Genomic DNA, 107,500 nt, shown 5'->3' with positions numbered 1-107,500 from the left:
ACGCTATATACTGCGGGTGCACTGACGGATAGTGACGCTATATACTGCGGGTGCACTGACAGATAGTGACGCTATATACTGCGGGTGCACTGACGGATAGTGGCGCTATATACTGCGGGTGCACTGACAGATAGTGACGCTATATACTGCGGGTGCACTGACGGATAGTGGCGCTATATACTGCGGGTGCACTGACGGATAGTGGCGCTATATACTGCGGGTGCACTGACAGATAGTGACGCTAAATACTGCGGGTGCACTGACGGATAGTGGCGCTATATACTGCGGGTGCACTGACGGATAGTGGCGCTATATACTGCGGGTGCACTGACGGATAGTGCCGCTATATACTGCGGGTGCACTGACGGATAGTGCCGCTATATACTGCGGGTGCACTGACGGATAGTGGTGCTATATACTGCGGGTGCACTGACGGATAGTGACGCTATATATTGCGGGTGCACTGACGGATAGTGACACTATATACTGCGGGTGCACTGACGGATAGTGACGCTATATAGTGCGGGTGCACTGATGGATAGTGATACTATATAGTGCTGGTGCACTGACGGATAGTGACGCTATATAGTGCGGAAGCACTGACGGATAGTGACGCTATATACTGCGGGTGCACTGATGGATAGTGACGCTATATAGTGCGGGAGCACTGACGGATAGTGACGCTATATAGTGCGGAAGCACTGACGGATAGTGACGCTATATAGTGCGGGTGCACTGACGGATAGTGATGCTATATACTGCGGGTGCACTGACGGATAGTGAAGCTATATAGTGCGGGTGCACTGACGGATAATGACACTATTTAGGTAGGTGGTTGTCCGAGATACAAACATTGTAATGTCACGCGGCTCAGTGACTATGGAGGACTGACAGGCGGAGGCGGTGAGGGGTAGAAGAATTGTTACGCTAATTATATTACAATCTTTTTATCACCCTATTTCTAAGGCCGGATTCACACGAATGTAGCCGCCGTTTTCCACGTCCGAGGTGGACCCATGCGGGACGCGTTGTCGCAGATCCCCAGCAGACTGGAGTCTATGGAGGGATGTGTAACACGCAGTAGAATACGACTTGTCCTATTTTTCCACAGACTCATCAGACGCTCCATGGAAACATCGGTCGTGTGAACGGCCCCATTAAAATACATAAGTCCGTGTGACGGTCGTTGTTTTAACGGCCGTCACACGGACCAGGTTCATATTCTTGTGAATGAGCCCTTACGCCGCATGTTCCCTATAGATCCCTGTACAGCTTTAGGATTGGTTCAGAAGAACCGGGGGAAGTGTCAGCGTTGCAACCGGAATACGGACTGTCAAAACGTAAGTACAACCGCCGGCCACTTGGGGGGAATGTCCCAATTTTGGACGACCCCTCTAAGGCTCGGACTAGATGATGGATGTTGCGTTTTATACACGAGCAGGCCACTGTGAAATTGCAAACAATCATAATCAGGCCCTGTTCACACTGAGTTTTTTTAATGTTGTTTTTGCCGCAGAAACGGACAAAATTGCCTCCCATTGATTTCAAGGGGAGGTGGAGGCGTTGTTTTCCCACCAGTGGAAAAAAAACACTCGGGGGAAAAAGAAGCGACATGTCCTGTCTGGAGACGTTTTCCGCCTCAAAAACCCCATTGAAATCAATGGGAGATTAAACAGAACGCTGTGAGCGGCAGCGGCGGTTTCTGACGCGTTCTATGGCAAAATACGCTCACTGTATTTTCCTTTGCCTGTTGAAGACAGAGGTAAAAAAAAACGCGGCAAAATATATATATATAATTCACAAACGCGGCAAAGCCACTTCCAAAAAACCAGAGCTGATTTTTGCAGGTAGAATTTTCTGTCTGCAAAAAAACCCGTGTGAACAGCGCCTTATTGTGCCGTCCGATCGTGTCATGCGACAGTCAAACGATGCCCACCGAAATCACATTGGTTTTCGCAGGCTTTCACGTGCACGGTGTGGTACAGTTGGCCAGGGACGGTCATAAGCACAGGTGGTAGGTGGACATGGTAGGGGCAGTTCTGAGCAGCTATAACGGGGGGGCACAATGGCCACGACTGGTAGGCGACACTGACCCTGAATGGCATTTCCTAAGTCACGTGTTCACGATTCTCCCACGTGGTCTTGATTCCCAACTCCCACCCCTCGCAGACAGCTCCGCCTTCCAAGCGACTGACACATGGGCGGGACTAATAGAATTATCCAGCCGCTTTGGCCAATAGGGCTCGGCTACCTGGGCGTGTCTGACTAACCCCCACCCTCTTCTCTAAGCCACCCCCCCAGCTATCTACTTCCCTACCCTTAGTGGGCGGAGCATAGTAATCTGCTGCTGTCAGTACGGAGCGTCTGTGAGCGCGGCCTCCTGCTCTGTCTGACTCGGTAGACACCACGCCCCCTGCCGGCTGCGAGAGGAAGCCCCGCCTCGGACTCCGCCCCCAGCGCCGTCTGACAGTGTCGGGAACGCGCAGTAGAGACAGACACCGACTGACCGGAGACTGGACACAGGTACGGGGCGCACTACACCGGGGTACGGGTGGGATACCGAGCCTGCGCGCGCCGCTGGGAGAAATGTACTGGTTTCCGGGGGAGGGTGGCAGTGCCAGGGTGGACGCTGCGCCCGGCCGCCCGGGGTCTCTTCTGTATGTTCTCAGTATATATCTGTGTGGCGGCCGCGGGTTATAATGTGTCACATGTACGGGGGGGAGCGAGGGTCAGTGCTCCTATAATAACACATTATGCTATATATATATAATATAGAATTAATATTAACCCTTGCTGCTGTACTTTATATTTTCCACATCTGGCTGTGAGGTCCCCATTGGCTGTGCACACACCTGTATACTCCGTATATACCTGTCCTAGGGGTGACCCCTGTTGGCCTTAGTAATGGTCGCTGAATTATTGAGGCGCCCCCCTCCCCCAGGCTGTGTACATTGGTCCCCACCCCTGTGTTCTCCGTGATAAGTCCGGGAGCAGGTGTATTATCCCGGCCACTGCTGTATACCAAGTGTCTTCTCATGGAGCAGGTGATAGGTCCTGAAGGTAGATGTAGCAGAGCTGAGTTGTTCATATGTCATTTGTGTGTTAGAAAAAAAGACACACTCAGCTCTGCTACAACTATAGAGTGTGTGTGTGTATATATATATATTCCATACAGGACCCCCAGTCTAGGTGTACACATGGTAATGACGTGTTAGTGTCAGGGCACTGTGGGTGGGGGTTTTTGCCTGGGGGCGCGGGGTGTGATATTTGGGTGTGGGTATAACCTAGTTACCTTTACAAGTCCCCTACGTCTGTCTGTTATGCGGCTGCTGGGTGGGTGTCCTGTGGGGGTGAGCGCTGGTTATGCGATGAATGGACGGTTGTGTGGACTATTTGGTGGGGGGGTTTGTTAGGGAAATATTTGCTTTGAATATTTTGCCGGCACCTCCTGAGAAGTTCTATTATATATTACACATCAGACTATTTGTTACATCCGCCATTACTCCCGATCACACGTCCCATTGAAGAGCGCTACCCTCCACCTCTGCCCGTGGCTGATAACAGAGAGCGACAGATTGCATTCAAGATGGCTGATAACAGCGGATAGTAGATTGTATTCACATCCGGTACGATCCTGCCGTTTCCCCAGCCTCCGATAGCTGATAACGGGGAGAAATCGCTTCCATCCTGGTACTAGTATCCCTTTAAGTTGCTCCTGGTACTAGTGTCCCTTTAAGTTGCTCCTGGTACTTTCCACACACAACGTGCAGCAGTTGTTACTTTGTTGACAACGACAAATAGGAACTGGACCGAATGGAAAGTTTGTTGCCGATCGCGACGGTCTATGGAGCTGGTGGTCAGGCTGGCACCGCAGGTTATTAGGGGATTCCACTGTGAGCGATTTCCCTACTGTAGATATATCTGTTGGGCAAATCCCTTTATAAACTGTGGACGTTCGGGTTCACAGCGCACTTGTGGGGGTACAGATTCCCCATAGTTGCCCCCTCTTCAGATTACCGGCCCGCCGTCTTCTTCTAGTGGCCAAATGATGGTCCTGAATGAGGTCGGTTTTGCAAAAAGTCCTGGGAACGATCAATACATAGTCCTTATGTGTGCGCCAAGTGCATGGCATCTGGGTATTATATCAGTGGGCATTAGAAGTTTATAGTAGCGTCAGCTGGTATTGGTAGGTGTAGCGGGTACATCCGGTGGTGCTGATCCAGGGTTTGGTTCCACCTGTGCCCCCCCCCATCAGGACAGAACTTTGTGAGCGTCTATTTTTGGGGTGTTGGGGAAGGTGTTGCCTTCCTTGGGCAGGGCACTGAATGCTGCGCTTTGTACAGAGGTGGTTGCGTGCCAGGGACAGAACCTCCTCCCTTACTGCCCCCTCTTTACTTTCACCTTTTCCCTTGTTTCCTCTTTTGTCTCTTCCTCCCTTCCCTCCTCCTTCCTGTAACCTCCAAAAGGGGAATCTGCGGAGCTCCGCTGCAACTGCACGCTGTCCCCCGGGGGTATCTAAGCTACAGCCGACTTACACCCAGGAATCGGGGGATACCGCAGTAATAACACACCTGTCTGGCGGCTGCAGGTGGGGGCTCCGCATATGGGAATTAATTAAAAGGGCAATGTGACGGGGGCTGCCAGTGATTTAGGAAAGACTTGGTCACCGTACTGACCGTGTCCCTAATGCCTCCCCGGGTATTACCGTCCGCCAGTGGTCGCAGTGCCGGTACAAGCTAACGGGACCTCCTCAGTTTTGTTATCGATATCTTGGTCAGTAAAAGATCTGAAACCCCCCAAAAACCCCTAATCCCAGAATAAAGGGGCTGTGATGCTCAATAATGGGGTGCAGGTCAGACTTCCATTGATTTGGATGCGCCATGAATCTACACACACAATGGCGCATCCAAAAATCACGCAGCCACGCATCATACGCGGCTGACACACGGAGCTGTTAAGTACCTTTTGCGCGCGCAAAACGCACACGCCCGTGTAAATCCGGCCTTAGGCCCAGTTCACACAGTTTTGTGGTTTTTTTCTTTATGCCGATTTTGACACAGAAACCGCATCAGAATCCGCCGCAAAAAAACATCCGAAACCGCCTCCCGTTGATTTCAGTGGAAGGTGTTTTTTTTTTTTTTTTCGCGGTGACTTTTAGCCGCTCACGGTAAAATAAAAAAAAAGCGGCACGCTCTTTCTTGCCACGTTTCCGCCTCTAACCTGCCATTGAAATCAATGGGAGGCAGAAAGAGTGTTTTTTGCCCGCGGCGCTCAATGGCTACAGCCGAAAGCACTGCGATAAATGCCGCAAAAACTGCGGCAAATAAATGGAGGCAGATCAAAATCTGACTCAAAATTCCTTCAGGAATTTTGAGGCAAATTTTTCTGCCTGCAACAAAAACCTCAGTAATAATCAGGGAGAAGCGTGCGGGAACGAGAGTGACGGCGCCCGGGAGAGACTCCACCGTAAGTTACACTGCAAGGTGTTCTGGGTAATTTCTATTGGAGCGTCCGTAGGTAATTGACTTTGTGTAATCTGCCGGGTGTATATCCTCTATAGCTGTGGCTCCCCCTGCTGTCACGGCATGCTGGGAGTTGTAGTGTATTTGCTTCTATTATTACTATCAGAGGGCGGGTTATGAGCGGGGTGCGACTTGCTATCTCCAGTGCTGCGTTTTGTATTTTCCCCAATCCTTGTCCCGGCTTGAATTCAGCATCTGCCCTGGCATAGTGCTTTCCTGGGTGTGGTGAGCGCCGGCTGCAGGTGCCCTGGCATAGTGCTTTCCTGGGTGTGGTGAGTGCTGGCTGTAGATGCCCTGGCATAGTGCTTTCCTGGGTGTGGTGAGTGCTGGCTGTAGATGCCCTGGCATAGTGCTTTCCTGGGTGTGGTGAGTGCCGGCTGTAGATGCCCTGGCATAGTGCTTTCCTGGGTGTGGTGAGCGCCGGCTGTAGATGCCCTGGCATAGTGCTTTCCTGGGTGTGGTGAGCACTGGCTGTAGATGCCCTGGCATAGTGCTTTCCTGGGTGTGGTGAGCGCTGGCTGTAGATGCCCTGGCATAGTGCTTTCCTGGGTGTGGTGAGCGCTGGCTGTAGATGCCCTGGCATAGTGCTTTCCTGGGTGTGGTGAGCGCTGGCTGTAGATGCCCCGGCATAGTGCTTTCCTGAGTGTGGTGAGCGCTGGCTGTAGATGCCCTGGCATAGTGCTTTCCTGGGTGTGGTGAGCGCTGGCTGTAGATGCCCCGGCATAGTGCTTTCCTGGGTGTGGTGAGCGCTGGCTGTAGATGCCCTGGCATAGTGCTTTCCTGGGTGTGGCGAGCGCTGTATGCAGATGCCCCGGCATAGTGCTTTCCTGGGTGTGGCGAGCGCTGTAGATGCCCCTGTAGATGCCCTGGCATAGTCCTTTCCTGGGTGTGGTGAGCGCTGGCTGTAGATGCCCTGGCACCTACATTGATTAGGTAAAGGAGAAGCAGAGAAGTATCTACTGCCCATCTGCCCATTCCATTGGGTGCCACCTATGGATCTCCAGCTGTTGCAAACTCCCAGCATGCCCTGAGAACCAACCTGGTCACAATTACAGCTCCGACGGGTTGTGATCCAACTGAACGGGGTTTATCACTCTCTATAGCTCGCTGTTCAGGAGCCTGGGAAAGCCGAGTGACGACTTATGAATACTCTTTAATGCTAGAACATACCGGGTATTATATCGCAGTCTTATCTTCTGTGTTTCTCGTGACGACCTCCTGCTTTTCGCATATCTTTCCTTGTGTGGCAGCGACAGCCCCGCTCTTTATCTGTCAATGAGTTCGGGTAAAGAAGCATTTTTAGAATTCCACTGGATAACACCCGACGCACTTAGAGGGTAGAACGACAGATCATATTGACTGACGGACCCTTCACCAGCATTCTGGCCAAACTGACGGGGTGTGCGGGATTGTTTATACACTGGGGGGTCTTCCGTGGCATAGGATAACCGTCAGCCCAGGATCGTTATCAGCCCTGATTCCCCATTAACGGCCCATACACTGTTTTAGTGGCGCATGGAGATAAGCGGCTAACGTACATGGATGTGCCGCTTATCGCAATAGTAATAAAAATAATTGCCCATGAAAAATCTATCCTGAATCGGTTGACACCCTTGTTCATAGACTGCCAGTCAAGGCCCCATTATATTTTTGGCGGATCCAATGTATTTAAAAAAAAAAAAAAATGAAGCAACTTGGCAAATAATATTCGTTCAAAAATCACCTACCGTTTTGTGTGTGCAGCTCCTGTGCAGGCCTATGTGTCTTTTTATGGTTCCAATCTACAAAAAAAAAAACCCCTGTGAGTAGTATGAGAAAACTGTGGGATCAGACTACACAGGGTTGGTTTGTAGTCTGTAACTATGGAAACCCATAGGCGAGCACAGGAGCTGTGCACACAAAACGGTAGTAGATTTTTAATCAAGACTATTTGTAAAGTTGCTTCGTATTTTTTTAGATGCATTTGAGCAATAAAATAAACGGTGGTAAAGGAAATCCGACGTGATTCTTCTCGCCATAGCCCTATAATAACTCACGTTGGGAATATTACGGAATTGTCATTGGATTTGTGGGACATATTATTAGACTATGTTGGGCTATATTCACGTGACGCAGATTTGTTGCAGAAATTTCTGCCGCTGAATCTCCGTTCCATGCACGTGTTTGGGTTGTTTCTGCGGCAGGTGCACGGATTTTTACAAACCCAATTCCGATCAATGGGACAGTCGCAGAAATTTCTGAAACCGATGTGAATATGCCCTTCTAGCCAGCCAATAGTTGACGAGACGAATTTCAAGAGGTCTTCTGTCGCCCAACCGGGGGACCCGCCTCCATGACTTCCATATTCTCCAATGGGGTATACGGATGGGTTGTCGTTGTCAGTCCGCCCCTTTAACTAGTGACGTGGCGCTTTATGCTGAGGGTCGTGGGGCACCTGGCAGGCCGAAGTGTTGGCGTACCCTAATAATACACCCTCACTTCTAACGGTGGGAAGACCCTTTTAATTGTTATTTCTATTATTATTTATTCCCATTTTTTTTTTTTTATTTCTTATCAAAATGTTTCTAATATTATTTTCCCAGTATTGGGCCCTGTTCACACAGCGTTTTTTGCAGGCAGAAAAATCTGCCTCAAAATTATTTCAGGAATTTGGAGGCAGATTTTAACCTGCCTGTTACTTTCTTTGCCGCATGATTTGTGGCGTTTTTTGGCCTCGGCCATTAAGCACCGCTTGCGTGAAAAAAAACCCACCTCCGCCTTCCATTGATCAACCATGTCAAAAACAGCGCCAAAAAACTCTGTGTGAATTAGCCCTTAGGCCCCACGCACACGACCGTAGAATTGGTCCGCAATTACGGACCAATTCACTTCTATTGACCATGGACACCTTCCCGTATATTTGCGGGATGGTGTCCGGGCCGGAGTAGCGTACCGCTTTCATACTCTGTATGGCAGCACAGGCCAAAAATGCAGGTGGCTGTCCGCGGCCGGCCGGCCCCGTAATGGCGGACTGTGAATACGGGCGCGGTCGTGTGCATGAGGCCTTAAACCTCATGCATGTGATTTGTAATGGTTTTTACTGTCCGCAAATACGGATGCAGATCTAGCCGTCCGCCATTGCAGAAGTGCCCATATAATTCTATGGGGAGTCCGTGCCGCAATTGCGGACGAGAATAGGAGATGTTCTATATTTTGCGGATCATTTCTACGACCCGGACGCACATCCGTAAATATACAGAAAGGCGTCCGTGGCCTATAGAAATGAATGGATCCGTAATTACGGATAAAAGTTACGGTCGTGTGCCGGGCGCCTTATGTCTATATTCTACTCTTCTGACCGTGCGTCCTCCTGGTCTCGCTCCGCTCTACGCCCGGTCATCCACTACCCCCCTCTATGTCCCTCGCTGCTCCTGGACGGAGCCTCTTATTAGGGTGGGGTGCGCGCTGCAATAGGCGATTTATTCTCGCTGTGAGCGGACGGACTATCGCCGGTGTAGAGATCCGGAGAGCCTCGTACTGCGGATGATGGATTAAGTGAATTGTGGTTTGTGAGTGGAGAGGAAAGTGGGCCACTTGCTCCACGTGGGGCGGATATCTGGGGCACTTTGTTCTCGGATCGTTTCTGTGTTCCTGTAATTTTCTTGCTCTGATTCCCTGTTATATTACACTATCTGCTTAAAGGGCCAGTACACACAAACGCCGCTTCCCTCCAGTAAAGCAGCATTGACTAATATACTGTATATATAAAGATAGTCTAAAATATTTAATGTGATACTTTGGAGAGAACATGTCACCAGGGCGCAGGAATGCCATAATAACCCAATTGGGCGGGTGCAATTGTGCTGACATAACAGCCCCTCAAAGTGGCAGTCAGGGGCTGGAAAATCACCTGTTGTATATTCCCACTGTGAACCTCGTCAGCCAATCAGCAGAGTTGGGCGGAGTCATATGACACGCTGAGAGTTCTCTGCTGCGAAAGGAAGCTGACGCAGACCAGGAGGAGGTCAGCCGCCATATTCCTTTTCCTGACAACCAGGTTCGGGGGAGATGACAGCGCTTCTGAATACATGCCCAAAAAAATTGCATAGTGTGAACTTGACTTAAAGGGGTATTCACATCTCAAGGCTCTAAGATAGTAATACCCTTCTAAGATCCCATTCAGAACTATGTAATATCCAGCCACTGGCGGAAAATTGTAACGGCGACCATATAGGTTCCCAGAAACGGATATAACAGAGTGACGGCTGAGTGGAATTTGCTTCTGGTTACCATATGAACAGTATTATTCCACAATGTCTTGTTTTTGTTTTATTTTGCTCTCTGTTATCAGCCATGTGGGCTAGGGACAGACTGCATTGTGAAACCTTCCTGCCCCCCCCCATGATCATTACAATGTGACCGATCTCCAGTGCTGAGGACCTCCATTTGCATCCATAGTAGGGGCCACTCCTCTATTAATGCTCCAGTGCTTCGTTTTTTGAGGTTACTGGCCCTTTAAAAGCATCATCAAGATGCGTTTGGTCGGCTTTCCTACCTAAACGATGAGACGCGTCTTATTCTGGTCACACCTGGTGTTAGACATTCACACAGACTTACAATACTGGCACGTAGCTGCTGCTGCTGCTGGGGAAAGGTCCCTAGATCTGGAATAGTTTCCGTCCCCTGTCAGCTGAATTATTAAGAAAATCCTCCAACAGGGAAGTTTACCAGAACGTGGGTAATAAATATGGAGCGATCGTCTGGCGGGTTGGATGAGATTTGGTCCATGTGTGATACCTGCGCTGTGATTGGACGTCTCGTCTGTCTACCGATGATGTCACATGTTAATATTTACTGTCATTTTCAGGGATTTCGAGACCTTCCTCCCCGGTGTCTGGGACATCATGCCAACAACCCGTCTGACACTCCGTCACCACCAAGATTAAGGAGCCCTAATATTATCTCTACGCTCGGTGAGTACTTGGTGTTTACGGTCTTTTGTGAAACTACAACTCCCAGCATGCTCTAACTGCTGCTGGGCATGCTGGGAGTTGGAGTTTCATAATGTCTGGGGAGCCGTAGGTATCAGACCCCTGGCTTATTGTATTTAAGGGGACACTAAAGCCTAATGCACATGACCGTGTGTGACGGCTGAGTCCCGTCAGTGATCCGTGGAGAGATGGGACATGTCCTTACTTTCCACGGATCCGAGTCGGACCCAATTCACCCGCTAAAGTGAATGTGTCCGTGAAAACGTATCGGGTGCCACTCGGATGCTGTGAAAAACGGCCCAATTGGCACTCGGTGGAGTCCATATCTTATAAGTGATGGGGCAGGAGTTTTTCCTCCATTTCCCGGTGGCTGATAACAAGGAGCAATAGATTGCATTCAACTGCACAACAAATGTACATATGACTATGGGTTCTAGATCTAGTGTCCCTTTATTATAACCGGCAGGTGCCTCTCCAATGCCAGTGTTCGGTGCAACGTCGTGTCGGCAGAGGCGCGCCATGGAACGGCACCATAGACCTCTAGTTACACCCCATCCCCTCATTCACTATCGCCTGTCTCCTCCCGGCCGACTCCTCTATTAATCTAATATCCCCCACACCATCAGTGCAGAACATTTCCACTGATCGGCCGTGGTGCCGTGCGTGTGGCTTGTGACGCCGGCCGGGTGACGTCTCCATCTCGCACCGCTCCATGTCAGAGGTTACTCATCCTGCGAGCAGCCCCTGGAGCGGCGACCGACTCATTGTGCGCACCACAAACGATTGTGACCTCACGTCTGGGTGTCGGTTGTCCGCATTAGGGTTTTAGAAACCTTTTAGGCCCCAGGCACGCGACCGTATTTTACATCCATCCGTAAATACGGATCAGTCGTCATTTTTAGTCATCCGTAAATCATCCGCATACACGGAACGGTGTCCGTAAATACGGTCCTTAGTGCATCCGTAACGCATCCGTACTTACGGATCCACAAACAACAGGGAGGAATCTAGGGTAACCCCCCGGCGTCGCATACCAACGCTTCCGTAATTACGGACGGCTAAGGATGCACGTCCGTAATCACGGAAGCGCCCGTAGACTTCTATAAAGAGTCCGTGCCGTAATTACGGACAAAAAAGGACGAGTTCTATCATTTCTACGGCACGGATGCCCATCCGTAAAAATACGGAAAGGTGTCCGTAGCCCATAGAAATGAATGAGTCCGTAATTACGGATTAAAAACACTGTCGTGTGCGTGCGGCCTAACTCCGGTGGTCACATAGGCAAGTAGACACTATCCCTATTACCTACTACGAATCCCATCATGCACCTCTAATAGCCAACGGAAGTGGTCACTGATTGGTCATCCTTGACATTGTAGTGCCCCTTTGCTCCGGTTTATTGAGCCTTTCATTGGTGGAGACCACCGGTATTATCTACATGTGCCACGTCCCAAGACCGACAGCCCCTTTACCTATTGACGGCCAATTTGACTCCATATTGGAGGGTCCTGTTCGTCAGATCTCTACTCCTCCTCCTCATCTTTTATCTTTCCTTGTATCTTCGTGGACTCGACGCTCCAGGATTGACACTAATCTCTGGGATTATTTAGTCCAGGATTTCACCGCCCAAAGCAAACCCCAATAGGGTGTGGGTAAGGGGGGGGGGATGGGGAGTGACCCCTTTGATGTTCTCTAATGTGGAATGTCCTCAGAAGTTGGATCGAGCCTCTTCAGATCTTTTTGAACTCCAAGGGGGGAGGATTTGTACTTGTACAACGGGAACCATCACCCCCCCCCCACCCCCGCAGTGCACCTATATTATGTAAATTGTCGTGTCTTTAACCTGTGATACTCCACTACTTGACAGAGCATGCTGAGACTTGTAGTCCACTTGCTGGAAAGACACTTGAGAAAATGTTTTATAGGGATTCTACTCACGTGTCCAATATGTTCCGGTCATAGCCGTTAAATATCCACCCATAGGATGTACTTGATGTGAGAACAGAATGCCAGAGCTGCAGTGAATACTGACACAAAATTAAAATTTTCTACTCTCCATTAACAGTTTTGTGGGGACAATAAACCGAAGGCGTCCACAAATGAATAATCGTAAAGAGGACATGGAGATCCCGTCCCACTACCGGCAGCTTCTACACGAGCTGAACGAGCAGCGGCAACATGGCATTCTCTGCGACGTCTGCGTCATCGTGGAGGGGAAGATCTTCAAGGCGCACAAGAACGTCCTGCTGGGCAGCAGCCGCTACTTCAAGACCCTCTACTGTCAGGTACAGAAGTCGTCCGAACAGACCACCGTCACCCAACTAGACATTGTCACCGCCCAGGGCTTCAAGGCCATCATAGACTTCATGTACTCCGCCCACTTAGCGCTGACCAGTAAGAACGTCATCGAGGTGATGTCGGCAGCCAGCTACCTCCAGATGACGGACATCGTCCAGGCCTGCCACAGCTTTATCAAGGCGGCTCTGGACATCAGCATAAAATCCGAGACTTCTGATGAACTCGTAGACTATGATATGGGCGCCCCGTCCAGCAGTGCAGAGGCCCTGCTGTCCGCCGTGGTGGCCGGGCGGAGTATCTCACCGTGGCTGGCCAGAAGGACGAGCCCGGCCAACTCGTCGGGAGACTCCGCCATCGCCAGCTGTCACGAAGGCGGCAGCAATTACGGCAAGGAGGACGCCGAACAGAAAGCGGACAGTCAGGACGAGGTGTCTTCTGTATGGCCGGGGGATGTGTGCTATGGACCCATGCGGATCAAGGAGGAGCAGGTCTCCCCGTCCCGTTATAGAGCCAATAAAGGGAACCCAGGAAACATCTACATAGAGCAAGGGGACGGCTGGCCGCACTCGGGGCGCAGGAAGAACCGCAAGAATAAAGAGACGGTCAGACACATCACACAACAAATGGTGGAGAACTGCAGAACGGGGTCCCCGGAGCCGTCCTTCATCTCCAGCACGCAGTGGCAGTACAGCAACCAGGACAATTCCGGTAAGTCCCGCTCTGTAGGAGTCTCCGTCCTTTACGTCAAGTCCCACTTGTTACATCAACGCTTCTGTGTCATTTGTTGCTTTAAATCCCTGCCCCGCCGTCCAATTAATAGTTCAGTTGTAATATCTGTTTCTGGGAAAGCTGGGTGACTACTTATAGGACTGCATTGGCGCTCCCGCAGAGGTGGTCACCCAACTTTTCTTGAGTCCGGAACAGAAAACCTGCCTGTTGATGCAGTAGTATAAGCCCTGCTCGCATATCGCAGCGTAAGGCCCTGTTCACACAGTTTTGTTTTTTTTTTCGGGTTTTTTTTTTCCGTTTTTTTTTTTTTTTACAGGCTGAAAAACATTTGCCATTGAGCGCTGCCGACAAAAAAAGGGCATGGCGCCTCCGCCTCCCATTGAAATCAATAGGAGGCTATTTCGGGCGTGTTTTGGCGCGGTTTCCACGAAAAAAAACCGCACCAAAATACTTTGTGTTAACTTGCCCTAAGTCTGTGTTCACACGTTGCGGTTGTGTGGCACAAGGTAAAAAAAAAAGAAATCACACGCGCTTTACCATGAATTGCAGCGGCTTTGTGATGCGGTTATTGGCCTTGCGGTTTTTATAAGTGAAATACGTTAAAAACATGTTTTTCCCGTAATACCTGCATCGCAACCTGCGCCATTTCGTGGTGATATCCGTATAATTTTGCATCATGGTTTCTGACCTGGCACCACACAACCGAAACGCGTGAACGCAGCCTTACTAGGCATTTCTCTTTTTTTTTTCTCTTTTCAGGTTTTCTCTTTTGAAGTTTTCAGATTTTATGTAAAAGTATTTCCGCCATCGTAATGGCGTAGAAAAGTAACACGTTATAGCGCACGTTATCATTTGTGACTGTTAACACTTTTTTGCTAATTTCAAAGTGGGCGGGATTTAGCAGGAGAGGCGGGGCCTCCGTAAACTGACAGATTTACCATAAATTATGCCGAAAATTGGCGACCGTAGATTTCAATTTCTGGTGCGAGGTCGGCCCAAGATACGCAAAATTTGTAAAGAGGCGTAACGCATCGTACTCCAGCGCACTTTGTTTCGAGACTGGCGCTTGAAATGTCTTAGTACATTTTTCACAATGTGTTTTAAATACCTCATCATTTTCCAGACCTCTACTTGCTGTCAGTGGATGAAAACATTCAATGTTTACGCTGAAGCTAAAAACCCGTCTTGATAATTTGTGGCTTAGGTGCCGGACTCCTGACTATAGAGCTCCGAACCTGTGAGAACCACAAATTATTATTAGGACGGGTGTTCAGCCTCTGATTGGAAGCGTTGAATCCATTCACTGACAGCAAGCAAAGTTCTTAAAAAAAAAAAAAAAAAAGAAATTGAAACCTAAAGTTTATCCGAGCGTTGCCATGTTTGGTAAATGTTAATTATCAGAATTTATCGGCAGTGACGTTCAGTTTGAGATCTCGTTGTCGGGGCGTCGGTCATTTTTTGGCTGCCGTTTTTTTCCTATCATTGCCTAGTTATTCGGTTACGTGGTCTTTGCCGGGAAGCCTCTCATTAGTAACTGTTGCTAAGTATTTCTGGACGCTGTCAGTGGACGGCACGCGGCGTTCAGCCCCCGGGTCACAGCGACCTTGCAGCTCCCGGCCTATCGGTTTCCATGGAGACCCTGAAGCCTCGGCCGGCGCGTTCAGCTTCAGATGTTACAAGACGTATCCGCAGTAAAGTTCCTCTCTGGGATCTCGTTAGGATAATGCACTGAAATCCCCGGATTATGCCGTTAACCAGCGCTGCGCAGGGTTTAGAGGATGGGCAGGAGGACTGAAAGATTGGGTGTCCTCTACGTCAGCCGCACATCGCCCGACCTCCCTCACCCTCATTATACCGAACAAAGACGAGTAAATGAGACATTCGTGTCTGGAGACTGATCCGTCCCCAATTACTGCCAGTCAAGACGCTCGGCTCCAAACCCTAATCCCTCTACGTACGCGCCTCTCGCTCCAGGAAGGCTTATTAGTGATTTTCTGGTGATTGGCGCGCTGTCACTCCACCGAGACTAGAGAAGAGGTGGTCAAAAACCACATCCGACCGGTGGAGACCATGCTTGGCGAACTCTCTCCTAATCTCGGAGTGCATCTTGTACATATTGCAGACCCCCTGGTCACAAGCTGATGGCAGCTGTCCCTGTCCCCCATTCTTTATTGCTGGGGAAGCCTTAGAGGATCGGTCACTAGGTCCTAATATATATATATATATATAAATATTTATTCACTGACCTGAATCGCCCTGATTCCAGCGCTGTTTTTATTTTTTTCCTGGACCCCCTCGTTCCAGAGATATGGCCTGATGTTGTGTTGGCTCCCCATATGCTAATGTGCTGTAGTTCACCAACAGGGCGTGAACTACCCTCAAGCTGCCACACGCTGATTGGTCAGCATCAGAGGCAGGGAAGCTAGCTCCACCCTGTTGGCTAACTACAGAAAATTAGCATATAGAGAATAGTGGGCGGGGGGATCCAGGAAAAATATAAAAACATCCCTGGAATCAGGAAGACAGCGCTGTTCAGGGCAGTTACCCAGTACAACTTCTATGACATAGTGACAGGTCCTCTTTTAAGTTACACTTCAGAGAGAGCATTATAATTGGATTCGGGGGGGGGCGGGAAGTGACAACCCAAGGTGTCCCACAATGTTGCTCTAAGAGTATCCGTTTCATAGTAGAGGCCAATATGGCTTTTATGGGGCCCCTGGAGAGAGGGGGGGTCCGGTCCATTCCAGATTTGGTCTCCATTTTAATGGGTGATCAGAACCTGCAGAAGGATGTAGAGTCCTGAAAACTTTATGGGGGCACCAGGACTTGCAGTTATTTCGGAGTGTGCCGGTGTCAAGCATCTCCTGAAAAAGGGCTTATTTCTTCGCTTCGGGCCCCGTCCTCTCTGACGGACTGTTTTCTCGATCACAAATGTGACTCATGAATATTCATTAGGGCCGGTGCCCCATCCTGCTCTGATACATGCTGATTGACCTGTTATGTGACTTCACATTCAGGTCTGAGCAGCCATGCATGTGATTGGTCAAAGTCCTTACAGAACAAGCTCCACCCTATAGACTTGTACAATAAAAGACACGCCCCTCAGACTAGATTACACTTCCCTCACACATGGCCCAGCACAACACGAGGGACGTCAAAGATTATATTCTAGGCTTGACCTGTGACGGTGCTCTAGATAACGATGGGCAGGGGAGACGGGGGGCTTCTGTGCCTTTAACCAGGAAGGCTGCGATTTCTCTCAGGACTTTAGACCCTTTTTAGAAAATCATTAAAAAGTCATTGAGTTGGAGGCTGAGCCTATTAAATCTAGTTAGATTAGAGGAGCTGTCTGGCCTAAGGCTTTTTACGTTTCACTACCTCCAGCAAATCCTCCCGGCAACTGGTTTGTTGAGAGCAATTATCCGATGTGTGGGAGACGACGTGACTCGTCCGGCGGTGGCGGGTGGAGTTCCTGTTTGTTTTTCTTGGTTTCTAGTAATTACTTTGTATTTTTGCGGCGCTGTTGGCTCCACGTCCTTTCTGGTGCCTTCAGTTCAGGTCCATTTATAGACTAGAGAAATGCCCCCAACCTGACGGGCAGATTTATGCCACCGCGCCATGGTAGCGGAGCACAACGGGTGTGTTAACGGGGGGATCGGGGTGGTAACTGGAGGCTTAGACAACATTAGTCTGGCATCAACCTCGCCCTATGTATGGCCCCATCACCTATCCACGGGTCAGGGGGCTGTAGTAATCAATTTCTAGAGCCATAAGGACTGAATGCCCCGATTTTGCAGTATCCGGTGATCGCTGCGATCTTCTGTGTGTCTCGTATTTATATATAGAGCCGAGTGACCCATAGCGAAATGGTCAGGAAAGGAGCCGCCCAGATCTGATACCACACCGGTCCGTAAGGTTGTGAATGACTAATACGTGAGCGCTGTGTATGGTATATGGTGCCCCCCCTCCTCCCACAGCCGGTGGCTCTCGGGCCCCTTGAATGTGGCTCCCAGGCTGTAGGCAGCTGCAGTTTTTGTTGCACCAATAACCAACAATGTATTCAGAGACTCAGTTTCCAGGCGCGCGACCGTAGCTTTTATCCGTAATTACCCATCCATTTCTATAGGCCACGGACGCCTTTCTGTATATTTACGGAGGTGTGTCCGGGCCGTAGGAATGATCCGCAAAACAAACACGTCCTATTCTTGTCCGCAATTGCGGCACGGACTCCCCCATAGAAGTCCACGGGCGCTTTGCGGACTCGTATGGATGTGTAGCCGCGGAAGCGTTGCTATGTGACGGCAGGAGATTCACCATGGAGACCTTTTCAAGGGGCTGTGACATTTGTAGCCTCCCGTTTTTGTGGATCCGTAAAATACATCTGCACTACGGACGGTATTTGCGGACAGTAATAGCCCTTCCGGTCGTGTGCAGGAGGGGCCTCAATCATGATGTTAGACTTGTTGTATTTTAACCCCCTCCTCTATTCTGTTTACGATGGAGATGCCAAAAGGTGTCCGACAGCCGCTAATCCCCCACATCCTATTGTAATAAGGTGCGCGCTCGGCGGGTGAACATACTCCAGGAACACTCTTCTGGCTGACAACTATCTTATGTGTGTGGGCAGCTGACAATCTAATGTCTGAGCGCTGCCAGACCGTCCATGGCTACAAAACAGGATTAAATAGATTGGATTTTTACTTGCCTGTTTTTGTTTTTTTCCACCCTGGAGATAAGCGGCGCCAGAGGTGTGTGTAATCGGCCCAAAAAATAATTTACTGCGGTTTTTCAGCCATTATCTTTGGGTTGTTACAAATGGCTGAAGGTGGTATATATAGTGTGTGTGTGTGTATATATATATGTGTGTGTGTGTATATATCTATGTGTGTGTGTGTGTGTGTATATGCATACACATAATTTACAGGATCACGTCGTCTTCTCGCTATAGTCGGCGCTGTCGCGGTTCCGCCTCCCGCTGCACTCCCTGGCAGATGTAGGGAATTTAAGGGTTTAATTCTGTTTTCCTATCCCCACCCTACATTCCTATTTCCCCAGGCTCCAGATCTGCCCCCACCCCCCATTCTCTCTCCTCACCCCCTCCCTCTTTTCCCTATGGTAACAGCAATGTCTGCTTCAGCTGCTTTAACCCTTGCACACCCCTCTAGTCGCACACCTGAGACGTGCCGTCTTATCACATCCAAGCTGCGGAGCAATAGCCCGATCCTGAATTGCAAGCTCCTAAGTCAACAACGCATTAAAAAAAAACTGATCGTGGCGGCACAAAATACTCCGGTCACATGATCAGGTGCTGATAACAACATCCTGGTTATTGGCCTCCTGGCGGCACAATATGCGCCACGCTCCTCCATACAGAATAATGGAAGCTGCAATTGACCCCGTTGGTCAAAAAGTTGCAAAAGATCAAATCCCGTCGTGCGGCTCGTACTTGTGCCACGTTACCTGGCACGCCATTAACCCCGTCAACCGCGATACTGTAAAACACCCCATGCGCCAGCGGGCGTGCCATAGCTGAGGAGAGGCAGTGATGGGCCGGGTTCGCTATGAAGATCAGATCTGACACAACGAGGATTGACAGACTGGGCCAATCTTAATCTTCCACCTTCACCCTCTCGTTATATATTGTACAGCAGATAACTAGATCAACCAACCCTCACCCCGGTCTGGGAGGGTGAACGACAGTGCCCCAGGAGGTCCTGGGACTGATATCAGGCTGATAACCAGGGCGCAGGTTCCCGGTGTGTGCCCAAGCGTAATTACCAACCCACCCCCTCCCCGATGCCGTGGGAGCAGATCTGAAGGGTGGATCTGCCCGATCCTGGATGCCGCTGATAACCATTTACCTCGCCCTCGGTCTGCCCTATATTTGCAGTCTGGTATCATTCCGTACGTGTTTAATCTAATGGCCGCCATCGCTGTCTATAGGGGCTGTCACTCCGTTTTACCCGACCCTTGAATGTCAGAAGTCCACGTTGTTGGGGTTCAAGTTGCCCGACTTCTTCCTCTCTGCCTGTGTCAGTCTTCACTGCAGTTCTTGCGTTCGGTTTGTGAACCAGGAAGATCGGGCTGAACATATTGTGGAGTGATGAAGCGCAGGGCATTACGTGAAGGCGCGGGAAGAACGCGAGCTTCTTCTGACCCTATAGTGACCCTGCGTAGACTAATCCGGTTTCTCTGGCGTCTATCTCCATGCCACTTTACAGAGGAGGGCACCCGCTCCTAGTGATTACATTGGGGGTCTGCGTGCCACTCCCCAGCCCCGTGCTTTAGAAGCTGCCTAAACCATAATACATTTCCCACCCGTTCTGGGCCATACGACGGCACCGATCCTAAAAAGATAAACATCAGCCCCACATTCCTGACCCGGAGAAATCCTCCCTTCCCGCCGACTCGCCAGCTCCCATTTCATGGTGTGGCCCCCTCCTCACCCAGCACTCCCACAGACTGTTCTCACATTCCCCACCGCAGCACGGAATGAACTCTGCTGAATCGTCTCACCTGCTCATCTTCCCACTTTTAGATTTAATTCATGGGCGCCGGATACCCGCTCGTCTTTCTATTCCATTGGTTCTGGGTTATTTCTGTTTCTGGGAAAGCTAAGTGAGGATCAGTAAACAGCCACCACTGCAGCTCCCACAAGGGTTGTCCTCAGGGGAGCCCAAACACAGGAGCGGAAAGCTGGTCAGACCGTCTGTATTGTGGGGTCCTGCAGCTATTGTATGGGCAGCTGAACACCTTGTTACACAGATGGGGACATAGCCCGGCACCGGTTTGGCATTCCGGCATCTAGAAAAGCGGAGTGACGCCCCCTATAGGAGCTGGAGGCCACGTACGGTCATCATCCGGCTTCCTGCGTTCACCTCCCGTCATTTGAATATGACAGAACTGATGCAAATAGTTTATGGACTGACGGGGTGGGTGTCTGTCTCTCTCGCTCTCTCTGAGTCTCTGTCTCTCTCTCTCTCTCTTTAAGCGGTGGCCATTGAGCTCCGCGGGCAGAAAAAGCAACGAAAAAAAAGCTTCCTCTGCCCCCCATTGATGTTAACGGGAGGTCAGAGACTGAAACGCCCCAGAAAGGGGCACAACCCTCCTCTTACCTCCGGGCATATTTTCAGCTCGTGGGAAAAACGCCTCCGCCTCCCATTGAAATCAATGGGAGGCATTTTCGGCCGTCTTTTGGCGCTGTTTCCGTGTTGACCGCAAAAAAACAAAACTCTGTGTGGACAGGGCCTAATAGTGCAGTTTTGTTTAGTGTTTTTTTTTTAATGCGGTTTTTACATTTTGATGTGCGGTCAGGTATAAACTTGTCCGATACAATTCGCAGGCGCAATGTAATACCCATCGTGTGCATTTGGCCTTCTCCTCCGAGACTCACCTCTGATCCCTTATGTATGTCCCTAACCTCTGATCCCTTATGTATGTCCCTAACCCTTGAGCCTGCACGGTCTGTGACCTCCACTTTGCCTCTGTACCCCGTTTTTAATCCTCAGCCTCTACTCGGAGTAATCTACCCCCCCCCCATATTCAGCCCCTCCCTGTCTTTGTGCCCCACCTGTCCCTGTACACCAACTTCTACTCCATTTGACATTGTGTGTCCCCCCCCCATGTATTTCATTTGTAAATCTTGACCCCCTTCCCCTCTGTTCACCCCGGTGCCATCTGTATCCGCTTCTTCCAACTATTGTGACTTCATATAGTAAAACCTGTTGGTGTGTACGATGTCGTCTGTGCGGCGCTCGCCGACTCCTCCACCTCCTTGGTAAATCCGGATAATCCCTAATTGCCCCCTTTCCTCTGAGTCTCCGCTTAACCTCTGAGGCGTGTGTATATATCTATCTATATCATCCGTGACCCTTAGGGGGTAACTCCGACCTGCAGCTAGAACCGTCCTAATTATGGAGTTTACAAGCCCCAAATGTGTAAAAAGTTCTGTATATTTTATCGTATTTCAATTTTTTTTTTTCTTGTCACATTTTTGGTAAGTATTTACTTCTTTTATACATTTTGATACAGTGAAGTTCCATTAAACCAGCATTTGATAATCCACAATCGCTGATGATCCGGCACTTGTTTCCAGCGTAAAAACCGCAATATAATGTGGAATTTCACAAGTCCGGAAGCGGCAGCTGAGCCGAGAACAAATTCGGAGACTCCTGAACGTTTTTTTTCCTTTGACGCATCCGCTGTACATAGACTTCGGCCTCACGCACACGACCATAGAGGAGCGCACGGTCCATGATGACGGCACGGACAGGCTGCGGTCATCTACCGGCCGTCCACAATCCCGGACCGTGCGCTCACAAGATGTGCATTGACTACAATTGCGTTCTGTAAAACGACATCCTATTTTTTTTGCGGTCTGTGCTACGGTTGACGCACGGACAATGGAAACCACGGTCGTGTGCGTTGGCCCATAGGATAGAATGTCGTGTGGATGAGGCCTAAAACCATCGTCCAATAAGCCCGAGTATCGGTAATCCGCTGCCTATCCGCTCCCATTGATGTTTTATTACAGGAATTTTAATATAAATATATAATACCAATCCATTCCCTTCCTCTATTACTGGGGACAACCCGGAGGTCCAGAATGCCTTACGCCTCACTGCCGCCCCCCGGTGGCCGGTGACCTGTTTGCTTCTGAGGTTGGTCTCTACATATTTCATCCTGTGTTGGGAAGGTCGGCTCGGTGCGAGGATGAGCCGCCCCCATCTCTACCACGTATCACGTACCTCCAGCTCGCTGCTTTAATGGCTTCGGACTGTTCTATAATTCATGGCTGAACTAATCTGACCAGAGCCGTCTCCGATTAACCCTTTCCTTCCTGGCCGTAGAACCCGCACGCGCGCTCGGCCTTGCCCTCGTCGTTCTCCAAAGCATCGTGCCGCCTGCGCCACGTATGAGTTATTATTATTATATTGGGGAACCTACGACAAGTCAAATATACGGTGTAACGAGACGGTACTATATAGTGATGTATACGGCACACGCTTTCGGCTGCCAACATGCTGGCAGAATTCTCTGTTTTCAATTGATTTGCTGCAGAATCTTATCCCCCGCCCCATTCCAGTAACCAATAGCCTTTGTTCGTGTGCATAAGGCCTTAGGGCCTTGTTCACATCAGCTTTCCGTTCCTGTTTCCGTTCGTCACCATTCCGGGAGGTTTTCATTTTAACGACGGAATCAATATCTGAGTCGACTGCGCTATTGATTCTGTCGGAAAGACGGAAACCTTCCGGAATGGTGACGACCGGAAACCATTAGCAATGTTTCCGTCACCATCGATATCAATGGTGACGGAAACGGAAGCTGTGGTTACAGTTTGACTTTCCGTTGCGGGGTTCACCCGACGAAAACCCGGATTGCAAAGCCAACGGTGATGTGAACAGGCCCCAAGACAGAGGTTCGATGTATAGATAGAAGACCCGGGTTCTGTTACACTATGGAAACTTTACCCTCAGCATCTAATCTACGCTGAGACGGCATGGATAACAGCGACGCCAACCAAACTGGGCTGAAACGAGAGGAGACGTCGCGGGCAGGTCACATGTCCATGGAACATACTACCCGGTTATTTGATGTCCCATGAAATTATAAGCAAAAGGTCAATTTAGACTAAGAACCTGTCGGCGCCGTCCCGGATTACAGTAGTCCTGGTGGGAAAGGCTGTAAGATGCCCAGAGAAGACTGAGTTATTGGGTGCCAATCGGGACCAAAATGAATTGGGGCGGTATATGCGAATGTGGCGGTGCTCTCCTCCGATGCTAAGAAGTAAGACACGTGTGGCATGGTGACAAGGAAGCTCTTGCCCATCTTGCCAACCATGAGGGGTGGGCACGGTATCTACATTCAGCGTAAACTTTATTTCGGCACTTCCGAATCTCGTTGACCGTTGTACCCAGTATGCCAACCTGTTCTCTGCCATCTTAACCTCCTTCCTTTCTTCCTCTCTCAGGTGACGACGTGACGGTGATAGAGCCGGGCAGCTCCGACAGCCGGGAGGAACGAGTAGACCTGTACTCGCAAGGAGAAGAGTCCTTACAAGGCGGGGAACCCAATTACTTACCTCACACGCTGGGTCTGGAGAAAGACAATCACCCACAGGTCACCAGCGTGTCCAACCTACGCAGCGCCCTCCTGAGCAAGAACAGCCTGCTCTCTCTCAAGGCCGACGTCCTGGGCGAGGAAAGTTCTTTGCTTTTTGAATACCTGCCCAAAGGTACCCACTCGCTCTCTCGTAAGTTCCCCTCTTCTTCTTTGTCTGTCCTGCTCGTCTTTTACTAGATCAGCCGTGCAAAGGCCAAGTTTCTGAGTGTCACTGCCAATCACAGGGGTTCCCAGCAATGGGCGCAGCTCCCCTCTCCAACTGGTGACCCCTATAGGGGACGACCCCACTAAACCTACACTTATCAGTGACACTTAAAAGCCTGGAACTCAAACAAAAGCCAATAAGACGCCCACAGCTTAACGTAGACAAATGCTACAAAAATTATTTGCACCCCAAAAAAATGATCTCCCGTTGACTAGAGACTCCATGACCACAGTCGATCGATCTGTCCACATGTAAACCCCCCCCCCCCCCCCCCCGATCTGGCTAAAAATTATTTGGTTGGCAGATTTGTCGGATATTGATTATTTATGGGCATCTTAAAGGTTTTTTTTTTGCTTGAAATATTTGAGGGACTTGTCCGGTCGCGGCCACTTTCCTCTTGAGCTTCGGTTCTGGTTTCCCCGACGCTTTGCTGATTAATATAGAAAGTGTTGAAAATGTTATAATGATTGAAGTCCATGACGGACGCCAAAATCTGGTCTTTGCCATTCGAAAAAGTTTTTGTACTGATGCCTACAGCTCCTCTAGTCTTGTATTCCCATGACAACACTGCTGGTCTTTGCGCTGATGGTTCAATGTTATCTTACCGATACAAAATACCATCCATATCAATGTCCATATATATTGATATGGATGGTATTTTGTATCGGTAAGATAACATTGAACCATCAGCGCAAAGACCAGCAGTGTTGTCATGGGAATACAACAGTAGAGGAGCTGCAGGCATCCGTACAAAAACTTTTTCAGGAAGGTTTGTCATGAGGAGACACGCCGGCTGCGCCCTATAAAATGATATTTGTCACTTATGACTCTGCTTTTCTCTCTGATCTGTAAGTTTGTAAACTATTTGTTTTGCTTCAGGATTTTTAATGATGAAGTTTGTGTTTTTTCCCGCCCGTCGTTTACTCCCACGATTGCCCCGACACCTCCCAGGTTTTACAGTCCCGCCGGCTTTGATGTCGGCCGCTCTGCCGGTGACGTCACCGATTCTCCACTAGTTTTTCATCCATTACCGATGTTAATAAAAATTTTAGTACAAAATCATTGAGATTGATCATTCTCATCCTGGAATGAATGGGTTAAAACATTATCCGATCCAGGGCAATGGCCACTTCCTCTATTACTTTTTTAGCAGGTGGGATGTGAAAGAGAAAACATGGGTGATCGCAGCTAAAAACCAAGGCCAGTACTGAGGCACGAGGCACCAAGTGCCCCCACAATATTACTGGTATCTTGTTCTGGTAATTCTGTGAATTGAATACGCAACAGATGAGGCATAACAAGGAATCCCTTTTACGTTACGATCACTGGGTTTAAATGCTGGAACAATGACCGCACAAAACCAGAAATAATAAATTGTTTAATATAACATGCAAGTATTTATACAGCGTGCGACGTGGCTCCCGGCTGCGGTGCGACGTGGCTCCCGGCTGCGGTGCGACGTGGCTCCCGGCTGCGGTGCGACGTGGCCCTTGGGTTTGCTCCTGGCATTACAGAGCAGACCGGTCCAGTTATCTGAGGACATTGGTTGATATCAGACATGGCACAGGGCAGGAGGAGAGGAGTCGGGAGGGGGAGGGGATGACTTATTGTATTACTGGAAGGATCCACGACTATGCGTATGAAAGGGTCAGTCTTTACGCGTGAGCCGGGTATTCTCCGCAGCGCTACGGTACAGTAATATACTAGATCAGCCCGTACATTATACTCTGGACCCTCTTAGCCCCCTGTCTATTATCTGATGTTACGTTTCTTATAGCGGATATGATGCATTAGATTTGTATGCGATTTATTGCTGATCCACTCTCCTCATCTGCAGTGAACGAGTTCACGGTTATCCGGAAGAAGTTCAAGTGTCCGTACTGCAGCTTCTCCGCCATGCACCAATGCATCCTGAAAAGACACATGCGATCGCATACGGGGGAGCGACCATATCCCTGCGAGATCTGCGGCAAGAAGTTTACAAGGAGAGAACACATGAAGCGTCACACCCTGGTAAGAAACTCAGCGGCCGGCTGTTCTACTACATACAATGTGATGGGGGAAGGGGAAACGTTGTTATATTGAACTCTGTATGTACATTATATTTTAAAATGTGTTCTCTATATGGGAACATTCATATTCTTGTATATAGGGGCAGTATTATAGTAGTTATATTCTTGTATATAGGGGGCAGTATTATAGTAGTTATATTCTTGTATATAGGAGCAGTATTATAGTAGTTATATTCTTGTATATAGGTAGCAGTATTATGGTAGTTATATTCTTGTATATAGAGGGCACTATTATAGTAGTTATATTCTTGTATATAGGGGGCAGTATTATAGTAGTTATATTCTTGTATATAGGGGGCAGTATTATAGTAGTTATATTCTTGTATATAGGGGGCAGTATTATAGTAATTATATTCTTGTATATAGGGGGCAGTATTATAGTAGTTATATTCTTGTATATAGGGGGCAGTATTATAGTAGTTATATTCTTGTATATAGGGGGCAGTATTATAGTAGTTATATTCTTGTACATAGGAGAAGTATTATAGTAGTTATATTCTTGTATATAGGAGCAGTATTATAGTAGTTATATTCTTGTATATAGGGGGCAGTATTATAGTAGTTATATTCTTGTATATAGGGGGCAGTATTATAGTAGTTATATTCTTGTATATAGGGGCAGTATAATAGTAATTATATTCTTGTATATAGGGGGCAGTATTATAGTAGTTATATTCTTGTATATAGGGGGCAGTATTATAGTAGTTATATTCTTGTATATAGGAGCAGTATTAGAGTAGTTATATTCTTGTATATAGGGGCAGTATTATAGTAGTTATATTCTTGTATATAGGGGCAGTATTATAGTAGTTATATTCTTGTATATAGGGAGCAGTATTATAGTAGTTATATTCTTGTATATAGGGGGCAGTATTATAGTAGTTATATTCTTGTATATAGGGGGCAGTATTATAGTAGTTATATTCTTGTATATAGGGAGAAGTATTATAGTAGTTATATTCTTGTATATAGGGGCAGTATTATAGTAGTTATATTCTTGTATATAGGAGCAGTATTATAGTAGTTATATTCTTGTATATAGGGGCAGTATTATAGTAGTTATATTCTTGTATATAGGGGGCAGTATTATAGTAGTTATATTCTTGTATATAGGGGGCAGTATTATAGTAGTTATATTCTTGTATATAGGGGCAGTATTATAGTAGTTATATTCTTGTATATAGGGGGCAGTATTATAGTAGTTATATTCTTGTATATAGGGGCAGTATTATAGTAGTTATATTCTTGTATATAGGGGGAGTATTATATTAGTTATATTCTTGTATATAGGAGCAGTATTATAGTAGTTATATTCTTGTATATAGGGGCAGTATTATAGTAGTTATATTCTTGTATATAGGGGGAGTATTATATTAGTTATATTCTTGTATATAGGAGGCAGTATTATAGTAGTTATATTCTTGTATATAGGGGGCAGTATTATAGTAGTTATATTCTTGTATATAGGGGCAGTATTATATTAGTTATATTCTTGTATATAGGGAGCAGTATTATAGTAGTTATATTCTTGTATATAGGGGCAGTATTATAGTAGTTATATTCTTGTATATAGGGGAGTATTATAGTAGTTATATTCTTGTATATAGGGGGCAGTATTATAGTAGTTATATTCTTGTATATAGGAGCAGTATTATAGTTATATTGTTGTATATAGGGGGCAGTATTATAGTAGTTATATTCTTGTATATAGAGGCAGTATTATAGTAGTTATATTCTTATATATAGGGGCAGTATTATAGTAGTTATATTCTTGTATATAGGGGAGTATTATAGTAGTTATATTCTTGTATATAGGGGGCAGTATTATAGTAGTTATATTCTTGTATATAGGAGCAGTATTATAGTTATATTGTTGTATATAGGGAACAGTATTATATTAGTTATATTCTTGTATATAGGGGGCAGTATTATAGTAGTTATATTCTTGTATATAGGAGCAGTATTATAGTAGTTATATTCTTGTGTATAGGGGGCAGTATTATAGTAGTTATATTCTTGTATATAGGGGGCAGTATTATAGTAGTTATATTCTTGTATATAGGGGCAGTATTATAGTAGTTATATTCTTGTATATAGGGGCAGTATTATAGTAGTTATATTCTTGTATATAGGGGGCAGTATTATAGTAGTTATATTCTTGTATATAGGAGCAGTATTATAGTAGTTATATTCTTGTATATAGGGGCAGTATTATAGTAGTTATATTCTTGTATATAGGGGCAGTATTATAGTAGTTATATTCTTGTGTATAGGGGGCAGTATTATAGTAGTTATATTCTTGTATATAGGGGGCAGTATTATAGTAGTTATATTCTTGTATATAGGGGCAGTATTATAGTAGTTATATTCTTGTATATAGGGGGCAGTATTATAGTAGTTATATTCTTGTATATAGGAGCAGTATTATAGTAGTTATATTCTTATATATAGGGGCAGTATTATAGTAGTTATATTCTTGTATATAGGGGAGTATTATAGTAGTTATATTCTTGTATATAGGGGGCAGTATTATAGTAGTTATATTCTTGTATATAGGAGCAGTATTATAGTTATATTGTTGTATATAGGGAACAGTATTATATTAGTTATATTCTTGTATATAGGGGGCAGTATTATAGTAGTTATATTCTTGTATATAGGGGGCAGTATTACAGTAGTTATATTCTTGTATATAGGGGGCAGTATTATAGTAGTTATATTCTTGTATATAGGAGCAGTATTATAGTAGTTATATTCTGTATATAGGGGGCAGTATTGGGGTATGTTCACGTGTGACTTTGCAGAAGTTTCTGTGACGGAAAATCCCTGCTATGCATGTAATGCGGTTGTTTCTGGATATGTCGATATGTCTGCAAACCTAATTCCGATGAATGCGTGTGAAGTTAAGAGTTTGAAAAATGACGACTTATTTTCAGACAGAGCAGTTGTCAACGCATTGCCCTCACTCCTCTTGCAGCTCATATGGTGTATTACTCAGTAGGGGGCGACAGTGAGCACAGGAGAAATCACCTTCCACTATAAAGTATTGACAGAAATAGCTCTTTTATAGTATTAGTCACCGGCAATGTGAGCTGCAGAGTATGATCAGAATATGACAAAATCTACTAGTAATGGTGCAGGATGCGCTCGCCCGACACGACCTACTTCCAGCTCTCGGACTCTGGATTTTAGGTCGTGGAGAGGAAATGGTCAGACCCATCCGAATAAGCGCTCCGTGCTGCTTTGTAACCTCATAGATGGGTTCTCTGTGTACTCGTCCTGTATAATGAGACATTATTACCGCGCTGCTGTCAGCCTTGCGGGATGTCGGCCGGCGCTCCCATGAGGCTTTACAGCCGTCAGTGACCCCCTCCAGTCCGTCCTTTCCTCCGCTGCATTTCTTATTGCACTTCACGCAGGGGCTTTTGTGCGGCCATGAGATGTGACCCTTTAATTTAATCTCCTGTTTCCATGGCAACAAAATAATCAAGATTTGATCATCTCTTATGGTCATGTGGTCACTCACTTGTTCATCGTGCAATTAAAATTCCCTCGTTACAAGAATCGTTAATGTCGGTCTGTAGAGAATCCCGTTGTTATGGAGGCGGCCGAGGACCAGGAGACTCTCGACATCATTATAACGAACGTCGACAGATCATCATGTCATATCCCGAACCTCACAGGGGTCCCCTGGGACTAGGTGAACAAGGTTACGTATTACTCATCCACGGACTCTGTGCACGTCAGATACTGCAGCCCCCGACATGTCTGCGGAGATGAGACCAACAAGGGGTCCGCAGTGTTGTCTGCGCGAAGTCCTATTCTCGCGGCGCGGATGATGACGGCGCCATCTGTGCACAATTTGATGCGCAGGTCGAATCTTTGTGACTAAGAAGTCTTATCGAATTCCTCACTCCCTTCTTTTATTTTTGGAAATGGCGTGAATAAAGTTAACGTTGTGAATGCCATGCGGATATCGCTGCCGGTTGCTGGAGTATTACATGGCAGCCATTAAAATGAATTTCGACCATATAATGCATGGACGGGGCTGGGTCTGCCACAAAGGATCCCCCTCTGATGTCCATTTGCCCTAATATGGGATATTGGGTAAAGGTGACCCATTTTTAACACCCAAATAAACCCATTTTAAAGAGGTAGCGGGTCCGACGCTGCGGTGTTATATGTCAGCTATAAGTGAATGGAAACCACCAGAGTAGGAGCTGCTGATCATGAACGTCTCTCCTCTTTGGTTCATAGAGGGGTCTAGAATGAGAAACACCCCCCACCCCCCTTCACATCCATAAGGACAGGGGTTGTCCTGATGGGACAATCCCTTCAGTGTATATAATATGATCCCCTACCTTATACCGAGGACACGGAGTTCCTCCTTATCCTGTATTGCACAGGGGGTGATATAACCTACATACATCCCCCTGGAGACCCTTTAATACCTGAACCCAGGATAACACTCACATCCACCCGCGTTACACTGCGACGACACCTCACCAATAGAACACAATCCTTTGTGGGTCACCGTTTCTTGTGGTCTCGTTTTGTATGTAGACTCCGTTCCGCTGTGAAGGTTACAGAGCGGCAGCGCCGACTTGGACGGTTCTGACCATTTCCTCCTCACTGACCTTAAACCTGCAGCGTCCAAGGACTGGAAATAGGTCGGGGCCGGGCGGCCGCTTCCTGTCGTATTGAGACACCCCACATCCTGTGCACTCCAGGGCCATCTCCGCAGCTTATCCACAATGCAGGAAAGGAAGTGATATCCCTGCGCGGCGCCATTTTTACTTCTAGCACATGATAGGGGTGCAAGTCCCCTCATATGAACGAAGCGGTGGGGTAGCGGTTATGTGTTAGGGGCTGTGCCTGTAAAACGTTTATATCTATCTAGCAACGGGACATGTACATTGCAGATCTGCAGCCTGTATTCTGCTGTATATTAGGGAATTGCGTCAGTTTATATGGGTGCCCGGCCATGCTCTGGTGTCCCTGCGGGGCCCCGTTTGTTCAGTGTATTTCCAAGGGACCCTCTTCTAAACTGGGGCTTTCCAAATAGGAAAAGCCATACAAGTGCAAGGTGTTGTTTGTGGTAGTTTCCTATTAAAAATGTATCGTATATAAGAGAAGGGAACGTGACCCAGTAACACCATTCCGATATCAAACTAGATGCGTTAATATTCATGCGGCCTCGTTCCTCCGCTATGTGGTTGACGTTTTATAAAAATACATTTACCTAAATTTTTATAAAAAAAGGATCGCTCAGATAAATATGCCGTCTGAGGGCAACAAAAATTGAGCCACGCTGCTTATAGCGTGCCGTCACTTATTAACTATTTTGGACTTCTGCTTGTGGCGCTCGGCCAGCGACGCAAATATGAGTCCAGGTATATGTATACATTAATACTCCACCGCCCTCTAACCGCTGATTGACACTTCACTGCCTATGCACCGTAATAGGGGTAAATGTGTCAATGGCGGCGTGCAAGTATAAATCCAGAATACTCAAACAAAGTCACATTAACTAATAAGTGAGAACACGCGGAAATGTAAAGTGTAAAAATGACAGATCCACCTATAGTCAGAAAAATCTGGTATAAATCCTATATTCTTACCCTGAGAGGAGCTCCTGTGTTCCTTGTCCCCTTAGATTGTGGTTGTCCAAACCCATTCACTCGTTGTACTACCAAAAAAAGAAGAAATCTATAATACTGCTCCTATATACAAGAATATAACTACTATAATACTGCTCCCTATATACAAGAATATAACTACTATAATACTACCCCTATATACGAGAATATAACTACTATAATACTACCCCTATATACAAGAATATAACTACTATAATACTACTCCTATATACAAGAATATAACTACTATAATACTCCATCTATATACAAGAATATAACTACTATAATACTGCCCCCTATATACAAGAATATAACTACTATAATACTGCTCCTATAAACAAGAATATAACTACTATAATACTGCCCCTATATACAAGAATATAACTACTATAATACTGTCCTATATATACAGGAATATAACTACTATAATACTGCTCCTATGTACAAGAATATAACTACTATAATACTGCCCCTATATACAAGAATATAACTAATATAATACTGCCCCTATATACAAGAATATAACTACTATAATACTGCTCCCTATATACAAGAATATAACTACTATAATACTGCTCCCTATATACAAGAATATAACTACTATAATACTGCCCCCTATATACAAGAATATAACTACTATAATACTGCCCCCTATATACAAGAATATAACTACTATAATACTGCCCCTATATACAAGAATATAACTACTATAATACTACCCCTATATACGAGAATATAACTACTATAATACTACCCCTATATACAAGAATATAACTACTATAATACTGCCCCTATATACAAGAATATAACTACTATAATACTGCTCCTATATACAAGAATATAACTACTATAATACTGTCCTCTATATACAAGAATATAACTACTATAATACTGCCCCCTATATACAAGAATATAACTACTATAATACTGCTCCCTATATACAAGAATATAACTACTATAATACTGCTCCCTATATACAAGAATATAACTACTATAATACTGCCCCCTATATACAAGAATATAACTACTATAATACTGCCCCCTATATACAAGAATATAACTACTATAATACTGCCCCTATATACAAGAATATAACTACTATAATACTACCCCTATATACGAGAATATAACTACTATAATACTACCCCTATATACAAGAATATAACTACTATAATACTGCCCCTATATACAAGAATATAACTACTATAATACTGCTCCTATATACAAGAATATAACTACTATAATACTGTCCTCTATATACAAGAATATAACTACTATAATACTGCCCTCCGTATACAAGAATATAACTACTATAATACTGCTCCCTATATACAAGAATATAACTACTATAGTACTGCCACTATATACGAGAATATAACTACTATAATACTGCCCCCTATATACAAGAATATAACTACTATAATACTGCTCCTATATACAAGAATATAACTACTATAATACTGCTCCTATATACAAGAATATAACTACTATAATACTGCTCCCTATATACAAGAATATAACTACTATAGTACTGCCACTATATACGAGAATATAACTACTATAATACTGCCCCCTATATACAAGAATATAACTACTATAATACTGCTCCTATATACAAGAATATAATTACTATAATACTGCCACTATATACAAGAATATAACTACTATAATACTGCCCCCTATATACAAGAATATAACTACTATAATACTACCCCTATATACGAGAATATAACTACTATAATACTACCCCTATATACAAGAATATAACTACTATAATACTGCCCCTATATACAAGAATATAACTACTATAATACTGCTCCTATATACAAGAATATAACTACTATAATACTGCCCTCCGTATACAAGAATATAACTACTATAATACTGCTCCCTATATACAAGAATATAACTACTATAATACTGCTCCCTATATACAAGAATATAACTACTATAATACTGCCCGCTATATACAAGAATATAACTACTATAATACTGCTCCCATATACAAGAATATAACTACTATAATACTGCTCCTATATACAAGAATATAACTACTATAATACTGCTCCTATATACAAGAATATAACTACTATAATACTGCCCCCTATATACAAGAATATAACTACTATAATACTACTCCTATATACAAGAATATAACTACTATAATACTGCTCCCTATATACAAGAATATAACTACTATAATACTGCCCGCTATATACAAGAATATAACTACTATAATACTGCTCCTATATACAAGTATATAACTACTATAATACTGCTCCTATATACAAGTATATAACTACTATAATACTGCCCCTATATACAAGAATATAACTACTATAATACTGCCCCCTATATACAAGAATATAACTACTATAATACTGCCCCCTATATACAAGAATATAACTACTATAATACTACTCCTATATACAAGAATATAACTACTATAATACTGCTCCCTATATACAAGAATATAACTACTATAATACTGCCCGCTATATACAAGAATATAACTACTATAATACTGCTCCTATATACAAGAATATAACTACTATAATACTGCCCCTATATACAAGAATATAACTACTATAATACTGCCCCTATATACAAGAATATAACTACTATAATACTGCCCCCTATGTACAAGAATATAACTACTATAATACTGCTCCCTATATACAAGAATATAACTACTATAATACTGCTCCCTGTATACAAGAATATAACTACTATAATACTGCCCCCTATATACAAGAATATAACTACTATAATACTGCCTCCTATATACAAGAATATAACTACTATAATACTGCCCCCTATATACAAGAATATAACTACTATAATACTGCCCCCTATATACAAGAATATAACTACTATAATACTGCTCCTATATACAAGAATATAACTACTATAATACTGCCCCTATATACAAGAATATAACTACTATAATACTGCCTCCTATGTTAAACCAATATGGATGTGAACACATAGGAGAATGTACATATCCTCTTGTACTAGTTCTTAGTCTGTACATATTATATACATACACTATAGTGCTTTATGTGCATGTATTGTTCTGTATATGGGTCATGTACATAGTCGTGGGATGATATAGGGCCACAGTGGGAGGATTCGGTTTTGCTCTGGAGCATTTTGTGTCGCTGTACATTGGTCTTGCTATTTCTCTAAACCATAGATCCGGTTCACAGACACGGCCCCTGTTAAGTGGGCAGTAAATAGACACTTCCCCTTTAAGACAAACTAGTGAAGAGAATAAGTATTTCCTTTGGAAAGTTATGGGTCAATCATTTACACGTTGGGTGGAGTCGCGGCCGCCATAACAACGGAGTCTGGAAGACTTAAGATCTGAGGGACGAGCGAATGATTAATCCGCTAGTGACTCCCTCAGGTGTACAGAGCCGGACGCACCTGATTGACTGTATTCTGCCCCCTGCTGGTGACTGGCCGTGATGAACGAGGATTCAGGGTCTTCTGTACCCGGATAGACTAGAAGTTCTCTGCAGGGACCTCCAGCAATCTGAAATTAGAGAAAAAACGGTGTCACCCATAGCAACCAGATGGAAGTGTCCATTTAAAGGGATATTAGACCTTCTGTACTCACGGGGGTTAAGGATGCTGAGACGTGAGCTGCTGTATGTAGTAGCTTCCGACTTGGGGAGCCGTCAGTGGGTCTGCAGAACTGATTGGGAAAGAAGTGCATAGAAGTGATCGGGGGCCTTGAAATTGGGACTTAGTTTCTAGTTGTTTAGGGTGGTTGCACTTTGAAGGTAGCCTGCGCCTCTCTGTTATCAGCCATTTCAAGCTGGGGAGAGGCTGAGTAGTGCCAAGTCCTATGAAGGGCAGAATAGTTGCCCCCTTGTTTTCATGTACATTGATAGGTGGATGTTTATAGCGTTAGTGGCCCTTTAAAAAATAGTGATCCAATCTACATTTATATATGAACTCGGCACTAGGGGGCGATCTGCTATTTTCATGGTCCCAATCTAGAGTCTCGATTCTGATACCCCAGGGAGGGCGATTCTTGGCGCTCCCCAATCTGCCGATCGTACGTTTTTTTTTTTTTTAGGTGGATCGTCTGATGCGAGCTCCTGTTCTTGCTGCAGACGGTTCGCGTGTTTAACCCTCTCCTGCCCAAGTCTCAGGGACACGGCCCCGGTGCCACTTCTCTAGACTCATTAGAGGCCGGTCTCGCGGTTGCTATGACAGCAGTGTCGGCTCTTTCTTCGCTTGTCCTCTGCTGTCATATAATTGCACAACCATCTGTCTCCTCATCTGACGGAGCCGCGTCTCGTTCCCATGTAACCAGAGCCAGCCCGGGGGACAGTCTCTCCGGCGCTCTTCCTCCAGGGGCACGCACACCCCCCATCTGTCTGTATGAGGGCACGCCGCGCGCACGTATCAACACCATCCTAGTAAGGGTTATGTTCACACGGCCTGTTTTCGGGCAGTAAACGGACGAAAAATCGGAAGCAGAACGCCTCCAAACATCTGTCCATTGATTTCAATAGGAAAAAATGGCGTTCTGTTCCGATGGGCCGTTTTTAAAAACGGCCGCGAAAAAGTGCAGGTCACTTCTTGGGCCGTTTTTCAGACTCCAAAAACGCAGCGAAAATGGCGAGTGGCTTAAAAAACGTCTGAAAATCAGATTGAGATGTTTTTCAGTTTGTGTGTGAACATGACCCTAAGAAAACCGGAATCGCGTTATGTTGCGAGACGCAAAATGTTCCTAAATTGACGTTTCTCCGTTGTTTTCCCCCTTTTTCCAGGTCCACAGTAAAGACAAGAAATACGTATGTAAAGTGTGCAACCGCGTCTTCATGTCCGCAGCCAGCGTGGGCATCAAGCACGGCTCCCGGCGTCACGGAGTGTGTGTGGACTGTGCGGGCCACGGGGTGGCAAGGGGGAGCCACTCTCCGGACGCCATGTACTCGGGAGACGGGCACTATCTGGAAGATGTGGACGAGCTGAAGGTGGATGAAGACATGGTCGGGGAGGAAGACGATGACATCAAGTGGAAAGACGAGGCGGAGAACTCACAGGATGACGTCATACTGGAGGACGATGAGATCGAGGACTGCACGCCGGACGTCAGCCGGGGACCAATCAAGGAGTTTACTTGGATAGCGTAGGTTTTAAGGGGTGGGGGTCAAAGACAGGTTCCCCCCTAGGAAATCTTTGATGTAGGTGAATGGAGTAATTTAGTCTCATAGGGGGGGGGGGGTGTGATGGGACCCACTCCCCCTTTTACACCAATGTGACATCACTGGAGAGGGGCTGGTCGTGCGTCCTGTCAGACAATATCAAGGTGTATCCTTTTTTTTGTGTCGCTTGGGCAGGAAATGGTTAAGTTAAAGCCCCGCCGTCCTCTGGAATACAGGAAAGGTGATTAGCTCGCCCTTCCACTCGTATTGTCCACAGTGTACAAAGTCCCATGTCCTCCGCCTGTCACCTCCGCCCCAGGCCTCTAGTGGTGGCAGCAGGAACAGCAAGTGAATTTTTTTATTTTTTTTTGCTCCCCGCATCCGAAAAACCAAAGGCGGAGGTCTGTAACGTTTTATATTTGCTGGACACAATCAGTGTACGAGGTCCCCCCTCCCCCATGTTAGCACTTTGGCTGATGTTCTGCTTCCTTCGGACTTGTCAAGCAGTAAGATATTCCGTGTGGGGGGGGGGGGGCCACGGACCCCCCCCCCAGACCAACCTCTGTGTATTCCAGCCAGAATACGGACCTGCAAGACTGTTCTCAATCCACCGTACACCAGATGAGGGCAGGGGGGCGTACGGGCGGGTACAACAAGGAACCAAAATCACCGCCCTGGGGAGTCAGCTCGCCCTGCCCCCCCCCCCATAATTACATTACCAGCTCCTGGTTAGATGCAGCCGGCCGACCACGTGCTGAAGATTATACTCAAATGGGGGCTAAGGGGGTGCCCGGAGCCGCGGTGTCTGCTGCTCCAACTCTATTTATAACCATTTCCCCTTTGCACTTTTTTTTTTTTAGCCTGTAACCCGCAACCCCCCCCCCCCTGTGCGCCCCCAGACAGCGAGGGGGAGGAAGGATGTGTCTGCTAATGAGGTTCCTGGAAACCACAGGGCGCAGAGCAGGCCGGACACCCCCCGAAAACCCAGCCCCCAGCTTCCTGCAATGCTGGGACTTGTAGTGCGGCCGTGGGTTAAATGACTCCAATTCAAAACCAAAGTTTAATCCCCGGAGTCCCGGGCCGGACCCCCCCCCCCCCCCCCCGATACAAAATCCATATTCACAAAACAAGGCGAAGACTGGAAGCAAATTTATAATGTCCTGAATTTTATTCTTCCGGGATCTACAACGATTGGGCCATCTTAATATTTATGGGGGGGGGGGGTGTTTGCTACGAGTGCTGCGTGTATGCTTTTCATATAGATTATACATATATTATTTATTTTACCACCCCTCCCTTGTCGCACACATTTCCAGAAATTATAAACTTTAAAGAAAAGTCGTTGTTTTTTTTTTGTTGCCGGATTGTGCGATGTTCATTTCTATATATTTTGTTTTTTTGGAATATATTATATTATATTGACTTTAAGAATTATTATAAACTTGTGTTTGTGACATTGAAGATGTTTTAATATTTGGGTAGGTGGGTGGGAGCCGGGGGAGGGGGTGACAGGTCGTCATTCCCGGTCTCGGCCAGTCGAGGGGTTTAAACTTGACCGGGTTAGATTTTAGATATAATCTCAAATCAGTCGAAATAAAAACACAAAAAACTGCTGCTACCTCGGCCTGTGCTGTGTGTTCCTGGGGTGGGGAGAACAACATGGAGGTGACATTTACTTACCGCGTCCAGCGAGAAGAGCCGCCGTGCAGGTCCCAGGTAAAGTCCTCCAAACACCGCCACCTGCAGGACCAGCCTAGGAAGTGAGCTGCAAACAAATGTCTGACAAAACTTCTAACAGGGGGCGCTAGACTGACAATCTATGAATCTCATCTTCTTGTTTTTACCTCCCTGCATTCCAAAAGCCATAACTTTTTTTTTCCCCCTTTCTCCCCCAGTCGGTATTGCCGTAGGAGGACATGTTTTTTTGAGGGTCGAGTTGTAGTTTTTAATTGCAGCGTTTAATTAGAAACCTAAACGGGGGGGGGTTGCCCCTGCAGCCTCCCGACTCTTGCAGAAACCGGGTCATGTAGAGAACTTGCACCCTATTGGTGGTGACGCTTTTTTTTTTTTTTTTTTTTTTTAAAGTCCCACTAGGGAACTTGAACATGTAATAGTTAGGGTATGTTCACACGGCCTATTTTCAGCCGTTTTTCAGGCCGTTAACGCCCCGAAAAACGGCAAAAAATGCTGGGGCTGAACGCCTACAAACATTCTGGGTGGGGGGAGAGAGAGAATATCTATTTGTACAGCACCTGACGAGGCCGAAGATTCCTGATACACTGTTCTAAACCCTGCAGCTGTGTAAGCAGGGCATGATCAGGACGGGTATTCAGCCTCTGGATAAAAACAATGTTTCCATTCACTGACCGCAAATCGAGAGCTTAAAATGTAAAAAAAAATGTGCATTAGAAACTTTTCATTATATGATTGAGCTTTATCTACATACAACTCCTTTAAAGGCCTTGTTCACACGGTGCAGATTTTGCATGTATTTTTCAAGTCAAAAATCAGAAACGGAACAGAACCTGAGTCAGTCAGTGGGTCCCACCTGTTAGTTGTGAACACTGCTGACACTAAACCCGTCAGTCCCGCTGACCTGACGGATTCAGGTCTCAGCACTAGATACAGCTGCTCTATATACAGAACATAAAGCAGCTGTATCTCAAAAAGTTAAAATAATTTTTAATAAGTATTTAGAAAGTTGCACCAAACACAGATACTATTAAAAACAACGATGTGAAAGGTCTACATAGCCTTGAAAAAAAACGTATGCAAAATCTGCAGCAAATTTGCACTGTGTGAACAAGGCCTCATGCAGCTTACGAGCGCGCAGAGTCATAAGCCCAAAGGACGTGTTCACACCTCATGATACGTTCTGCAGCAGTTCGGTCCCTAAGAGCGGATGTTGGGGAGACCCCATTACATCCTATGTGTCCATGAACGAGGTATTCCCATCTGGAGACCCTCGTCCCCCGAGATCTGCTGTCGGGGACAGGACGACTGCAGCATTTATTACACCGCGTGATCGCATCCTGTGCGCAATTCAATGAACTTTATTTATACTACGCCAGAGAAGCCAAATTCAGCCTGTAATATAACAGGATGTGATGTCACTGCCGTGTATCTCCGACAGTAAGGGATCTTTTATCCGGGCCAATAATTGAGCAAAAGCGCGTTCATCGGCGAATCGGATCCTTTATCGGTAGTTGTTAGCAGGTCGCTCTGGGGGGCTAAATAGGGGGATATGCTGCAACCCACGGGGACAAACGATCGTAGTAAAAAATTATTTGTCCCCATGCAATAACGATCCTTGTGAATGGGGCAGACGAGCGCCAATCTATCGGCTCTCGGTTTTCCAGCCAGATTTGGGCCGTGTAAAAGCCCCCTAAGAAGTCTGATATTCACAGAGCTGCAGTACAAGAGACGGCCACAGACAAGAGGGGCGCTGTTTCTCGGGGGGGGGGGGGGGGAGCAGGCAAGCATTTAAGTCTTATAAATTCTGTTTGGTTCTTTGCTAGACGGTGGATGTTGAATGGGGTCTCATTCTTTATCTGCCATCCTATATATTGTGCCCACGTCCAGGTATAATAGGCATTTACCATCCTTCAGGGATAGGAGGACGTCACGTGTAACACGACCGGTGCTCCGCAGTAACGTATGATAGCGGTGATGCCCAGATAGACCCGGTGCCCCCTCCATCAGTGCAGCAAAGAACCAACGTTCCAATCACACTGTCTTTTCTCCTACCTTGTGGCCGACGTGTCGCTGCCCCCTGCAGCCTGAAACATGAACAGCAGAGAAGGTTAGTCTCATTTCTACCTGAGCGCAGAGAATACACGTTACCCATTATGCCTCAGTGACGCTTCTGATCTTGTATACTTCCCGCCGCACCGGCCCCAGGTCGTTCTGATAATCACAAGAGCTTTGTCTGCTGGGATGTGAACGGGAAGGACTAACGTACTTACTTTTACATCACACGGGTCTAAAATCTCTGCCCATTATTTTCACAGATGTTTCTTTTTATGGCGGTCAGAACCCAATCACATAGGCGAGGGCTGCACGGCGACATTGGCAATGAAAGTCAATGTGGTCGCTTTGCAGCGACACCGCAGTCTAGCGGGTTTAGATCCCTTGCGGCTACTTGTGGGTCACTAGATTGACTTTTATTACCCGTGGTGCAGGACGACAGTGATTTGGCCACGGCCCAATTCTCCGTGCAGCTGTAGCGGCAAAATAAAATTCTGTCTGCAGCCGCCACATACAGATTTTTCAAATCAATGGTAGTTGTATAAATCCATTTACAGTGAGCTCCCCCTAGTGGTGGCTCCAGACAGTCACAATTTTATTCTGTAACTATGTCTGTAAGGGATTTGGAGCTCTGAACTAAAAAAAAACAAAACAAACAGAACAGTAAATGAAGAAATCAATCAGCACAGAATGAAACCATTTTGGCAAAACGGAAAAACAAACCACCAAAACAATTGAAACCGCCCCCCCCCCAATACAAGTCCATGAGCCGTCAGCCAAGTGACAATATAGCGACTACCGCAGCTCCCATTGGCCCCCTGCACCTGCAGTTTTGATGCGGATTTTCTGCATCAAATTCCGCAACGTGTGCATTTAGCCTTCGCAATCACCCAGCTTTCCAAAAATCCAGAAGAGCGTCTGCCTGGTTATTCAGTGCTACGTGCCCGTTTCTGTATTACTAGGCAGATTTGCCTTGCAGAGTCAGAGAAAGCTGGGTGTTCAGGATATATACCGAGCTTTAGACAAGCCGCAGCTCTGTATACAATACACTTGACACGACCGTCTGTATACGGAAGGAGACACTGTAAGCCAGGAAATACAAAAAGAAAAATCTTTAATAAATTTTTTTTTTTTTTTACCAGGATAACTGACAAAAGGTTTAGCTCTGTGCTTGGCACATTAGTCTCCATGAGGTGGCGCTGTGTACATACTGTCAGACAGTTACAGCTGTGCGTATGGAAGAAACAGTTACACAGCCTGCACCCTTCGAGTACATTTCACAATTAGAGACAACCCCCCCTCCCCCGCAGGACATACACCTCTGCTGCAGGCGCGGACACTACATGCTCCTCCTCCTGTGCACAGAGCATAGCACCCCTCCTGCAGGCTTTAATATCCCCTCCCTAGTGCATGATAGACCCTGGCCCCCGGCCCCTCCCCCCATATCTATGGCATGTTTTTGCAGGCCAGACTTAGTGCAAGAATTTTTTATAAAATAAAGCTTATTATTTCATTTCTTTTTGCTTAATGTAACTTTGGAATGTGCCTCGGACGCCGCCTGGTGCCGTATACTGTGCAATATCCGCTGCCCACACCACACATGGCATGATGGCACACTACATCTCCTGTGAATCACACATCCACACTGCCCCCCTCAGTCTGGTTTTGGCATCGTGACCACAAATTTAAAAAAAAAAATAAAAAAGGAAAGTTGACGGAAAAGAACACAACACCGTGTGATCCCCCATTACAGCGAAACCCACGAGCGCTGCCACTAGGAGGAGCTATAACGGATGCCGAGTATTCAGAGGAGGGGGAGGAGCCGAGCGACTCCTACAACTACTCCTCCGAAGGGCCCGTCTCCGGATAAAGCGGGCATTCACCAACCACTAAAAGGGGGCTCCCAATTTTATAAGAAAATATTATTATATAATGAAAATATACTTTGTCTCTCTCAAATTTAAAGAGCTCCGTTTGCAGCCAGTGAATGGAAATATCCTTGTTTACATTCAGAGGCTGAAAGTCTATCCTCTGCTAGCCCTGCTCTCACAGCTATTGAGTTTGTTACAATGTATCAGCTACCGCTTTTAACGTTAAAAGGGGTTCTATGGTTTTAACATGATCTACAAAACGTCAAAATGATCCTTTTCTATAGAGGCTTAAGGGGAAAAAAAAAAAATCTGCTTATATTTAAGAAACAGCGCCACTCTTGTTTAAAGGCGGTGTTTGGTATTGCAGATCATCTATTCAAGTGAATGGATCTAAGGTGCAATACCACACATTGCCAATTTAACTGTGTGGCGCTGTTTCAGGAAAAAAAAACACGCGGTAACGTCCGACTATAGAAATATCGTTCTTGAAGCACGCAGTACCGCCGGTCACAATCAGGCTAATATCCACTGATAGCGCTTGGACACTTACAGTTTATATAAGGCCAAACAAGAGCGATCGTGCGGACAGCGCCTGCAGATGATGGATCCACTAATGTACAACCTGCAGCCATTGACATCACAGGCTGCTCCACATCCTCAACACATAGCCAACATCGCCATCTACTGGCTGTTAGCAGGTACTGCTAATTAATGACATTTCCCCACCAGGACATCTACTGTATTGTATCTGCCAAATGTCAGTGTCCTAAGAAAACCGGGAATCCAAGGCAGATGACACTAAGAGTTGTCAGAGGCCCGAGATGTTAGACTGAGGGGGCAGCCTGCCGGATATCAAACATTGGAAGATTGCTACTAGTTGCCAGCAGGCTGGCATAATCCAGGACCCTTCAGCTCAGAGCCCCTCTCCCTCCCATCCAAACACACACAGCGTCACCGATCGAGCAAATCGCAGATGAGAGGCCAAGACCAATTTCTTCTGCATCCCCCAAATCTAACTTCATTGATTAGGTCCAGATAACGCACCGGGTACAAGTTCCTCCCCCAAAATACAGAAACATTCCAACAATCCTACAGACGGTTCAAGGGAAGCGGTGAAGACCCAGACAGACAAGCCCCCCCCCCCCCCACTCCCCGGAAAATTCTGGAGCTCGTCACATGATTGAGAGTAAATTCATTAAAGCATTGCGTAGCTGCACACCCCGGCCTTCACTGGTGTAGCACTGCCCCTCATGGCAGGGTTTGGTATTGCACTCTCAAGATTAATGCATCAAATTATTGTGCTTGTGCCCAGGTACAAAAATCCTCCTTAAAGGGTAACTCCACTGTAAACCGTAAAAATAAAAGCGACCCCTCTACGTATTTCTGGTCTGCTGCATCCATGGGACGTCCCACAGGCCGGGGACACGTTGACAAATGGACCGTCGCCGCAGAAAAAAAATTGCACATGTGGTTTAGGGTGCGGTAGAGGTGCATTTTCTTTAAAGGAACAGAGAGATAGAGATATATATATATATATATATATCTCCCAGCATTGTTTCTATAGAAAACATAAGTGATCCTTCCCTTTCCAAAAAATTGAGGTTCAGACGGCGAGCAGATAACGCACGTATAAGGCGTGTTACTATGGAAGCAAACCAGTACAGTCAACAGTGTTTCCATGGCTACAGACTTTTTTTTTGGGGGGGGGGGGGGGGATGGGGTTTCCAATAAGAATTAGTGTGATAGATAAGTGAAGGCTCCGCACATACCGACCAATCAGGTCACTGCTATCATTTCTCAAGTTACACTGAAACGGCATGACCCCCGGTCACTATGAGCGACGCCACCGCTTTTATGTGTGCGCGGTTTACTTAAAAGTGCAGCAAACATTTCGTTAGGGTTAATTCTGTTCTGATTACCTGCAGCCACCACTAGAGGGAGCTCACGCAATACAGATTTATACAGGTACCATTGTACACAATAAACCCGTCTACAGTAAGCTCCCCCTAGTGGTGGTTGAGATATTGATTATATATATATATATTTTTTTTTTAATCAAAGAATTTGACCTCACTAAAGTGAATTCCCTCTGCGGACTTGGGAAGAAAGAGGAGGCGCTCATGTGCTCGGCATGGCTGTGCTTACAATTAAAAGGCTCCAGGGTCCCTTGTGCTGGGTATTCCTGGAGGGAGCCCTGGCACAATACTTATTAGCCCTTACAGGTACTGGAGGGGGCAGTGAAATGTGTGACACTATTATGTGTGACACTATTATGTTGTTCAGGTATTTTATATTATAAGTGACACTACATGACACTCTACCTGTAAAGTAGGGGAGAAATGTAACAGCCACTTGTCCATCTTATAGGGAGACATTAAAACATTAAATTAGTTAGATCAATAAAAGTTAGTAATAAACTTCTCAGCGCAAAAGGTGTAACGGCCATTTCTTAGGACACGGATTGACGCCGCAGGGAGTGGTTAGACTGAAGGACTCCAGAGCAGGAGAGAAGATAGCCGCCATCTTTGTCGCCCTCCTTCAAGTGGTTGCGCAGGGTTGGAGAAACCGGTTTGCCTTTATTCCAGAAACAGCGCCACTCTTGTCCACTGGAGGAGTCTGGTATTGCAGCTCGGCTCCATTCACGATGAGCCGCAATACCAGACGCAGCCTATAGATAGGAGAGGCGCTATTCCTAGACGGAAAGCAGACCCTTTTTCCCAATTCTAGCAGCTTTTAATTAAAAACGGCGTCCAATCTGTGGGACGATCGCCAGACTTACACGCCTATTCACAGTATTAGGGGGAAGTGGAAACAAACATCTGGCTGGAAAAGAAATGATACTTCATAAATGGGATTGTCTTGTGCAATATTTTCAAGGGATTTTAACAAAAGGATTTTTTTTTAGGGGTGTGAGGGGTTTACGAACGGTAATAAGACAGGGGGTGCAGCCATTTTGTAGGCGGAACCAAATATTTAAAAGGCTAGCGAACGGTTCACCAGGAGACCGCGGCATCACCCGTCACCCTTTTAACTTTTTCATATATAAAATTGTATGATGTCAATCAAAGACGTGATAAAAAAAAAAAAGCGTTTTTGATTACACGTATCGCCGCCAGCGTATTGCGAGTATTTCTGTGCTGTTAAATTGTCCTGTTTGTCCCCCCCCCCCTATGTCCATAGAGCCTCCAAAAAGTGCAAAGCATAGTGCAGCAAGAATTTAAGACCACCCTACAAAAATGAGAAAAAAAAAAAACACACAATATTAAAAACGCTCGTCAACCCCTCCCCCTGAACAACCCGGCTCCTCCCATCTCAGAATATCAAAAATAAATCTGGTCTTCTCTCCCTCGCGGAACAGTCCACCAAAAATGAATCTCGGAAATTGGCAGAGCGTTACCTGAGAAGAACCTCCTCACGGCCGTCTAGGCGGGGTCCAGCCCACAAGGGGGGGCAGCTCCAGACCGTACAAAAGTAATGCAATCCATGTATAAAAATATTAGGTGTAAAACAACAGTCCTGAATCGGGGTCTTTCACAAAAGGCTGGGAATAAAACAGTTTTTAGAGGAAAATAAAAAAAATAAAAAATAAAAGCTCAGTTGCGCCCCCTAGGGGCAGTTGAGGTTTAGCGGCTGCAACGCTCAGTCTATGAACCTCTGACAGGCTTTCTTCCAGCGGCAGGCCGTGCACCACAAGTCTTTCCGCTCCATCCCGTACACCTTCCGGCATTTCTTGGCTTCCCCGCGGGGCTTCCTAGGGAAGAGAACGTGGCCTGGGTCAGGGGCGGACCTCTTAAGACGCATCATTTTTTTTGTTTAAGCCTTTAAGATACTTGCCGGACACAAAGCGCGATTTGCATGACCGGCTGTACCAATCACATGACAGGTCCCACCACACCACTGATCAGTCCCCGTCCCAGGCACACCACAATGTACATTACAGAGACACAGATGGAGGAGTTGCTGCTCACCGAGTCCCGGGCACTTGCTTTAAATTCGGAGTAGCGGTCAGGATCTGCGGACTTTTCTCACTGATATTCAATGTGGGGCGAACCTGCAGCAAGAGGCGTGAAAATAGAGCACGGGGTAAACATGTGACGATCCTAGAGGTCCATTCACTTCCTACTCTTAGATCATCGCAAAGCCATCAGCTATGTATGTATCTATGTGTGTATATATGTATGTATCTATGTATGTATGTGTGTATGTATCTATGTATGTATATGTGTGTATGTATATATATATGTATGTATGTGTGTATGTATGTATGTATGTATGTATATATATATGTGTGTGTATCTAGGTACATACGTATGTTTGTATGTATGTATGTATGTATGTATGTATGTATGTATGTTTATCTTAGAGTGTAGAGCTGTCAATCACTTTGCATGTAAGAACATAAATGTTTACAGAGTATTCTATCTTTAACCCCTTAACGCACCATGACGCAACTGTACGTCATGGTTTGCCCTTCATTAAGGCACCATGAAGTACAGTTACGTCATGGTGCTTTTATGTCACCATGTCATTAGACATGGTGACAGAACAGGGACATCGGCTGTCACAGACAGCCGATCGTCACGTCGGGGGAACAATCGCGGCGCTGTGCCGCCTTGCCATTGGTCAGTCAGTAGTGACTGACCAATCACAGGATTGCAGCATGTTTACCCAGCTAAAAGAGCCGGGTAGCCATGCTAGCCGATCGGCTGTTGGCAACAGAAGTCCTAACAATGGTCTCCTGTCTGCCAAGTACGGCGGCCTGTTAGGCCCCGCCCAGATGAAGGAAAGCTTCCGGCCGCAGATGAAAGATGGCGGCGGGCTCAGAAGCTGAGCCTGCGCCATCAGCTGAAGGGTGTCAGCTCTATGTTATAGATGTCATCCTGCTGTAACGGCAGGAAACGGAGCTAGCCCCGCTGCCTGCTTTTAACCCCTTAGATGACGCGATCAAAAGAGATAGCGGCATCTTAGCGGTTTCCAGATCGCCATCGCTGCGATGTGGTTGCAGGAATGCAGATCGTTGCTATGGCAACTGGAGGCCAACAGTGGCTTCCTGGTCTGCCACGTAAGGAAGCCTATTAGGGACCGCCCGGAGGCAGACCCTAATAGGCTTGCTGTCGGTGAATAGCTGACAGTTCTAATGCATTGCATTACGTGGGTTGCAAAATAAAAAAGTTCTGGCTCTCAGAATATGGCGACACAAAATGTGCAGAGTGTTCCAAAAGCAGATAAGATCGGGCGCCATTTATCAGTGCGACACCGGCCACACATCTGCGGATTATTATTTATTTACCCCATTATTATACCCTCTTATTATACCCTGATGTACTCGGCACAGCTCACATACACCCCCACATTATAAACTGAAATACCAGTAAAACCCCAAATAGAACTACCAAACAAAATCTGCGCTCCCTCCCTTCTGAGCCCTGCCGCGTGCCCAAACAGCAGCTTACGTCCACAGATATGGCATCGTCATACCCGGGAGAACCAGCTTAGCAGTTGATGAGATATTGGTCTCCAGTGGCACAACATATTGTGCACTAAATTGGCATATCACTGGAAAATTTTAATTTTCACTTTGCACCATCCGATGGGCACTAATTTCTAATGTAGAATCACCTGTGGGGTCAAAATACTCACTACACCCCTTAAAAGGCGCTAAGGGTGTAGTTTCCAATATAGGGGTCACTGCTTGGGGGTTTGTTTCACTATTTGACCTCGGAGCTTCTGCAATTGTGGGCCAATGTTGTGAAAATCACCAAAATATACCTCAAATGCGCATGGTGCTCTTCACTTCTGAGCCCTGTCATATGTCCAGGCAAATGATAAATGCCTTGAAGGGTGCAGTTTCCAAAATGGGGTCACTTCTTTGGGGTTTCCACTGTACTCTGGTACCTCAGGGGTTTTGCATATGCGACATGGTGGCCAAAAAACAATCCAGCAAAGTCTGAATGCCATATAGCGCTCCTTCCCTTCTGAGCCCTGCCGTGTGTCCAAACAGCAGTTTATGACCACATGTGGGGTATCGGGAGAAATTGCTTTACAAATGTTGGGGTGCTTTTTCTCCAGTATCCCTTGCGAAAATGAAGACATTCTACAATTTAGTGGAACAAAAATGTAGGATTTTCATTTTCACAGCCTAATTCCAATAAATTCTGCAAAAGACCTGTGGGGTCTAAATGCTCACTATACCCATAGATAGATTCCTTGATGGGTGTAGTTTCCCAAAATGGGGTCACTTTTGGGGGGTTTCCACTGTTTTGGCACCTCATGGGCTTTGCAAATGAAACATGGCACCCGAAAAACAATGAAGCAAAATTTGATCTCCAAAAGCCAAATGGCGCTCCTTCCCTTCTGAGCCCTGCCGTGGGACCAAACAGCAGTTTATTACCACATATGGGGCATTGCAGTACTCAGAGTTTGCGTTACAAATGTTGGGGTTATTTTTCACCTTTATCTATTGTGAAAATGAAAAAAATCTGAGCTAAAACGACATTTTATTAGAAAAAAAATAATGTTGATTTTCATTTTCACAGCCTAATTACATTCAATTCGGCAAAATACCTGTGGGGTCAAAAAGCTCACTATACCCCTTGATAAATTCCTTGAGGGGTGTAGTTTGTCAAATGGTGTCTTTTATTGGGGTGTTTCCTTTGTTTTGGCCCCACAAGACCTCTTCAAACCTGACAAGGTGCCTAAAATATATTCTAATAAAAAGAAGGCCCCAAAATCCTCTAGGTGCTCCTTTGCTTCGGAGGCCGGTGCTTCAGTTCAGTAGCGCACTAGGGCCACATGTGGGATATTCCTAAAACTGCAGAACCCGTGCAATAAATATTGAGTTGCGTTTCTCTGGTAAAATCTTCTGCGTTACAACAAAAAAATTGATTAAAAAAAATGACATTTGTAAATTTCACCTTTAATTTGATTTAATTCTTGTGAAACGACTAAAGGGTTAAGAAACTTTCTAAATGCTGTTTTGAATACTTTGAGGGGTTCCGTTTTTAAAATGGTGTGACTTATCGGGGGGTTTAGAGTATATAAGGCCCTCAAAACCAGTTCAGAACGGAACCGGTCCCTAAAATAAGGCTTTTGACATTTTCTTGAAAATGTGAGAAATTGCTGCTAAAGTTCTAAGCCTTGTGACGTCATAGAAAAACAAAAGGACGTTTAAAAAACAATGCAAACAAAGTAGACGGGAAATGTGAAATAGTAATACCACACAAAATAGTTACTATCTGTCTTACAAGCAGATACATTTAAATTTAAAAGAAAAAAAATGCTAATTTTTGCAAATTTTCTCAAAATTTTAAATGTGTCGACCAAATTTTCCCACGAACATAAAGTACAATATGTCACGAGAAAATAATCTCAATTGCTTGAAAAAATAAAAAAGCATTCCAAAGTTATTACCACTTCAAGTGACACAGGTCAGATTTGAAAAAAATGGCCTGGTCCTCAAGCTCAAAACAGGCTTAGTCACTAAGGGGTTAAAGGAACACCAGACAAAACTGGTGCATTGTGTTGTGTGTAGTTCAGGTCCCTGGAGGCGGGGCATGACCCACAATTGCTCCACCGCCTCGGGCCCTGCAATGGGTATAACACAATGTATTAATTTTGCGTGGAGTTTCCCATCAACACCTTAACGCATAATCACGTACACGCACGTCACGGAGAAGTTGTGCCCGCGCGATTAGCACAGGAGCCCGTCTGTGACTGACAGCCAGGCTCCCCCCGCTGCAATGGCTGGAATTAGAGAAACCTTCAATTCCGGCCGTTTAACCTCTTAAATGCTGCAGTCAATAGCGACCGCAGCAATTAGGCCGCGGCCTATCACGGCTATCGGAGGCACCGACAGGGAGTAATGCTTTGGTATATTAACTACACCAGAAAACTATATCAGCGATCAAAAGATCGTATTGTAAAGTCCTGGAGTAGTACTTAAGTTTATAAAAAAAATAAAATAAAAAAATGATAGTAAAAAAAACAAAGTGGTTTTATTTAGCAAAAGTGTAAAAAAAAAAAAAATACATTTCCTACGGCCGTTTTTGGAGCTGTTTTTCTATAGAGTCACTGAAAAACGTCTCAAGAAGTGACATGCACTTCTTTTCCGCGGCCGTTTCTCAAAACGGCCGTGTAAGGCTATGTTCACACGGGGTATTTTGCAGAGTTTTTTGACGCGGAAACCGCGTCGCAAAACTCGGCAAAAACGGCCCGAGAACGCCTCCCATTGATTTCAATGGGAGGCGTCGGCGTCTTTTTCCCGCGAGCAGTAAAACTGCCTCGCGGGAAAAAGAAGCGACATGCCCTATCTTCGGGCACTTCCGCCTCTGACCTGCCATTGACTTCAATGGGAGGCAGGAGAAAGTGTATTTCTCGCTGTTTTATGCCCGCGGCGCTCAATGGCCGCGGGCGAATAACGGCGCGATAATTGCCGCGAAAATCGGCGTGCAGGGAGAGGAATATCTGCCTCAAAGTTCCAAACTGAATTTTGAGGCAGATATTCCTCCCCCAAAATACTCCGTGTGAACATAGCCTTAAAGAAAGGCTCGTCGGTACAGAACGCAGTATTTCCTCATTGAAATCAATGGGCAGATGTTTGGAGGCGTTCTGCTTCCGATATTTTGGCCATTTTCGGCCCGAAAAAGGGCCAAAAATAAGCTGTGTGAACATACCCTAATAGGCAGTTGCTGAAGGCAGACCTGGGGGCCTTTGTGAGGCCCGCGGCTGCCATGGAAACCCATTGGCGCCGCGCGATCTCGTCGCGGGTGTGCCGATGGGGTGACAGAGGGAGCTCCCTCCCACTGTCAAACATATTAGATGCTGCGGTCGCTATTGACAGCGGCATCTAATGGGTTAATCTGCCGGAATCGGAGAGCGCTTCGATTCCGGCAGGAGCCTGTGCAAAACAGCCGCGCTCCTGCCGCTGATCTTGTGGGTACACTGGCAGTACCCACGAGATCAGAGTGACGGATATAACACCATAGGGAACTAACACCTGCTTGTGGCAGATATATCCGTCACTCAACGTTAAGGGGTTAAAAGGGTTTTTATTGTGCAAATGTAGTAAAAAAATAAATAAATTATATATAAATATTTGGTATCTCCGTCATCGTACCGACCCATAGAATCAAAGAGAACACGTAACTTACACCGCATAGTGAATGGCGTAAATCTAAAATGTGAAAAACATACTGGAAGAGATATTTTTTCAATTCCCCCCCACCAAAAAAAGTTAATAAATATATTGTATTACACCCAAAAATGGTGCAATTGAAAAATACAACTCGTCCCGCAAAAAGTCCTTGTACGGCGATGAAAAAGAACGGCATGTGTTTTATTCCTGGGGTACCCCTTTAATAAAGGAGGGCAGGACGGTACTTACTGGAGGAGCTTTGATGAGCAGGGGCGGAGGAGACTGCCAGGAGAAGCTGACCTTCGATGCGACGGACACGCTGATGGGAGGAGGAGCCTGTGGGGAAAAACAAAAGGAGAAGTCAACTTAAAAATAAAAAAAATGACCCCCAAAACATGAAACGCCCCCCCCCCGACAGTGAGACGAGGGCTCGTAGGTACAGGAAAATCACAACATAGCTGGAAAGCGAGAGCTGGATACTAGAACAACACAGTCTATGAGCCTCATTTCACTTGTGCTGCCACCTACAGTATTGGTCAGTCACGTCCCGCCAAGAAGGAGCCCAACCAGGATCGGAATGCGTTGGATCCTTCCTGAAAACGACCGGAATTATTATGACAGCGGCGCGGACATGTGAACTCACTTGATAAGCGTGGTCGGTGTGCACGTGGCAGAGGGTGCTGGGAGCCGACAGACTAAGGGGCGATACCAGGGGCAGCTCCGTGTTATTGGCCGCTCCTAGAGACCCCGCACAAAGGAAAGGAGAGGGCCCGGCGGTGGTAGGAGAGGTGGGAGTCAGGCTGGACAGTCCATCCGTCAGTGTGTCCACATTCACGTCCATCTCGGTGTAGTAGAAGTCTTCTTCACCGTCATTGTGCTCTGGTTCTGCAGAGGGTCTGCGGTACATAAACCAGAGGTGAGCAGACAGGTATATACACATCACGGGGGGGTTGAATACTTACGCAGGCGGCAGTTTTTTAGTTTTGGTTCTGGTTCATAAAGCGGGTCCTGAGTGGGGACCCCCTCTGTTACGCCTTTATGCTCTGATAGGGCATATGGACGGGGGTCTCAGACAAGCCCTTGAGTAACCTAGGACAGACTGGTTGCTAGGGATGTAGACCGTGTATCCATAGAACTACAGCCCCCACCGGGCGCCCCCACACTCTAGTGCACCCCCATCATCACACTCACCCCAGATGTGCTGTACGGATATGCTTCTGTATTGCAGTAGACGTGCTGAGAACTTTCCCGCAATTCTTCCACAGGCAGCGGAACATCAGTCTCCCCGAGTTCTGTACGAATACAAAGCAAAGCTCAAGGCCGATCTATATGACCGGATCGGGACGACGAATCTACGGAGCGAGCGTCTTTACCTTCCTCTTCCGGGGCACAGGTTCACCAAACAGGAAGTGAGTGGTGTCGGAGTCCTCCAGGCCGGCGTCAGCGTGCGCCAAGGAGGGCGCGGCCTGCAGGGGAGGAGACGGCGTGGCGGGGAAGGACGTGTAGAGTTCACAGCCGTTGGAACTGCTTGAGCTGGATGAAACGGCGGCGGCGGTCTCCGGGTTCGCCTCGCTGTGACATCCTGCAAGCACAGCAGGGATGCAGGGGTTAACACAGACCGGTCTATCGGCACCAAGGCTATTAATAAGTCCTGTATGGCCGACACTAAACCTGAGGCCTGGTCTTGTCTGCACCAGCTAGGACGTTGAATACGACCTATTGCTCTCTGTTATCAGCCATTTTAGGCTGAGGCGAGGCTGTGACTAGTGTTCTAGATGGGATGATTGACAGGAAAAGTCCTTGCCTCTGTTCTTGTCCTATACACGGGGCTCCTCTGTCACAATGAACCCAAGTTGGGGTTTATGGACAGTCACTGGCGATCACATTATACCGGAGTGTGACTGGTTACTAGGGACCGGCAGCCTGACAACACCATTTAAAAGACTATGGTTGTTAGGTAGCGTATGCATAGCAACCAGACGTGACGTGGCTACGGACAGTCCTGCAGCGGAGTTGCTAAGACCTCTAACTGGGTAAAATCTTGTTTTACATTGGAAACAACTGTGGACAGGTCTACTGGCGGGGTCACTGTGCACGCTCCATCTGTATACAGGTACCTGCTCCTGCTCCCAGCACCAGGGGCCCCGAGGACAAGCTGGTAAGAGCGGCCGCTGCGATCGCCTCATCGAGCCTGGAGAGAAGAAACAAAGTCAATATCTGCCTGCACCGGCGCCATTCGGAGCATGATCAGACGCGTCACGGACATTTCTGAACGGGGTTGACAGAAAATAAAAGGACGAGTCATTTTACGGGCCGCATTTGCGGTCCGGGCTGCTAAAAGTTAATGCACATCCTGTACGTGCGCGGTCCGATACGGTCCGGATGAAAACTACGGTCGTGTGCATGGCGCCTCGTGAAATCCAAAATTCTGCGCCTTAGAGGCTTAAAACCTGTGCTGATCATGTCCAACTAACACACGTACATGGCTCGTCACAGTGTACCAGAGCATCTCCTGTAAGGAGCTGAGCACCGCTATCAGTAGAAGCTTTTCAGTTTCTACAAATAAACAATATTTCCATTCACTGCCAGCAAGCAGAGCTCTATGAGACTATCTTCCGGAATTCTCATCTATGAGAAAATCTCTGAGGGACTGAACTATAATGTGATATTGTGTCCAAAACTACTATATGATCGCAGCGTGTGAATACACCCTAAGGAAGAGGTTCTCAATGCCTGCGATGTAGACAGAGCTCCTATCCTGAAATAAAGGGGAGTCACACAAGGGCCCCCAAATATTTATGCTTTAAGCCAAAAGGATCGCAAGAAATTTTTTTGGACCCTGTTGTCCGTTCACAGCAGTTGCACTACCAACTTTCATCCAACAGATGGCGCAAAATAGCCTTCCTATAGACCGTTCACTGCGGGAGAAAATAAAACCCAGAATATTCACGGTGATCTATTCATATACAGCTTTCAGAGTTATATCAGCTGCTGGCAAAGTGAAAGTAAATGACCCAGTAGTGTGTGCAGCTGTGCCCGCAGATATACTGGCACAGTACATGGTGCCCCTCTCTCTGACCTGTGTTTGGGGACAGCAATAACAGTGGACAGCGCTGGTTGGGTTCGGCTTTGCACAGGTTGGGACCCCGACGCAGCGGCTCTTGGGTGCTGGGGGGCTGCGTATAAACCGTCCTGGTACTGCCCGGTCTGCGCGTCCAGCATCTTGTGAAATGATGTTCTGGCATCGCTGTAGAACATAGAGCCCTGAAGAGGAGAGAACAGACAAGCATCATGTACCGGGCTGTGACGTCACAGGCTCAATGTGGGGGTGTCGTATTAGAAGACCCCTCATTTCATATTTCTCACATTGAATCGTTTTGTTTCACAATACAGCAGGTTCCCTTTCTCTTACCCGTCATATGGTCGGTGTATATAGACGAGATTAGAAAAACATGTCTGCCTTCTTGCAAAAACAGCGCCACTTTTCACTACAGGCTGTGTCTGGTATTGCAGCTTCGCCCGATCCAAATAAATACCAGACGCAGCAATAGACAAGGGTGGCGCTGCAGCCATGGTCTCATACAAACTCTTTATGAATACAGAGCTGGATTTCTGTAGGATTGTGGTCGGCATCCCATAAATGTCACCTGAGGACCTTCCCCTTTAAGAATTAATCCCGGAAATTAAATAAAAATTAAAAACCACTATCCCATGATTTAGCTGCTCTGCCGCCCTCTTGTGGCTAAAAGTGTTAATGACGAGTAGGTGGTCCGTGCCCCACACAGATTCATGGATTATGGCAAACTGAAAATTGAGCATGAGTTCTAGGGGTGCTGCAACAACTAATAGAACAACTACTATCCCCATCGTGCAATCGGAGACTCGTCACACTCCCCAAAATCCAATGAGAATCAAGACGGCTGCACAACGCAACTTTCTAACACACTTTGTGTTTTGACTCCTCACCATTTTCAAGATCTCTGCTTGCGGTCAGTGACAGCCTATAGAGAGCTAATACTTCTCACCGCTGAGGGTTTGTTACAATTGTATGCAGTCCACACCATCCTCTGTGCGGTAACCACATCAGCAACACGAATCTCTCACCTGTCCTGACAGTTTGTTACAATGTGTCAGTGCAGGTAAAATGTATCAGTCTGGAGTCAACACTGTCAGGGCTCACATAGGATTGTATTGTAACAAAGCCTCAGCTGTGAGAAGTATTACATCTGGACCAGCCTTTGGATGTAAACAAAGTTTCCATTTACTGACAGCAAGCAGAAATCTCAAAACGGTTGAGGAATTGGAGTACAGTACGTTAGAAGGTTGTGGAATATTTCGAGGACACCCCTGATCCTGTATAACGAGGACACGGCGGGTGGCGTCTGTACGAGGCGTCGGTATATTTATACTACAACGATAGCGCCGCACTGTGATAATCGTGCTGGCGAAGATACCGGAATTGCCACAGAACGGGAAAAATATTTGTGAACGAAAAAATATAACATAAAATACAAGGGGGAGATCAGTGTCTGACCCCAGGAGCTCGCAATCTAATCTCTATCTCACACACAGAGGACATAAAGGTGAAGTAATAGGGGGCGTGTAGTATAGAAGAGGTACAGGTGGAGGATGGGTATTATAATGGGGGGGGGATGGGCTGGAATGTATAATAGGATATTTTTGTCCGTTTTCACGGATCCCTCGATAGACTCAAGTCTACGAGGGAACTGTGAAAACCGGTCCCACTCGGGTGCGAATCTGTCGCGAAAATTGGCCGAAAGTTGTTTTTTTTAATCAATTGACAAAAACGCAAAGTTAGGCTATGTTCACACGGGGTATTTTGCCGAGTTTTTTGATGCGGAAACCGCGTCGCAAAACTCGGCAGAAACGGCCCGAGAACGCCTCCCATTGATTTCAATGGGAGGCGTCGGCGTCTTTTTCCCGCGAGCAGTAAAACTGCCTCGCGGGAAAAAGAAGCGACATGCCCTATCTTCGGGCGCTTCCGCCTCCGACCTCCCATTGACTTCAATGGGAGGCAGGAGAAAGCGTATTTCTCGCTGTTTTATGCCCGCGGCGCTCAATGGCCGCGGGCGAAAAACGGCGCGATAATTGCCGCGAAAATCGGCGTGCAGGGAGAGGAATATCTGCCTCAAAGTTCCAAACGGAATTTTGAGGCAGATATTCCTCCCCCAAAATACTCCGTGTGAACATAGCCTTAGGCCTCATGCACACGACCGTAGCCACGTGCACGGCCGTGATTTTGGCGACTGCCGGGTGTCGACTGCCGGGTGTCGTGGGGGGGGGGGGGGGGGGGGGTGGCGACTGCCGGGTGTCGTGGGGGGGGGGGGGGTGGCGACTGCCGGGTGTCGTGGGGGGTGGCGACTGCCGGGTGTCGTGTGGGGGGGGTTGACGACCGCCGGGTGTCGTGGGGGGGGTTGACGACCGCCGGGTGTCGTGGGGGGGGGTTGACGACCGCCGGGTGTCGTGGGGGGGGGGGTTGACGACCGCCGGGTGTCGTGGGGGGGGGGTTGACGACCGCCGGGTGTCGTGGGGGGGGGGGTTGACGACCGCCGGGTGTCGTGGGGGGGGGGGGTGTCGTGGGGGGGGGGTGACTACCGGGTGTGTGTGTGGGGGGGGTGACTACCGGGTGTCGTGGGGGGGGGGGGGTGACTACCGGGTGTCGTGTGGGGGGGGGTGACTACCGGGTGTCGTGGGGGGGGGGGGGGTGACTACCGGGTGTCGTGGGGGGGGGGGGTGACTACCGGGTGTCGTGGGGGGGGGGGGGTGACTACCGGGTGTCGTGGGGGGGGGGGTGACTACCGGGTGTCGTGGGGGGGGGGTGACTACCGGGTGTCGTGGGGGGGGGGTGACTACCGGGTGTCGTGGGGGGGGGGTGACTACCGGGTGTCGTGGGGGGGGGGGGGTGACTACCGGGTGTGTGGGGGGGGTGACTACCGGGTGTGTGGGGGGGGGTGACTACCGGGTGTGTGGGGGGGGGTGACTACCGGGTGTGTGGGGGGGGGTGACTACCGGGTGTGTGGGGGGGGGGGTGACTACCGGGTGTGGGGGGGGGGTGACTACCGGGTGTGTGTGTGGGGGGGTGACTACCGGGTGTGTGTGTGGGGGGGGGGGGGTGACTACAGGGTGTGTGTGTGGGGGGGGGGGTGACTACCGGGTGTGTGGGGGGGGGGGGGTGACTACCGGGTGTGTGTGTGTGGGGGGGGTGACTACCGGGTGTGTGTGTGGGGGGGGGTGACTACCGGGTGTGGGGGGGGTGACTACCGGGTGTGGGGGGGGGGGGTGACTACCGGGGGGGGGGGGGTGACTACCGGGTGTGGGGGGGGGGGGTGACTACCGGGTGTGGGGGGGGGGGTGACTACCGGGTGTGTGGGGGGGGTGGTGACTACCGGGTGTGTGGCGGGGGGGTGACTACCGGGTGTGTGGGGGGGGGCGGGGGGGGTGACTACCGGGTGTGTGGGGGGGGGGGTGACTACCGGGTGTGTCGGGGGGGGGGGGGGGGGTGGGTGACTACCGGGTGTGTGTGGGGGGGGGGGGGGTGGGTGACTACCGGGTGTGTGGGGGGTGGGTGACTACCGGGTGCGGGGGGGGGGGTGGGTGACTACCGGGTGCGGGGGGGGGGGGTGGGTGACTACCGGGTGGGGGGGGGGGGTGACTGCCGGGTGTGGGGGGGGGGGGGGGGTGACTACCGGGTGTGGGGGGGGGGGGTGACTACCGGGTGTGGTGGGGGGGGGGGGGTGACTACCGGGTGTGGTGGGGGGGGGGGGGTGAGTACCGGGTGTGGTGGGGGGGGGGTGAGTACCGGGTGTGGTGGGGGGGGGTGAGTACCGGGTGTGGTGGGGGGGGGGGGTGAGTACCGGGTGTGGTGGGGGGGGGGGGGGGGTGAGTACCGGGTGTGGTGGGGGGGGGGTGAGTACCGGGTGTGGTGGGGGGGGGTGAGTACCGGGTGTGGTGGGGGGGGGGTGAGTACCGGGTGTGGTGGGGGGGGGGTGAGTACCGGGTGTGGTGGGGGGGGGGTGAGTACCGGGTGTGGTGGGGGGGGGGTGAGTACCGGGTGTGGTGGGGGGGGGGTGAGTACCGGGTGTGGTGGGGGGGGGGTGAGTACCGGGTGTGGTGGGGGGGGGGGGTGAGTACCGGGTGTGGTGGGGGGGGGGGTGAGTACCGGGTGTGGTGGGGGGGGGGTGAGTACCGGGTGTGGTGGGGGGGGGGTGAGTACCGGGTGTGGTGGGGGGGGGGTGAGTACCGGGTGTGGTGGGGGGGGGGTGAGTACCGGGTGTGGTGGGGGGGGGGTGAGTACCGGGTGTGGTGGGGGGGGGGGGTGAGTACCGGGTGTGGTGGGGGGGGGGGGTGAGTACCGGGTGTGGTGGGGGGGGGTGAGTACCGGGTGTGGTGGGGGGGGGGGTGAGTACCGGGTGTGGTGGGGGGGGGGTGAGTACCGGGTGTGGTGGGGGGGGGGTGAGTACCGGGTGTGGTGGGGGGGGGGTGACTACCGGGTGTGGTGGGGGGGGGATGACTACCGGGTGTGGGGGGGGATGACTACCGGGTGTGGGGGGGGGGGGGGGATGACTACCGGGTGTGGGGGGGGGGGGGGATGACTACCGGGTGTGGGGGGGGGGGGATGACTACCGGGTGTGGGGGGGGGGGGATGACTACCGGGTGTGGGGGGGGGGGGGATGACTACCGGGTGTGGGGGGGGGGGGGGATGACTACCGGGTGTGGGGGGGGGGGGTGTGACTACCGGGTGTCGTGGGGGGGGGGGGGTGAGTACCGGGTGTCGTGGGGGGGGGGGGGGGGGTGAGTACCGGGTGTCGTGGGGGGGGGGGGTGAGTACCGGGTGTCGTGGGGGGGGGGGTGAGTACCGGGTGTCGTGGGGGGGGGGGGGGTGAGTACCGGGTGTCGTGGGGGGGGGGGGGGTGAGAACCGGGTGTCGTGGGGGGGGGGGGGTGAGTACCGGGTGTCGTGGGGGGGGGGGGGTGAGTACCGGGTGTCGTGGGGGGGGGGGGGGGTGAGTACCGGGTGTCGTGGGGGGGGGGTGAGTACCGGGTGTCGTGGGGGGGGGGGGGTGAGTACCGGGTGTCGTGGGGGGGGGGTGAGTACCGGGTGTCGTGGGGGGGGGGGGGGTGAGTACCGGGTGTCGTGGGGGGGGGGGGGGGGGTGAGTACCGGGTGTCGTGGGGGGGGGTGAGTACCGGGTGTCGTGGGGGGGGGGGGGGTGAGTACCGGGTGTCGTGGGGGGGGGGGTGAGTACCGGGTGTCGTGGGGGGGGGGGTGAGTACCGGGTGTCGTGGGGGGGGGGGGGGGTGAGTACCGGGTGTCGTGGGGGGGGGGGGGGGTGAGTACCGGGTGTCGTGGGGGGGGGGGGGGTGAGTACCGGGTGTCGTGGGGGGGGGGGTGAGTACCGGGTGACGTGGGGGGGGGTGAGTACCGGGTGTCGTGGGGGGGGGGGTGAGTACCGGGTGTCGTGGGGGGGGGGTGAGTACCGGGTGTCGTGGGGGGGGGTGAGTACCGGGTGTCGTGGGGGGGGGTGAGTACCGGGTGTCGTGGGGGGGGTGAGTACCGGGTGTCGTGGGGGGGGTGACTACCGGGTGTCGTGTGCGGCTCCCGGGTGGCGTGCGGCTCCCGGGTGTCGGGGGGTTTGCGGCTCCCGGGGGTGCGCGGCTCCCGGGTGTCGGGGGGTGTGTAGCATGTAGCGGTGTATCTCTGCCCCTCCCCCGCATACCTCAGCTCTGTCCCCACCGGCTCCCAGGTTCTGCGGCGACTTCTCTTCCATACGGGCGGCAGGATTTGCTGGTTGGTGAAGGCGAAGTGAAATCCCGGTGTTGCCGGCCGCTCGGTCAAGGGCTCCGGTGCTCACCACCGCCATCTTCCCGAGAGGGGGGAGGAGCATAGAAGAGAACCAACGGAGAGCGCGCACCGGGACCACGCCCACCCTGCCGCTTTTAACACGGGACACGCCCTTCTCCCTCCCCGAACACATCTTGCATTCTATTGGCTACCGCCAGACATCAACAAGACCCCGCCCAGCGTTGCCCTCTGGCACGTGGCCAGGCCCTGGTCTCCCATTGGCTGCTCATTGTTGTTTTCACCGGCTGGGTCACGTGCTGAGGATGGGGGCGTGGCGGGTCCCTGGGGAACTCTTTCAAGGCATGAGGGGGCGTGGTCCGGCTGTCAGTCTCAGGACTGTTTGTTGTTAATGTCACTGTAACTCACGGTCACCTGCTCGTACAGGACTCGTCCTCAACACATAACTAAGCAGATCTGCCCCTCAGGACTCTAGGACAGCTGGGTGACACCTTGTGGGGCAGTAATGGTGATCATATGTTTGTACTCATCTTTTCCAGGAACTATAATAATGCAGACAGAACATGCAGGCTCTAACCCATAACAACCAATCAGATCAACGCTCTTATCCTGTAACCTGCCGTGAGGAACTGAAAGCTGGAATCTGATTGGTTGCTAGGGGCAACACCTTCATCCTCTGCCTGCACTAGTGTTTGTACAAAATGGCGGCAGAAGGAGGGGGGGGGGGCAGAAGGAGGGGGGGGCAGAAGGAGGGGGGGGGGGCAGAAGGAGGGGGGGGGCAGAAGGAGGGGGGGGGCAGAAGGATGTTATAAACCAACATTTCTATAAAAAGTCAGAGTAAATCTTCACCTTAAAATTTGTTTTATTCCATTATAAAATAATAGCTCGACAATTATAAACACGTAAATTATAACAGTACGAGGGATTTCTAACGTAGAGCATTCCCCCCAAAAAATCCTCAACCCCCCTCCAGCGTCGTCCTCTTCTGTCAAGCTGTTAAACGCTCTATAAAGCTGGGTGAGAACAATATGGCCACCTTTATCGGGTCACCCAGCTTTCCGAGATTCCGGAAGGGTAAATCTGCTTAGGTGGCATGTAGTGCTACACAAATCACACACCTCAGGAGCCTGAGAAAGCTGGGTGACAACCACAGCAGTTATAATGGTGGCCATATTGGCTGCACCCAGCTTTCCCAGGATCAGAAACATCTACCGAAAAGCTGAAGAAAAATGACAGAATGAGACGAGTCGAGGATTGAGGGAGAAATGTTCTTTATCTCAGCGGCAGCCGCAGTGTCTTCTCTTATACTTGTTATACGCTACATAGCGAAAGTATTCACACCCGGGAGTTTTTCACGTTTTTTTGTGTAACGATAATGAATCGCATCAAGTCATGTAATTACAAAAAAACATGAAAAAGTTTGTACTTGATGTCTGGACGCAGCACAGGACGCCATTTTGTGTGTGGTGGTGACACAATCATGAGAATGCAGCCAATAATCAGCAGCTCCGCGGAGATGATGGGGATCCACGTCATGCCTCCATTTTGTGAGCCGGAAATCACCACACGCATCGTCATCCCTGAAGTCAATGATTCCCTTTACGTCGTTAGAGACACTAAATAACCCCCAAATTTGAGAGCGGGGGCACTTACCGAGGCCTGATGACCCCTAATGTGCCACGTTACTCTTACATAGGCCTGGATCCCTTTAAATCAGTTAACAAAATGGCTGCCTCCGCGGTGACAACTACAATTTAAAGGGGAACTCCACCGTAACATCACCCGTTATCAGTTACCAACTCTAAAAGCGTAATTTCTCCTTTAAACGAGGTAAATAAATTGTATGATGACAAGTTCTGCAGCTTCCTAATAGACGTTGTGTCTCAATTTCTCCAATTTTTAGTATCTCTGCTTGCTCTCAGTGAATGGGATCCAGACAAAACATCCAGGGTTTTCGCCTTCTGGATGTAAACATGAATGTTCCCATTCACTGACAGCAAGCAGCGATTTTCAACAATTAGTAGGGAATTGAAACGCAAACTATATTAGCAATACAACCGGGGGACCCCTTTAAGCGTAGGGGTCAGCAGCCGTGCCGCAGTTAGTGTGGTGGCTGTTCACGTCGCTTATACTCTCGTACAGGTTTTCTTCAGGATGATGGATCGGGATCTCGGGACGAGCGACTACTTCATTACGCGTCTGTGTTAACCCTTCAGTGCTTTCGGTTACGGTCGGCTTCTTTTTCTTATGGACTTTGGAGTACATGTCTTCAAGCTGTAAGAAAAAAAAACAAAAAAAAACAACAAATTCAGAAGACTTGCAATTTTTTTTCATCGTCTCGCGCTTCCCGCCAAATCACGTTCACAACGATCGAGGAGATGGCTTTCCATAGAGTGTAATTACAACATTGCCACCTGCTGGACACACGCAGTTCTGCACCCGGCTTAACTACAGTACAGTAAGGCCTCATAGACCCGACCGCGTTGATTTTGCTTATCCGTAAAACCACGGATCCGTCGCAGTCCCATCAGACCACAAAAAACCCTTGTTGTACATGAGTGTGTCATCAGGACCCACAGTATTTGCAGTCCGGATTTACGGTCCCTGCACCGATCTGTGTAAATCATGGTCATGTGAATGGGGCTATAGAGTACGCAATTCATCCGCAAAAATGAGGCTAAATTGCGGCCACAAAACCCCGGTCATGTGCATGCTGCCATAGCAATGAATGGGTCCGCAATTCACCCCCAAAAAACACATTCGTGTGCATGAGTCCTAAGGGTGTATTCACACATGCAGGTTTTGATCAGGTTTTTTTTAATACAGTATTTGATCACCAGGAGTGGATTATAAATGGAGAGTGGCACCGCAGAGCGGCCCCCGATAGGTTTCCCGGACCCATTCACATTAGCGGGTGAATCAGACTCGACTTTGCGGTCCGTGGAAATATAGAACACGTCCTCTCGTTCCACGGATCGTCGTGTGCATGCGGCACAGAGGACAGACAGCACGTCTCTGATTTTATCCACTCCTGGTTTTGGCTTAAAAAAAACGGAACAAAAAAAAATCTGATCAAAACCTGCACGTGTGAATACATCCCTAGGGCACCACCACAACATAACGCAGCACGCTGCAACCTCTGATATCACGGTTCCTGCCGTCGTCTTCACAAGGGCCCCTGAAGCGCACCCTTATGCCTTCACCCCTGCTACCAATCCATATATCACAGTGCCACGTACCGTGATGGGCAGGGATGTGCCAGTCCAATATGGCTAAGGAGTTAAGCCAGGTGGCAACTAATATGGCCGTCACTGGAGTGGTTACTCAGCTTTCCCAGACTTCTGAATGACAAACCGCCCCAGTTTTGCAGCAATAAACCCTGCACCTGATGATGCCACGGATCTGCCATTCAGCGGTCTGAAAAAGTTGGGTGAAAACCTATGCCAGCGGACACCTTGGTCACAACCCAGCTTCACCGGAAACGGAAGTAACGAAATAGAATTTTTAACATTGGGGGTCGTATGGCGGGATGTTGTGCCCAGAGACGGGTACTCTGATAACACATACGGTCAGGTCGGCTGGTCGGCACGGTTCTCCAGAAGATGGCGGTGGTTGGACCTTTTCCTCTTCCCTGGTGTCTTGGGGTCCCTGGTTTGCCGCCTTTTTCACTTTCCGCACACAGGCGTACTCCGCGGTCACTACGTTGACTTGGAGTTCGCTTAGTGCCGGCTCCATGTCTCCCCGAGACCCCACACATTCATACAGGGAGGTCTTAGGGTTGTAGCTTAAGTTGGAGTAGGTGGCATCTTCAGCAGCGGAGGGATTAGGCTTCGGCCACTGCGGGGGGTGGTAGAGCGGATCCATACTGACTGGTCTCAGTTCTGGGGGAAGAAAAAAAATAGTAAAATAAGAAATATATCCTGCTTGTTCAGGGTCTGCACATAGAACGTTATGGTGATTTGCATTCTGGAAAGGGTCATCTGATGTAGGAAAAACGAACTGCCCCCTGTATTATAGGAGCTCAGCTATTCTGTAAGGGGAGTGTGACAAAAAGCTTGCTGACGTTTTCTAATAACAACCAGCAGAATAGCGAGTGCAGCTCTGGAGTATAATACAGGATGTAACTCAGGATTAGTACAGGATAAGTAATGTAATGTATGTACACAGTGACGCCACCAGCAGAATAGTGAGTGCAGCTCTGGAGTATAATACAGGATGTAACTCAGGATCAGTACAGGATAAGTAATGTAATGTATGTACACAGTGACTCCACCAGCAGAATAGTGAGTGCAGCTCTGGAGTATAATACAGGATGTAACTCAGGATCAGTACAGGATAAGTAACGTATGTATACAGTGACTCCACCAGCAGAATAGTGAGTGCAGCTCTGGAGTATAATACAGGATGTAACTCAGGATCAGTACAGGATAAGTAATGTAATGTATGTACACAGTGACTCCACCAGCAGAATAGTGAGTGCAGCTCTGGAGTATAATACAGGATGTAACTCAGGATCAGTACAGGATAAGTAATGTATGTATACAGTGACTCCACCAGCAGAATAGTGAGTGCAGCTCTGGAGTATAATACAGGATATAACTCAGGATCAGTACAGGATAAGTAATGTAATGTATGTACACAGTGACCCCACCAGCAGAATAGTGAGTGCAGCTCTGGAGTATAATACAGGATGTAACTCAGGATCAGTACAGGATCAGTAATGTAATGTATGTACACAGTGACTCCACCAGCAGAATAGTGAGTGCAGCTCTGGAGTATAATACAGGATGTAACTCAGGATCAGTACAGGATAAGTAATGTAATGTATGTACACAGTGACTCCACCAGCAGAATAGTGAGTGCAGCTCTGGAGTATAATACAGGATGTAACTCAGGATCAGTACAGGATAAGTAATGTAATGTATGTACACAGTGACTCCACCAGCAGAATAGTGAGTGCAGCTCTGGAGTATAATACAGGATGTAACTCAGGATCAGTACAGGATCAGTAATGTAATGTATGTACGCAGTGACTCCACCAGCAGAATAGTGAGTGCAGCTCTGGAGTATAATACAGGATGTAACTCAGGATCAGTACAGGATCAGTAATGTAATGTATGTACACAGTGACTCCACCAGCAGAATAGTGAGTGCAGCTCTGGAGTATAATACAGGATATAACTCAGGATCAGTACAGGATAAGTAATGTAATGTATGTACACAGTGACTCCACCAGCAGAATAGTGATTGCAGCTCTGGAGTATAATATAGGATGTAACTCAGGATCAGTACAGGATAAGTAATGTAATGTAAGTACACAGTGACTCCACCAGCAGAATAGTGAGTGCAGCTCTGGAGTATAATACAGGATGTAACTCAGGATCAGTACAGGATAAGTAATGTAATGTATGTACACAGTGACTCCACCAGCAGAATAGTGAGTACAGCTCTGGAGTATAATACAGGATGTAACTCAGGATCAGTACAGGATAAGTAATGTAATGTATGTACACAGTGACTCCACCAGCAGAATAGTGAGTGCAGCCCTGGAGTGTAATACAGGATGTAACTCAGGATCAGTACAGGATAAGTAATGTAATGTATATACACAGTTACTCCACCAGCAGAATAGTGAGTGCAGCTCTGGAGTATAATACAGGATGTAACTCAGGATCAGTACAGGATAAGTAATGTAATGTATGTACACAATGACTCCACTATCAATGTGACTTTGATATAAACTGTAAAATGTTGGACGTACGCTTTAAATCACCATAGACTAAAAGGAGTTAAACTGCAAGATGCTAAGAGTTGGGGGCTGCTCGATGTCCTGATTGATATGGTAGAGAAGAGCTCTGATATAATCTGCCTCGATACAAGCTCTTTGTGTTCTTCTCATGGGACCTCAGGACACTGTAAGGAATATCAGACCCCCAGCTCCGTACGTTCAGTATATAATCTATACAGATCTACTGCCTGGGGCAGCGATTACACAATATGGGGGCGCGTGCGCTGTACAGAAGAAGGTTCTCACTTACGAGGGTCTCCTGGTCGCGGCCTCCTGATTTCATGCAGTTTGGTGTCGGACTTGCTGAGTGATCGCAGTTGAGTCTGACGCAGCAGTGTCTAGAAAAGAGGGAGAATCAATTTGCACTTCCCCCTACAAGAAGACCTGCCCCCGATCCGACCGGTGTTCTAAAGGGGGGAACCCATTCAGGACCCTCATCTATTAGCCAGAGCGGCTACAAGAAGCATCTCCCACTCTGGAGGACCCAGGGAGTCTGTACATTACATGGACAGCCCATTGATTTAAATGGGAACCGTGTAACTCTTAATTTCCCCTGTAGGGGCACTGCAGGGGAATTAAACACTTGTTGTCAGATTACCCCATAGATTCACTAGGGGTTCCAGCAGCAGGACCTCTATAATGAGTCTATCATCAGGGAACCCTAACAAATAGGGATTGTCCATAGCAGACCCCCTTTTCGGTCTATGGTCAGTGTATTTAGGACACTACAGGGCTCTTTATAGTTTGGTGTTGCTAATAACAGGGACGGAACAGGAAGTAGCTAACTTCTCCTCCATGGTTTATAATAGAAATAACTATAGCTGCAGCCTGGGACAAGACTTCAGGAAAGGAAAGGAAAGACAATTTATGGTCTACCCTGAGAGACAGATAATGGACAGTTTATGGGATATCAATGGAAATACCCTTTAAGAAATCATTACTTACCACGTCAACAAGGGCAACTCCACTGGCACACACGTTCCTCATCCTCCTTTTCTTCCTAATCCATGACAAAAAAGACATGAATAATCCCTTAAAGGGGATGTCCCATTAGAGGGGGACCTAAAAGCAGCCGGTCCCCAATGATCAGCTCATGAATTGGGGAACTGCTGAACTAAAGGGGGTGTCTTGAGACAAGCCCTTTAAGTGGACCGGATTTAAATATATAGCCCCAGGGCAGCCATTTTTGGCTCCTGAGCACTCAAAGTCCACTGTCTCCTCCAGAGCTGAATTCTGACTGCAGCACAGGAAGTGATCGTAACATTCAAGTGGCTGCTGATTGGCTGCTCAAATGTAACTTCCTGCTGGAGGAGTAGACGGCGGTGCAGGACGATGATCGGTGTGGTGTATTATATGGCACTGTTGTAGCAGCAACTGATCGGCCACGATATAGGATATTTTTTCTGGATACAACTACGTGGGCATATTATGGGTAAGTCTGTGTGATGGGCACAATAGTATGGCTCTTATAATTCTCCTGGCACTACTATTTGGTCTGCACTTCTTCATGGACCCAGTTGCACCCCCATATAAAGGGGAGTAGTTATAGGGGGTGCCGAGGTAGCGGCCCCTTTGACACCAGTGCTATAGATGGCACATAGTAGGTGGGGGCTCATTACAGATTAAGCCTTGGGGCATAGGATCTTCACGTTACGCCTCTGCCCATTCCACGTGGCCCTTGTGTCGGGAACAATTCAGGGGCATCGTCCACAGCTCGTCAGTCAGACTGATTATAAGGGGTGCGACATTTCCCCCAGTAAATTTCAGAGTCGTCGTCTCCTTTTGTCACGTTGTATACAATTACATTCAGCGTCTGGGAAAGCTGGGTGACAAAAAAAAACAGCTTTTATAGAAGTTATCCAGCTTTCCCAGACTCCTGAACGGCAGATCTAACAGCGCTCCCATATGACAGCACGACTATAGGAGCTGTAATGGCTTTAGCGGCCGTCACCCAGCTTTCCCGAAACGTCACGTGTCATATTCAAGGGCAGCGGACGTACCTCTTTTTGCAGAGCGTGCAGAGGCTGCAGAGCAGCAGAAACAGCCCCATTGCAGAGCAGAGAGAAGTAAGGATGTGGCCTCGAGACTCGGAGGTGGCAGGACCTGGAGCCATGGGGCAGCCTTGGTGCAGAAGCTGTATGGAAAGAAATTTTTTCTTTTTTTTTTAAAGAAACAGTAACCTATGTATTATGGTCAATTATAAAACGCGGACATTCGCGACGAAGACCGAGCGTCAGACGTTTTTTTAAAGAATCATTTTCAATTTCTGTGGGCGCGCAGTGTAGCAGAGTCGGCAGCGTCCCGGCACTATGCTGTTATACCACTTCCTGTGCAGATGCAGGTGAACTGTTTGCAGCACATGTGGTTTCGAGATTTTACCAGCTGTAGGGCACGAGTTATATCAGCTCGGGTTCAATGGATAAATGAACCGGTGACTTGACGCGGGAGGGGGATGGGGGTGTTGAATGCTTCTCTAAGGTCAAGTTCACACTTGGCGATTTTCTTGCTGTATATTTGCCCCCCCCCCCATTAAATTCAATAGGGAAATAAATGCTGACGATTTCCCATAAAAGTAGTGAACACCAAGCTGTGAAACTACAACTCCCAGCTTGCCTAGGGGATGCTGGGAGTTGTAGCTCTGCAACAGCTGAAAAGCCACGGCTTGGACACGAATGACATTTCCGAGAAAAGTTTCTTTAAAACGAAAAAAAAAGTTGGTGGTTGTTTTTTTTTCTGTGCTGTCGTTATTAGTCCCCCGAGACTACCTCTTGTATGGGTGCGTCACCCAGCTTTCCACCCACCCTGAATAGCCTGTATATCTGCACTCGTATAGGATTACTGTATATATGCCCTTCAGGGTGCGGGTGTTTTTTTTTTTTTGTTTTTTTTTCCAGGGCTTCTTGGTTCACGAAGAGAATGTAAGAATTACAGTCACGACTGACACGCAGGTAGAGATGAGAGGTGGTGAAGCTCTACAGATTTCTAGGCGGGATAACCCGCATGTGGGCACTGCCATTAAGGGATTGCCACCCAGTACCCAGGTGGGAGACCTTAAAATGGTAGAATAAAAGTTGGGATGTTTCACTCAAAATCAAGATGACCCAGAGACATGGTGAGAAGTTCAATCAATCACGGTGGCGGACAGCGCAACTCACCACGACTCTGGGACATCAACGCCTCGAGACCAGCGGGTCCAGCAAAAGACCCAGACAACATATAATGCCCCTAAAAAATAGGGATGGAGAGAATTTCTTCCGAGGTCTCCTAATGCCCCTGCCCGGCCTACCCTCAATCTATCTTCTTCTACTTGGGATTCCTCCCACCAACATCGATAACTCTCCGGAGAGCTGTGGAGGTTCTTCATCTTCTAAACCTCTTACACCAGTTCTCCAAATTTCCACTAAATGAGCTAGAAGGGGAGAAGAACCTCATGAATCTTCCATCAACCTTTCTTAAAGGGGCTGTCTGACGTCTACAGACACCTCAGAAGGTCACGTCGGTGGGAGGCCGGAAGCCAAGACACCCACCAATGTCCCAATACTCCGTGTAGCAGAGACGGGCAAACCAGTGCAACCATCTCTCTACGGGAGTCCCGAAAACCCATACGTGATCGCCCTACTATAAGAAGAACCAGGACCTGCTTGTTCAGGGTCTCACCAATGTGATCTCTGATGGACAGGAGATGCCAACATTGGTCAAACCGGGCACAATACCATGATGGTCCTGGAATTCAATCTCGTAGGAAGCAATTCTGATAATCACAGGCCCTGGGTATTGATTTTCCAAAATGTTGAGGAACATCTAGTGAACCAGAAAGAGTTCTACGCCATTCACTGTCCAAGAACGGCGGTTGTCTTACCGACCATCATCAAGAGGTCTTGGATCTATGATGGTCCCATCACAACAGCCATAGACACTCACCACTGCTGACCCCCACTCTTCTACCAAACCCCTCCTGGTAGGCTCCTTACCTTTACAGAGGACCGCCGGCCATTGGTCGTCTATCCCGCATTGACCACAATGTCCCGAGTTGAAGAGCGCAGAATAGCGAGGTACGAAAGATCACGAGACAGAAAGCAATATGGAGCAGACTGCAGCGAGCGGGCGGAGAACTTGAGATGCCAAAGATGAAGGAGATATCACGAAGATGAGAAGACGGCGCGCGGTCACCGGAACCGGAGAGAGCCTAAAGAAGCAAGAGGGGGAGCAACGGGAGCGGGAAGAATGATGAAAGGAGGAGATCCCTGTAATATAGGAGGACAAGAAGAGTCAGCGGGGAATGCAGACTCCCTGACAGGAAGCGTCTTGTGGTGTGGCACTCCCTTGACTTGCACATCATGACATCGAAAGGAAACGGGAGGTGGGGGGGGTATGAGATATACACAGGTGTAGGCACCAGGCTCCCCCGGCATGAAAGGCTCAGGGAACATTGTATAAAAAAAATATTTATTTTTTTCGGTCACGAAAACAAATGTAATAGTCCGTCTGGGGGAGGGGAGAATATACACGATACGTAGGCCATACAGTCTCGCCGCTCTATAGGGGGCTATAGGCTCAGAACTCGGTCATCTTCTTGTGTGTGTTCGCCTTCTTCTGCTCTTTCTGCAGACTCTTCTCCTGCTGTTGCAGTTCCGCGAGCTCAGAGCGGGCGTTCGAGAGACGGGACTCCAGCTGCACGCGCACCACGCTGTCTCTGCAAGAAGATCAAAAGCAGGAGAAAGGTGAGACGGCGTCCAGGCCTGGTGTATACCCGCACACGGGGCGCCTCGGCCGTGTTGCTGCATCTCTCCAGACTGCTGCGGCGCCTCCTTTTCTACTAGAGGCCATTTTATGCAGAATGAATAGTTCTGCAACTTTCTGATCTACTTGGCATGTAATGGACTCACCATTTTCAAGATCTCTGCTTGCTGTCAGTAAAAGAGAACATTCTTGTTTGCATCTGGGAGGCTAAAAACCTGTACGAACCCAATGCTTCTCACAGCTACTCTAGTATCCAGTCTATCAGCAGCACAATCTCTCCTGTCCTGATCGTTTGTTACAATGTATCAGTGAAAGTAAAATATATCAGTCCAGGCTGAGGATTTCCTATAGGTGTATTGTCCTGAAGGATTGCAGTCAATTAGGGTTCTTCAACGAATAGGATTTTACGTGCAAGTTAGGGGTGTAGTTTGTTTCAAGCAGAGGGGTCCCTGGCTTTACAGTGTTTCTGCACCCAATCACTGCGCATCCATAATAACTACAATGCCCTGGCATAAGCATTGGCAGATGCACCCAGCTTACAAGCCAAGGGCCGCTATCAAGTGAGTATGCCGGGTTATAAGTACCCAGATTTATACTATAAATGAACACAAATAAGTCGGACTTACCTCCCCACATTTCGTGCCAAAGCCTCCGCCATCCTCCCAATCTCCCGCTGCTTCTGCAGGATCTTCTCTGTCATCTGAGCAAACGCAATGTTCAGTGCCCGCTTGCTGCCCTTGCTGGCGTTGTACACCTCCTTGCCTTTCCTCTCCGTGCTGGTCTCTGCCGCCTGCGTGGGAGACGCCTTGAGATCCAGTTTCTCATTTAAGAAGTCAAAGATATTGCGGGGAGCGTTGGCACTCTGCCTGGCTCTCGGGGGCTTAGACTGGCGTTTCTTCCTGGCTTTGGGCAGGGGCTTTCCTCCTTTTACCTTCCGCTGCTGTAATTCTAAGCATTGGTCCAGAGATTTGCCTTTCGGTAAGACCACTGCTTGCACGGGTTCCACTCGCCCCTCTGAGTTCTTTCCAAGACCTAAAAGGTGCAGTTAAAATATATGGTCAGGTGACTGGAGTATATAAATATGTATATCGTGATAAGTATATATATATATTCTATGTCAGAGGGGATGACCACCTACAGTGTGCGGACGGGTCTCCAGGGTAACCACATGAAATCTGTAATTCCCAGCAAGTCCAGCACTCGGTGGCTCCTGATGATGTAAAACCCCTTCTATCCGGGCTGTAGTGATGCGCCGACTGCTGACACTAGAGCGCTGGTGTTGGTGTGTGCGCGTGGATATGAGCGCGCGGTGCTGGCAGAGGCCCACAAGGACTTCGGTGTCACCTGTCAGGAGCAGGTGAATACCAATAAGGCCTCATGCACACGACCGCAGTGGTGTGCACGGCCGTGATTTTCGGCTCGGACGGCCGCGGAGTGTCACCCGTGGACCGCCTGCAAATCTCAAGCCGTGCACATGACCGCGTGCATTCATTCCTACGAGCCTGGACCGCAAAACACGGCCGTAATATGACATGTCCGTTCTTTTTGCGGTCCAGGCTGCTGGGCAATGCACAGACTGTGGAAACCACGGTTGTGTGAATGGGCCCATAGAAATGAATGGGACCGCAATTCACCCGCAGATTTGCGGGTGAATTGCGGCCGCAAAACCACGAATCGTGTGCGTCTGTTTGGCTGTAGCTTTAGTTTTTTTTGTAGCGCGCGCAGCTCATCAGAAATGACGCGCTTTTTTTCCGTCTGGCAGCTAATTGTTATCCATTCTTTTTCTGTATTTAAACCTGTGTGAGCCGCACAGTCTGTATTGGCCTGATGAAGACGCCGGTCCGGCGTTGAAACGCGTAGCCTGTCGTTTCTATTAATAAATACTTGAACTCTATGCTTGCCTAGCCTTGACATGAACAGCAGCGCCCTTTGGTCCTTTTTTGCTCTCCTTCTAATACCATTACTTGACAGCAAACTTCGATTTGTTGTGTTACGGACCCGGCAGCAGCTATTTTCCCATTGTGACACCTGCCAGTGTCTACAACCTAAGGTGAGCGCATCCTAATATATGAAGTAGCTCCATTTATATCTCACTTTTATTTGCACCATGTGGCGCCGTGTCTCTTTTACTCTCTCCTAGTCAACAGGAATAACGGTCAGACAACGGACCCTGGGCTGTCCTATATAAGATAGGTCCCTCGATCACGTCGGAGGGATTCCTTATGACGCAATCAAATGGGGGTTCCCCTTCTCATTTTCAGCTTTGAACGCGGGATTCAAGGGGTTAACGTCAGAGCTCAGAGGTTTCTCCGCTGTGTATTATAGCCAGTGTCCCGCTCCTAATCCTGTGGGCATACGTCTTGTACCCACGTGATCAGCATGATGAGGTGCCCGTCGGCATCGGCACTGAAGACAAAGAACCTGGCGGGGGTTGTGCGTTGCGCCCGTCATGTTTTCTGTAGTACTAGTGACTAAATTCATGTGTTCCAACACTGCGGCCGCACGGCTTAATATTGAAATACATGAATTGACGGTATCGAACCGTTCGTGGGTGCGCAGTATTGATATTTCGACCCTATGTCTGATCGTTCGCAATATTCAATAATCCAGCAGTCCATAGGACGCGGTTTAATCTGAATATTAATGTATACGGTCATTTAGGTATGACTTGACGGCACAGAAAACTCCTTTAACCCCTTCCCGCATTTTCACGTACATGCACGTCATGGGAAGGGGCATCTTCCCGCATTATGACTGGTGATCGCGCGGGACCCCGGCTGTGAATGAATGACAGCCGGGCTTCCGAGGCAACGGCTGAGATTGAAGAAACCTTCAAACTCAGCCGTTTAACCCCTTAAATGCCGCAGTCAATAGCGACCGCGGCATTTAAATCTTTTGACAGAAGGAGGGGTCTCCCTCTGTCACCAATCGGCGGCCAGCAAACTAGATCACCGGCCGCCATGTTGACATGGCAGCCAGGGGGCCTAACAAAGGCCCCCAAGCCTGCCCTGGCTACCTGCCGGGCACCAGATGTTATGGCCCATTATGCGATGTGCAGAGCCGGAAGCAGTTGGCGCCGTACATAGAATAGCGGCCGTGCTGCCGGTGGATAGGTCGTCAGTTGTCCAGTACTGGACAACCCCCAAGGCCAAAATAGGCCTGGTCGTTAAGGGGTTAATCCAGCATAAACCTGACACATATAGGATCAAACATTCCAGATTATCAGATGGACATAGAGGAATAACTCCAGAACACTCACCTTTTCCTATCTCATACCCCATAAGAGCCATGAGCTTAGACCCTATGCCGCGGGTATGCGCCTCCCATCCTGCAAATTCAGAACTGCAGGGCGTAACCCCGACTTCTCCACTGTCCATGAGCACTGCAGGAGACAGAGAGGAGTCCATGATACATGTATAGAAGGACAGACTGCAAAGAGTTAAAGGGGCAAACTGCATATGAAAACTTCTGCAACTTTGTAATAAACTTTCTGTTTCAATTCTTCACCATATTCAAAATCTCTGCTTGCAGCCCTTGAATGGAAACATTCTTGCTCACACTCAGATGCTGAGAACCTGCAGCTATGGACCTAATACTTCTCACAGCTGAGGGTTTGCTACAGTCTAGACAATACGTCAGCAGAACAAACCTCTCACCTGTCCTGATCGTTTGTTACAATGTATCAGTGCAGGTAAAGGGTTTCAGTCTGGAGCCAAGACCATTTAACTCACATAGGATTATGTAGACTGGATACAATTGTAACAAGGTTTTTAGCAACTGGATAGAATTTTTAACGGTTCAATTCACTGACAGCCAACAAAGATCTTGAAAATGGTATGAAATTGGAACACAAAGTATATTAGAAAGTTGCAGAACTTTTGATTTCCCAATGGTTAAGCTTTATTTAAAACCATGAAACTCCTTTGAAATTACATTTACCTCTAGCATACCCAGAATCCTCTGCTCCCTCCAGGTCCTCGTCATCAGAGGATGAACTGTCGCTCTCCCGCAGAGGTGGAATAATGGCGTCAGCCTCTAGAACCGCGTCTTTCAGCAGAACGGAATCAAATTTTACCGTGTAGAAGTTGTCATCTAAATCTGAGGGAGGAAACAAGGCGGTCAGTGTGTGACCCAGAAGACAGGCACAGGGGGCGCTGTGACAGCCTCAGCATTTACCTGTAATTCGTGCTGAGTACCAGATGCCATCCTCGTGCTTGGCGAGGCAGGGGGTATCGATCCTGAGATTGCTTATGTCTGGTTCTTCAAAGACCTGGAGTTCATTGACGGGCACGACCCGGCCATGAGAAAACCTAAGAACAATAGGAAAGGGGTATTCGATTTTCCTCCTCTCCCTCGAGCCAAAGCCGGGAGCTCCCGCAACGTCGCCCATTATAAACAACGAACGGGCATCCACCGAATTCAACTGACACAAACACTCCACCGCTGCAAACAGCTAAACCGGGGGGGGGGGGGGGTCCAGCAATGACACCCCATGCAACATAATGATATCAGTGGACTACTTACCACAAGATCAGCACATTTATCTCCTGAAATACTCTGTGCTACTGGGGGACCTTGCTCTCACCACTATAAAGCAATCTGTGATCTCTCTGATACAGCCCATGTCCCAACCACCATTAATGAAGAGGGCACGGCCTCTCACAAAATTAGCACACCCGTCTCCTGAAATACTCTGTGCTGCGGGGGACTCTTTCTCATGACCTCCCACTTGAATCATTCCTCGTCTCACCTGTCATATATGGCCCTGTCCTTTACCAACATCGTCACGAGTCGATTGACGTTACTGCTCTCACACCCATCTTCTAAAATACTCTGTGCTGCTGGGTGACTCAGTCTATAACCTTTCACATGTCTCCATCCCCCTCTTCACATCTTGACTCTGCCCGGTTACACGCAGTCTTGTCCTTACCGACATCAACACATGAGTGAACAGGTCACAGTCCCCCACAAGATCAGCCCACTTCTCTCCTGAAATACTCTGTGCTACTGGGGGACCTTGCTCTTACCACTATAAAGCAATCTGTGATCTCTTTGTACCATTATACAGCCCATGTCCCAACCACCATTAATGAACAGGGCACGGCCTCTCACAAAATTAGCACACCCGTCTCCTGAAATACTCTGTGCTGCGGGGGGACCCTGCTCCTTCTACTATGTGACTCTCAATCTATGACCACCCACTTGTCTCTATTTCCCCTCTCACATCACGAACCCGCTCGTCTCACACTCAGGCCTGTCCTCACGAATATCATCATATGATTGGACGGGTCACTCCTCTCCTGAAACACTCTGTGCTGCACATATTCCTTCACCTGCAATTCTCATTGAAAAGGCATTTTCCATCCAAAAAGTAGGGACACGGTTTCATAGCCTTGTGTGTGGGGTAGAGATACAAGACGCGGACGCCGGGACCTCCACCTTCCATCTGCTCCGAGCCCACCACCATAGCGTTGTGATATTCTAACGTCCCCCACGTGCTGTAATAAGGGGCTTTCACTTTCATTCCGCTGATTTCTTCTTCGTCATCCTCCGCTTCCTCCTCTGAATTAGGATCGGTCGTCTCGAGAGTCTCGCCCCCGTTGCTTGCCTCTCCGATCGCCTTCTTGAAGGCCTCATACTCGTCATCAGGAGAGGATGAGGATGATGATGGTCCACCGAGAGCGGATAGTAAGATGGACTTTTGTACAGACAACAGGCTGGACTCCGTCAGGTCTATGAGCTGCTGTAAATCGCTCTGGAGCTGGATAAGGTCCGCCTTCTGCGACGGGTCCACGTCGCCATGGAGGGTGAGATTCACCTGCTCCAGCTGGGCTCTGTACGTCTGCAGAGCGGAGACGAGACTCTCTTCATCCATGTTGTCCAGTATGGCCGCCGACCAACCTGTAGGTGGAGACATCAAAATTAACCAAGAACGTCCACTAATCAACAAGCGATATTTCGAGGGGGTGTCCTCTAAAATGAATGGATGTAGATGACATAACCTTATCTGCGGACATTTTGAAGGGGCCACACATTAGGACCCCAAGCCTTTTATGAGAGACACAACAAATACATTGATGTTAGACCACTGAAGCAGTGCATGCTGGGACTTGTAGTGTTAAGACATCTCACTTCAGAGACTCAAGGTGACTACTTTTGTCTGTCAGGACATGTTGGGAGTTGTAGTACTGCAACAAACCCTGGCTATATAAACTGTATAAATAAATAAAATGCTCCTAAGCCACTATAAATCTTACCTTCCTCTTACAAAGACGCCATGACACCGGCTTGATGGCGTCACTGACCATAGAGCTCTGCACAGACATCGCCGCCGCCATTTTGGTGTGGACCATTCCGCGTTTCCTCAGGGCCGCTCATTATTCAGCGGTTATTATTGGACTTGTGATATTTTTCTATAAAGCTTTTGGTACTGGCTCAGTAAAACGAAAATTCATTCATAAGCCGCTGGAATTCTGATGATTCGATTGCCACACACAAGATGGTCGCCACGTTCTGACAGACGCAATTTTGGTATCCCATGATGCATTGCGGGTGGCGGCGGAAGTTGTTGTTGGCTGAGTGAGGCCTGAGTGGGGTTGATGGGGAGAAGGAGGTGAGTCTGGTGGGATGCAGGAGCTGCTGTAGGAGGGGGGCACTTATTTTCCCTGCGGTATTTTATTATGGGGGTATAACTCAGCTTCGTACTTATAGAACCGGGATCCTACTCGGAGGGTGGGGCAGCTGTTTACTTGTCATTACATGATGGTAGTTTGGAAAAGGCAGTGCTTCAGTGTAAAGGATGGGGGGCAGTGCCGCAGCCTGAGCCTCTGATGAGACAGGAGGTGGGTTTCAGACTCCAATAGACAATGCCGGTAAGCAGGAGTCACTGATCATAGCTGATCGCTAATGGAGCAGAGCTGCAGTGTAAAGCATGGGGAGAAAGTGATGAGAGTAGACAATGCAGGTAATAACTCAACTACAACAGAGACCATAACTGAGCCAACATAGCGACATAACGCTGTATAATTGCCTTAATACTTCTACTGTCACTAGGGTAACATTTTAGGGTATTTTATTTGTATGTATGTATATATATATATATATATATATATATATATATGTTGCAGTGTTGACCCTTTTTGCTGCCCCCTACAGGTCACCATCATGTATACTCTGCTGTCTGGGCTTTATAAGTACGTGTTCCAGAAGGATGAGTACTGTATCCTGATCCTCGGGCTGGACAATGCGGGCAAGACGGTGCGTAACACACAGGGTTATGTCATACTGAGAGCGGGTATAATAGATGGCATCATTCTGGGCTGGCAGGACTATGCTTTGGTAGTGCCCGTCTTTGATATTTTATGTGTGGCAGTGCCAGGTAGGTAGTTCTATCCTGTGAGTGGCAGTCTAGGTTGGGGCACAGTTGTATATAAGGGGTGATCATACTGCGCTTGGTTGGTGGTTATAGCGGGTGCCAGTGACACCGGGTCAGTAGGTTTAGTCAATTCAAGTATATCCGGGTTGGAAGTGTAAGGTTTTTTCAGTGGGTGTTATAGAGGACCAGTCGCCTCTCCTGACTTGTCTATTTTAGTAAATACTTAAATCCCTTATGAAATAACAATTCTGGAATGTATTTTCTTAGATCTCTGCGTTGTGTCATTCCTCTGTTATTCCTCCTAGAAATGTATGAATAAAATGACAACTGGGTGTTACCATTTCCCTTGTCAAAGGGGCGTGTCTTCATACAGTCTAAGGGCAGATTCAGACGAATGCGGCGTTTTGCGCGCGCAAAAACCACTTGACAGCTGCGTGTGTCATCCGTGTATGATGCGCGGCTGCGTGATTTTCGCGCAGCCGCCATCATAGAGATGAGGCTAGTCGACGCCCGTCACTGTCCAAGGTGCTGAAAGAGTTAACTGATCGGCAGTTAACTCTTTCAGCATCCTCGACAGTGAATGCCGAACACAATATCGGGAAACCCGTTAAAAAAAAAAAGAAAAAGTTCGTACTTACCAAGAACTTCCCTCCCGGCCGTTGCCTTGGTGACTTGTCCTTGGTGACGCGTCCTTGGTGACGCGCCTCTCTTGACATCGGGCCCCACCTCCCTGGATGACGCGCCAGTCCATGTGACCGCTGCAGCCTGTGCTTGGCCTGTGATTGGCTGGAGCTGTCACTTGGACTGAATTGTCATCCCGGGAGGTCAGACTGGAGGAAGAAGCCGGGAGTTATCGGTAAGTCAGAACTTCGTTTTCTTTTTACAGGTTCATGTTTATTGGGATCGGTAGTCACTGTCCAGGGTGCTGAAACAGTTTAACTCTTTCAGCACCCTGGACAGTGACTATCTCCTGACGTCGCGTACCGGAAATTTTTTTGCCGGGTTCGGCCAAAACAAGTTCGGCTGAACCCGGTGAAGTTCGGTTCGCTTGTCCGGCTTCGCTCATCTCAAAGACACTCCGTTTGGAAACAGAAAAGCACGTGGTGCTTTTCTGTTTACATTCATCCTTTTGACAGCTGGTGCGCCGTTTCAGTCGGTTCGCACGGAAGTGCTTCCGTGCGACCTGCGTGGTTTTCTCGCACCCATTGACTTCAATGGGTGCGTAATGCGCGAAATACGTGGAGATATTGAGCATGTCGCGCTTTTTGCGTAGCTGACAAACGCTGCGCAAAAAGCACGGACTGTCTGTACTGCCCCATAGACTTGTATTGGTCTGTGCGTGGCGCGTGAAAACCACGCGGCCCGCACGGACCTAATACACGCTCGTGTGAATCCCCCCTAATACAGTCAGCACTGATTGGACATTAGTCAGACTGTAGGGTCACCCCCCTCCCCAATTGGTAACACCGTCAGTTTGTTCATAAATTTCCGGGAGGAATAACAGAGGAACAACAGAGGAACGACACAACGTAGAGTCTAAGATGTTCCGAAATTATTATTTAATGGGGAATACATGTATTTACTAAAACTGGCATGTCAGGAGAGGTGACCGGTCCTCTGAGTGGCCGTATTAGCTTTCTTTTCAGATATATTAGGGGTAGCCGTGCCACAGCAACAGATGTGGGTGAGTAGGTGTATCCTGGTGATTGTACCAGCTGCTTCTTTGGGTATATTGAGGATGGCAGTGCCAGGGTGAATTATTAGGGATTTCCAGGGTGGTCGTTCCCTTGCTGGGTATACTGGGGTGGCAATGCCAGACTCAGGCAGCAGACATATGGATGGTTCTATCAGCATCTGTTTTGGGTTTATTAGAGGTGGCAGTGCAATACCCAGGGTGATGATACCCATTATCTTCTAGTTTACTAGGATTGGCATTACCAGGCTGGTTCAGCAGGTGTATCCTGGGTTGTAGTGCCATTGTTTGGGTATTTCAGGAGTGGCAGTGCCAGGCTGGGTGAGTAGGTATGTCCTGGCTGTGTATTTCAGGAGTGGCAGTGCCAGGCTGGGTCAGTAGGTATGTCTTGGCTGTGTAATTCAGGAGTGGCACTGCCAGGCTGGGTCATTAGGTATGTCCTGGCTGTGTATTTCAGGAGTGGCACTGCCAGGCTGGGTCATTAGGTATGTCCTGGCGGTGTATTTTAGGGGTGGCAGTGCCAGGCTGGGTCAGTAGGTATGTCCTGGCTGTGTATTTCAGGAGTGGCAGTGCCAGGCTGGGTCAGTAGGTATGTCCTGGCTGTGTATTTTTGGGGTGGCAGTGCCAGGCTGGGTCATTAGGTATGTCCTGGCGATGTATTTTAGGGGTGGCAGTGCCAGGCTGGGTCAGTAGGTATGTCCTGGCGGTGTATTTTTGGGGTGGCAGTGCCAGGCTGGGTCAGTAGGTATGTCCTGGCGGTGTATTTTTGGGGTGGCAGTGCCAGGCTGGGTCAGTAGGTATGTCCTGGCGATGTATTTTAGGGGTGGCAGTGCCAGGCTGGGTCAGTAGGTATGTTCTGGCGGTGTATTTCAGGATTGGCAGTGCCAGGCTTGGTCAGTAGGTATGTCCTGGCTGTGTATTTTTGTGGTGGCAGTGCCAGGCTGGGTCAGTAGGTATGTCCTGGCTGTGTATTTCAGGAGTGGCAGTGCCAGGCTGGGTCAGTAGGTATGTCCTGGCTGTGTATTTTTGTGGTGGCAGTGCCAGGCTGGGTCAGTAGGTATGTCCTGGCGGTGTATTTCAGGATTGGCAGTGCCAGGCTTGGTCAGTAGGTATGTCCTGGCTGTGTATTTTTGGGGTGACAGTGCCAGGCTGGGTCAGTAGGTATGTCCTGGCTGTGTATTTTAGGGGTGGCAGTGCCAGGCTGGGTCAGTAGGTATGTCCTGGCTGTGTATTTTTGGGGTGGCAGTGCCAGGCTGTGTCAGTAGGTATGTCCTGGCGGTGTATTTTTGGGGTGGCAGTGCCCCAGCAGCAGGCATATTGCCATGTTCATGTTTGACATTGTTTCTTCCAGACGTTTTTAGAACAGACCAAAATCCGATTCTGCCGCAACTACAAGGGGATGAACCTGAATAAGATCACGACGACCGTGGGCCTGAACAGTGAGTAGCGCGACTATGAGGTTGGGGGGGTTCATGTTGGCAATAGACCTCATACATAAGGGGTGCAGTGTTACTATCATATGCCCACGCTTCTGTCTTCTCCCCTCTAGTTGGCACCATTGACGTGGGGAAAGTCCGGCTGATGTTCTGGGATCTCGGAGGACAGGAGGAGCTTCAGTCTCTATGGGATAAGGTGAGACGCCCGCATCCCGGACCTTCGGACTAGAACACTCACCCTAAAATCTGACATGATTTCATTAGTGACCCCATTCCTTGTTCTACCACCGGGGGGCACTGCTGTTGTGTTTTTCTAGCACTGACTATTTCCTGCGGCGTCTTCTCTTCCAGTATTACGCAGAGTCGCACGGAGTGATATACGTCATTGATTCCACCGATGAGACGCGCCTGTCAGAGTCAAAACTAGCTTTTGGTGAGTTGATAAAAAATGCTATTCCCCTCTGATACTGCAGGGGGCGCTCACCACACTTTTGAAGCATAACCAGCTCTAGATCTAATCAGAAGTATTGAGGATTCTGATTGGTTTAAAGACCATTTTTGCTATTGGTTGAGTGTTGATAATGACATCACTGCCCCGAGATATACAGGTGAAGGGCCTTTGCCATTTCTATTAGAATTTGGGTTTCAGTTTTTCACCATTTTCAAGATCTCTGCTTGCAGTCAATGAATTGACAGAGTACAAAGCCAGAGCAGACTTAATACTACTCACCACTGAAGGTTTTTTACAATTGTATCCAGTCTAGACAATCCTCTGTGAGCTGAATATATCCACCGCACCGATCCCTCTTGCAATTTGGGGGGCTCTATTCAATTATTTAGTAGAGGAAAAGGGAACAGCCCCTTTAATATTGTGACCATTGCGTCACACCGGTTGCAATCTGTACTATAGAGCTCAGCGGAATTGAAAATAAAGTCTACTCCACCTGCTGTGATAATACTGTACGTTCCTTTCTGTGTTGCAGAAAAGATGATCAGCAGTGAAGCCCTGGAAGGTGTGCCCATCTTGGTCTTGGCAAATAAACAAGATGTGGAGGTAATCTGCGGGAGGGGTGATCGTCAGCTGACCTATTCTCAACGATTATAACTGGAATAAAACCATGTAATCTGATGGGTGACTTTGTATCCAGGTGCAAGCTTTACGGCACCCTCCTGATCCTGGCATTCAAAGTGTGATTACTTTTACCAGCCAGTAGAGGGTGCTGTAACCAAACCTAAAATGCCACTTGTAGTTACTATGAGCTGCTAGACAATGTTGTTGAGCGTCAGTTTTGATAAATATCCTGATAAAGGGGGATTTTATGGGGGGGGGGGGTATTACCAATTTTAACCATGCCTTCCCATCTAGGACTGTCTCTCCATTCCTGACATCAAGACGGCCTTCAGTGACTGCATCAATAAGATTGGCAAAAGGGATTGTCTGACCCAGGCCTGCTGTGCCCTCTCCGGGTAAGGGGTGGAGAAGAGTTTGCAATGATGTTTCCTCATTAGATTACGGCATCTGCTCTATATGATTGATTATTTTTCACTTGACGCCAGAAGAGTTCTGTAATCTATGGGAAAAGTCATAGAATTTCTATATAACTGCTCTGGGTTACGGATTATTTACCCTAAAAAACAACCTGATTTCTTCCATAAAGATTTATCAAGTTTTGTTTTTTTTTACTCCAATCACATCCCAAGCTGCATTCAGCAAACTGCTAGGTTTGTCTTTGCTCTCAGGCTGCATTACATCGCACTCTGCTGCAAATATGCTGGTTCAGTGTCTGAAAAGAGCATGCCCTGCTGTAGTGCATTGTGGTACGTGTGGTGTTCATACCCAGCCACTGTAGAAACAACTCCCACAATGCATTGCAGAAGGGTAAAGGGCATTATAGGATCTCTGCTAAGAAGTTTTGTCTCACAGCTGTGTGCTGAAAGGTTCCTTATGACCGCAAACAGGATTGTGATCCGCAGCTCTGGATGTAAATAGAGTATAAGATATGATGTAACTTAGGATCAAGATGAATACATGCAACGTTAGTCAAGATTATAGTCAGAATTAAAATGATTCTCAAAAGTAGAGCTTGTGCATTAGATGGGTTGTCTAGGATTAGAAAACATGGCGGCCTTATCAAAAACAGCGCCACACTTGTCCTCAGGTTGTGTGTGGTATTGCAGCTCATCTCCATTCACTTCAATGTAGCTGAGCTGCAATACCAGATGCAACCTGTAGACAGATGTGGCGCTGCCATGTTTTTTCAATCCTACACAATCCCTTTAAGTACGAGGCTTTGTCCTAAGATCATCCATCTTTGCTCTTGCAGGAATGGAGTGAATGAAGGTGTGGAGTGGATGGTAAAATGCGTCGTGAGAAACATTCATCGCCCTCCAAGGCAGAAGGACATCACATAAAGAGATTGTTATACCAGCAGCAAGTGACGGGAGGCGATGATGAGCTGTGAACACCCAGCAGACTGGAATATATATATATATACACTCCTCCAGAAAGATGTGTAGATAATTTATATAGAGATCTATTTATGGCCGTCCTTCCTATGAACGCCGCTTCGGGTGATGTAATCAGTCTGGTGACCGTCTCTATATAATTGCGCCTTTGTTATGGCTGCATGTGACCAAAGAGGAAGTCGCTGTGTACCGGTGGCTGCCACTAGAGGGAGCATTCATGTACTGGTGGCTGCCACTAGGGGGAGCATAATTGTACTGCCGGCTGCCACTAGGGGAGCACTTGTATTAACCAATCATTATGTATTTGCTAGTCTACATTCCCTAGTGCATAAACTTCATCTACCGTAACTGTTAATAACGCCATTTCATGTTCACCCGCGGTAGACCGCCAGCTGGGCAAAGCTGTATTCTTCTAGAGTGACTGCGCTGTCATTGAACGTTTGATATGTCATCCGGATCGAGCCGGGCGATTGTGATCAAAATCACGATTAATTGAACATGTGACCTCGATTACGATTAACGAACGATTATTTAGGCCACACCCCTTTTTGCATGCCACGCCATTGAATTAATATTTATCCCCTAAACCTGCTGTATACTACTGTATATAATATACCCCCTGACACTGCCCCCACACATTATATTGCCCCCATAGTGTTCCCCACACAGTAGAATACCCCACAGCTGCCCTCCACACTGTATAATGCCCCCATAACTGTCCTCCACACAGTATAATGCCCCCATAACTGCCCTCCACACAGTATAATGCCCCCATAACAGAGCTCCACACAGTATAATGCCCCCATAACTGTCCTCCACACAGTATAATGCCCCCATAACTGCCCTCCACACTGTATAATGCCCCCATAACTGCCCTCCACACAGTATAATGCCCCTATAACAGAGCTCCACACAGTATAATGCCCCCATAACTGTCCTCCACACAGTATAATGCCCCCATAACTGCCCTCCACACAGTATAATGCCCCTATAACTGCGCTCCACACAGTATAATGCCCCCATAACAGAGCTCCACACAGTATAATGCCCCCATAACTGTCCTCCACACAGTATAATGCCCCCATAACTGCCCTCCACACTGTATAATGCCCCCATAACAGAGCTCCACACAGTATAATGCCCCCATAACCTCCCTCCACACAGTATAATGCCCCCATAACTGCCCTCCACACAGTATAATGCCCCCATAACTGCCCTCCACACAGTATAATGCCCCCATAACTGCCCTCCACACAGTATAATGCCCCCATAACTGCCCTGCACACAGTATAATGCCCCCATAACAGAGCTCCACACAGTATAATGCCCCCATAACTGCCCTGCACACAGTATAATGCCCCCATAACAGAGCTCCACACAGTATAATGCCCCCATAACCTCCCTCCACACTGTATAATGCCCCCATAACTGCCCTCCACACAGTATAATGCCCCCATAACTGCCCTGCACACAGTATAATGCCCCCATAACAGAGCTCCACACAGTATAATGCCCCCATAACTGCCCTCCACACAGTATAATTCCCCCCATGTAAAAACAGAAATGCACAATATGAAGTCGGTTAATTGCGCTGAATTTCCTTTTTTCCGATTAATGGCCCAGCCCTACACACAGACGTATCAAGAGTTTGGGTTCTTGGGGGTCCGGGTGCTGAGACCCCCACCGTTGCTGAAACGGAGGCGCAGAAGCACTTATCTGAGCGCCCGGCATCTTTGACTGATCGGCGCTCCCTCTCAGGCTGGAGACGGATTACATAGACGTTCTGTGAGCGCCGCCCTCAGACTGACGGGAGCGCTGATCACAACCGAAGAAGCAAAGCGCTCAGCTAAGAACTACTGCACCCTTGTTTCAGACACGATGGGGGTCTCCGCACCCGGACCCCCAACAATCCAAACTTTTGATAGGTTTCTATGACCTATGAAAAGTTTGATGGAAGTGCGGTTACTATTTAAGAATTGATTTATTGTCCTTTTTGGAGGAATGAAACATCTAACAGCCATCACTGGGTTAATTAAAGCAGTTGTATAAGGTGATCTAAACATGGCTGCTTTCTTACAGAAATAGCGCCACTCTTGTCCTTAGGCTGGGTCTGGTATTGCAGCTTTGGCTCTGTTCACATCCATATGTCGGGAGTATTCTCAAGGTACTGTATGCCCCTATGTAGCTATTGGCCACAATATTGAAAACATTTATACGAGGTGTGAACAGAGACTGAGTCCCATTAACTTGAATATCAGACTCGGCCCACGGACAAGAGTAGTGTCGATCCTGGAGGAAAGCAGAGATGTTTTTCTAACTACATACAACCTCTTTCGTAGACTTGGGCTCAGGGAAACTGGTCAGTTTGGTCTGTCTAGTTTAATGTTGATATTTATTCATCTGATCTAATCTACTCACCAGAGAAATAAATTATTTTCTGTGACTACTTCCTCTGGACGGACTGTTGAGGGTCAGAGATGCCTGTATTTCTTGCTGTATCTGTTCTGCTGCTAAACACTATTCTGATAATGCATTTTCTTTGGCTTACTGCAGGGGGCAGCATTCAGCTCATTACCGACCTCTACTCTCAGCATTTGACTGTTAGAGACTATTTATACCTCTATTGCTATGATCCTGTAAAACATGAACGAGACACAACTGTATTATAGTAGTTATATTCTTGTATACAGGGGCAGTATTATAGTAGTTATATTCTTGTATATAGGGGGCAGTATTATAGTAGTTATATTCTTGTATATAGGAGGCAGTATTATAGTAGTTATATTCTTGTATATAGGAGCAGTATTATAGTAGTTATATTCTTGTATATAGGAGGCAGTATTATAGTAGTTATATTCCTGTATATAGGAGCAGTATTATAGTAGTTATATTCTTGTATATAGGAGCAGTATTATAGTAGTTATATTCTTGTATATAGGGGGCAGTATTATAGTAGTTATATTCTTGTATATAGGAGCAGTATTATAGTAGTTATATTCTTGTATATAGGGGGCAGTATTATAGTATTTATATTCTTGTATATAGGGGCAGTATTATAGTAGTTATATTCTTGTATATAGGGGGCAGTATTATAGTAGTTATATTCTTGTATATAGGAGCAGTATTATAGTAATTATAGTCTTGTATATAGGGGCAGTATTATAGTAGTTATATTCTTGTATATAGGAGCAGTAATATAGTAGTTATATTCTTGTATATAGGAGCAGTATTATAGTAGTTATATTCTTGTATACAGGGGCAGTATTATAGTAGTTATATTCTTGTATATAGGAGCAGTATTATAGTAGTTATATTCTTGTATATAGGGGGCAGTATTATAGTAGTTATATTCTTGTATATAGGAGGCAGTATTATAGTAGTTATATTCTTGTATATAGGAGCAGTATTATAGTAGTTATATTCTTGTATATAGGAGCAGTATTATAGTAGTTATATTCTTGTATATAGGGGGCAGTATTATAGTAGTTATATTCTTGTATATAGGAGCAGTATTATAGTAGTTATATTCTTGTATATAGGGGGCAGTATTATAGTATTTATATTCTTGTATATAGGGGCAGTATTATAGTAGTTATATTCTTGTATATAGGGGAAGTATTATAGTAGTTATATTCTTGTATATAGGGGGCAGTATTATAGTGGTTATATTCTTGTATATAGGGGGCAGTATTATAGAAGTTATATTCTTGTATATAGGGAGCAGTATTATAGTAGTTATATTCTTGTATATAGGGAGCAGTATTATAGTAGTTATATTCTTGTATATAGGAGCAGTATTATAGTAGTTATATTCTTGTATATAGGGGCAGTATTATAGTAGTTATATTCTTGTGTATAGGGAGCAGTATTATAGTAGTTATATTCTTGTGTATAGGGAGCAGTATTATAGTAGTTATATTCTTGTATATAGGAGCAGTATTATAGTAGTTATATTCTTGTATATAGGGGGCAGTATTATAGTAGTTATATTCTTGTATATAGGGGGCAGTATTATAGTAGTTATATTCTTGTATATAGGAGCAGTATTATAGTAGTTATATTCTTGTATATAGGAGCAGTATTATAGTAGTTATATTCTTGTATATAGGAGCAGTATTATAGTAGTTATATTCTTGTATATAGGGAGCAGTATTATAGTAGTTATATTCTTGTATATAGGAGCAGTATTATAGTAGTTATATTCTTGTATATAGGGAGCAGTATTATAGTAGTTATATTCTTGTATATAGGGGAAGTATTATAGTAGTTATATTCTTGTATATAGGAGCAGTATTATAGTAGTTATATTCTTGTATATAGGGGGCAGTATTATAGAAGTTATATTCTTGTATATAGGGAGCAGTATTATAGTAGTTATATTCTTGTATATAGGGGGCAGTATTATAGTAGTTATATTCTTGTATATAGGGAGCAGTATTATAGTAGTTATATTCTTGTATATAGGAGCAGTATTATAGTAGTTATATTCTTGTATATAGGGGGCAGTATTATAGTAGTTATATTCTTGTATATAAGGGGCAGTATTATAGTAGTTATATTCTTGTATATAGGGGGCAGTATTATAGTAGTTATATTCTTGTATATAGGAGCAGTATTATAGTAGTTATATTCTTGTATATAGGAGCAGTATTATAGTAGTTATATTCTTGTATATAGGAGCAGTATTATAGTAGTTATATTCTTGTATATAGGGAGCAGTATTATAGTAGTTATATTCTTGTATATAGGAGCAGTATTATAGTAGTTATATTCTTGTATATAGGGAGCAGTATTATAGTAGTTATATTCTTGTATATAGGGAGCAGTATTATAGTAGTTATATTCTTGTATATAGGAGCAGTATTATAGTAGTTATATTCTTGTATATAGGGGCAGTATTATAGTAGTTATATTCCTGTATATAGGGGCAGTATTATAGTAGTTATATTCCTGTATATAGGGGCAGTATTATAGTAGTTATATTCTTGTATATAGGAATAGTATTATAGTAGTTATATTCTTGTATATAGGAGGCAGTATTATAGTAGTTATATTCTTGTATATAGGAGCAGTATTATAGTAGTTATATTCTTGTATATAGGGGGCAGTATTATAGTAGTTATATTCCTGTATATAGGGGCAGTATTATAGTAGTTATATTCTTGTATATAGGGGGCAGTATTATAGTAGTTATATTCTTGTATATAGGGGCAGTATTATAGTAGTTATATTCTTGTATATAGGAGCAGTATTATAGTAGTTATATTCTTGTATATAGGGGGCAGTATTATAGCAGTTATATTCTTGTATATAGGAGCAGTATTATAGCAGTTATATTCTTGTATATAGGGGGCAGTATTATAGTAGTTATATTCTTGTATATAGGAGCAGTATTATAGTAGTTATATTCTTGTATATAGGGGCAGTATTATAGTAGTTATATTCTTGTATATAGAGGCAGTATTATAGTAGTTATATTCTTGTATATAGGGGCAGTATTATAGTAGTTATATTCTTGTATATAGGAGGCAGTATTATAGTAGTTATATTCTTGTATATAGGAGCAGTATTATAGTAGTTCTATTCTTGTATATAGGGGGCAGTATTATAGTAGTTATATTCTTGTATATAGGGGCAGTATTATAGTAGTTATATTCTTGTATATAGGAGCAGTATTATAGCAGTTATATTCTTGTATATAGGGGGCAGTATTATAGTAGTTATATTCTTGTATATAGGATCAGTATTATAGTAGTTATATTCTTGTATATAGGAGGCAGTATTATAGTAGTTATATTCTTGTATATAGGAGCAGTATTATAGTAGTTATATTCTTGTATATAGGGGGCAGTATTATAGTAGTTATATTCTTGTATATAGGTGCAGTATTATAGTAGTTATATTCTTGTATATAGGAGCAGTATTATAGTAGTTATATTCTTGTATATAGGGGCAGTATTATAGTAGTTATATTCTTGTATATAGGAGCAGTATTATAGTAGTTATATTCTTGTATATAGGAGCAGTATTATAGTAGTTCTATTCTTGTATATAGGAGCAGTATTATAGTAGTTATATTCTTGTATATAGGAGCAGTATTATAGTAGTTATATTCTTGTATATAGGAGCAGTATTATAGTAGTTATATTCTTGTATATAGGGGCAGTATTATAGTAGTTATATTCTTGTATATAGGAGCAGTATTATAGTAGTTATATTCTTGTATATAGGAGCAGTATTATAGTAGTTATATTCTTGTATATAGGAGCAGTATTATAGTAGTTATATTCTTGTATATAGGAGGCAGTATTATAGTAGTTATATTCTTGTATATGGGGCAGTATTATAGTAGTTATATTCTTATATATAGGGGCAGTATTATAGTAGTTATATTCTTGTATATAGGAGGCAGTATTATAGTAGTTATATTCTTGTATATAGGAGGCAGTATTATAGTAGTTATATTCTTGTATATAGGGGGCAGTATTATAGTAGTTATATTCTTGTATATAGGGGCAGTATTATAGTAGTTATATTCTTGTATATAGGAGCAGTATTATAGTAGTTATATTCTTGTATATAGGAGCAGTATTATAGTAGTTCTATTCTTGTATATAGGAGCAGTATTATAGTAGTTATATTCTTGTATATAGGAGCAGTATTATAGTAGTTATATTCTTGTATATAGGAGCAGTATTATAGTAGTTATATTCTTGTATATAGGGGCAGTATTATAGTAGTTATATTCTTGTATATAGGAGCAGTATTATAGTAGTTATATTCTTGTATATAGGAGCAGTATTATAGTAGTTATATTCTTGTATATAGGAGCAGTATTATAGTAGTTATATTCTTGTATATAGGAGGCAGTATTATAGTAGTTATATTCTTGTATATGGGGCAGTATTATAGTAGTTATATTCTTATATATAGGGGCAGTATTATAGTAGTTATATTCTTGTATATAGGAGGCAGTATTATAGTAGTTATATTCTTGTATATAGGAGGCAGTATTATAGTAGTTATATTCTTGTATATAGGGGGCAGTATTATAGTAGTTATATTCTTGTATATGGGGCAGTATTATAGTAGTTATATTCTTATATATAGGGGCAGTATTATAGTAGTTATATTCTTGTATATAGGAGGCAGTATTATAGTAGTTATATTCTTGTATATAGGAGGCAGTATTATAGTAGTTATATTCTTGTATATAGGGGCAGTATTATAGTAGTTATATTCTTGTATATAGGGGGCAGTATTATAGTAGTTATATTCTTGTATGTAGGAGGCAGTATTATAGTAGTTATATTCTTGTATATAGGGGGCAGTATTATAGTAGTTATATTCTTGTATATAGGGGGCAGTATTCTAGTAGTTATATTCTTGTATATAGGGGCAGTATTATTTCTCACTTCGTTCTTCTCAGTCAGGATGTTTGTCAGGCATTTGCTGTGTGGGGTCAGACTTTATTTACCGGTTGTATATGATGTACCTGTCTGTGTTCTGGGACACTGGTGTAGGACGCGACCCTTGTCACAGTGGTCATTGCCTGTAAATTCTCTCCTGACTTATTGAGAAACCTTCTTTGCGGCAGTTCCTCGCGGTCACGTGGATTCGGATCAGGGACTGAGGCCTCGCATTGTCCCGTGCTGTTATCTCCTATTAATAGTAGTTGGGTTTCCTTGAAGCGCTTCCTCGTAGGTTATCGCCGTTCTGTCCCTGACTTTCAGCTCCGGTGAATTTCCTGCTTCCTTGTGGAGTGACATTATATAACTACTGAGCCTGTGTATCTAAGTCTATCATGTGTGATACTGTCTGCTGAGCGATGTATCTAAGCCTCTGTGATACTATTTTTCAGAATCACACCGTACTACACCCCCCATCATGTTATGTCTGAATTTCATTCTAAAATCGCTGCCTATTATCAGTTCCTTGTAAGTTAAGGAAATGTAGGACGCTTCCTTACGTCTTCCCCATAAATGTTTGTTAGAAAGAAATATCAAGTTTTGATCTATCAATGTCTTTCTATGGAAAGGTGTCTTATTATGGGGTAAAGGGGCTTTTGGGCCCCTTTAGGCATCGGGACCCGGGTGTGACTGCCGCCCCTATAGCTTCGTCTCTGGCCACCAATACAAGTGTGAATGGGATTTCATAACTAAATCGACGCCATTGTTTTCCACACTGGCCCTCATGTAGGAAAACTGCCTCAATGTGGAGATGTTGCCCATAGCAACCAATCAGAATCCACTTTGTAACCTGCTCTAGAAATGTAAGCAGGAATCTGATTGGTTGGTGCTCTGATCACTGCTTTCAGTGCAAGTAAGAAAATGAAAGCCATGATCTGGTTGGTTGCTATAGGCAACAAGGCCACAGTTGTAATGTATGAAGGCCTAAAACAAAATGGCGTTCCCATAGCAACCAAATAAATTACCGCTATGGGGAAATATCATTTTTTTTACCCTTTGTATTAGATTTTATCTATAAAGGCAGACTTACCAACCTCCTGGACAAGCAATGGAGTTTCCTTCAAAGTCGGGAGCCTGGGGGGTTTCTGGCTGTCGTTATCGGGTACTCTCTGGCTGGCACTGCTTATGGCACCGGCTGTCGTTATGGGGCTCTCCGGCTGGCACTGCTTATGGCACCGGCTGTCGTTATGGGGCACTCCGGCTGGCACTGCTTATGGCACCGGCTGTCGTTATGGGGCACTCCGGCTGGCACTGCTTATGGCACCGGCTGTCGTTATGGGGCACTCCGGCTGGCACTATTTTTTTTTGTAAATAAATAATTAAATCCGTAAGAAAAAAAATGTAATATTTAAATTCTTAATCCAGATTCTTTAAGTCGTCTGGTCTGGGAAAGCTGGGTGACAGCCATTATGACCATATTGGTCGTCAAACCGCCTTTTCCACGATCAGATATAAGTATGAAAATGCCGGGTTCCCCACGTAGCGTAAACGCTGCAGAATTTCTGTAATGAATCTGTGAAGAAATTCCGCAACGTTTACAGTAGCAGCAAAGTGGGTGAGATTTAGAAAATGACGCTGAGGAAAAAAAAAACGTAGAAAAATGTTAACAAATTGACGTGAAAATCTCAAAAGGCCCACGTTGCGGGGAAAGACGTAGAAAAGTCGTGCAAATTTCAATTGTGCAGCACGTCAATTTCTGCTGTGGGTTCTGTGCGGAGATGCTGCGCGTTTTGCCCGTAAACTTCAATGAGGAGCAGAAATTCCGCAAAAACACTATTTGGTGCAGATTTCTGTCGGATTTACCAGATTTTTTTAAAATTCTGCTGCAGATTTTCAGAAAATCTGCAGTGAATCCTGTGTGGGAAAATACCCTAAGGCCGGGTTCACACTCAGCGTAAATACTGCAGATTTTCTCCAACTAATTTAGTTTCACGCTGCGTAAATGAGCGGAAAACATACTCAGAAATTGACCTTTTTAATCCGAAATCGCTGCTTTTGTTTTGTTGAGGGATTTCCCCATTGAATTCAATGGGGAGGGTAAAACCCGCAACAAATCGCAAATGTTGCGATTTTATCGGAGGAAAAGCTGCGAATCTGCTGCAAAAATCGGAACTCGGAATTATTATTTTTTTATACTTACCCAGAATTCTGTGTTTCTTCCTCCAGGCGGCCTCCTGGGATGACGTTTCATCCCATGTGACCGTTGCAGCCAATCACAGGTTTGGTTTTTTTTACGTGTAGTTTTCCACCGTGGACATTCCCGCTGAAAAACTGCACCACAATTTGGCGGATACACTGTATGCTTTTTCGCAGCGTATCCGCCCTGTGTGAACTTACCCTAAGAGGTTAACTTTGAAACATGTACAACCAACATGGCCTCCATTACAGCTCCCCCACCCAGCTTTTCCAGGTTCCCGAATGCCAAATCTGTCTAGTCAGTAATAGGCAGAGTTGTATTTCTGGTGTCTTAAGAAAAGCAGAATGACGGCTGTTACGGCGGCCATGTTTGTGGTCACCCACTTTCCCCAGAATCGGATACAACCGTGAAAGGGCGGAATACATATTATTTTTTTTAGCGTGACAGAGGACGACTTAAGGTGAAATACTTCTTTCTTTTGTTACCCGCTCTCCGTGACGCCAGGCGGTTTTTAGTTACAATTCTGCACGTCACCATGAATGCTGCGGTCACGATGGCGTTGTTGCCTCACGGATTCCAGTCTACTGACGTATCTCTCGTTTACACAAAAGCGGAGAAATTGTTTCTGCAGAATCTGAACGGAGCCGGTCGTCCGTGATGTTCTAAATTAAGCGCAACCAATAATAGGTTTCGTAAGGAGGAAGGCGTTTCCGTACGATTTCTAAATCTTTCCATGACACTTCTTCTCTGTTATGTTCCTCTCCTGCTTTTTGTGAGAGGCCTTACTACGTTACAACCCCGGCTTCTACTCTCCTACTGCTGTGTCAGTCCTTACCGTAGCTCTGGCATTCTATTCATGCACCAAAAATATCAGGAAAAACAATGTCAGAGGTGAGTTTATAGTCGTAGGCAATGCTGCAACTGCAGTCCATGTGGAACAGATCGTTTATTACGTGAATCAAACAGAAAAATGGATATAAAATAACTTAATTAGTGAAAAATACATTTGACAATGAGAGGGATATAATAACTTAATGGATGGTAAGAGGTAATATAGTTGCGGCTTAAAGTTTCCTGATATCCTTTAAAACAAAAGTTTTTGACTTTTTTCATAGATCTTCGACAGTGGAGCAAAACCGCAGCGCAGGTAGATGCGATATTCCACAGTTGGATTAATAGTACCGGAGGAGGAGGCGCGAGGCACGGCGGCTTCTCGAACCTCATGACCCTTCTTGCTGTAGGAACTTCTTCCGCAGTTGTTTTTGTAGGCTGTAAATTTTGGCTTCTTTCAAGAAATGCAGAAGTCGCGGGAGCAGCGGATGATCGGGGTCGTTGTTTTTTAAATCCCTTAACAGGTTCCGAAGCCTTCTATGGCTGATGGGCTTCCTTACTTTGTGGTTGTAAATTTCGAGTTCTAGTCGTTGGAAGGTGTTACTCGGAATATTCAGACTCACGATATAATCTATTATTAGCTTGTCACAGTCTTCGTCGTCTGTGGATAGCAAAAAAAACACAAAAATATGAGTAGACCGCAAAAAGTGGCTGTAGTAGGGCCCGAACAAGCTTCATATCCCCCCCCCCCCCCCGACTCCGGAAGGAAAACAATGAGTCCTATTACCCAGTCTTGAAGTATGGCATGAGTATCCAGGTAGCTCTGTCTTTATCCTAGTCATGCTATTAAAAGTCCCCCCACCATGCTTTATACTGCAGCTCTGCTTGCGTAGATTAATATATATTTTTTTTTTCTTACTCACCTTCTGGTACACCATCTTTAAAGCTGCACTTTAGATCTTTAACGCAGTAGTGGGCACGGCGGTGATAGCCAGGCTGGCACTCGCAGACCCTGTTGTGCGTGGAATTGCACTCATGTTTTACTTGTTCTCCTTCCTGACAGATGACGTTGCAGAATCGGCATTTGTCCAGATAATTCCAGTAGTGGGTATAATGCTCATCCGGGCACACTTGGCATACTGTGTCACTTTTAGTGGAGCAATGTATGGCCACATAGGTGCCGGGCGGGCACTGCTGACACATAATGGTCTTGCCGGTCTCATCTGTCCACTCATAGGTAAGAGTAGACCTGGACTTGATTGCTGTGGCTACAAGAAATAAACTGACCACGACCTGCGGGCAAGAGGAGCGACAACTCGTGAAAAATCCCTTAAAATAATCAGTCATTCCACTAATTAGAGCAAATGTGACCGACAACTGTCTGCAGTAAATCCCCTGGTCTAGACCCAGCCAAAAACTACCTGCCTGTTTTATAGACAAAGGTGTCTTGTAAGTTACGGGGATTTCGGTCTGGGGATTGGAGGATAGAAAAATGTCCTGTGCCTTGGAGGCATTACATGTCTGGGGTCTTCCAGAACCAGCTCTGCCCTCTAATAGAGGAGGGGGCAATTGGGGAAATTTTCTTTAAAGATGGAGTCTGCTTTGTACAATCCATTTGAACGTGCCCTGGGGGTACTACGCTTATCGGGACCAATTCGTTATAACGGAAATGTGAAGGATCCATTTAAATTGACACCCATTGATTTCAATAGGTGCCTGGAAGTAGGACTGTAGGAACAGACTATGCAGGGTTGCTTTATAATCTGGAGAAACATCGGTCTGCATTGTAGCTGTATACACAAAACGGTAGGAGATTTTTAATATCTAAGACTGTTTGCATTAAGATTACTTTCATTTTAGATGCATTGAAAATTAGGGTGGACCGTCCCTTTAGGAGTGTATTTGGTTTCCGCAGACTGAATTATACATCAATGATTACATTACTGTACCACAAATAGTTAAAAATAAAAAAAGTGTAAATAAATATACAAATATAAGTCACTGTAACACACTTTGAAGTTACTTTGTAAGCGATTGACATTATCAGGACAACTCCCGTTATCTGAAGGGCATGTTGAGAGTTCTAGTTCTCTTCAGACAGAATTATATTCAGGGGCTGCTATAAAAGATATTTCTTACCAAACTTCACTTCTGGTACAATAAATGGGAGGTCACCTCCTTACCTGGACTCTGATGGAGTGGTAGTACATCTTGATGCTGTCAGTCATCTGCTCCTCATCTCAGGTGACAGGTGGTGGGTGCCTGGTGGAAAGCAGGAGTCATAAATAATGTGCCAACAACCCCAACATTAACCCCCTCACTGCTGGGAGACTAGCGGTCACTGCCTGGTGTGGCCTTTAGTTTCTGTTCTTTATAGACACGTGTCCCTTTCCCTCCCACTCAGCTGCATGGACCCCCCCCCCCCCACACCTAGCACTGCCCTCTCCTTCCTCTGCCCCTCCAGTCTCTGTAATCTCCTTCCCCTGCCCCTCCAGTCTCTGTACTCCCCTGCCCCTCCAGTCTCTGTACTCTCCTTCCCCTGCCCCTCCAGTCTCTGTACTCCCCTGCCCCTCCAGTCTCTGTACTCCCCTGCCCCTCCAGTCTCTGTACTCTCCTTCCCCTGCCCCTCCAGTCTCTGTACTCTCCTTCCCCTGCCCCTCCAGTCTCTGTACTCCCCTGCCCCTCCAGTCTCTGTACTCCCCTGCCCCTCCAGTCTCTGTACTCTCCTTCCCCTGCCCCTCCAGTCTCTGTACTCCCCTGCCCCTCCAGTCTCTGTACTCCCCTGCCCCTCCAGTCTCTGTACTCTCCTTCCCCTGCCCCTCCAGTCTCTGTACTCCCCTGCCCCTCCAGTCTCTGTACTCTCCTTCCCCTGCCCCTCCAGTCTCTGCACTCTCCTTCCCCTGCCCCTCCAGTCTCTGTACTCTCCTTCCCCTCCAGTCTCTCTACTCTCCTTCCCCTGCCCCTCCAGTCTCTGCACTCTCCTTCCCCTGCCCCTCCAGTCTCTGTACTCTCCTTCCCCTCCAGTCTCTCTACTCTCCTTCCCCTGCCCCTCCAGTCTCTGTACTCTCCTTCCCCTCCAGTCTCTGCACTCTCCTTCCCCTGCCCCTCCAGTCTCTGCACTCTCCTTCCCCTGCCCCTCCAGTCTCTGCACTCTCCCTCCTCTCCTCCAGTCTCTGCACTCTCCCCTCTCTGTCACTTCCCTCCCCTCCTGTACGCAGCTCCTCTGCTCTCACCTTCTGTGGTCCTGTGTGTTTGGTGATCCCCGGATTGTTATATATCGTTCATACTGTGCGGTGACTCATCTGCGTGATGGGGGACGCCCCAAAGAATGATGATAAATCATCTACCCCCCCCCCCCTACTGATCGAGTAAGAAGTAAAAAACGATAGAGATAGATATGAGATAGATAGATAGATATGAGATAGATAGATAGATATGAGATAGATAGATAGATATGAGATAGATAGATATGAGATAGATAGATATGAGATAGATAGATATGAGATAGATAGATATGAGATAGATAGATATGAGATAGATAGATATGAGATAGATAGATAGATATGAGATGGATAGATAGATATGAGATGGATAGATAGATATGAGATAGGTAGATATGAGATAGATATGAGATAGATATGAGATAGATAGATATGAGATAGATATGAGATAGATAGATAGATATGAGATGGATAGATAGATATGAGATAGATAGATAGATATGAGATGGATAGATAGATATGAGATGGATAGATAGATATGAGATAGATAGATAGATAGATATGAGATAGATAGGTAGATATGAGATAGATATGAGATAGATAGATAGAGGATATAGATATGCGATGTAATAGATGGATAATAAAAAGACATGAGTGATATATAGATAGACAAAAAGAAGTCGAATTAGATCACAGAAAAAACAACAGGGGGGGGAGGGGTTTAAAATTCTTAAAATATTTGGCTTAGGACGATGATTAAAAGGTGCAAAATAATCTACATTCTAAAATCCCAAACTGTGCAAAAATCAGAGACCTGACCACCATGATTTACACTTCCAGGATATTTCCAGCATTGTGCACTACCAGGTTAACATTTAACAATAATAGTAAAAGAATTCATATCAGTCAGTGATTCCCGCTTTAACTGCTCACGACCCTCCCCGGGGAACGTATCATCATCAGAACATGACACTATATAGAGGTGTCCTCCAGCAATAACGGATACACTGTTATACTTCACTGACAAAGTAACTAATTGTTATTTTAGGGCACAATCATTTTTTACAATAGTGAAGAGATACAATGTGTAATGGAGGGCGGGGGGCGGAGCACGACTCACGGATCCAGAAAACGCCAAAGATTCTGTGTCCTGCCCCCCTGTTCTCTAACTGGGGGTTATACTCCATCTCTTCCTGGAGACTACATCAGTCTATGGACATTTTTCTGTCTAATAACTCCCATACATTGCAGCTTCCATAAAGCACACGCACCCTGCTGCACGGTCTATACAGACAATACAGGAAAGAAGTGTCTTTCTCCATAATAGCCCCCCCTGGAAAGTTAAAAAAATAAATAAAATAAAAATGTAATGTGAATTTTTTTTCTAAATAATAAAAATATATTAATGATAATCAAAAGTACATTCTTTTCCTATGGAGATAAATCACATGAATAAAACTAAAATGAAATACATGAGATATTCACATAAAGTAATCTGCATATATTTACATATTCTAGAACAATAAAAATGTACAAATAAATATTTCACGTATGAATCGAATAAAATGTATAAAAATTTTTCTGCATTTTTTATATAAATTTTTAAAAATAGATTTGTTTATTGAATTATGATAGGAGTTATACTCTGTTGTTTTTTATATGTATAGAAATTTGATGGTTCAATTGTAACAATATGTAATTTTTTCATCAAAAAAACTTCTGACGTGTCCTAGTGACATGTCACGAGTTGTGATGAGTGGGAGTCTGAGCACTGAGACCGCCACCGATCGCAAAAACGAATCGGCAGTAGCGCTCGTGTGAGCGCTGAGACACTTGGTTTCTGATCGGCTTTTCTCGGAAAGCCGATGTAGCGGTGTACGGATTCAATAGAAACAGCTACATCGGCTGTGATCGTTGGGGGTCTCAGTGCTCATATGTTGCACATCCTCATGTTTCTCCTGCCATGATATTTCGTCATCCATGCACGTTTCTCCAGCAAGCGGCGCCGGTTTCCCCATACATGCCCGCTCCCGATGCTACTAAAATACAAAACCCCACATGCCGCAGTGAGAAAGTCAGGGAAATTGCGCTTGCTCCAAAGTCCACAACGTTATCTCTATATTTAGTCACAGGCGTTCTTGCATGTGGATACACGTTTTTTTTTTTTCATTTTGTTGGAATGTGCTGATCAATCTTTTGTGTTTGTGTGATTCATATATGTGGGGTTAGTGACTGCCTCCATTTTTGGTCTTGCACTCCTCCCATTCTGCCCTGCGTGATTTTAATTAGTGTAATGCTGGTTCCTACCATCCCCAGGTATATATGTAGGTTTAGTCCCAGTTCTGGGTGTATGTGCAGCGTAGGTTCCCACCTTACAGGTCGCCTTGTCGTGGCAGGTGGGCTCACACAATTTGATCAAAATGTGCACTAAGAACCTCCCTTATTGTAAGGGTATGTGCACACGATAACTGGATTTTACGTCTGAAATTACAGACTGTTTTCAGGAGAAAAATGCTCCTCCTCGCATTTTGTAAAGGCGTCATTGACGCCCGTAATCTTGAGCTCTTCTTCATTGAATTCAAAGAAAAACGGCTCAAATTATGTTTCAAAGAAGTGTCCTGCATATAATGTATATAAGTGTCCTGCAGTTCTCTGACGAGGCAGTCATTTTACGCGTCGTCGTTTGACAGCTGTCAAACGACGACGCGTAAATGACAGGTCGTCGGCACAGTACGTCGGCAAACCCATTTAAATGAATGGGCAGATGTTTGCCGACGTATTTTCAGACGTAAAACGAGGCATAATACGCCTCGTGTACGTCTGAAAATAGGTCGTGTGAACCCAGCCTAAGGAGATTTAGCAGTAATGCAGATTTATTTATATATAGTGGCTTAGATGACATTGGTGATCGCAGTGTGCCGTCCCCATTTTTTTGTGCCCCTTATATACAAGAATATTACTATAATACTGCTCCCCTATATACAAGAATATAACTACTATAATACTGCCCCCTATATACAAGACTATAACTACTATAATACTGCCCCTATATACAAGAATAAAACTACTATAATACTACCCCCTATATACAAGAATATAACTACTATAATACTGCCCCCTATATACAAGAATATAACTACTATAATACTGCCCCCTATATACAAGAATATAACTACTATAATACTACCCCCTATATACAAGAATATAACTACTATAATGCTGCCCCTATATACAAGAATATAACTACTATAATACTGCTCCTATATACAAGACTATAACTACTATAATACTGCCCCCTATGTTCAAGAATATAACTACTATAATACTGCTCCTATATACAAGAATAGAACTACTATAATACTGCCCCCTATATACAAGAATATAACGACTATAATACTGCTCCCTATATACAAGAATATACCTACTATAATACTGCCCCTATATACAAGAATATAACTACTATAATACTGCCCCCTATATACAAGAATATAACTACTATAATACTACTCCCTATATACAAGAATATAACTACTATAATACAAGAATATAACTACTATAATACTGCTCCTATATACAAGAATATAACTACCATAATACTGCCCCCTATATACAAGAATATAACTACTATAATACTGCCCCCTATATACAAGAATATAACCACTATAATACTGCCCCCTATATACAAGAATATATCTACTATAATACTGCCCCTATATACAAGAATATAACTACTATAATACTGCCCCCTATATACAAGAATATAACTACTATAATACTGCTCCTATATACAAGAATATAACTACTATAATACTGCCCCTATATACAAGAATATAACTACTATAATACTGCCCCTATATACAAGAATATACTATAATACTGCTCCTATATACAAGAATATAACTACTATAATACTGCTGCTATATACAAGAATATATCTACTATAATACTGCTGCTATATACAAGAATATATCTACTATAATACTGCCCCTATATACAAGAATATAACTACTATAATACTGCTCCTATATACAAGAATATAACTACTATAATACTGCTCCTATATACAAGAATATAACTACTATAATACTGCACCCTATATACAAGAATATAATTACTATAATACTGCCACTATATACAAGAATATAACTACTATAATACTGCCACTATATACAAGAATATAACTACTATAATACTGCCCCTATATACAAGAATATAACTACTATAATACTGCTCCTATATACAAGAATATAACTACTATAATACTGCCCCTATATACAAGAATATAACTACTATAATACTGCCCCTATATACAAGAATATAACTACTATAATACTGCCCCTATATACAAGAATATAACTACTATAATACTGCTCCTATATACATGAATATAACTACTATAATACTGCCCCTATATACAAGAATATAACTACTATAATACTGCTCCTATATACAAGAATATAACTACTGTAATACTGCCCCCTATATACAAGAATATAACTACTATAATACTGCACCCTATATACAAGAATATAACTACTATAATACTGCCTCCTATATACAAGAATATAACTACTATAATACTGCTCCTATATACAAGAATATAACTACTATAATACTGCTCCTATATACAAGAATATAACTACTATAATACTGCCCCCTATGGACAAGAATATAACTACTATAATACTGCCCTGTATATACAAGAATATAACTACTATAATACTGCCCCTATATACAAGAATATAACTACTATAATACTGCTCCTATATACAAGAATATAACTACTATAATACGGCCTCCTATATACAAGAATATAACTGCTATAATACTGCCCCCTATATACAAGAATATAACTACTATAATACTGCTCCCTATATTCAAGAATATAACTACTATAATACTGCCTCTATATACAAGAATATAACTACTATAATACTGCCTCTATATACAAGAATATAACTACTATAATACTGCTCCCTATATTCAAGAATATAACTACTATAATACTGCCTCTATATATAAGAATATAACTACTATAATACTGCCCCTATATATAAGAATATAACTACTATAATACTGCCCCTATATACAAGAATATAACTACTATAATACGGCCCCTATATACAAGAATATAACTACTATAATACTGCCCCTATATACAAGAATATAACTACTATAATACTCCCCCTATATACAAGAATATAACTACTATAATACTGCCCCCTATATACAAGAATATAACTACTATAATACTGCCCCTATATACAAGAATATAACTACTATAATACGGCCCCTATATACAAGAATATAACTACTATAATACTGCCCCTATATACAAGAATATAACTACTATAATACTGCTCCCTATATACAAGAATATAACTACTATAATACTGCCCGCTATATACAAGAATATAACTACTATAATACTGCTCCTATATACAAGAATATAACTACTATAACTACTATAATACTGCCCCTATATACAAGAATATAACTACTATAATACTCCCCCTATATACAAGAATATAACTACTATAATACTGCTCCCTATATACAAGAATATAACTACTATAATACTGCCCGCTATATACAAGAATATAACTACTATAATACTGCTCCTATATACAAGAATATAACTACTATAACTACTATAATACTGCCCCTATATACAAGAATATAACTACTATAATACTGCCCCCTATATACAAGAATATAACTACTATAATACGGCCCCCTATATACAAGAATATAACTACTATAATACTGCCCCTATATACAAGAATATAACTACTATAATACTGCTCCTATATACAAAAATATAACTACTATAATACTGCCCCTATATACAAGAATATAACTACTATAATACTGACCCTATATACAAGAATATAACTACTATAATACTGCTCCTATATACAAGAATATAACTACTATAATACGGCCCCTATATACAAGAATATAACTACTATAATACTGCCCCTATATACAAGAATATAACTACTATAATACTGCTCCTATATACATGAATATAACTACTATAATACTGCCCCTATATACAAGAATATAACTACTATAATACTGCTCCTATATACAAGAATATAACTACTGTAATACTGCCCCCTATATACAAGAATATAACTACTATAATACTGCACCCTATATACAAGAATATAACTACTATAATACTGCCTCCTATATACAAGAATATAACTACTATAATACTGCTCCTATATACAAGAATATAACTACTATAATACTGCTCCTATATACAAGAATATAACTACTATAATACGGCCTCCTATATACAAGAATATAACTGCTATAATACTGCCCCCTATATACAAGAATATAACTACTATAATACTGCTCCCTATATTCAAGAATATAACTACTATAATACTGCCTCTATATACAAGAATATAACTACTATAATACTGCCCCCTATATACAAGAATATAACTACTATAATACTGCTCCCTATATTCAAGAATATAACTACTATAATACTGCCTCTATATACAAGAATATAACTACTATAATACTGCCTCTATATACAAGAATATAACTACTATAATACTGCTCCCTATATTCAAGAATATAACTACTATAATACTGCCTCTATATATAAGAATATAACTACTATAATACTGCCCCTATATATAAGAATATAACTACTATAATACTGCCCCTATATACAAGAATATAACTACTATAATACGGCCCCTATATACAAGAATATAACTACTATAATACTGCCCCTATATACAAGAATATAACTACTATAATACTCCCCCTATATACAAGAATATAACTACTATAATACTGCCCCCTATATACAAGAATATAACTACTATAATACTGCCCCTATATACAAGAATATAACTACTATAATACGGCCCCTATATACAAGAATATAACTACTATAATACTGCCCCTATATACAAGAATATAACTACTATAATACTCCCCCTATATACAAGAATATAACTACTATAATACTGCTCCCTATATACAAGAATATAACTACTATAATACTGCCCGCTATATACAAGAATATAACTACTATAATACTGCTCCTATATACAAGAATATAACTACTATAACTACTATAATACTGCCCCTATATACAAGAATATAACTACTATAATACTGCCCCCTATATACAAGAATATAACTACTATAATACGGCCCCCTATATACAAGAATATAACTACTATAATACTGCCCCTATATACAAGAATATAACTACTATAATACTGCTCCTATATACAAAAATATAACTACTATAATACTGCCCCTATATACAAGAATATAACTACTATAATACTGACCCTATATACAAGAATATAACTACTATAATACTGCTCCTATATACAAGAATATAACTACTATAATACGGCCCTCTATATACAAGAATATAACTACTATAATACTGCCCCTATATACAAGAATATAACTACTATAATACTGCTCCCTATATACAAGAATATAACTACTATAATACTGCCCGCTATATACAAGAATATAACTACTATAATACTGCTCCTATATACAAGAATATAACTACTATAACTACTATAATACTGCCCCTATATACAAGAATATAACTACTATAATACTCCCCCTATATACAAGAATATAACTACTATAATACTGCTCCCTATATACAAGAATATAACTACTATAATACTGCCCGCTATATACAAGAATATAACTACTATAATACTGCTCCTATATACAAGAATATAACTACTATAACTACTATAATACTGCCCCTATATACAAGAATATAACTACTATAATACTGCCCCCTATATACAAGAATATAACTACTATAATACGGCCCCCTATATACAAGAATATAACTACTATAATACTGCCCCTATATACAAGAATATAACTACTATAATACTGCTCCTATATACAAAAATATAACTACTATAATACTGCCCCTATATACAAGAATATAACTACTATAATACTGACCCTATATACAAGAATATAACTACTATAATACTGCTCCTATATACAAGAATATAACTACTATAATACAGCCCCTATATACAAGAATATAACTACTATAATACTGCCCCTATATACAAGAATATAACTACTATAATACTGCTCCTATATACATGAATATAACTACTATAATACTGCCCCTATATACAAGAATATAACTACTATAATACTGCTCCTATATACAAGAATATAACTACTGTAATACTGCCCCCTATATACAAGAATATAACTACTATAATACTGCACCCTATATACAAGAATATAACTACTATAATACTGCCTCCTATATACAAGAATATAACTACTATAATACTGCTCCTATATACAAGAATATAACTACTATAATACTGCTCCTATATACAAGAATATAACTACTATAATACGGCCTCCTATATACAAGAATATAACTGCTATAATACTGCCCCCTATATACAAGAATATAACTACTATAATACTGCTCCCTATATTCAAGAATATAACTACTATAATACTGCCTCTATATACAAGAATATAACTACTATAATACTGCCCCCTATATACAAGAATATAACTACTATAATACTGCTCCCTATATTCAAGAATATAACTACTATAATACTGCCTCTATATACAAGAATATAACTACTATAATACTGCCTCTATATACAAGAATATAACTACTATAATACTGCTCCCTATATTCAAGAATATAACTACTATAATACTGCCTCTATATATAAGAATATAACTACTATAATACTGCCCCTATATATAAGAATATAACTACTATAATACTGCCCCTATATACAAGAATATAACTACTATAATACGGCCCCTATATACAAGAATATAACTACTATAATACTGCCCCTATATACAAGAATATAACTACTATAATACTCCCCCTATATACAAGAATATAACTACTATAATACTGCCCCCTATATACAAGAATATAACTACTATAATACTGCCCCTATATACAAGAATATAACTACTATAATACGGCCCCTATATACAAGAATATAACTACTATAATACTGCCCCTATATACAAGAATATAACTACTATAATACTCCCCCTATATACAAGAATATAACTACTATAATACTGCTCCCTATATACAAGAATATAACTACTATAATACTGCCCGCTATATACAAGAATATAACTACTATAATACTGCTCCTATATACAAGAATATAACTACTATAACTACTATAATACTGCCCCTATATACAAGAATATAACTACTATAATACTGCCCCCTATATACAAGAATATAACTACTATAATACGGCCCCCTATATACAAGAATATAACTACTATAATACTGCCCCTATATACAAGAATATAACTACTATAATACTGCTCCTATATACAAAAATATAACTACTATAATACTGCCCCTATATACAAGAATATAACTACTATAATACTGACCCTATATACAAGAATATAACTACTATAATACTGCTCCTATATACAAGAATATAACTACTATAATACGGCCCTCTATATACAAGAATATAACTACTATAATACTGCCCATATATACAAGAATATAACTACTATAATACTGCCCATATATACAAGAATATAACTACTATAATACTGCCCTATATACAAGAATATAACTACTATAATACTGCCCCTATATACAAGAATATAAATACTATAATACTGCTCCTATATACAAGAATATAACTACTATAATACTGCTCCTATATACAAGAATATAACTACTATAATACTGCTCCTATATACAAGAATATAACTACTATAATACTGCTCCCTATATACAAGAATATAACTACTATAATACTGCTCCCTATATACAAGAATATAACTACTATAATACTGCCCTCTATATACAAGAATATAACTACTATAATACGGCCCCCTATATAACTACTAGAATCTGAGCATATCTGGTCCTTGTATTTTCTGTTCTATGACACATCATATAGTAACATGGATTTCCTGGCATGATTACAGAAGTGAAGTAATAAGAAATACTTAATCAGTTGTCACGTGGAGAATGTTACATC

General features: G+C 45.5%; 6 protein-coding genes and 1 long non-coding RNA gene across 9 annotated transcripts; 2 read left to right on the top strand and 5 right to left on the bottom strand.

Annotated features, from left to right (window-relative positions):
• The first annotated feature begins 2,321 nt into the window (after window positions 1–2,321).
• On the top strand, window positions 2,322–38,337 carry LOC142665701 (zinc finger and BTB domain-containing protein 46-like). Of its 2 annotated transcripts, none has more exons than XM_075845446.1 (6): window positions 2,322–2,523; window positions 10,369–10,474; window positions 12,558–13,498; window positions 23,490–23,753; window positions 25,684–25,859; window positions 36,345–38,337. In XM_075845446.1, exons 3-6 carry the CDS (start codon window positions 12,592–12,594, stop codon window positions 36,705–36,707), a joined length of 1,710 nt encoding a protein of 569 aa, XP_075701561.1. In that variant the 5' UTR covers window positions 2,322–2,523; window positions 10,369–10,474; window positions 12,558–12,591; the 3' UTR covers window positions 36,708–38,337. The 2 variants fall into 2 exon arrangements, with proteins under 2 accessions (XP_075701561.1, XP_075701560.1); XM_075845445.1 differs by having other exon boundaries at window positions 2,323–2,523; window positions 23,490–23,771.
• Window positions 25,242–37,238, bottom strand: LOC142665704 (uncharacterized). The gene is made up of 3 exons (XR_012851548.1): window positions 35,180–37,238; window positions 34,987–35,095; window positions 25,242–25,810 (listed from the first exon to the last, which is right to left on the bottom strand). It is a non-coding gene; the product is annotated as an uncharacterized LOC142665704 (long non-coding RNA).
• Window positions 38,338–41,563: 3,226 nt separating the features above from the next.
• On the bottom strand, window positions 41,564–60,487 carry SLC2A4RG (SLC2A4 regulator). The gene is made up of 9 exons (XM_075845060.1): window positions 60,207–60,487; window positions 54,550–54,734; window positions 53,588–53,661; window positions 52,844–53,052; window positions 52,662–52,762; window positions 52,114–52,366; window positions 51,720–51,806; window positions 46,306–46,388; window positions 41,564–46,088 (listed from the first exon to the last, which is right to left on the bottom strand). The coding sequence occupies exons 1-9, from the start codon at window positions 60,462–60,464 to the stop codon at window positions 45,977–45,979; spliced, it is 1,362 nt and encodes a 453-aa protein (XP_075701175.1). The 5' UTR covers window positions 60,465–60,487; the 3' UTR covers window positions 41,564–45,976.
• Window positions 60,488–61,144: 657 nt separating this feature from the next.
• Window positions 61,145–68,226, bottom strand: LIME1 (Lck interacting transmembrane adaptor 1). 2 transcript variants are annotated; one of them, XR_012851530.1, is made up of 5 exons: window positions 67,023–67,193; window positions 66,328–66,415; window positions 63,857–64,170; window positions 61,496–62,563; window positions 61,145–61,425 (listed from the first exon to the last, which is right to left on the bottom strand). XR_012851530.1 is itself a non-coding variant. In XM_075845360.1 (5 exons), the coding sequence occupies exons 1-5, from the start codon at window positions 68,188–68,190 to the stop codon at window positions 62,360–62,362; spliced, it is 774 nt and encodes a 257-aa protein (XP_075701475.1). In that variant the 5' UTR covers window positions 68,191–68,226; the 3' UTR covers window positions 61,145–62,359. The 2 variants fall into 2 exon arrangements, 1 of the variants encoding a protein (XP_075701475.1); XM_075845360.1 differs by adding an exon at window positions 68,078–68,226 and having other exon boundaries at window positions 61,145–62,563; window positions 67,023–67,077.
• Window positions 68,227–70,506: 2,280 nt separating this feature from the next.
• On the bottom strand, window positions 70,507–77,158 carry ZGPAT (zinc finger CCCH-type and G-patch domain containing). The gene is made up of 7 exons (XM_075846154.1): window positions 77,075–77,158; window positions 76,151–76,718; window positions 74,994–75,127; window positions 74,757–74,915; window positions 74,077–74,199; window positions 71,444–71,849; window positions 70,507–70,770 (listed from the first exon to the last, which is right to left on the bottom strand). Exons 2-7 carry the CDS (start codon window positions 76,690–76,692, stop codon window positions 70,632–70,634), a joined length of 1,503 nt encoding a protein of 500 aa, XP_075702269.1. The 5' UTR covers window positions 76,693–76,718; window positions 77,075–77,158; the 3' UTR covers window positions 70,507–70,631.
• Window positions 77,159–77,335: 177 nt separating this feature from the next.
• Window positions 77,336–86,233, top strand: ARFRP1 (ARF related protein 1). The gene is made up of 8 exons (XM_075846155.1): window positions 77,336–77,430; window positions 77,973–78,074; window positions 81,237–81,324; window positions 81,435–81,517; window positions 81,673–81,754; window positions 82,305–82,375; window positions 82,688–82,788; window positions 83,646–86,233. The coding sequence occupies exons 2-8, from the start codon at window positions 77,982–77,984 to the stop codon at window positions 83,731–83,733; spliced, it is 606 nt and encodes a 201-aa protein (XP_075702270.1). The 5' UTR covers window positions 77,336–77,430; window positions 77,973–77,981; the 3' UTR covers window positions 83,734–86,233.
• An 8,056-nt stretch (window positions 86,234–94,289) lies between these two features.
• Window positions 94,290–97,534, bottom strand: TNFRSF6B (TNF receptor superfamily member 6b). The gene is made up of 4 exons (XM_075846631.1): window positions 97,458–97,534; window positions 96,408–96,486; window positions 95,148–95,517; window positions 94,290–94,885 (listed from the first exon to the last, which is right to left on the bottom strand). Exons 2-4 carry the CDS (start codon window positions 96,450–96,452, stop codon window positions 94,614–94,616), a joined length of 687 nt encoding a protein of 228 aa, XP_075702746.1. The 5' UTR covers window positions 96,453–96,486; window positions 97,458–97,534; the 3' UTR covers window positions 94,290–94,613.
• Window positions 97,535–107,500: the final 9,966 nt, after the last annotated feature.

Source organism: Rhinoderma darwinii, chromosome 13, assembly GCF_050947455.1.
Source record: "Rhinoderma darwinii isolate aRhiDar2 chromosome 13, aRhiDar2.hap1, whole genome shotgun sequence".
In the NCBI taxonomy this organism is placed as follows: domain Eukaryota; kingdom Metazoa; phylum Chordata; class Amphibia; order Anura; family Rhinodermatidae; genus Rhinoderma; species Rhinoderma darwinii.
This window is presented reverse-complemented; position numbering and strand designations above follow the sequence as displayed.

Coding starts and splice junctions, on each gene's coding strand:
- SLC2A4RG (XM_075845060.1), bottom strand. CDS start 60,464: ATGTGTTCGGGGAGGGAGAAGGGCGTGTCCCGTGTTAAAAGCGGCAGG. Junction 53,053..53,587: donor GGTGCTGGGAGCAGGAGCAG/GTACCTGTATAC, acceptor CTGTGCTTGCAG/GATGTCACAGCGAGGCGAAC. Junction 51,807..52,113: donor ACACCGACCACGCTTATCAA/GTGAGTTCACAT, acceptor TTTTCCCCACAG/GCTCCTCCTCCCATCAGCGT.
- TNFRSF6B (XM_075846631.1), bottom strand. CDS start 96,452: ATGACTGACAGCATCAAGATGTACTACCACTCCATCAGAGTCCAG. Junction 95,518..96,407: donor ACCACTCCATCAGAGTCCAG/GTAAGGAGGTGA, acceptor TCTTGCCCGCAG/GTCGTGGTCAGTTTATTTCT. Junction 94,886..95,147: donor TAAAGATGGTGTACCAGAAG/GTGAGTAAGAAA, acceptor TGCTATCCACAG/ACGACGAAGACTGTGACAAG.
- ZGPAT (XM_075846154.1), bottom strand. CDS start 76,692: ATGGATGAAGAGAGTCTCGTCTCCGCTCTGCAGACGTACAGAGCCCAG. Junction 75,128..76,150: donor CTTTTCAATGAGAATTGCAG/GTGAAGGAATAT, acceptor TATTGTTCTTAG/GTTTTCTCATGGCCGGGTCG. Junction 74,200..74,756: donor GGATTCTGGGTATGCTAGAG/GTAAATGTAATT, acceptor TGTCTCCTGCAG/TGCTCATGGACAGTGGAGAA.
- ARFRP1 (XM_075846155.1), top strand. CDS start 77,982: ATGTATACTCTGCTGTCTGGGCTTTATAAGTACGTGTTCCAGAAGGAT. Junction 81,325..81,434: donor GACGACCGTGGGCCTGAACA/GTGAGTAGCGCG, acceptor TCTCCCCTCTAG/TTGGCACCATTGACGTGGGG. Junction 82,376..82,687: donor CAAATAAACAAGATGTGGAG/GTAATCTGCGGG, acceptor CTTCCCATCTAG/GACTGTCTCTCCATTCCTGA.
- LIME1 (XM_075845360.1), bottom strand. CDS start 68,190: ATGGCTCCAGGTCCTGCCACCTCCGAGTCTCGAGGCCACATCCTTACT. Junction 67,078..68,077: donor TGCACGCTCTGCAAAAAGAG/GTACGTCCGCTG, acceptor GTCATGGATTAG/GAAGAAAAGGAGGATGAGGA. Junction 64,171..66,327: donor GCCGCGACCAGGAGACCCTC/GTAAGTGAGAAC, acceptor TTCTTCCCCCAG/AACTGAGACCAGTCAGTATG.
- LOC142665701 (XM_075845445.1), top strand. CDS start 12,592: ATGAATAATCGTAAAGAGGACATGGAGATCCCGTCCCACTACCGGCAG. Junction 23,772..25,683: donor AGGTACCCACTCGCTCTCTC/GTAAGTTCCCCT, acceptor CCTCATCTGCAG/TGAACGAGTTCACGGTTATC. Junction 25,860..36,344: donor ACATGAAGCGTCACACCCTG/GTAAGAAACTCA, acceptor CCCTTTTTCCAG/GTCCACAGTAAAGACAAGAA.